Source organism: Ambystoma mexicanum, chromosome 2q (genome assembly GCF_040938575.1).
Source record: "Ambystoma mexicanum isolate Mex_15411 chromosome 2q, UKY_AmexF1_1, whole genome shotgun sequence".
In the NCBI taxonomy this organism is placed as follows: domain Eukaryota; kingdom Metazoa; phylum Chordata; class Amphibia; order Caudata; family Ambystomatidae; genus Ambystoma; species Ambystoma mexicanum.
Genome location: NC_090924.1, coordinates 1,470,580,741 through 1,470,724,919, shown reverse-complemented (window position 1 = coordinate 1,470,724,919; position 144,179 = coordinate 1,470,580,741). Strand labels below are relative to the sequence as shown.

At 45.3% G+C, this 144,179-nt stretch overlaps 1 protein-coding gene across 1 annotated transcript; it reads left to right on the top strand.

The window, feature by feature from the left end:
• Positions 1–69,582: 69,582 nt before the first annotated feature.
• LOC138568897 (vomeronasal type-2 receptor 26-like) lies at positions 69,583–134,875 on the top strand. Its single transcript, XM_069646677.1, has 3 exons — positions 69,583–69,633; positions 102,478–102,601; positions 133,968–134,875. The coding sequence occupies exons 1-3, from the start codon at positions 69,583–69,585 to the stop codon at positions 134,873–134,875; spliced, it is 1,083 nt and encodes a 360-aa protein (XP_069502778.1).
• Positions 134,876–144,179: the final 9,304 nt, after the last annotated feature.

Sequence of the window (144,179 nt, the reverse complement as noted above, 5' to 3'; positions counted from 1 at the left end):
GGTGCATGGCTGGTAGGCAGTGTCACAGGGCAATGGGCAATCTCCTGGGAGATGTACAAGAGGGACAGTGCAAGTGCCTGCCTTGGAGGCAGTGTAAATTAAAATGGGCATGTGGTCATTTTGCTTGGAGCAATGTGTGTGGGTTTGGTTTTATGGGACATTGTTTAATGGCCATGTGATAATCGTGTGGGGGTTACATTCCGATGGTAATGTAATAGAGACAATTAGCAAATGGCAGTTTCAGGTGGCATGGGAACATGTCAAATAAAAAAATGGCATGGGGAAAGTTTCTGCATACGTGTACCCATATAGGATATAAACATGCCCAAATGATGAGGATAGTGGAAAGATATGTACCTACATCTGGCAGTAAGTGAGCCAACCCCTAAGCACTGGAAGGATTAAACCCCCGCCCATCTCATGCAGGCAGGGTATGCAAGTGTCTAGTGCTGTGCTTTACTGCAATGCTGTGTAACATGTCTAATAACTCACGCATGTGTCTTCCTCAGGTCAGCTATGGTGCCATGTGTCCACTCTTCAGCGACAGGGTTAAGTTCCCATTCTTTTACCGGACAGTCCCAAATATGATCCATGAGCCCCGCGGCATTGCCCGGGTGCTTAAGCACTTTGGATGGACCTGGGTTGGGATCCTCACATCAGCTGATGACATCGGCACAAGAGCTGCTGAGGAGCTGGAAAGAGAGATCACCAGGAGTGGGGCCTGCGTGGCCTTCAATGAAAGACTCCGCAAGACACCTCACTACACTTGGGATGAGATGATGCAGACTGTAAATGTTGTCACTGCATCTACTGCCAATGTGGTCATAGTTTACTGCACAAAAGAAGACTGTATGAATTTTTTTATTCGTTACTGGAAAGGAAAGAATTTCAAGGTCTGGCTGGCCTCAGCATCCACATCATATCTGAAAGAGTATGTGTATTTGTCATGTAGGGAGCTACTTAATGGCTCTCTGGTTTTCTCAATTCCACCGGGGGAGATCCCAGGCCTGAAGGAGTATATGTACAGTGTGACGCCATTCAATTTAGAACATAGTTATCTTCTTCTGGACACGTGGGCACTGAATTTTGACTGTGCTGCACCTTATCCGGATGGCACATTCCCCTATGAGTCCTGGTTACCTCGTTGTAGAGAGAATCATACGCTTGGACAGATCTGGAATGCAGAAAATGTACTGGATGTTTCCAGTTTCCATTTCACGTACAGTGTTTACACCGCCGTCTACGCTGTGGCACACGCTTTGCATCACATGATCACATCCAGCAGCGCAAATGCACGTTCTCCAGAAGGTCAGAATCTCAGAAATCACTTCAATCCAAGGCAGGTAATATGATCACTTTCTTACTTCTAAATATATACCTGCCTATAACCAAAATAAAGTATACAGTTGCAACTCACTCACTTGCTAATCTACTCACTTGCACACTCACTCACTCAATATTTCACCTACTTGCACTCTCACTCACTCACTTACAAATTGCCATTGATAGCTCAATAGGTTAATGTCATTGCTGTTAAGATCTGTGTGTGACCACGAGGAGGGACTACATCCATGAATGGGTATCAATAATTGGTGCTAATAAGAGGCAAAGGGACTTCATATAATTAGTCCATTATAAACCGAGGGGGATCTTAATTCATGAACACAATCCCGGTTTCCAAGGAGAACACCGTGGTGGAGAGGCTTCCAGTCATGCTGGCATGGTGCGGAAATAAAGCACACTAGTGCAGTTTCCTCCCATTCTGCAACACTGCAGCGATAGCAGCTCAGAATCCTGAACAAAGGACGTAGAAAAGGGGGGTTGGGGGCCAACATGTCATCAGTGAAGGAATTTTGAGGTTTGGTGAATATGGGATTGAAGAAAACAACAAAAGAAGTCAGAATGGCAGCACCATTTCATTACGGGGTTGTCTCTGTAGAAATTATAAGTTGGCTATAACTCATGCCAATCTATTCTCGTGTATACATTTCAAACCCGGAGTACAATAGTGCAGGGTTTTAGTGCTAAATTCCTTAAATGGAGTAAATGATGCGTCTTCCTATATTAATCTCTTGCAGCACCTCCATCCATAATGCAGTAATAATTCTCCTTTATAAATAAAATGTTCCGACTTATGTGGTGACTTAAAGCCACATCACAGCATTCAAAGGCATGTGCTAAACTACCAAGCTCGTTACAAGCAGCGGTAACACTGTATGTATAGGAGTGGACAGGGCCTCAGGTGGCTGGGTTAGTGTCTGGGCTGTGGCCGGAGAACCGATTGTTGGGTGCATGGCTATGTTATGCTGTGGTGATTGTTACCAGCTAGTAGAGTCTTTGGTGCTTGGTGAGAGGCGATGCAGTCAAAAGTTAAAGAGTGTGCCCACAGATTGAGGTACTGTAATGGTATGCGTAGAAAAGTGGACAGGCGGCTGGCTTATTGGACTCAAGAGTGTGCTGACTGGTCGCACGTACTGGAATACTAACTGCCTGATTCATGGAATTAATTGCGCTGAAAAACGAGAATTTGCGTGCCTTTCCTCTCGCAAATCCCCATTCTTCAAACAGGGATTTTCGGGCAGGAAGGCACGAAAATCTGTGTTTTCGGCACCAATAATTCCATGAATCAGGCTGTATGTGTACAGAAGGGGACCGGGTCTCAAGTGCATGCTTCATGTGTTTGGGTTGTGGCCACTGGGCAGATTCTTTGGTAGTTTACTGTAATATGATGTATTGGTTATGGGCAATTAGTAGAGTTTTGGGTGCAGAGGCCATGCATTAAAGGGTGTGTGGTAGGGTGTGTGGCAGGTGGCTTGTTGGAGTGCCCTGTGTTTCTTGGGTGAATGATAGTCTGTGCAGTGGGTGGGAGTCATGCTAAAGTATGTGAAATGAAGTGGACAGGGGTTTAGGTGGATGAGTTATGTGTCTGGGTTGTGGCCACTGGGCAGGTTTGTGGGTGCTTCATTGTATTATGCTGTACTGATTATGGGCAGTTAGTAGAGTCTTGGGTGTGCATCCAAGAGTCTGTTTACTGGCTGGAAGTACTGTAATGGTATGTGAATGGAAGTGGGTAGGGCCTCAGGTGGCTGTGTTATGTTTGTGGGTTGTAGTAAGTGGGCAGATATGTGCCTGTTTGGCTGTATTGGGCTGCAGTGGTTGTGGCCAGGGCCTAGAGTCTTGGGTGCATGGCCGGAGGTTGAAGGCCCTAGGCCATGCACCCACAACTCTAGGCCCTGGTCACAACCACTGCAACATAATACAGCCAAGTAGTCAACCTTTGTGATACTGGTAAATGGATTGCACAAATATGTGTACAGAATGAAATGTGCATATTACAAAGAAGTATGACACCAATAATTGTATACTTACTGTTTGTATTCTTGAGGGTCTCTGCCATTTTGTTTGCATGATATGTGCAAATGTATGAAACATTGTTGTTTTATTCTCTGTGATAAAAAAAAAAAACATAACATGTTAGGGTAGGTACGTTGTAATTTCGTATTGCATTGCATTGCAGATATTTGTACACTTTGTAGTTTGTATACATTTGTATTCTTTGTATACTCATAGTTAGTACTTCACAAGTACTATGTTTTAAACAAGTGTACTGTGCAATTTGCTCAGTTTCTGTGTTTGTTCGCATAATCATTGGGTTTGTGGGAAAGAAATCCTTGCAGGATTAAAAAAGAACCTTCTATGTTTATTTGTTGTTATGATATATGATATGATATGATATGATATGATATGATATGATATGAAACCAGACGTGGACTCCCTGCTCACTTTGTTCAGAGAGCCAAAGCTTCACCTCACTGATGAGGCCCAACAAGGCTGAAACACGTGTATGGGGTTGCTTTTGGTACTCTTGTTCAGAGAGGAATTGCCATAGCATTTCGGTGCTGGACTGCCCATGTGGGTGGGACAAAGACTGATATGCAAATAGTTATTTCCCATCTGTGAAAGGTAGAGTGAGCAAAAAGTGTGTGCTGCAAACTCTCATCTCAGAACAGGTTATCATGCCATGTTCTTTCTGTAGAGGAGTGCCTGCTACCTTCTTTGATATGATATGATGTGACATTTATAACGTGCCTATGCAAAGTGTTTCAATGCGTGACGCGGCAAGGGAGGGGGAACAGAGGGAAGAGAGAGACAACGATCCTACTAGGCCAGGTGTGATTCGGATTGTGCAAGTGCAGAGGATGGAGAAGGGGAGAAGTCTGGGGTATGTGAGGGGTGAGGACAGTGCAATACATGGGATAAATAGAATAAATAAAAACAATAAGAGCAGTACGGCCAGCTGGTGGCAAGTGCAAGGGTAAGTGCAGACATCAGGAGTCAAGTGCTGGTGGGGGACTGTAAGGATACAGAAAACAGTCCCCAAGGGCAGGGCTTGCCAGGGAGGCAGTGCAGGTGTGCACCTGGCGAGGGAGGGAACCTTGGCCCGAGATCAGAGGGTGGTGAGGTAACCAGTGCAGTGTCAGCCAGGAGTTCATCAGGGGAGAGAAGAGAAAGCAGAAGCAAAGAGGAAGGTTTTGAGGTGCTTCTGGAACTGGAGATAGTTCTCCTCGAGTTTCAGGGAGGCAGGGAGGCTGTTCCCGAGAGAGGCCCCAGCCGATGAAAGAGATCTACCACCAACTTGTTGCTTGGAGAAGAGACTGACCCTTAGGGAGTTGGAGGCGAATGAGCGAAGAGCTCGAGAAGGAAGAAATTTAGGAAGAGAGAGTTGAAGGTATTGAGGTCCCAGGGCCCAGAAGGCCTTGTGGACAATGCAGAGGGTTTTGAAATTAACCCTCGCAGGCACTAGGAGTTAGTGCAGAGATTCCAGTCCTGGAGGGATAGGATCACTGGGCTTGAGGCCAAGGACAAGTCTTGCAGTCCTGTTCTGGATGAGGTGCAGAGGGCGGAGAGTAGAAGCAGGCATATTTAGAAAGAGGCTGTTCCAATAATCCAGCCTACAGAGAACCAGAGCTCTGGAGACAGTGAGCTTCTGGGGGAAGGAATGGAAATGAAGAATACCTCTGAAGAGGCACAGCTCGTAATGTGACTTCTTAGAGACATCAGAGATGTGAGGAGAGAAGGAGAGAGTGGAGCCAAAGATGACCCCGATGTTTTTAGCCTCGCAGGTGGGAGCAGGAAGAGGGCCAGGAGAGGCCAACCAGAGAGTGACAGAAAAGGATAGAGTGGGTGTGCCAATGAGGACAATCTCAGTCTTAATGGCATTAAGGCAGAGATCATTGGTGGCACACCACTCCTGGATAGCAGACAGACAGTCAGAGATGAGAGAAGGAGAAGAGGTTGAAAGAACAAAGAAATATCGAGGATGAGTACCACACATGAAATACACCAATCATGGGCTGAAAAGATACACACATATTTTATTAATGTACAGTTTACAAAGCAAAACTGATAGCTATCTGGCTCCCAACACCTTGCATTGTGTACCAGCCGACACAGAGAGGAGAGAGAGTGCTGGACATCTAAACATTAGGATTTGTATGCATTTCCTACAATATTGTCCAGCCTCTCCTCACGTTAATAATTCATGGTCTAGAGTTTGTGCCTAGTTCACATACAGATTTTACAATATTATGCGAAGGATTACATACATTTGTATTTCCATGAAGATACAATAGTGATATATTGCCAAACTCTGAAAATTCCTCCCTCCTTTCCTCCACACCTGAGTCTTCCTGGGTCTTCTCTTCTAGTTCCTTCTTCCTTGGATTGAAGACTCTTTGTCGGGGTTCCTTCTTCTTCTTTTCCTTCTTCTGATGTAAGTAAGGTCTCTCTCTGCGAGATGCCACACTGTTGGTAGGGCCAAACCCCAACAGTGTGTTCTCCTTGGGTGTAAGCCCCAAATACAGGGAAAATACACCTGGCTGAAAAACCCTGTTTGTAGTATGGCTGAGGAGATGGAGCTGTAGATTGGTAAGCACATGAGGACTGTCCCAATGGCAATGGAGCAGAGGAAAACCTTGAGTATCAAAGAAGGCGAAGGTTCAGGAAGTGGTCCTTGTAGCAGGATAACTCGATATGAACAGCAGCAAGCAGCAGTCAAAAGTAATTGCGGAAATAACTCAATAATGAAGAGTCCGGCAGAAACTGGCCAAGTCCAAATGGAAAAAGAAAAAGAAGCAAAGGAAACCGCTCAGGGCGAGTGTGAGAAGCAGGACGAAATATACTGTAAATCAGGAAAAACGGAATTCCCTAGAGCGGGAGATAGCTGTGCAGGCGCACAAGAAAAGATAAGAAGAGGTAGAAAATACAGGGTACCAAGTACCGAGCTGAGCAGAGATGAGTCTGAAAAGAAAGCGAGAGGAAATAAGTAAACTCGGGAATACTGAGCAAAGAATAGAAACGCCAACCAGCCCTTTCTCGAAAATAACAAAGGGAAAGCGAGCAAGCAGACTGCATACTACGAGCAGCGTAACACACTGGGAATCCAGGTGCAACGCACCGCGGATGTGTGTGTGTGCTCATATATCCATGGTGGTGGCCATCTTGAAAAAACAACTAGACCGCAACTGTTGGAAGTAAGAAAAGACGTGATGGCAACTAGGTATGCTGCCATTGATCCCATGTTTTCCAAGAAGGCATGACATATATGTTCTCGGATACCGCGGTAAGCCTTCTTTCAAGAGTCTACACAATGTAGTTCAGCTAAAGCATACGTCCAAGGTTTGTTCTTCATTGTCCCAATGTTTATACAAGGATGAGGCTTGTGAGCATAGACAACACTTGAATGACAGTTCGTATGAAGCACAAGGTCTCTTTGCTCAGTTTAAACAGTCGGCTCTCGGACAACATAAACATTAACAAAACTCAAACATCGGAAGGATTGGCTGCAAGTCAAAAACATAGTCCACCATTTTAGAATGCAGAACACGAGTGAAAATCAAAATGGCGGGTGATTCTTAAAATGGCAGCAAAGTTAACCCAAAGTCAGAACTTTGCAACGCTGTTTTCCGTGTAGCACAATTGGGCTTAGGCCAATATAAATAATAAGGAGGCACTATATAATTACCGTTTAACAAACCCTCCTTTTGGCCTAGGTTTTACTTGTAACTCCACGTTTCAATGTCCGTACATCCTGAATCACATTCATCAGATATGTCGATCATCATCAAATCCTTCACAGTAATATCCTCCATCACAAAAACATTAGTCATCTTCTTGGGTGTGTGTATTTTCGGTCTTAATGTTCCTACAGTTTGCGCACAACATCCTCCTAACATCGAACATATGGTAGGAAGACATTGTATGAAACAACAACAGAACAACAGAATACCAAGGATTACCACTAAGGCTGAAAAGAGTTTCCATCCCCAAGACCGTAAGGAGCCCCAGAACCAAGCACTAAGATCCCAATTTCCCTCAGGAACATGTACTTCTGTACTTAGGACGTGCAGATTTTGTATTGCTTTGAATATGCCTTGAATATGGTAGGGGAGGAGTCTGGAACAAAAATGCAACAAGCAGATCCCACCAATTTACATCCACCACGCTCAGCCAGGATGATGTCTAACACAATCCGTTCTGAAGAGCCACTAATCTAATTGCTTTCTGTTCTAACGCCATATTGTAGAGTATATCGGTGGTCCGGTTGATGTTTTCCTCCAATACTCTTTCCAGTCTCCTAATATCCTCAGAATTCATGATCTGTCCCCAAAATGGCATTTTGCCACATCACCCATGACCTGTGAAGGAGTAACACCGTTCTCGTCCGACCTTGGATGAGCCCTAGGGACCTCAGAGGTTCTAGCTACAAATACCCCAGGTAGCAAGATACCCAAATAACAAGTACCATGCCAATCTCTAATTAGCCAAGGCTAAGCTTCATTGCCACAAACAAAATAAACAGAATCTTCTACATACAAGGGTCTGTCCTCACTAGTCACATTCACAATATTGGTACAACCCTCAAAAGTACCCATTGACTTAGAACCATTGCTTTGTATGCAGAAGGAAACAGAGTTGGGGCTGTGATTGATAGTGTAAGAAGGAGGCGTGGCATCCCGGTTGTCTATGGGAGCCATCTTGAAAGAAATTAACGATTGGAAAGGTCTAGAAAATCTATCGGAAGGCCTAATAGAAGCAACATTGAGCTTGCTCCTATTTGTGAAAAGGAAACATCCCAGGGGCGTCAGGACTCGCCTTTCAAACTCATTCAAATTAGTCCTGTCAAAGTTCCCTGAGATGCTGTCATTCCAACGACCAAAGAATAGTGCCCTTAGAGAGGCATAGCATGCATTAGTTAGAGGCAAAGGATGAATATACCAGCCCAACCATTTTTCCCTTTGTTGTGGCAAATGCGGACATATCCAGCAATTAGTTCTGTTCAAAATCGAATGGGTCGCATTCATGATTAACAAAAGCGTATTGTTGTGATAACTCTGTCTGTGTTGGGAATCCCTAGGAGATAGAGTGTGCAGATGCATGAAATGAGAAGACATAGTGGGAACACTCTCAGTGGGTATCAAAGTTTCAAGTGGACTCACTCCCTCAATATACCAAAACTCAATAGCAATTACTACTGTTAAACCAGTTAACATAATTACAAGAAAACAGTACGTCCTCACGGACCATTAATTTTTCTGTCCAATGTCTTTGTTAGCCACACAATCAATCAGTTGCTCCTACGAGTAGAGATAGAGTCTGGCATTGTTCCTTGATGCTCTTTCTGGAAGGTTTCTGCGATAGACTCCTTAAGTTTGTTTGTTGGTGATCTTCTGACCATGTGATTTATCTTGATTGAAGATAGCTTTTTTGCCAGTCCCAGCCACTTACCTACATTTCAGCGAGAGAGAGGACTAGCTCAACAGTCATTTCCTGTGGGTACAGCCGTGCTGTGCTGTAAGTCTGTGCCGTGGATGCAGATCGTATCTTAATACTCCAGGCACTGCGTGATCTGCGAACAGTGTGCCGTTGCTTCTTGATGGAAGTGGTGAAACAGAGGCAGAAAGATCCAAAAGAAGAATTCAGAGACAAAGCAGCAGTCTTCCCAGGCCCCACAGTCTCAGGAAGAGTTTCCAAAATACCCTTGATGTTGTTCAAGACAGATTTATCACCAGAAGCAGAGCAAGTAGTTTCCTTCTTTTCTTCTCCGTCGTGTGGCAAAGGAAAAGGTATCCTCTTGATATGTGTCGCGTGGATCCAGTGTCTCCTGCCAGCTACTCGTACAGCAATCGGTGTGGCCAACAGGACCTGAAAAGGTCCTCTCCAATGCGGTGCAAGACTGGATGCTCTCTCAAATGACTTCGTGAGCACCCATTCACAGGGTCGAATTCTGTGACCTGGCCCCTCGTACTTAACTGGGAGGGCTTCTCGCACCTGTTGATAAATCAAACACAAGTTTTGAGTTAACTAGTCACAGTATTCAGCAAGAAGAAAATGCTCCACTTCTTTCAGTACTTTGGGCTTTGGTATGTTCCAAATGTTAGCTGGCCTCCCCATTACTATCTCATATGGGGAGAGCCCAGTTCTAGTCTATGGGGTCGTCCGCATGGACAATAGAGCTATAGGTAAGGTGTCTGGCCATTTCAAATTATTGCTGGCACAGACCTTTGCAAGCTTATTCTTCCAGATACCATTATGGCGTTCTACGAGTCCAGCACTCTGAGTGTGTCTAGCCAAATGGAACTGTTTAATGATCTGTAATCCCACGCATACTTGCAAGATGACAGCAGCGATAAAATATGGACCATTATCCGACCAGATGACGTTCGGCAATCCAAACCTAGGAAAATATTTATTAAGCATGGTTTTTGCCGTTGTCATTGCTGTAGCATCTTTCACTGGGAAGGCTTCAACCCACTTGCTAAAGGCACAAATGACTATCAAGACATATTTATAGTTATAGCAGTGCTCCATCTCGATGAAACAAAATGAATCACTTCAAAGGCACAGAGGGGGGACCAAAACTACCCCTTGGTGTCATTGTACCCTTCCCCGCATTATGCTGTAAGCAAATCATACAATTCTGGACACAACGCTCAGCAGTTTTTGAGATGTTGATATTTACCCAGACAGGTTCTAGTAATTTACAGATTTTCCTAGCACATATGTGAGTGGGACCATGAGCCATTGTAGCCATGGTGATGAAATATGCATCGGGTAGCATCCATCTTCCTTTAAAAATGTCTACCAAACAACCTTCCTCATTCAAACTTGCTAAACCCTCAGCCCAGTGTTTAAGTTCTTATGGAGTGGCATCAGCTTGAATATTCTTTATCGAGTCAATCCCTTCATCTACTGTACAGGTATTTGTGGTTTCTTTCGTGACATACATTTCTGAATATAAATCAGTAGCGGTCTGTTTAGATATCCTGTCAGCAAAAGCGTTTCCTCTCCCTACATCATCTACTATCTTCTGATGTGAGGCGCACTTCATGATTGCTAGTTGAGTAGGAAGCACAAGTGCTGAGAGTAGCTGAACTATCAAGGTGCCATGTTGTATTTTTGTTCTGTGTGAGTTCATGAAACCTCCTTCTGCCCATAGTCTACAGAAGTTGTGAACCACCCCGAAAGCATACTGGCTGTCGGTAAATATATTTACTCTAAGCCCTTTGGAAAGTTTGCAAGCTCGAGTCAGTGCAATAATCTCTGCGGCTTGCGTGGAGTTATGTGTAATTCTCTTTGTTTCCACGATAGTGCTTAGTGTAGGAATGGCATAAGCAGCAGGTGATGTACCATCCGGAAGTTTGAAGCAGGAGCCATCGCAAAACAGCTCCCCTTCTTTATCATTCAAAGGTGTATCATTTAAATTGATCCGGCCTTTAGTTTCTTGCTCTGTGGTATAGAGGCAGGCATGTGACATTTTGTCACTGCAAGCAATTTCTTGCGGAAGATGCAATAATTCTGACAGATTCAATATGCAACACCTCTTAATTTGGATATGCGGTGCAAATAGGATCAGTTCGTATCTTGTCATTTGTGCGGAAGTAAGGTGGTGCGTTTGCATTCTATTTAATAGAACGTCTACAGAGTGGGGTACCATCATGGTTAAAGTGTGACCTAAAACCATCCCCTTACATTGTTTTACAGATGCAGCAGCAGCAGCGACAGCTCTCAAACATCTTGGCAAAGTGCATGCAACAGGATCAAGTGTGGAGGAAAAATAACTGCACGGTCTATTCTTCCACCCATGTTCCTGCGTTAACACACCCAAAGCACAGTCATCACGTTCATTCACATGCAACTCAAAGGCCTTATCATAATTTGGTGTGCCCAAAACCGGTGCTCAACACAGTGCAGTCTTGAGCAGATCAAAAGCTTTCTGGTGTTCCAAGTTCCACGGTAGAGGCAAAGAAATGCCCTTCTTTGTCAATACCAACATTATGAAAAGTTTGGGATCCACTGTCTACAGTAAGAAGCCATTCCTATCAAGGCTCTGACTTCCTTCTGTGTATTTGGGACAGACATGCTTGTAATGCTTTTTATTCGTGCAGGCATCAATCTTCTTCCCTCCTTTGACAGGACTGAAACTTTTTCAATGAAGCTTTATGCCCATGCTTTGCTAGATGAATAAGCAATAACACAGTGCCTTCCTTGCAAGCACTTTCTGAGTCTGCAGCTAAGGGAAGGTCATCAACGTATTGCAACAATGCACATGTAGAAGGCAACTCAAGTGTATCGAGCTGCTCTTACAAAGCCGTACTATAAATGCTCAGACTCTCCATGTACCCTTGTGGTGCACGGGTGAATGTAGACAAGCTTCCCCCTAGGGTGAACACAAACAAATATCTACTATCCACGTGTATGGGAATGCTAAAGAAGGCATTCTTAAGATCCAACACACTGAAATGACTAGCAGAAGCTGGAATAATTGTTAGTATCTTCGTTACATCAGGCACAATTGGAAATTGTGGAGCAACAATCTTATTGATAGCATGCAAATCGATAATGAAACGGAACGGAATCGCATTATCCCCTTTCTGATACACTGGTAAAATCGGGCTATTGCACAAACTTCCTGAAATTTCTTCAATTACTCCACGATTTACAAAGTCGGGAACTATACTCTTCAAAGCTTGCTCACCATCAACTGAAATGTTATATTGTGGATTTTGTGGCAACTTAAATCCTGGTTTTGAAACAATTTTAACAGGCTCAATTTGCAAAATACCAACATCATTGTCCAGACCCTGCTTCGTGCTGTCCTAACGAAACAATATATCGTCAAAGGTCTTCAGAAAGATAGGCAGTTGAAGGATTATCAAAACTATTTCTGATATCTACACTAGGTTGCTGATTGTATTGAGAAAATGACTGAGGATTTGGAGCAAACTGGCTCCCTACCCCAGGGCGGCCTCTGGATCATCTACCCATGACACTATATGTTTCTTCGACCTTTGCTGAAGGATCAGGCATTGTACTCACCAATGACCCTCTTGTCTGCAATAAGCACATTGGTTTGCATGTACAGGAGCCAATGGTGCATTACTTTGTGGAACGAATTGACCTCGAGACCCTCTGACCATCTGTTGCAATAATACTTTGTTTTTACATCTCCCCTTTTCTTTTCGATCCTTTATTTTTTATTATTGACTCTATTCTCGTAATACTGAGCCATATGAAATACTTTGGACTGTGATTTAGCTTGCCAAGCACTCCCAGAAGTCATAATTTGTGACTAGCTATCAGGCAACAATCCACGCACAAACTTATCCACAAACAATCGTTTCCCTGTCTCAGTGCTTAAATCCTGTCTGCTAAAATCTTAAAATACTTGTTCGAACCGATTAAAGAATTCAGTAGCACCTTCAGATTTTCCTTGGGTACAAGCAGTAGGTTTGTCCCAAACAATCCTTCTCTCGGGAATCAAAGCTTTTAATTGTGTTACTATTATATTTGGCAAAGTCAGTATCACTTGCGGTGGTCTTTCACCAGCTTTTCTTTCTCCATCTAACCTAACCAAGTTCACCCACGTGTCACCTAACCCTGCTGAATCATCTACAGTCCTAATCTGTTTCCATAACTCAGCAGGTAGGATCATGGGAAACAACAAATCTATATCGCCCAAAGTGAAAACTGACAAATGCAGGACAGATTCTATTTTTTTGTAAAACTTTCCATAACTCAGCAGGTAGGATCATGGGAAACAACAAATCTATATCGCCCAAAGTGAAAACTGACAAATGCAGGACAGATTCTATTTTTTTGTAAAACTCTGTTAGATTTTTCTTAATGTCTGGAATCGACTGTCTAATAGTATTCACTTCCCGTCTGGAGAACGGGACATGAACAAATTGTGATACATAGTGAGCTTCAATGTCACTTGAATGACAGTTCGTATGAAGGTCTCTTTGCTCAGTTTAAACAATCGGCTCTCGGACAACCTAAACACTAACAGAACTCAAAGGTCGTAAGGATTGGCTGCAAGTTGATAACATAGTCCACCATTTTAGAACGCAGAACACGAGTGAAAATCAAAATGATGAAGTTAACCCAAAAGTCGGAACTTTGCAACGCAGTTTTCCGTGTAGCGCAAATGGGATTAGGTCAATATAAATAATAAGGAGGCACTTTATAATTACCGTTTAACAAGGCAGCTGAAAGTACCCTGAAAATGAGCTGAGTGTCATCTGCATAGCACTGAACATTGGGACAGAGAGAGGCAATGCGGTGGGAAATATGTGCCAGGTATTGGTTGGACAGCCAGGGAGAGAGGTTAGAGCCCTGTGGGACACCACAGGTAGAGATAGAGATAGAGATAGAGGAGATGAAGGACCCAGGTTGGACCTGGGAGGGTCCATCAGAGAGGAAAGAAGTCAGCCACACCAGGGCCTGACTACTGATACCCAGGTTATCATAGTGATGGTTGAGCAGGATGGCTTGTTTGACTGTGTCAAAGGCAGAAGAGAGATCAAGTGAGATGAGGACATAGAGGGTGTTGGAATCAAGGTTGGAGAGCAGGTCTTCACTAAATTGCATAGGCCCTCATTACGACCCTTTCGGAAAGCAACTGACCTGACCGCCATAGCGTAAATAGCGTTTCCGCCATTGCACGACGGAGTAAAGTGCGGCTAATTCCGACCCATCGGGCACGAGCACTACGCCATGGCGGAAGTGCAAAGTCCGCGATGGTGGAAATGTCCCCAAAACGCCCCTCACCGCTGTCGTAAGGCGCCATAGGTGCAATTCCGCCACCCATCATAGCGGTCACCGTAATGAGCGGCAATCGGAAAATACGGTGACCGTAAATATACGGAAACGGAAGTAAAAACATGGTCCCGGAACGGGAAACAGCACGCCGTACACCTATAAAATCAGAATTCCCACACAACCATTAAAAATACTACCCTGAGACACAACCCAACCCGTCATCCACCCTAGTGAAAACAGGAAAAATGGGAAAAGTAGCGAAGAAAGCGTGCGACCGCAAGCGGCAGGTCCACTTCTCCCGTGAGGAACTCACCATACTCACAGAGACCCTCCAGGAGAATGCTGCCGTCGTCTTCTCGACGCAAATGACCAGGACGGCACTTGCGAACAAGAAGGCCATATGGGCCCTGGTGGCACAGCGGGTAAGTGCGGTGGGGACCGCACCCCGCAACCCACAGCAATGCAGAAAGCGATGGGACGACTTGCAGATACGCGTACGGAGCATACTATCCGCCAACCGTAACATTGCCACAGCTACCGGGGGAGGATCGGAATCACCCATCAAGTTCACCCCCTGGGAAGAAATCTGTGCCTCCACCATTGGAATGGAGAGTATAGAGGGAGTCGGAGGGATAGAGAAAGGAGTGCAGACATCCGAAGAATCATGTAGGTGGCCCAAATAAAACAATGCTAAATCCACAATGTCCAATCATGTGAAGTACCATGTGTCCACATAGTGCAACAGAAACACATGTCCAGGAGAACGTCCACATACATTGGCCTGATAGCGCACTTTAAAAGTCACATTAAATACATAAATAATTAAAAATCCTAAAAACACCCTCTACACGTGCAGCAGGCACACCCTAACTGCAGGCTGCAAAACAACTGCATCCTCAATCCACACAAAAATGAAACCACCTCCAAGGCCCTGACCCAAATCACCCTCAGGTACCACCCCAATGCATGTGATACATTGCCATTCCAATTTCCACAGACCCATTAATAACGCTCGCCCTCCTTTACTCCACCACAGGTTCCAATTCAAACGACGAGCTCCAGGACACCCCTACCAGCACACCTGCAAAGAGGGCCAAGACCAACGGCCAAAGACCCTCCACCTCAGCTGCACGGATCAAGACACGGCAGCAGCACAAATCAAGTGGCAGCACACAGGAGGGGACTTCAACAGGCACCCCAGCAGCCAGCATGCCCACAACAGCACCACCACAGGTCCGCCCAATGGATGCCACAGAAGGCACTGCTTCTGGTGGCAGCAGCACCATAGGTGACACTGCATTAATGGCAGCATGCTCCGACACAGAAAACGGTGATGTCGATGCTGGATCCATCCATGACCTGTCTCAATCCCCCTGTTTGTTTCATCCCGTACACCATGAGGATACCACGCAGGGGCACCCACAAGACGACGACTGGCCATCCCCCACAAGCCCTGTGGCAAGGCAACATGAGGTCATCAGCCCCTCTGTGACACCACCGCAAATGGCCATGGCACAGCAGAGGCAACAGTCCCTCGACCAGGTGATCGTGCAACAGCAGCAACTGGCCACGCTCCTCAAGGACCATGCTGATGAATGTGGGGGTACTAAGGCAGCCATAGAAACATCTACTGAGACACTTAGGGCAGAAATGGAGAGAAGTACAGAGACACTAAGGGCACAAATGGAGAGAAGCACCGAGAGCCTGAGAGTACAAATGGAGAGAAGCACCGAGAGCCTGAGGGGGGAACTGCATGCGACGTCCAAAGACGTATGTGCTGAACTTGCCGCTGTGCGCCGTGTGCTCACTGAGCTCTCACAAACCCTTAGGGACATGCACGGACGTGAGCAGGCAGAGACATCATCCGTTGCAAGTTCCGTCCAGGGCAGCCCCCAACGTAGATCTGGGAGGAACCTGCGCTCCACAGGCAGGGGTGCCCCTGATACCCGGAGAGGGGGCTTGCAATAGCGTCTGGCCACTGACGATGAGCATCTTTGGACACTGGTGTTCGGGGGGGAGGTAGGAGGGTGGGGGGGTGTGTTGGGCTTACTTGGGTGGCGGGTCGATGGGGTGTGTAACATAATTTCACATATGCTATAAACATTGCACGATCAACCAATGAGATGTGTGGACATTGATCTTTGTGTACGAGGCCTTTATAGGCGTACAGTCCATATTGTGCATGTTCCAGACACACACAGTGCCACAAGTCCCATGTCCATGTATCAGCCACCAGGCGTGAGTGCTAGAAGCATGAATCTATGAGAATCTGACGAATTTCATGGCCCTCCTTGAGGTGCTGCCACATCCCCACCCTCATCATGACCATCTTCAGGTGCTTGCAGTTCTGCGTCAGGGGGCATGGGCACATTTCTACGTACGCACATGTTGTGTAGCATGACACATGCCATGACCATCTTTGCAACCTTCTCATGGCGGTACAGGAGTGCCCCGCCAGACCTGCTGAGGCAGCGGAAACGAGTCTTCAGTAGGCCGAATGCCTGTTCTATGACTACACGGGTACGTGAGTGGGCATGGTTGTAGTCCTCCTCATGCTGGTTCTGTGGGTTCCGGAGTGGTGTAAGGAGCCATCTCTTCAGTGGATACCCGGCATCACCTGTATGTGGACAATAAAGGTTGTTTGTGGAATGACATTGCTACGTACGCACCCCCCCCTTCCTGCCAGGTCATTGCCGCATCACATACCCCACATTATCATGCATGAAATGAGACTCACCGAGTAGACAGGATCTGTTCCCTGCATGTCGCTCCATGTAGCGTGGTATTGTAGAGTTCCTCAAGACCATAGAATCATGGGTTGATCCAGGAAATCGGGCACAACAATGTGTCATGATCCTGTTGGAGTCACACACCATTTGTACATTAAGAGAATGATATTGTTTTCGGTTGCGGTACTGGGCCTCCATGGCATGTGGGACAACCAATTCCACATGGGTGCAGTCGATGGCACCAATGCAACCCGGTATGCCGGCAAGTGCATGGAATCCCACTTTTGTGTTCGTAATTTCCTGCTCCGAGCGTGGTAGAGAGATGTAGTCGTCTGCGTGCTTCAGGAGGGCATCGAGCACTTGCGATAGTGTCCGTGAAAACAGTCGCTGTGAAATGCCATGCAACTGTCCGACTGTGTGCTGGTAGGTGCCTGTGGCCAGGAAGTGGAGTACAGACACCACCTTCAGTAGGGGTGGGATGGCGGTTGGGCTATCTATCATGCTGACAAGGTCAGCGTGTGGTGTCATGTCCACAATGGCGGTTATGGTGTTCCGGTCCAAACGGTAGAGGGTGTGGATCTGCTCATCAGTGAGGTTGAACGGATGTGCTCGGAGGCGTGGGATTGCAGGCTGCCTGCGTGGTGGCAGTGGCTGTGCTGGTGGGCCTTGCTGGCCCTGCCTTGCCCTCCTCCTCCTCCTGCGTCTCCTCTGTGCGGCCGGTTGTTGTAGTAGTTGGTGTTCGTCTTCTTCTTGAAGTTGGAGTACTTGCAGTGCTATCAGGTCCCCCAGGGCCAACATCGCTAGTCCTGCCGGTAGCATTTTGGAGTGGGTGTGGTTGTGGGAGGGGGTTGGGTGTGCAATTTATGTGTTTTCAGGCTGTATAGCCTCAACCTGTGGTGATTCATTCCACCTGTGCAAGCTGCAATCCCCTTTGGGCGTGCACGTCCCGCACACAACGCTGCAATTCGACGCATGGCATCTTGCTATTACAATCATGTATTTAATCCCGATGGCAGTGAAATATTGGTTCATATGTTCATTCTGCTATGGTCCCATTGTTTCACATACTATCTTTGCAGTCGCGAACAAACTTGTGATGGGTCAGTGGAATGTAGTACTCGATTAACGCTGGACCCTCATGCAGCACTGTACCGAGGTTCACCGACGGGCGGGGCGTCCCATTTGTGAGTGAAGCCAGTTGCCATTTTCACACACTGCCGCACTACATGGATGGATTTGTGATTTCAAGCGGTCACAGATGCCTTTTCGACGTGATGTTGCAAATGAGGAATTCGAAGGACAGCGCTTTCGGTTTTCAGCTAGCGGCGAGGAGACGCCCACAGGTCTGACTGCAAATATAACGTTCTATTGTTTAATGTCCTTGGGACAGGGGCCATGGCGAGAATGCAATGATTGATATGAATAGTATGGGATGCGCAATAGCGTAGTGGACGATAAGGCCGGACGTTCCCAAATACATGTTACTTCACAACACTAGAATTCCGGGCTGGAGCACAGTGGATTTTGCAGACTGCATTACGCACAGACTCAATGGAAATTTCACATGTTATGTGAGTAAATAATCAGGCGTTTTCATACCGGGATGAGGGAATGATGTATGGATGCATGGACAGATGATTTAATGGTGAGTTTGCCATGTACAGGGCTTTTCGGGATCTATCCCCTTCCCCTGCGCTATGTGATGCAGGGCTGCCATAGTGGGACCATCGTCTATCTGCCCTTGTTGAACCCTCCCTGTCTCGACGCGCCTTCAAACACTTGTGTCTATGCACGTTACTAATCCCATCTAATGGATTCTGTTTTAACAGACGCATGCACACAAACACTCGTTTGTAATGGTGTTTTCACCTTGATTTATATAGTTATGATTCGCAAGTGATTTTTGGGTGGGAATAATCCTTTTGAGTGGGCTAGCATGCATATGGCTGTGGATTTAGTGTGATCATTGAAGTGAGTGATTCAAATGAAGTTCTGATGCCCATACTATTCTTTTTCATTTCATTTGGGTGACAGGTATCTCCTCCCCTTTTGCCGCTGCCATCTGTATGCCACTCCTGCAGATGGCTTTTACTCCCGACACCTGCTGCTTCGTGTTAATCAGTGGAGCACCATTACGATCTTATGGGACGATCGCCAATGGGCCACATGCCCTTACGCAGTACTAGTGGCTAGGAGCAACATATCGACCTTTCAGCTGGACTAGTGCCTACCTAATGGGATGGCCCTGCGGTTCTAGGCGCTTCCATGTTGCCTTTTTGAACGTGAATGTAGCCCCTTTGTACCATGAAGGAACAGGGCGTCACACAAGAAGAAGCTGGTCATTTATTGCGGATGCAGCCCACAATAATGAAATATATTTTGGAGTTCATGACCTAATAGCTGTATGGGCTTGGTGATTTTGTTGTGCATTAAATTTTGATTATTATATTGACCGTGTAGCGTTATTCTTTGCAAGTAATGTAGCATATTCCTATTTGTGGAGCGATGTATTGTGAGAAGATCTGCATTGGGTTCCGGCTTCTGAGTATAGTTGCGTGGTACTGTACTGGGCGCGTTTGCCTACGAAGCCCAGTGAGGTCAGGGATAGGGGCTGCCATTATGACTGTTTTAATGATGTCATGCTCAGGGGCGGGGGATTAGCTTTTGTGTAACAGATGCCGGTCAGCCAGGTGGATTGGTGGAATGATGTGATTATCAGAATATGGCTGGTCACAGGTGCCTGTGTTTGCGTGCGTTTCTTGGAGGGAGACTGAGGTCGTGTCCATTGGAATAGCTTCTGTATTCGTGCCATCTGTGCCCTGCAGCTCCCATTGGCCCCTCTTGAGATGGGCCTGGCTGCTCAGTCACTCTGCCAACTTGTGTGGTACATGCTTATGCTGATGGTTGGTTTGTTTACTGGCAAGAGTACAGGGCTGGTGCAGTCTCCCTCAGGTTACTGCTTTGAATGTTGCCTTACACTGGTGTCAAGCGATGGGGGCCTGTTGTTGTTTTGTCTCATATTTCAGTTCATGTTGCTGTACTTGAACCTTCACATGCCTGTGCTGCATCAGTACGGCAATGGTGCCATGGCAAATATGGATGTCCACTCACAAGGCACTTGGAGCCCCTAGATTCATTTGTTCGTTGGCATGCATGGGTGACTTGTACATTTCACTGGTTGCATTGTGTGACTTCATTGCACCTACGAGGAGTTGTGCAATGTGGGCAGGGAGTGGTGTACAGGCACTCAGTAGGGCCTTTTACGGTTGGTTCGCGATGCCGTACTTCTCACCATGGCGGAATGGTACTTTCCGCCATGCTTGATGGTGTTAGGTATATGTCCGCTAGGGTCAGCATTCGCGTACCGTTGCGCCATGGTGGTAATTACGGTTTCGCATGGCGCGCGTGCGCATACTTGGTGCAGTTAGCGTTGGCGTTCACTACAGTGTCGCTAATGGCATCGTACTTTACAATGACGGGTCATAATCGCACCGAGCGCTATTCGATGGCGGTATTGCATTTCCGCCATCGTTTTTCGATTTCCGCCAGGGTCGTAATGAGGGCCATAGTCTGGTTTAGTGACATGTGCACTACTTACAGCAATGTTCAAGGTGCACTGTTTGCAGTAGGATGAATTGAAATGGTGTATGAATTTCTTTTTGGAAGTGGTGGTACTATGGTTGCAGTTAGATACCAGTTGGTGTATTCAAACTGATTATGGTGTATGATTTTATATGGTTGCAGTTAGGTACCAGTTGGCATACTCTAACTGTTTACCTGTTTCCCCTTTTTAGCAATATTTGGTTGTTGTTGATGTTTTCTAAGTACTGTGGTATTGCACAGTAATATTGCAGAATTGTGGCAGCAGTTAGATACCGTTGGCGTATTCTAACTGTTGATAGCTTGGAAGTTGTAAAGGGTTTGCTGAAGGTTGACCTTGCCACTTTGATCGCTGGAAGTAATATTGAAGCACTATGGTTGCATTTAGATACCAGTAGGCGTATTCTAACTGTTTACTGTTCTTCAGTTTTACAGGGTATGTGTTCAAGCATGTTAATTCTTGTTGGTACATTTACCTTTTTCACTATTGTGAAGTGCCTTTGCAGCACTATGGGTGTAGTTACATGTATTTGTGTATTTCTTGAATTGGTATGGGCATGGTTAGACAGCTGTTGCCTTAATCTACCTGTTGGTGGTTTCAGAGGTTATTGAGTACAGTTTGTAGACTCTCATACTCTGTGCATTTCTTTTTAAGTACTATGTGGGAAACAATGTTAGTGTGTCTTCTCTATAGGTGTTGTTTCTGTGAATATAATCATGGATCATTGGGGAAAAAAACTGTATAGCAGCGCAACTGATGTCTTTGTTGGATAGTTGCTGTTGGTAAATTGTTCCAGTTTCACAGGGTAGAAGATTATTTTCCTTTTGCAATTCCATATGCACTGGTGGCTATTGGGCAGTAGGTTATTCTACTTTTGTAGATCAGTGAGTACATTTTGGTTTCAAGAATATTAAGTAGGCATGTGTAAGATTTGCTGGTAATCTTTGCTTCAGAGTAATGGAAGTATCATTGCATTCTAACCATCCACATTTCTTTTTAATGTATGCATTATAGTGACCTGCACTGGTTGTGGCGCCTGTGTGGTAGGTTATGCCTACTGTTGTGAAGGTTTTCTTGCCAAGTGATACTTGCCCATGTGTGAAGCTAGTACGCTTGCAGTGTTTTGGTACCATCTGCATTGTATCAGGAAAGCATTATTATTAAGTATTGGCTATGTGATTGTATTTGTAAGGTGGAACGATTATCGGAATTGGAAGTAGTACATAAAATGCTATGGTTTTCATTTTGAACGAGTTGCTGAAATGGAATGAATTCGCAGTTAGGTATAGATTCATACACAAAACACTCGTTAGGGACTTGTTCCTGCATCACATAGCTGCAGAGAGAGCATATATTTTTCCACATGTATGAAATCTGGAAGATTTCCGGAGACATCACTCATTAGGGGGATGGATTAAAGGTTAGAGATCCGGGTGAACAGCAAAGAAGCAGAAGATGGCCAAAGCAAATAAGGGCGGTAAACAGCAGACCAAGCTACAGTTTAATGCCGCTCCACAACCATGACAGGCCGAGACAACAGATCCACCCGAGGGTAGTAACCCACAGACCACCCATGACACCTCAACAGCATTCCACGACATAAAAGAAATATTCGTCCAGTTACAAAGTAGTATTCAATCCTTGTGTGGAAGATGGACATGCTAACCTGCAAGGTAGACCACATGCAAGTCCGCCTAGACAAACATGGGGAGAGGCTGGACGAGGCAGAGAGAGGATTTCGGTGGTTGAAGACAAGGCTACCACGTTGTCGACAGACTTACAATAGATGAAGAGAATTCTGAAGGAACTCAAGGAGAAGCAAGAAGACTTGGAGTCAAAGTCCAGAAGAAATAATCTGCGAATAATCAGCATACCCGAGGCAGCTGATCAACGGAGCATGGAAGCACTTGTGGAGGAGATCCTAGGGGAGGCGCGGGGGGTGTGAGACGGCTTCTCAGAAATTTTTTGGGGGCAAAGGGCGCACAGTATGCCCAGCGACAGGAGGCCAATCCCGGGGGTGCGGCCGCAGCCAATTATCGCTCGAATGCTAAACTACCGAGACCGGGACACAGCACTGCGGAAAGCAAGAGAGAAAGGAACCCTGACATACAAAGGGGACCAAATGAGGATTTTTCCAAACTTCTCTGATAAAGTCCAAGCATCTCACTGCACATACATTGAAGAAAAGAGTGCGTGCTCGTGGCATCCGCTACACCATGATGTTCCTGGCCAAGCTGCAGGTGGAGCACAAGGGACGCACAGTGTTCTTTAACACCCTAGAGGAAGCTGACACATTTCTTGAATGACTAACTCAGAATCCGAGACCCAGAGGGAATAATGACTGTGTTCATAATGGAACAATCACAATCCTAGCAGATCCAGGGACATGAAATTACAGGAGAAGATGGAGGGGACAGTAACTGACCTTATCGCTCTAGATGTGGAGAAACAGTCAGGCGACTAGCTTCCACCCAAGCACAAGCAGGTTAATCAGTCACAAGCTGACAAGTTGGGGTGCCAGCCCGGGGAGGGGGAGGGAACGTATGTTACTGACAGTTTGGGGATGTCAGTGGGGGAGGGGGTGGGCATTGGGGAGGATAAATGTTTAGAGGGAGCATCACAACACATAAGTAACCAAGGAGTTGAACGGAAGGGCCGGCTGGGTGCACTGGTCTGGGTCATACCCAGACCCGGGGAAAAAGGCATGGGAAGAGATGATAGTAAACTGAGTATATAGCTGGGTCAGTTAGATACCTAACATGGAATGTACACAGGCTTAACTGCCCGTTAAAGTGCAGTAGGGTCCTTCTCTATCTGCACCGTTAACAAGTGGGAGTCGCGTTCCTGCAAGAGACGCACCTCACATCTATTACTGAGGCAGGTTTTGACAAATCCTGGGGTACGCACAGATACTTTTCTGCCTACTGCGCTTACGCAAGAGGGGTATGCACCCTTGTGCACAGCATGGTAGGGTTCAAACCAATCTCCATGATCAAGGATGAAGAGGGGAGGGACTGATAGTGCAGGGTACAATCCAGGGACGCTTGTGCAGTTTGGTCCACCACTATGGGCCTAATCAGGATTTAGTCACAATCCTAGAATGGCTCAATCGACAATTGGGGGAGGTACAACCAGGGGACATAATCTGGGCAGGCATTTTTAATGAGGTGATGGACCCGGCAATGGATCGCACGACGAACCATCCATACCCTGACAAGAAGTCAGGATGAGATAGGAGGAATGGTCCAGACATGGGAGCTAGAAGATGTGTGATGGCTGAAGAATCAAGATGGGAGCCAGTATACCTTTCACTCCTCAGTCCATGGCACAGTGTCACACCTAGATTTCTTCTTGATATCACAGGCACTGATGGGAATGGTTAAGGAAGTAACTATTCCGGCTCACACACTTTCAGACCATGCCCCGGTAGCACTGGACATAGAACTGTCAGGGAGAGGGGGGTAGAAGAATCCATGGTGGTTCAAAGGGGAAGCCCTAGCTGACATGTTGTTCCACGACAACATTGCGAAAGCTAGGGATACTTTCTTTGAGATTAATGTGGGCTCAGTAGAGTCAGCAGGGTCCCTCTGGGAAAGCTTCAAATGCGTGATCCGGGGGAATGAATTTCTATAAAGGTTGGTCTACTTCGACAGATTAGACAGGAACTAAATGCTGTTGAGTCGCGCCTGGCTGTGAAACAATATGGAGAAGGGCATAAACCAGGGAGATTACTGGTTATTTTGGATAACAAGATACTCGCTAAGATACTGGCCTCAGAACAGCACCCCTAATGATCAAGATGGTGAAGGCTGATCAGGCGGGATTTACCCCAGGCTGCTCCACATCTTTCGGGATAAGGAGAATGTTCAGGCTGATCTCGGCAGTTGACTGGATGGACCGGGTAGTGGCAGCCCTATTAAACGCCACCAAGGCATTTGATTTGGTGGAGTGCCTCTCCTGTTCACAGTCTTACACAGAATGGGGCTGGGAGACCAATATATCACCATGGTGTTGTTACTATACGTATTGCCTATTGCCAGAGTGAAGGTGAATGGCCGGCTCACCCTGGGAATATCTCTTAGCAGGGGCATGAGACAGGGTTGTCGCCTATCGCTGCAACTCATTGCACTGGTAATTAAACCCCAGGCAGAGAGGGTAAGGGAAGCCCACATACACAGGGGCATTCAGCTCTTTGAACACAGGGTGGTTATCTCGTTATACGCCAACCACATGGTACTGTTCATCAGAGACCCGGAGTGGAACTAGACCACATCATGGAAGATGGGGATAGATTTTGACTCTCCTCGGGCCTCATGATTAATGCAACCACATTGGTCCTCTTCCCGTTAACAGACAGTGTAGCTCAGTATGTTGATGAATGGGGGTCCAGTGGCAAACTAGACAAAACCTTCTACCTGGTGGTTTTAGGCCCACATTATATGGAAATAACTACCACAAAGCACTTGACCAGGTAAAGCAGGCAAACACCAGGTGGAAGTGCTTACCACTCAACTTGTATGGCAGGATCGCCCTGGTCAAGATAGTGCTGCTTCCACGGTTCCTATATGTGTTTCTCAAGGTGCCCATAACAATATCCACAGACTACTTCCAGGAGGTGAAATTGATAATCACTCAATTCATCTGGGCTGGTAAACAGAGGAGGGATAAACTAGTAGCACCAATACATCGGGGAGGATTGGTGATACCGGACCTGGAAACTTGTTATACTGTCGTGCAAGCCGGATATGCCCTTAATTGGTTTGGAGGTCAAAAAGAGAGGAGGCACATGGAGATAGGTCTCTAGCGGCTCCCTTTCTGCTAAGATCCAGTATTCGCACTGCCTCCGACAGGGAGCGCAGAGCTAAGAATATGGTGGAGCTCACATGCTCTGCTTGGCACACATAGAACATAAACCAAGGATGGATGTCCCTACACCCCGGAACTGCTTGTCTTTATCCCACTGACCTCAGAGAAGGGCTTTGTTGATCTGCGGAGGCTGGAAATACACAAATACTGTGACCAGTTTCCCGAGGGGAGATTCATTACATTAGAAAAGCTAAAGACAAGGGGGAGCCTCATCCCCTGCATGTGTTCTTATACTTTAGGCTGAAAACAACCCTGCAGCAGATGTTCCCAACCTTTCCAGAGCAACCAATAGAGTCACCAATACTTGACAGGATGTTCGCGGGCAAAATAGGAAGGTGGTATCAGTCCTGTATGCCATGCGTCAGGAATCCAAAACAATGGACATGTCCCCCAGGAGGCGGTGGGAGCATTCACTGGGACATGAAATTTCGGGTGGGGAATGGAAATACTGCTGTGCAGGGACTAAACATATTGCAATGAATGCCAGATACAAACTAATACATTGGAAATACCTACCCCAATTCTACTACACCCCTGTCCAGATTCATAGCTACTTCCCAGGGGCTTTCACATATTGCACTAGATGCAATGATCTACAAGCAGACTTCCTGCACATGGCATGGGGATGTCCTACAGTACAGACTTTCTAGAAGGTGGTATATAAAACCATAGGAGAAATCATTGTGAGGAACTAGAACTGAATCCTATGACTGATCTCCTGGGATACCACAAATCTATCCCCAAGGGCAGGAGACGACTAGCTGGGCTACTTCTGCTACTATCAGAAATAAGGGTAGAAATACATTGGAAGGGCCCTATGTTTCCCACAATTGAAGACTGGCAAGCTGATGTGGTAAGGTGCAATGATATGGAGACAGGATACAGGGGCTTAACATCTTATCGCTCAACACCATCCAACATATGGGACCCTTGCATCCATTATTTGCTGAGTCAAGATGAGGAAGAAACCCAAGAGCCATAGAAAGCATCGCCCTTACAACTAATGACCACACCACACATCACAACAAGGGTAGAAGGGCCGCTCACACTCAAAATCCTATCAAGCACCCAGTGCATGAGCGCCAGCCATATAATTGACATTAGGGCAAACTGGTCATATGTCCATAACCTTCACTTTCACAGAAGGGGTGAGATGGACTGGTGGTCTCTGGACTTGAGATACCAACCTGGCATAATGTACAGTCAATGTTTGAACCGCAACGCTACCCCTGCTGTGCCTCTCTATACTAAGCTTCCTCCTGTGTGATTGCTTTGTATATATAATCAATGTCATGGCTTTTGTTCCCATTTGTGCCAGGACAGCCACCCTGCTGTGTGATTGACAGCCAGGCTGTGTAAATGGGGGAAAACTGCATAAAAAGCAGGTCTCTGGGACTTGGAAGGAAGAGTCACCACTGGAACGAGAGAACCGAAGAGAAGCTGAAGGAAGAGGACTGCTGCAATCACTGAACCTCCTGGTGAAGCCTTGCTGTGGGTCTGAATTTCTTACACTTCGATGACAGAGAAGATCTGCAAGGAATCTTCTTCCCTTGAGCTGGTGGGACCAACCAGTTCCCCAAACCCCAAGCAAGGCCTCCCTCTCCTGGTCGAATTTTCTGTGCATCGCTGCAGTGAACCGGATAGCCAGGAGGACCGGACCCTGTTTGGGTTTTAAGGAGCGCACCTTTTATTTGTTGCTTTGCTCTGCTGCTGGTTTCTTCCCTGGGCAGTGCAGGACCCTCCAGTCTTCCTCCTCCTTGTCAGTCCGACAGTCCTTCAGGAACCGTGAGCCTGCAGGACCTGCCAGGAACTTCTGCCTCAGCTACAGCATTCTTCTTCTACTAAGGTACTGTCAAATCCGGTCGTTCGTTCCGTTCGTTCCATCCGACCGCGGTGAAAGTATTTGAAATCTTTCGCTAATCCGAGGGATTGTCCTTCTCTACTCTTTTAAGTAACTTTTCTTCCGACCAACTTCATTTCCAACTCTTGGAAAAGACTTAACCGCAAACTACTCTGAACTGTGTGATGCTCTGCAAAGACTCTGAACCATTAACATTGGCCCAGGCAGATTGATTTGAATCCTAGTTGTAGTAAGCCTTTACTTCCCTGCTTACTTACTTGTTGGCGCAGCTTGATTTTGAATAACCTTGTCTTTCCCTCCCTTTTTAAATTACTGGAGTGCCATTTTGCTCACACTTCATTTTGAGCTTAACTTGTCCAGAATTCATCGGCTGGTGTGTAGTGTATTAAGATTGTGATTTTCTGCTGCTTTATATAAGTGAACTGTTTTACAAATGATGGTGTAAATAAATATATATTCTTTTACCCAGAAACCTTGAGTCAGTGTTTGTTTGAACCATAGTAATTTCTGTCCTTTTTGTGACTTCTGTACTGCTCACTTTACTCTTGAGATAAGTCTGGCTGCTCAGCCATTGCTACCACTTGTACCAAAGGTTAATTTTTACCATCACATGTAGTCTTAATTGTGTCTGGTGTTCCCAAAGGGTACTGGTTATGATTCTGCCTAACATGGTCCATGCCATTTAAGTACATGTGTTCAAGAATTGTGGTAATTGGAATAGAACATTGATTGCTACATTTGTATAGCAATTTTCACCAGTAAGTATTGGAAAATTTGAATGGACCAGACAGTTCTGTGTCTGTGTCATTTGATGGAAGTCCAAGTGTTTTCTCTGAAGAGGTAGTTCTCTTTGTTTGTGCAGTGGATATGCATTTGTCTTTTCAGTATATCCTTCTGTGGTTGTGGTAATTGATGGAGTACCAGCTGCTTTTAATTTCTTTGGTTGTACTGTTGGAGGATCTTGTATCAGTTGTCTTTGCAGTAGTTTTATTTTACAAAGTTTGTCTTTATGAGGAATAGGGTACATTTTGAGATGTGGTGTGTAGAGGGCACGTAGTCTGCTATACTGTACTATGCAGGGAATGTCAGCATTGACTTTACTTGCATCAGAAATTGAGTAGAAATAGCCCTTCCAGTGTAGGTAGGCATGACAATGCTATGTAACGCATGCCTTCTTTAAAGACAGTGCTGCCAAAATCAATCGATGCTTGACATTGTGATTTATGAATAGGGACTGCGTATGCTAGAGACAGAGAAAACAGTTCTCTCCCTACATACACAAGTTTGAAAAGAAGGAATCGGGCTGTTGAGCATCCTATGCTTTTAACTTCTGAAAGTTTGTCACAGTGAATAGTGATAAACTGAATGCTGTTGTCACGTGGGTATGTCTGGAAGCCAACAACTGTACCAAGTGCTCCATTAACTGAACCTTGCTCCCTGTCAAAGTTATGGTTTAGCATTACTCTACATTTTAAACACAATGTTAACATTTTCTCCAAACCAGCTGTGTTAGAGTTCTTTTTTCAGCATTGTTTCATTGAATTGTGCACAGCTTGCTAGAGTCGGCTTTAAGGACATACAGTTTACATGTTTGTGTACTAATTGTTCCATGACATCAGTAGCACATATATTATGACCGTATAGCTCGTAGATGTATCTGGTATTTCCTTAGATAGTAAACCAATCCAAATGTTTTTCAAAATGTTGGCATAGGTGAGGTCTGCAGACTGTGCATGTTTTCAGTTTGTACTTTGTATTGTAAATGTTGTCAGAGATTTACATTTCCTATGCTGCCAAGATTTTTATGATACAGTTTGTGTCCTAAGGTTTTAAAAATAAGTTCACCTTTCACTGGTGTTAATTGAAGAAGATCTCCAAAAACAATAAAATGTTTTCCTCTAAAGACTTCTTCGTAGTTGTTTAAAGGACCTCTTGCAATCTGAGGTGAATCAAAGACAACATTAGGTTGGAGACCATGCTCACCTCATCAATTAGGAGCATTTTCATTTGTTTTAAAACTCTGCATATCTCCATAGCAGCTTCTGCTGAAAGTTTGTAGTACTCTAATTTGATTTGGTGTTCTACTGGAAGGAGTAGCAATTGGTGTAAAGTGACACCACCGATGTTGTAGACAGCTAAACCTGTGGATGCAGTTACAACAGCTGAAATCTTGTTGTTTGTCAATTGTTGGAGGAACCTGCTCGTGATTTTTATTGAGAATGTTTTGCCTCAGCCAACTTGTGACCGCTTACATACAGCAGTACAGGTTTATAGTTTTGACAGGTACAGGTTTTAGTTTCGTGCTGCACACCATGTTCTATTTCTTTAGTTACGTATAGGAAAATGCTACGCTACTCATTGTTTAGTTGAGATTTCAGTAGAGCAAAGTCTTCTGCTGATTGCTCATACTGACACATGGAGTTTTCTACTTCAGTCATGGTTAATTCTTCCTCATTTGTTATGAGTGGCTGTCCAAGTGGTTCTTGGCTTCCTGTCAGAGAAGGTTGGCTGCTCTCAGGAGTATCTATAATTACTTGTGTTTGAAGTTCTTGTTCTTGTTGGTGTTCAATGTCAAACATGTTTTTGTACACAGTAAAATGGATATCTGTTATAAAGCTTTCACTTGCATTGAAAGTATCTTCATAGGAGACATGGCTGTCGAATACATCTTCTTCTTTTCTCTATGGTTTTAAACTTTGCAGTAGGGACATGTAGCACAGTTCTAATTTTGTATTTTGAAGAGTTTTTAATGATAGGTTCATATGATTAATCAGGCTGCATTTGGTAAGTTTAACCAGGCTGCCCTCGCAACCTTTGACTATGTATTTACCTTTTTTCTCATCTGGTTTAATATTATTTTTGTATGCGAAGTATTCGGCTATGTGGTATAGGCACATGGTTTCCAAAGCAGTACTCCTCTTTGGGTAGTATGTGTCCAATACGTTTTTTATAATGTCCTGGCGGTTGGGATAATTTTTGGCTATTGTTTCTATATCTTGATATTATTTGAGAACTCTTTTTCTGCATGCAGCAGGAACAAGGCTTAGCCAAACTATGTTTTCAGATTTTACATACAATGTGGTGCCGGTTAAATGGTCTGTGGCTTCGTAGCAACCACATTCACTATGCAAGAGCTTTTTTATGCCAAAACTGTACAGTTTCTGTGACAGTGTTTTGTCATCTGATATGTAATCCCAGAGGTCTTTCAGATCTGTTTTCTCTGCTTTGGTTAAGTAATCTGTGACATAATGTGCAACTGCAGTGGAATGGTCTGCAATATACTGCACATCTATATTTGCATTCCATAGGAGGGCAATGATTGCATAGTAATCATTGATGTAATTTATGCTTCCGTTCTTTTTATGCAGCATGTGTTCTTAGGAGATTTTGCCTTTCATACTGTGTCTAAATAAAGAAATGAAACAATTTACTTTTTCTGAAGCTGGTCTAGGGAAACCAAAGCAGCATTTGGTGTAGTATTTGCCTTTGTTTTATTTCTGCACCAACAATACTTGCCCCACTTGTGTCTTTGAAACTGCAAAATGTGTGCATGTAAGTCGCTATGTGTACTTCCTGAAGGGATTTCACTAGTAAAGTCCTGACCAAATGTAGGTGCACCTTTAATCCACAAAAGTGTGTGGATGTGTGGTGCTTTCGCTGGCTTGATATTCTTTTCTCCAAAAGAAGTGCTCTACTTCTCTGAGGGGAGGAACTGTTTTAATACAAATGAAGTGCATCATGGAAATAAAGCAATGATGGAAGTACCTTGATACATTTACGGGATCAAGAGAGCAGAGTTCTCCTGGTGTTTCATGTCTATACCTGCTTTGTTTTGATTTGTTATGAGTAGGAAGTCGTGCAAGTCTTCCCATGCATACTCTGTGCAACTTAAAGTGAAAAACCATGTGGGTGGCCCAAGGTTGGGTAGCATACACTGTACATCTGCGTGATGTCAGAACCAGTATTCTTTCATACTGCGCATGTTTGCCAAGAGGTTTGTAATACTGGACTGTAAATCTTCATCTTTCTATTGCACCTTTTGAAGTAGCTGCGCAGCCGACATGTTTTGAAAATTGGATGCGGTTTTCAATGTGTGCGCAACTCCGTAACATAGAGTTGCTAGTTCACTTTCAAGCAACAGGTGGAATATGTATTCAACGTCTTGTCTGAATCTGCGGTCTTCAGAATACATTTGTAAAGAGCGGCATTCTGATGCTGTTGTTTGTGTGCACCTTTGATCGTAGCTTTCACCTTTTCAAGTAGGAAAAAGTAGAATAAAGGCGTGTGCTTCTACACTTTTTTCCCTACACAATTGTCTATGGTTTCCTTGGAGTGCAGTGGGTGAATTGTATAGTTGTCGAAAATATTGGAGGCTGCAGTAGGATATAGAAGTTCAAATCGTCCAGTTGCTTAGGAATCCTTAATTATTTCAATGGTTTCCCCCAGGTTTTCTTCAATGTTTATTTATATGTAGTATTCATTGTTGTCTTTAAGATATTGCAGGGCTTCTCTAACTTTGTTTAAGTCTACTAGTTGCTGCCAATTTGTGGTGTCTTTGGTAGGTACACCATTCACTAGGATAATCAAAGGTTGATCTATTGGCCATTGCACTCCTGGGGCCTCATTACGGGTTTGGCGGTAGCCATGCCCTTAATAAGGGCATGGCTGCCTCCAGACCCGGGTCTGGGTTCCCTGAATGGGGAATTACCGGGCCATTCCGAGTTGGGAGGGCCCGGTAATTCCTCTCTCAGGGAACCCGGGCCCGGACCTTCCCCATTCCCATTCGAGCCCCCATAGGGCTCAATGGGAATGGGAGCGGGAGCTAACAACGGGCCGATTACGACAGGCCCGTTGTTAGCTCCCTGGTCCCCTCACGGGACCCAGTAACGACGCCTGGTTTTACCAGGTGTCCTTACCGGGTCCCGTGAGTAGACCTCAAAATCAGGCGGAATGGGAATAACGGGTCCGCTTCCATTGGTGGACCCCGTTATCCCATTCCGCCTGACTCGTAATGAAGCCCCTAGAGTGTCTACATTTTCTTTGAGGTCTAATGGCAAATAAACTAACTTGTCATGAATGCCTTTCAGTAATTCAGAGGGAGGCAACATTGCTGTTTTTGGTTGAAGGCGTAGTGTTGCTTGAAATGAAATGCTTGTTTGGATTATAATGCTGTCATATAAATTAAGCTGTTGGAGTGGTTTTAGCAGTGGGAACATTTCTTAATTATTACTGATAGCCCATGAAGGCATTTGGTTAATGTCAAGTTTTGCAGTGCAGTATGTGCACAGTATTGATGGGTTAGTAATTTTGTATTAATTTTGTATTTGCTTTCTGCTATAATTCATTTGGATTCCTCACTGTCTTCTATTTTGTATGTTATATCTACAGTTTTGGTGCTCTTTGTATAACAAGTTCTGCGTCAACATACACATTCTTGGTTTGGTACTTCAGCAGATGTGCATTTAAACTTTGCAATTTCTTTTTTGTATGTGTGTAATAGAAGGTTGACATCTGCAAGGGTGTCACTATTGTTTTCTAAAGTTGCTGTATTTTGAAAGTGCTCTTCAGTACCAAAATATTTCCTTTGGATGTGGTCTATTTCTTCGTGCAGTTCTTTGGCTGTACCACGTAGGAGAATGTCATTTAAATGGTCCAGTGCTAAAGCAGGACTTTACGCATAGTACAGTTTGTGAACAAGATTTCTTACAGCAGAATGGTGCGTTGCTAACATTTGGATATGGTGGAAGATGCTTTTCCAAGCATGTCCAGGAATTTAGGCTAATGAATGTACTTGTAGTCCTGTGTATTTGCGCAGTGGTCAGGAGTCCATCGTTTGCAATGTATACATTTTTACTTTGTCTTTGGCTTTGACATAGCGATTGAGGAACTGCTGCAAAGATTTGAAAGTTTGTTTTTGCACTTTACACATTGATGTGCACGGCCATTTGTAGACGGGTTGTTTTGGTTCGGTGGAAAGGAGAGATGCTGCTAAGTTTGATGGGGATATTCTTGAAAGCAGTTTTTCTTCTTCCCTAATGGTATGGTCTACCTTTTGATACCCTCACCCACTGCTATGTATGACAATGTGCTTTGTTTGCTCTTGTTTGTATGCCTCTTCATTGAAATATGGCTCTGTGCTAGTGGTGTGATGGTGTGACTCTACTCACCTGTACAGATGTTTCTAAAGGTATCTATGCTGATATTGTGTTTGTTGCAAAGTACTTGTTGTAGTTTACTGATTCATTTTGTTATTGGTTTCATTCTGTTTAAAGATTTTCCTTTTGAGGAGCATTGCACTGTCTATGAGAGCTTCCAGGATCAGTTTTATGCAGTAAGTTTTAAGGGTTGAGAGTGATTTCTCTCCTGTTTTTAAAAAGGTTCCAAAGGACTCTGTGGCTACATCAACATTGGTACTAGTGGTAGTTGCAATATTCGTAATACATTTATTTTTATTTTAACATTTTGAAAGAGGAGTCACAGTTGCTTTCCTGTTAGTTGCTTCGGTTTGGTTTATGGACTGTATTAGCTGTTATGTTTTAACTTTTTGTACACATTCTGCTAGAGGTGGATGGCTATTATTATTTTGTATGCTATTAGTTTCATTTGCTCTATTTTTGCGTTGCTTTCTACAGAGTTGCTTTTTGGTAGGCATTCTTTGGTGTCTGTTGGAGAAAAAAGGAAAGTGTGGGTTGGGGGTTGTGCAATGTATATGTGTACACTGTGCATGCGTGTCTGAGTATGAGAGTAGGCATAGATATAGAGGTGTGTGATTATGGAATGGGCTTTTATTTCACGTTGGGAAGGCTTTACTGGTATCTGTGTGGTACTGTACTGGCGTTCAGCTGACAATACCAAGCGTCCACCTGCTGAGGTGCAATGAGTAAGAGTGAAGCAAATGCTGTTGGGTTGATACAATTGTGTGTCCTACAATACACCAACCCTGCACTGTCAGAGTAACAGGCAGAACACTACGACAGTATTGCACTTACTTTGTTGGATGCAAAGAGTAGGTTTCTTCTGGGTTCTGTTTTGCACTTGAATCGCCACTGGCTTTCAAGAGAGTGGTCTTCACTGCAATTGCAAAAGAAGGAAGTTAGTCCATATGTATATGAATGGGGTCTTGGGAGCATGAGCATTGTTGCTATGGGGCACAGTGGTGTAGTTATAAGTCTGTTGTTTGAGGTGCACTTTCGTATGTCTGTGAGTTGTTGCACTATTTGGTTCAGAAAATGATTAGTGCAAGTTGTAGTATGGTGAGATATAGGCTCAGAAAGATGTAGAGATTGCAAAGGAGAAGTTTTCTGTGTGTGGAATTCCATTAACTTTCCTGCACATAGATGCTTGCTACATGAGTGCAGAAATCCTTTCTGTTCTTTGATTTATTTAGCCAAATTTACAAAGTTCAATGTTCGCAATGTGCACATGCATTTCTTTGTTTTTCAAGTAATTGTGCGTTCTGTCAATTGTGCAAAGTATGTATTTGCCATGCTTTGGCAACATACATGCAGTTTCCATTTTGTGTGTGCATTCTGGCCATAACATAGGACCTGCCACTTGAAATTGCTTTAAAAAAGATTCCAATATGGTTTTCTTTTTTTCATTTACAACACATCAGAGAGAGTGGTGATGAAATGGAAATATGAAGTTTGAAACAATTATGCAAGTGAGCATTAAAAGAAAAGTCAGCATGTTACAGATACCTCTGCTTCCTCTTGCGGGAGTGTGCCACCTCTGCTTCCTCTTCTGGGAGTGTGCCACCTCTGCTTCCTCTTCCGGGAGTGTGCCACCTCTGCTTCCTCTTCTGGGAGTGTGCCACCTCTGCTTCCTCTTCCGGGAGTGTGCCACCTCTGCTTCCTCTTCCGGGAGTGTGCCACCTCTGCTTCCTCTTGCGGGAGTGTGCCACCTCTGCTTCCTCTTCTGGGAGTGTGCCACCTCTGCTTCCTCTTCCGGGAGTGTGCCACCTCTGCTTCCTCTTCTGGGAGTGTGCCACCTCTGCTTCCTCTTGCGGGAGTGTGCCACCTCTGCTTCCTCTTCCGAGAGTGTGCCACCTCTGCTTCCTCTTCCGGGAGTGTGCCACCTCTGCTTCCTCTTCTGGGAGTGTGCCACCTCTGCTTCCTCTTCCGGGAGTGTGCCACCTCTGCTTCCTCTTCTGGGAGTGTGCCACCTCTGCTTCCTCTTCCGGGAGTGTGCCACCTCTGCTTCCTCTTCCGGGAGTGTGCCACCTCTGCTTCCTCTTGCGGGAGTGTGCCACCTCTGCTTCCTCTTCCGGGAGTGTGCCACCTCTGCTTCCTCTTGCGGGAGTGTGCCACCTCTGCTTCCTCTTCCGGGAGTGTGCCACCTCTGCTTCCTCTTGCGGGAGTGTGCCACCTCTGCTTCCTCTTCCGGGAGTGTGCCACCTCTGCTTCCTCTTGCGGGAGTGTGCCACCTCTGCTTCCTCTTCCGGGAGTGTGCCACCTCTGCTTCCTCTTCCGGGAGTGTGCCACCTCTGCTTCCTCTTGCGGGAGTGTGCCACCTCTGCTTCCTCTTCCGGGAGTGTGCCACCTCTGCTTCCTCTTCCGGGAGTGTGCTGCAGTCATGTGCTTTGGGTTATTTTTGTGGCAGGTTAGATTAGATTGGAGATCTGGTTTTGTCACGAGCATCTTGCTCATGGGGGGATGCTGATGCCGTATCCAGTGTGCTTGATATAACTACAAAATGGAGATGAAAGGTAGTTGCCTCCCGTTTATGCCTCCATATTATAACACATACATAACTGAAGGCTAAATTATTACAAAGTTATTCCTAAAGCCGAGTCCCTGGCACAAAGTTAAATGACCCCATCTGTAAAAAATCTTGTGTCAATTGGTTGAAGGCCCTAGTAAGTGCTGCTGAGCCGACTACAAGAGATGTCGAGATCCTGACCCTATCCTCTCTAAAACACGTTCCTAGTGTCTACAAGTGCACACAAGATGGAGGTCAGTATTTTGTATTTAATCTTTCCACCCCCACAGCGTGTGTTTTATCATTAAAACAACAAAGTAACTTCTATGACCGATGGTCAATAGAGGTATTTAAAAACAACCTATTTTCTCACCACTGTAATGTAATGGAGAGAGAATGTGTGGTGATAACTAGATCAATTTATTTTAGCAAGCCCTTTTCTCTATTTATAAGGGTGTTGGAGTCTGGGTTATCTGCCAGTACTCTTTAAACAAACAGTCAACCGGTTTCAGCGGGATTCTGGAGTAGCCGCTTACTTCAGGACAAATACTTTTTTGATTTTAGTATTCTCAAAGTATCTTCAATATTTATGAAGTGTTTGAGGGTGTCTTCTGTGGTCCAGAGTGGATATAGTGGATTAATCCCTGATCCTATAAGAACAAAGGCAAGAGAGACAGGTGGGACTGTCATAAGTCTCAAGTACTTTAAAAACCATTGTTTTAAAAACATTGTATTCTAGATGATACTGCCTCTTTTATATTAAGTTCTTCTTACCTCTGTATGTCAAAGTGCTAGATCATGTGGTCTGCTATATGCAGCGGGTCTCTTGGCCTCAGCTGCATGTACAGTTTTGTAGAGTTCTGTCATCGCCGTTCAATTTATCTTCTCTCCTTAATTGTTCTCACTGTAATGGGGACAGGAGTATCAGATCGTAATGTAAATACCCATGTGAGCATTTTTAAATATATACAATCAGTTGTTCAGCATATTTGGTGCCTCAAGTTCTCCATGTATTAACCATGGATTGATAAACTTTGCCTAGTACTTCCTAACTTTGTTTCAATTCTAAGTACTAAGAAACATCCATCTACTAGTCAAGATGTTTCCTGTAGATCAATTACATCACCGTCATTAGGCGTCATTGCGGGCCTTGCAGCCACGGTTAGTGGCACTTCCCTCTGTTAAATTGCCTCAGTGCCATTAATTTAATTCCCTCATGCCCGGCAGAAAGTGAAACTTTCTTTTGATAATTCTCCTCTCACAGTGATCTCTTTTGAGCCTGCAGCCATCTAGCTCTGCTGCACTGCTCGCTGACCTCCTCTTATGTCCATGACTAGGGTAGCCTTTGACTCTCATCCCCTTACTTGTTTATCCTCTCTAACCCTCTAGTGTCAGGACTCCTCACAAAAAAGAGGGTTTCATCCTTATTTCTCATATAGTAGAGAGCTCTGGCTTAATTAAGGAAAATTCAGTTTGCGTTGTTTATGTCACCTTCCTCCAGTGGGCGGATGCTCCAGACAAGGGGCCTCATCACGAGTTTGGTGCTAACCCTGGCGGTATAACCGCCAGGGCTATTAGCTCTACTGCCAAACCACCATTGCTATTAGCGCCGGATCACAGGATTGGCGGAACGGTAAGTCCCCATTCCCCATTGGGCCCATTTGGGAATTTCTCATTACCGCCAGCACTATTACCGTCGGTGATAAAAGCGCATAAAATTGGCAAAATCGCTGCATATTTGCCCCCAGCTCAAAGCTGGGGGTAAATCCACCAAGCCTGTGTTTTCACAGACCCTTAAATGCAGTGGTATCCACCGCATTTAAAGAATACTGCCAAATTTGTGATGACGCCCTAAATGACATGGGGCCTTCTTCAAGTGGGGGGATGCCCCAGACCAAGTTACAGTAGACCTACCAGTGGGGAGATTCCCTAGACTAAGTTACAGCATGCCTTCTTACAGTGGCGGATGCCCCAGACCAAGTGACAGACTTTCTACCAGTGGGAGGATGCCCCAGACCAAGTAACTGGGGGTCTTCGTCGAGTGGGGGAGTGAAACAGATCAAGTGACAAGGGACCTCCAGTGTAGTGAGCTACAATGTGTTTGTAGACTCTCTTGAGTAGAAGAAATTCCATAGAACAGAGTATTTGGGCCATGTTCATTCTTGGTAGAGAGGCTTCCACACTCCTTTTTCAATTTTGGACCACCAGTAGAGGGTTGCTGTAGACCAAGTGAGTTGGGTCCTTCTTCCACTTTGGATACCCCAGGACAAGTGACAAGGTGCCTTCCTACAGTGGGGGATGTCCTAGACAAAGTGAGAGGGGCCCTTCTTCCAGTGGCGGGATGCCCCAGACCAAGTGACAGGGGATCTTCTTCCAGTGGGGGGATGCCCCAGACCAAGTGACAGGGGGCCTTCATCCAGAGGGGGGATGCCCCAGGTAAAATGACAGGAGACCTTCTTCCGGTGATGATATGCCCCAGACCAAGTGACAGGGTCTTACTTCCAGTGGGGAGATGCCTATTTCCCTCTAATTACTCCCTAACCCTTGCTCTACTTGAACAGGCTTGTATCAGGTTGGGTACTCTGATAGTGAACTGTTTGCATCCAGCCAGTCCGATGTTTAGCCCATGATCTGTCTGAGAGCAAGTGACCTTCAAGCTTGGCGTCAGGAGCTCTGTCCTTCCTCCAAGGAAGAGCAGGTCTTGGTGTAATGAAGGTTAGATGTAAGTAGCCAGTACTATAGCCATGGCTGTCACTGATATACGCATGATGACTACCTTGCATTCCTTATCATATTTAACCTAATCTTGTGTCTCTTTTCTTCTTGGCAGTTACATCGTCACATGCAGAACGTCCATTTCAAAACCACCAGTGGAGAGATGTCCTTCAATGCTCAGGGGGACCCACCCGCACGTTTTGATATTTTAAACTGGCTTTACTTTTCTAAAGTAAAGACTGCATTTACCAATGTGGGAAACATCATTATCGACTCTGCAGGGCACATGCAGTTTAACCTCAGTGACCGTGACATTCATTGGCACCCCGGCTTTACACAGGTAAGACCTCCCAGACAAGTGTTTGGAAATTTGGTCCTTAATAGACAAATTAAAACAATATTTTCCAGTTGCCATAGAGTGGATCAATGCAATAATCAATTAATTGGAATGTGATTTTTCTTTTTAAAGAAGAAAGATGAGTGCACTCCAGGCAGAATCTGGGAACAATAAGCCCTTTTATTTTAATTCAGGATTTCTGTCATCAGCTTCACTATTCAGGTACAAACTAAGAACAATCAACACTTTTATCTTAATCCAGGATTTCTGTCACCAGCTTCACTATTCATGTACAAACTAAGTACAATCAACACTTTTATCTTAATCCAGGATTTATGTCATCAGCTTCCCTATTCGGGTGCAAACTGGGAACATTCAACACTTTTGTCTTAATCCAGGATTTCTGTCATCGGCTTCACTATTAAGGATTTCAGAATTTTAGTAATAAACTACACTCTCCAGGGAACCCTTATATTTAGTAGTATGTTCTTGGTCATCGGCTTCAATATCCAGTCAACTCTTAATTTAACACAGGTTCACTGTCATCAGGTTTCCTATACAAGTGCAATCTGTGAAATGTCAACCCTTTTATTTTTACCTAGGATATCTTCCATCAGCGTTACTCTCCAGGATAACTTTGGGCATTATTAACCCTTAGATTTTAAACCAGGATCTCTAATAACAGCTTTAATTTCCAGGCACGATCTGGAAATAACATTAAAATTTGTTTTTTTTAATCCAGATTTATATAATCATTTTTGCCTTTGTCGCCTATGGTGGTGTTTACACCACATGTGCCAAAACATTGGTAATTGAAAATAGACAGTGAACAAGGGGTGCTTAGAAGCAGCATATTGGGTTGGCATGGTACCTGATAATACTTGGCATGAAACTTCAAACTTTTATTTGTTCATTTGTGTCTTCCACCATATCAAACATTGATGGGTTGTTAAGCAAGGCCCTGGCCAATGAAGTGCTTAGATGATGGCGGTGCCCCTTTGCAGCAGCCAGCTGCTATCTAGCGTATGTCTCCTACTGCTCACCACCACTTTTTCTGTTTACTGTGTAGACAACCCATTTGCAACGTGATAATATGCATTTCATGGTGCGCACAAAGAAGTCCCCAACACTGTGCTAAAAGACACAGAGCTGTCCGCCACTAACATGCGTAGTGCCCCCTAGGAAACAAGAAGCTGTGATTTCAGAAAAGACATACCATTCTGTGGATCAATAACACTGCCTGGCAGTTTATCTGGAGCGTCCAGAGGTGTGCCATAAACTGTAAACTTCCCCCTCTAGAATCTGTCTCGAGTGAAGCTCAATGGGCCAGTGCTGTGGTGTTTGCAAGGATGATGGGCCTGGGAGGAGGGGGGCATTTCTGTCCACCTTTTGCTTTAAGCATTGATTATTATCTAGGTTGAAGTAAGAGACTGCTTTCTCCTCTGTGAAGCTGAGCACATTGCCTGGCACCTCTGGATTCAAGGGCGTACACAGCTGTCGGGAAGTTGTTTCTCTCCTCCCCCTCTTCTTTCTATGTAGCCTAGTGGATCAGTGTAGTTGTGTTTGCAAGTCTCATGGGCTCAGCGGAGGGCTGTTATTTCTTGTTACTTTTCTTGCTCAATGTATATTGTTCTCTGTGTTAAATGCCCACTCCACCCTTATACTGCTACAAAGGTAAAACAGGCACAGTTAAGAGGAAATCCTCCTTTACCTTCTGTGGTAACGGGGCCAAGTAAAGGCTATACTCTCAAGAGCGGTGTGAATGTGAATCAGTAGCAACCCAAACAGTCCACAATAAAGGAAATGTCCAATCAAGGTTCCATATAAAAATTGATATACTTTAATAAAACAAACCCAATGCAAAAATAACTCAATAAAATATGCAAAACCCACCCCTGAGGAAAGAAAATAAATGAAGCAAATGCAGTACTCTGAGTAATGAATCGGGGGAGTAAGGAAAGTAAACCATACTGTTCACTAAAAAAAAATATGTTTCTTATTTTTTTTTTGTGACGTAACCAGTCTCTAGGCCCAAACTGAACCAAGGGGGCCATTAAGAGTCAATATTACCTTCTTAGGTTACATGTTTCAAGCTGTTTTGCAAGCAGGTTGGGCCAGGTTCGAGGATTGTGCAACGTAGTTGATCCAAGTGTAGAGCGGGCGTCAAGTCGGGTCAAATATTAAGCTCAGGAGTTTGAATGTCGCACTAGAGCAATACAAGTGGGAATGTGTTCTACGGTTGGTTCTAAGTCAAACTGGTTTAATACTAGTATACCTACTCGGTAGTATCGATGAGTGATGCACCAGCAGTACATGTGGAACTCCGGTATGAACTTGCAGAAGTGACTCTGACCTTCCATATGCCGTTCTGAGAGGCAACAGTTTGAAGTCGAGCACGGTCGAGTCATTTGGTAACAGCTGGGAGGGAGTCAGTGAGTGATGTCCCAGCGGCTCCATTCGAGAGCCGGCAAAGAGCAGTTGATTCGAGCTGTGCAGGTGACAGGGTCAGCAAGGACTGAAGCAGCACTTATGTGGTTCAATATCCGCATTTACGTAGGATCAAAGTTGTGGGGTTCCAGACAGCGAGCAGGTGTACATATGGTTCGATGCAGAAATATTTTGCAGTTCAATATGGTGCTTCAGATACACACACAGGGCAAGGAGACAGCTTGTACTCTGAATGCTAACGTAGACAGGAATGTAAAACCCTGCAAAAATACATTGTTTTTCTATTCAGTAAAGTCTTGTAGCTGTGCAAGAGCCGTGACTAATCAGCAACCCATTTGCCAGTTTGTCTTGCAAGTGCTGTTGTACGAGGCTGTTAAATGAGAATGATATGCAACTAACAGTGCTCCTTCAAGAAGGATGGTATTTTCTCTGCTTCAGAACTGTCTGACCCTTAGCCCTTGAATGCAGCGAACAGATAACTTTAGTTGGAATGTCTACCTGCTAGAACATGATATCCTTCCCTGTGCTGATGCCCCATGTTCCCCATAACCGAAAACTGTCTCTGCAGCCTCGGCTAGAAATACTAATGTTTAGACTGAATGAAGTTATGTGCATAATTGTCAATTACTGAACCCTAGCTTGTATGTCACGTATAAGGACGGACCGTAAAATACTGTAGGATGATGATGTATTATGTATATATATGACTGCTTTACCGCTGCTCGCTCTCTCTCATCTCATGGTGTCTGGAAACACATGTCGTGAGGTGTTGAGACCTGGTCGGCTGACTGAGATACTTGGAAAATAAACCAGACTTGTTTGGAAAACAAACGACTGGCGTGTAATTAGTATATGGTTATTGTGCCTTTATTCCATACATGGTCTTACAAAAATGGCGCCCGAATAGGTACCCTCCGCATGATGCTCCATCGCGTATGTTGAAGGCAAGGACGAGTCAAGGACGAAGCTGTTGGACCGGGATCGGAAGGTGTTCGGGGCGCCCCTACAGAAGTGATTAGGGACTCCTCCGCAGATCTGTACACAGCCGATCCCTGATCGATGAGCGGCGCCCAGAGACCATCAAGGCGAGGGTCCTGGAAGTGAGGCAAATTGTGCCAGACACGTGGTTGTGACGATTCTTGGTTGTGCCTGTATACAGGCGAATTGCGTCCTGAGAGACGAATTGATTGATCAGGTGAGTCGTACCCCGATTCTTAAACGTCCTGATATTGATTGAGTGTTGCTCTTGCAAGTACAAACACCCAGGTAAAAGAGGTAAGAGTTGAGCATGCCTGGGATATTGTCTTCCTGTCTAGTGAGATTTTTTCACTGCAGTAGACAATCCTTGGACATTGGCCAGGCCGCGCCACCCGAGGGTTCACCGGCATATGATATGTACATTAGATACGGAATAGGGGCAATAGTGTTTAATGTGATTTGGCATAGGCAGACCAGACGTGTCTCAGGCCTTCAGTGACCAAATAATGGGAGCTTCGAACTATCGCTATAGAACATTTGGAATCAGTTTTGTTACAAAAACAGGCCAGACCTGCAGCGTTTGACTTTGTAAGGGACTGGAAGAAGGAAGCGAATCAACGCTTGAAAAGTAGAGATAAACACTCACGTAGACATAAATCAAACATAGAGAAAGCGCTATAGATCAGCAGAAGCAGACAGAAGTCATTAGGAACATGGATAGGGCCTTCCAATTAGACATATGAAATGATTCTCCAAGTACTAACCCAGTTGCACCGCCTCCCTATGTATCTCCTCCTGTTGCTGTTCCCACGCTTGCATCTGCACCTGCAGTAACCATGCCATCTGTGCCAATGACATCATTTCCTCCACCTCCTTCAGAGCATGAATTATACGCTTTAGCTAGCTGGCAGTTCTACATAAATGGGGCCTGAAAGAGGAAGCATTAGAATGACGTGTAGTATGATTAGCAAGGAACGGAAAAACGAACTAAAACAGTGGGCTGAACGTATATTGATGATGGCAGTGAAGTGGCTGTGCACAGTTCCATATGTGATCATAGAGGCCAACAACAGGTATTGTTAGAATATATGGGAGATTATCATGTTAAGGTATGGAGTGACTTAACTGATACAGTGGTACCGCAAGAGTTGTGTGGGTTGATGTCCTTTCCGATTTGCAAGATAATTCAGCAAAAATACAAGAACATGTAGGGCGAATATTTGTGTTTAAGCGAGAACTTGATCGATTGAATAAAGATATAATGAGTAAGCGTGAACTGCATATGTCATATGTCCAGAAACTATTCCTTCCGCCGTTGAAACCTGTTAGTTGAAACTTGTTAGTGAAGAGATGCAAATTTGTACGTGAGATTCGCTTAGATGGATTACGGATGCCGCCATTTCCCCGATTGAAGTGCATGATACGTTTAGTCAATACACACCAGAAGTGCAGAGAAAGGTGTTACAGTTTATGGTGAAATATTTACAGGATGAATGCATGAAGAAGAAGGTTTGTTGTCCTGCTGATATGATGACAATTTATTAAAGAGCATTTTTGCCTGACACCGGAACGGCTGTTTTTTCCCTTGATCTGGCTTTGCTGCTTAATAGACGCACAGATGTAGAATCCCCTACTTTGCAATTACCTATGAGGGAGGTGCCTCGCACGTTTTTCCCGAAAGTAAAAATTGCTGCCGAAGAAGTAATTGCAGCGCGAACGATAGAAGCCCATTATATCGCACAGTTTGTACATGTTCCCTTTGCTAGGCAAGAAGTGAACACTATAAAACAGACGGTCCCTGATATTAGGAAAAATCCTGCTGGTTTTAATAAGGAAATTGAATCTGTTTTAAATTAATCTGTTTTTACACTGAGTGATATTGATTTATTGTTCCCTGTAATTCTTCCTGCTGACATATGGAAACAAATTAGAAGTATAAATGATGTGCCGATGCTAGGCGATACATGGGAAACTTTAATCAGAGTTGACAGTGAGAGAAAAGCTGGGGAGAAACCTCTGCAAGTAATTTTAACTTTGCCCGCACGAATAGTAGCGAAATTTAAAAAATTAGTGCTTGAAAAGAGAATAGTTTGGGAAAAATTGACTGCCTGTCTACAAGGCAAATCTGAAGGAGCGACAGATTTTTTTAACCGGTTTGAAAATGTATTTGCAGATTTTAGTGGTCAAGATCTAAGTACCGAACCTGGGAAGAGATTATTTGTTGATACATTTGTGCAAGGATTGTTACCGGAAATTCAGGCATTAATAATGACATCTGAAAGTGCATGGCAAGCAAAATCACAAAGTGAAGTATTACATATGGCCCAATATTATGAGAACCGAGTAAATTCAGAAAAGGTTAAGGAAATAAGGAAGAAAGGAAATTTGAAAACAAGAGTGCTACTGCAGCAGGTAGCCAAAAGTACTAGAGGTGGTGGAAACGCACCGTCTAGAGTGCAATTTGCATTAGCATCCAACAAGGGGGTCCGATAGGTATAAATCAATGTGCATATTGCAGACAAGAAGGCCATTGGCGAGCAGAGTGTCCCCAATTACAGAGGTTAAATGGTACTATTTCGAGAAGACCATTAAGAGGTCGTCCAGGAATAGCGGGCCAGAACCGAAGTAAGAAGCAGCCACAATTTCAGGATAATCAGGTTAATCAGAATCGACAACAGAACACCATGAATGGTGGAAATGTTTTTTGATAATCCCTCCAATGCATATTACTCTGGAGACTTTACATCTGATGATGTATTGTTCCATTAGGACAGCCCGAAGCAGGGTTTGGAACCAGTGTCTATTCCTGTTGATCAGAAAGGGACCTACGTAGAAATAAAGGTTGGGAATAGGGAGCACATTTTTCTAGTGGACGCAGGTGAACAGAAATGTTCGATCAATCATCAGCGGGTTCCAAATATACCACTATCAGGGCATAGAAATGTCTGAGTAGGGTTCTCAGGTACACTAGTAATTAGTCCAGTTTCACAACCAGTGCCAATCACACTAGGTCCACTCTCTGAATCTTGTCCATTTCTTTTGACGACAAACGGCAGCAAAAAATTTGTTGGTATTGAATCTATTGAAGAAATTGAATGCAGTAATTTATTGTTTTCCTGATGGAGTGTACTTGACGATTTTGCCACAACAAACTCCTGTATCGCAATTTGTATCTCTGCCATTACCGACTGAATTAAGTGAAGTACCAACTCGTATATGGGCAGTAAATGATAATGATGTAGGATGTTTAAAAGTAGAACCAGTAAAAAATATTTTGAAAGAAGGAATTAAAAGGTGAAAGAACTTTGAAATGCATTGTGTCTGATTTAATTTCCAGAAATGTAATTGAGTAGATTTCTGGTAGTATTTGTAATAGTCCGATTCTTCCAGTTTACAAGAAAGGAGATAATGAAATCCTGTACTGTTTTATAATTGATTTATGTGCGGTGAACAAAATAGTTGCTCCACAATTCCCGCTAGTCCCCGATGTCACCACAATTTTAACTATGATTCCAGCTTCTGCATCACACTTCAGTGTCATTGATTTGAAAAATGCGTTTTTCAGTATTCCCATTCATTCAGACAGTATTTACAGTAGAGCATTAAAGGAACAGCTAGATATGCTTGAATTACCAACAGGTTGTATATTATTGCAGTATATTGACGATCTGCTTATAGCCACAGATTCCGAAGATATTTGCAAAGAAAGCAACTGTCTTACTATTGACACATTTAGCGGCACACGGTCACAAGGCTTCATTGAAGAAATTCCAGTATTGGCGAGAGGAGATGGCCGATTTGGGCTACCTCCTATCGAAGGAGGGAAGAAGATTGACACCAGAACGTATAGAAAGCATCTCTGATACGCCTACTCCAAATATGCAAAATGAAGCCAGGGCTTAATTGGCATGGCTTCATATTGTAGGCAGTGGATTCCAATTTCTCTATGATTGTGAAACCCATAGTGGCATTGATAAGGAAGGATGCTACCTTACCTTTGCCTTGGAACATGGAGTTTCAAAAAGCTTTTGACCTGTTCAGAGCTGCGTTATGCTCAGCTACAGTTTTGGGCATGCCAAATTATGTGAAGTGTTTTATGTTATTTGTACATGAAAATGATGGATGTGCTTTGGCTGTTTTGACTCAGGACCACAGGGGCAGAAGTAGACCATGCAGTTATTGTTCTTCCACTTTGGATCCTGTTGCATGTGCTTTGCCACGTTGCATGCGAGCTGTTGCTGCCGCGTCAGTAAAACAAACTGAGGGGATGGTTTTAGGTCACTCTTTAACCGTGATGGTACCCCATTCAGTAGACGTTCTTTTAAATAGAAAGCAGATGCAACATTTAACATCCGCCCAACTAACAAGGTATGAATTAATCCTTTTGGCACTGCATATTCATATAAAGAGATGTTGCTCTTTGAATCCGGCTGAGTTATTGCCCCCTCCAAGTGAAAAAGGGAGTGAGAAACAATTATCACATGATTGCTTAATTATTGATGAGCAAGAGACAAAAGGAAGAATTGATTTAACCTATAGACCCCTGAAAGAGCCAGATGGAGAACTGTTTTGTGATGGCTCTTGTTTTAAATTGCCGAATGGCATATCAACTGCTGCTTATGCCATTACTACACTGACAACTATTGTAGAGTACATACGCATCCCATATAACTCAGCACAAGATGCAGAAATAATAGCTTTAGCCAGAGCATGTGAAATTTCTGAAAACCTTAGTGTGGACATATACACTGACAGTCAATATGCTTTCGCGGTAGTCCACAATTTCTGTTGGATTATGGGCTGAAAGGGGTTTTCTGACGTCACATGGAACTAAGATTCAACATGGCACTTTAATAGTGAGACTGTTGCCAGCACTTGCGCTTCCCAAGTCATTAGCAATAATGAAATGCAACGCTCATAAAAAGATAACGTGTAACATAGGAAAGGGAAACACATTTGCAGACAGAATCGCGAAACAAACTGCCACTGATTTGCACACAAAAATGTATGCTGAAACAACAGAGAGGGTGTCCTGCATGATAGAGGATGGAATTGAGGCTGTTAAAGAGATACAAGAAGAAGCCACTCCTGAGGAAATAAAACAATGGTCCAAGGGTCCAGCAGAATTAGATCCGAAGGTTGTTGGGTAGACAATGAAAACAGTAGGTGGATGGTGCCGAATGCATATGTTATGGCAATGGTTACCAGGTCCCATGGTCCAACACATACATGTGCGAAAAAGATTTTTCAGCACCTTGATTCTGTACGGTACAATGACAACATTAAGAAAATTGCTGAGAGATTGGTTCAGAATTGCATGATTTGTTTACAACATAACATTGGAAAGGGAACAGTGACACCAGTAGGAAGTTGTGGTCCTTCCTCAATGCCTTTTGAGGTCATTCATTTTGACTTCATAGAAATGAAGAAATGCCACAACTTTAAATATGTTCTTCTAGTGGTCTGTGCATTTAGAAAATGGGTCCAGGCCTATCCCCTGAAAGATTGTTCAACTATGTCAACAGCGAAATCCATGTTAAAGGAATATTTTCTGAGATTTGGGCTACCTCGTGTCATATGGCCAGATAATGGCCCACATTTTATAGCGGCCTTTATATTACAGATTTGTGCAGGCCTCCAAATTGATAAACAATTCCATTCAGCCAGACATCCGATGAGTGCAGGTCTTGTGGAATGACAAAACGGTATCTTGAAAAATAAGCTAGCGAAAATATGCACCGAAAGTAATTTGAAATGGCCCGATGCATTACCGCTAGCCTTATTGTCGAAGCGCACGTCTGTGCAGGCAAGGAGTCGTCTCCCCCCCTATGAAATAGTCATGGTAAGACCAGTCAATGTATGGAATGTGCCACGTCTGAAAAAATTGAAAGACATATCCGCTACTTACTGAATATTGTAAACAGTTAACTCAGAACTTGCGTTTGATTCATCAGCAGGTGCAGGAGGCTCTTCCTGACAGGTACAAGGGCCCAGGACATTGTCTGCAACTGGGGGAATGGGTCCTATTGAAGAACTTTGAGAGAAAATCTTTGCTTGCACCGCGTTGGAAGGGACCGTACCAGATACTCCTGGCCACACAGACTGTAGTTCGACTGCAGTTCGAGTAAAGAGTCGAAAGCACTGGATCAACGCAATGCACACGAAAATAATCCTGTTTCCTTTGCCACATGAGAAAGAGACCGATGATCCTGGTGTACAGAATAAAGCAGCCTTGATTTATCACCAAGACATCGCTGAAATTCAGTCGTAACTACTTCTTGAGCCTGAGAAAGGGCCTGGAGAGATTGCAACGAGAATTGAAACATCAGTGTTACCTCAACTTTGTTCATCTGCTGCCTCATCATCGCCAATTGCATCGTCGATTGGCACTGTTTCTGCACCTGCTGCAAACAACGACAGTGCATTGTTCATCGATCACACTGTACTTGGAGCTTTAAGGTACTGTCACGCTCACCTGGTCTCCTAGGGGGCGTTGCTCGAAGCTGCAGGAATGATGTCTGCACTGGCGTTACATGGCTGGATGGAGAGACTTGCACGCGGCTTCTCCTTCCCTGTCACTTCCCCAAAAGCTTTTGCCCTCAAGGTCGAACTAGGATGTTAGCACCGTGAGGAGCACGGTTGAGTTCCCACCTCCCGTAACCTCCTAATGCCCCCTCTCTATTGCAGTTACTGCAAAAGGGCACCTGGTTTATGCCTTGCCCAGTTGGGTAATATCATAAATAGAACGAGAACGAGCAAGGTCATGAGAGTCTCACTGCTGAGGGAGGAATGATCACACTCCTGTGTAGGTCTCACTGTGACGTGGTGGACACCAACTAGTACAAATAGTTACTGACAAGTATTAGACAGGACAATACTGTGAACTGCAATTTCAATTCAATTTATTTGCAGTGGGTGTTTTCAGTATACTTGACTGAGTGAAATAGAGGATACTTCTATCTTCATTTACATGGTGCATGAACCAGTTTACGTAGAAAAAATGTTAGGTATTTGTAGCATCAATCTTTAGCTTCTATACCCTCTGTAGTATCCTTGGAAAGGAGACCAGAGCACTTAGTGTGGTAGTAGCTCGAAGGGTGGCATAAATGCGTACAAACAATGTAGGGTTGAACAACAGCAACACAAACAATTCAATAGGTCAACATGACAGTTGTTCAGCCAAGGAGTGAGCTAGATGAGCTCAAGTGGTGTGGCCTTCATCAGGACGAGATATTCCAAAGGTAGAAGTATCATAAGGGGTCGGGTTTGGGGAGCGCAGTGGCACGAAGAGTCGCAGTGGCTATGTATGTATGCTCAGGACAGGCTGGGTCTAGTGGTGAACTCAAACACACCTGCTGTGGGAGAAGAGGCAGAAGACCCTCCTGCGGGAGAGGTGCTCAACCCAGAGTATCACTCCGACCTTCAATACCTGCTGGCTCAAGGGGGCCCTCTAGGGGAGACTTCTGTAGGGCACAGAGAGATTGCCACTCTCTCGAGGAGCTGAGGAAACATGCCCTGGCCCAGGCAGAAGGAGAAGTGCCTAGGTCATTCCCGATATATGGGGAGGGTGAACCTGGTGCCGTCAAGAGGTTTACAGGCCCTTCCTACAGCATTTGGCACTTGAGGTGCCCTTGGCTGGTCATCTTGGCCTGCTTAGACGATGTTGCTGTCAACAGTTCCACCTGGGAAGATCATTTGACTCACTTGGATAGGGTGTTGCAGGCCTTTAAAAGGGCTAACATCACTATCAAGGCCAACAAGTGCCAGATAGCTCATGGGAATTTCATGAAGTGGCTTATGCAGATGAATGGTGAAAACCCAAAACTGCTCAGGTTGTCCATTAGAGTGCAAGGGCTAGACTTCACCATAGAGCATAGACCAGGAAAGAGTCATGATAATGCAGATGGCCTTTCCAGAAGTTATGTTGACTGCCTGCATGAGGGTATCAATATCGTGTGAGATTAGACGCCCTAACCTCAGTCTGGGGGGGCAGGGCCGACTGTGAGGCTGGAAATGCATTGGAGGGACAGGCCCTCCCTGTCCTTGTTCTGTAGTCCTTTTTCATATGTCTTCTGTATTATTTTCAGCCCAGGAGTCCATGTGGACTCCTGGCAGTGCAGCTCTTCCTCTTTTTGGTTTGGTGTACAGACCCATGGGATACCCTTATGGCACCCATGTGTGGGGGTACAACCCTGCACCCCTAGTGTATGTTTTTGGGCACACTTTGTGTGGCCCACAGAACAGGGTATGGGCTGGTGGCAGCTGAATTTGACAGGTGCTCTGAGTATCCTCTATTTTGGGATACCCAGGCCCTGCCATTGGAATCAGTTGATTCCTGATAGGAGACAAGATGGCCCATGTGGCTTCCTGCTTTCTACCTGTTCTACCTGTTACCATGTTTTTTCCAAAGTCCTGGGAAGCCCTGATTCTGTCCCTTTCCACTGATTGGCTGTTGGGTGGGAGTTCCATATATGGTGCTGTGGGGAAGTCCAGTCCAGACCGGCTGGAGCCTTCCCAGTGATGGTATGTTGTGGGTAAACCATTGGGGTGGGACCTGGGTGAATGGAATGTGTAACTAAAATGCACTTTATGTTATGGGTGTCTGATTTCTGGTATGTACCACAATGAATGAGACAGCCGTGCCCGAAACTGGTATGAATGCAGTGTGGAGTGCTGAATGGCTGGGTGCTTTTTCCAATACACATTTCTTGTTGTGAGTGTCTGGAGAGAGGAGAATAGCCAGAATGCACCGTGAGCCTGATTGGCTGCCTGCCTGCATAAATACCTTTCTGGATGATTGGTTGCCTGAGTGTGACCCAGCAGAGTGAATGAGAGACAAAACAGTATATCTGGGGACGTCTCACTGTTGGAAATTGTTCAGAAGCTGAAGTGGAAACTTGAAACTGCTTATCCTTGAACCCAGCTGAAGAAGAAGATTTGCTGTTGCTCACCGTCGATGGTATCTGAAAGCTGCCGTGTCTGTCAAGGACTGATCCAAGAGAGGACCTGGTTAGGAGACCTCTTCACTTTCTACAAGGCAACATCGTGCACCAGCTCCTCTTCATCAAAGCACCCCTGGAAGTCAGTCCCAAACAGCCGTCGACCGGAGACAGGGTCGGCTGTGAAACACTGAAGTAAAGCACATGGACGTCGACAACCAGCACCGCTGACCGAGGTTCGGAGGACCGATGTAACCAGAGCCGCAACGTTCCATTGCCTAAGACACTTTGAAATCAAGGACTCCCTTGCACCCTCGTCGACCGCTTTGTTCCACTGGAGAAAGTCAAGGTTGCTAACGAACCAAGGAGAATCCGCCGGTACGTTTCCCGGCACCCGAACCCCACAAAGATGGCGACTAAGATCCAAAAGCCAGCTGTGGTCGAGCCTGATCACCGACGCCAACGCCGACGACCTGATGCCCTTGTTGGGCCTACGTTCTTCATTGACTCTGCTTTGCGGCAACAAACACCCATCATCGAGGTGCACTGCATGCTTCGTCTAAGCAGGATGTTCACGACCGATTGTCGACGAACACCGACAAGACCGAAGCTGCTGTATTATATCTTTATTTACAGGTTTCCCAGGTGGAGGGATCCTCACACAAAACTGTGTCTAGGTAACAGGACCAGTATTCTGCCTATTGTTTAACCAACTGATTTTCCTCAATTAATCTATTGTTGGTTCACATCATTTACTGATTTGTATGACATTAGAATTGAGTAAATTAATGCATTTTAATGCAATCAAAGAGTAATTGTGGTATCACCTAGAAACTGTATATATTTACCATTTTAGATTAACTTGAGCACAAAGTGTGTTATTGTGATTGTGTACATAATTTGAGCCTAGTTATATAAAGAACTGCGTTTTCACTAACATAGTGTGTGGACGGTCGTTTGTGGGGGCTTGGGGACTACACTGTACTTAAGAACCAGCCTGTATCACCTGCTGAGAGCTTAAGCCTTGGTTACTCATCCATTGCTACCACATAGAAAATCTGGAATGGGGTGCTCTGTGCTTCTACTCTGCCATATAGAGAGCAGGAGTACAAATACCCCTCTCGAGTCTATACAGCAGGCCCAGCCTGTCTAGCCAGAATACACATAATCTTTCACAGCTGAGCTGGCTCACAGGAGTTGACACATGTGTGATATCATATTGGATGTGGCTCATGAAGAGGAATCTGATCAGCAGATTACCCTTTCAGAGATAGAATTACCCACATCATTTTATTAACTAACAAATACAAACCAGCAAGGGCTTTCTCACACTTGCCAGATGGCTGTCCATCACAATGTGCAACCTTTAAGTCTCCGGCTTGAATTCCAGCTCAGCTAACTCTGTCTCTATCCCTCTGACTCTATTTAATTGGGTAATAGTAGCGCCTCTTCTATAGAGCAATACAATATGGTTGGATGGTGAAGACAAGCACTTTATTATAAACATATGGTATTAAGAGCGTAAAAAGTGCTGTAAAATGTCATATAATGCTTCGCAAGTGCCTCTTGACTGGGATCTGTTTTGAGGGAGTCTAGTGGACTCAAACATTCACCAGAGGGTGCAGTGCTCACATCAGCAACAGGGCCTCTCTCCAGACCAGTCCAGTGTTACCTGTGAAGAGTGATTGAAGTGCACAGCCACCCAGGGCCCTTTGGGCTACTTGCTTGTGTCATTCTGTGACCCACCGTTTACACGTGTAATAGAACTGGAGATTGGTGCCATGTGACTGTCTCTCCAGGCAGTTTCCTCAGATATCTGTAAAAGGAAAATGCCTATTTACTGATAGTGTTAAATTATGAAGCAGGCCACATCAGATGGATGCCAAAATGTCCTCCATCTTCACCTTGTAAGACCCCACACTCAGTGTTATTATGTGCTTCATCCTCCAGGCCCCCGGCCCATACCACTAGCTCAGTGTTATTATCACCTGGGTCCCTTATCTTATAACCCACATTATATGCATCTGTGTCCTCCATCACATCCTCCTCAAACCACACACTCTATGGCATCATGAGCTACATCCTTCATGCCCCCAGCTCATACCTCTACCTCAGTGTGATTATCACCTGGGCCCCCTATCTTCTCCTCCGCATTATATGCATCTGTGTTCTCCATCACTTCCTCCTCAGACCTCACACGCTGTGGTATTATGAGCTTTATCCTCAAGGCCCCCAGCCCATACCACTAGCGCATTGTTATTATCACCTGGGCCCCCATCTGTGTCCTCCATCACTTCCTCCACAGACCCCACACTCTGTGGCATTATGAGCTTTATTCTCCAGGCCCCCAGCCCATACCAATAGCTCAGTGTGATTATCACCTAGGTCCCTTATCTTACACCCCGCATTATATGCATCTATGTCCTCCATCACTTCCTCCCCAGACTCCACACTCTGTGGTATTATGAGTTGTATCCTCCATGCCCCGGCCCATACCACTAGCGCATTGTTATTATCACCTGGGCCCACTATCTTCTCCTCTGCATTATATGCAGCTGTGGCCTCCATCACTTCCTCCTCAGACCCCACACCCTGTAGTATTATGAGTTTTATCCTCCATGCCCCCGGGCCATACCACTAGCGCATTGGAATTATCACTTGGGTCCCTTATCTTCTCCTCTGCATTATATGCATCTGTGTCCTCCATCACTTCCTCCTCAGATCCCCACACCCTTTGGTATCATGAGCTTTATCCTCCATGCCCCCGGCCGATGCCACAAACTCAGTGTTATTATCACCTGGGACCCTTATCTTCTCCTCTGCATTATATGCATCTGAGTCCTCCATCACATCCTCCTCAGACCTCACACACTGTGGTATTATGAGCTTCAACCTCCAGGCCCCCGACCCATACCACTAGCTCAGTGTGATTATCCCCTGGGTCCCTTATCTTCTCCTCCGCATTATATGCATCTGTGTCCTCCATCACTTCCTCCTCAGATCCCCACACCCTTTGGTATCATGAGCTTTATCCTACATGCCCCCGGCCCATACCACAACCTCAGTGTTATTATCACCTGGGCCCCTTATCTTCTCCTCTGCATTGTATGCATCTGAGTCCTACATCACGTCCTCCTCAGACCTCACACACTGTGGTATTATGAGCTTTATCCTCCAGGCCCCCGGCCCATACCACTAACTCATTATTATCACCTGGGTCCCTTATCTTCTCCTCTGCACTATATGCATCTGTGTCCTCCATCACTTCCTCCTCAGAACCTACACTCTGTGGTGTTATGAGCTTTATCCTCCAGGCCCCCAGCCCATACCACTAGCTCATTGTTATTATTGCCTGGGCCCCTTATTTTATACCCAGCATTATATGCATCTGTGTCCTCCATCACTTCCTCCTCAGACCCCACACTATGTGGTGTTATGAGCTTCAACCTCCAGGCCCCCAGCCCTTACCACTGGCTCATTGTGATTATCAACTGGGTCCCTTATCTTCTCCTCCACATCATATGCATCTGGTCCTCCATTACGTCCTCCTCAGACCTCACACACTGTGGTATTATGAGCATTATCCTCCAGGCCCCCAGCCCATACCACTAGCTCATTGTTATTATCACCTGGGTCCCTTAACTACTCCTCTACATTATATGCAACTGTGTCCTCCATCACGTCCTCCCCAGACCACACACTCTGTGGTATTATGAGCTTCACCCTTCATGCCCCTTGCCCATACCACTAGGTCAGTGTGATTATCACCTGGGTCCCTTATCTTATACCGGGCATTATATACATCTGTGTCCTCCATCACTTCCTCCCCAGACCCCACACTCGGTGGTATTATGAGCTTTATACTCCATGCCCCCGGCCCATACCACTAGTTCATTGTTATTATCACCTGGGTCCCTTGTCTTCTCCTCGGCATTATATGCATCTGTGTCCTCCATCGCTTCCTCCTTAGACCCCACACTCTGTAGTATTATGAGCTTCACACTCATGCCCCCAGCCCATACCACTAGCTCAGTGTTATTATCACCCAGGTCCCTTATCTTCTCCTCCACATTATATGCATCTGTGTCCTCCATCACTTCCTCCTCAGACCCAACACCCTGTGGTATCATGAGCTTTATCTTCCATGCCCTCGACCCATACCACTAGCTCATTGTTATTATCTATCAGGGACTGTGGACGATCCTATAGGAATGGCCACTGGGTCAGCGATATACTCCTCGCCACTTGATAAACAGAGCTCCCCCAAAGTACCTTCCTCCTCCTCACCTGAAGAAGATGAATAGTTGAGCTTCTTCCGTTTTGGGTGCCGTACTTGAGTCTTCTTTTTGGAGAGCAGATACGGTCTACCGCAAAAGGAAGCCACCGTGACCCTTTACAGGGAAAATCACGGTGGCCCCTCTCCGTGATAGCCAATGGTAGGAGGGGAAAAAGCCACCAGGCACAAAACCCTCGATGCTGATGAACAGGTCAGTGGAAGACGGACCGATAGTGAAGTCCAAGCCGGGAGAAATGCAAAATTCCGGAGGAGAATTCAATGGAAGTGAAGGCGAACAGCACCGGAACCGATGCGGAAAGGAGAAAAAAAACACAGGGAGATCCAGGAGGAAACCAGCCGAAGGAAGGCAGGCAAGACGGGAAAAACAAGGGAGGAAAAGGGGGGATTTAAAGGGAACAGAGAGGGTCGAACAGGTCGCAAGGAAGTAGAACTGGGAGTGCTATAGCTACACGGGAAAGCACAGTTGCAACGCGCTGAGCCGGCGAGAAGTGAATAGTGATAGACTCAGGCGGCGGCCATGATGGAAAAGACTAGACCGCTGATATCGTTTCCGAGAAAACATGGCGTAACAGTCTAATGGCGTTGGAGTCTCCATCGCCGCCAAACTCGCCAGGCACCTGTGGTCGTGACAGTATGCCCCCCTCGAAGACCCCTTCCTCCTGGTTTGCCCGGATGAAGACTGTGATACCGGGACAGCAAACAGGGGACATGTATTTCTGTAACCGGTTCCCAAGTATCCTCGGAAGAGGGGTAGCCCTTCCAGTGTACGAGATACTCAAAGCGTCCTCAATGATACCGAGAGTCGCGAATCTGGGAGACCTCGTATTCTTAGAAGTATTAGGTAGAAGTGGGTAGGATCATCAACTTCAGTGTTACCTGTTTCCTAGCATCTGGTACAAAAGGCCTTAGGAGTGAAGAATGGAATACCAGATGTATTTGTTTAAGGGTCTTAGGTAGTTTTAAACGGTAGGCTACTGGATTGATCTTGGACTCAATCTCATAAGGTCCGATGAACCGTGGAGAGAGCTTGAATGGATGGACCCAACGGGGCAAAAACTTGGTTGACAACATAACCCTCGTGCCCTTTTACCAAGTGGGTACTTGTCTCCGATGTCTATCGGCTTGCTCCTTATTCCGTCGACTGGTTTCCCTTAGACTCCTTTCCGCCGTGTCATGAGCTTCCTTGAGCCGGTTGAGGGTGGTCTCCAAAGATGGAACATTAGTCTCGTTCCAGCTGTAGGTAGAAAGGACTGGGGATAGAATCCGTAAGTACAAAAAAAAGGGCTGATACCTGTAGCGGAATGTACCGCATTATTGTAGGCAAACTCAGCTGTAGGAAGTAGGGCCACCCAGTTGTCGTGTTGCTGATTTGTAAAGCATCTCAGATACTGTTCCAGCATCCCATTGAGTCTTTCGGTCTGGCCATTTGTTTGAGGGTGGTAACCCAAAGAAAGGGCTCTTTCCATGCCCAAAAGTTTACACAAGGCCGTCCGAAATCTAGAGGTGTACTGGGTCCCTCGATCGGACACGATCTTCTGGGGTAATCCGTGCAAATGGAAGATATCTTTGAGAAACACTTCAGCCATCTGGGAAGCCGCCGGTAACCTGGACAGGGGAGAAAAATGAGCAAGCTTGGAGTAGGAGTCCACAGTGACCATGATGCAAGTGCAACCCTGAGAGTTTGGTAGTTCAACAATAAAATCGGTGGAGATGGACTTCCAGGGTCCTGCAGGAATGAGGTCTTGCTGTAATAACCCCAAAGGACTTTGGGTGGAGTACTTGTTCTGTTGAGACACTAGACACAACTGTACATATCTCTGTGTATCGGCCTTCATGTTTGGCCAATGAAAAGAACGTACCTTTTATCCCTCGATGTCTGGCAGTCTTGGAATCGTGACACCACCAGAGAACCTGTTGGCGATGTTTCCGAGTAGGCAGAAACAACCTCCCGTGGACGAAATATAGTCCATCCTTAACACAGACTGGCAGCCTGTTTGTGTCCAAAGAAGACACATCCTGGGAGGCTTCTCTTACCTCCTGCATAAAGGAGGTCACCATTGAGATCATACGCGTATGCGGGAACATCAACTCCCTTCTGTAGGTAGGGCTCGAGTTATCCCTGCGGGACAAGGCTTCCGCAATCTGGTTCTGGGCACCCGGTATGTATGTAATGGAGAAATGGAACTGGACAAAGAAGTGTGCCCATCTGGCTTGTCTGTTGTTGAAGCATTCCTGCTGTTTGAGGACTTGTTGGTTCTTATGGTCGGTACGTATCTGGAAGGGGTGAAGGCTTCCTTGAAGCAGATGTCTCCACTCGAAGCAAGCCAACTTCATGGCCAGGAGCTCCCTCTCGATGACTGAATAATTCCGTTGGCTTGTGGTTAAAGTCTTCGAATAATAAGCCACCGGGTGTTTGCGGCCTTGGTCTTATTGGAGAAGAACGGCTCCTACGGCTGCTGCTGAGGCATCAGTCTCCAGGATGAATGGCTTCAGTTGATCAGGCTGCTTAAGAATGGGTGCAGAACAGAAATGTTGTTTCAGGCAAAGAAAACTGTTCTCTGCGGCATTTGACCAAACGAAGGGTTCGGATGTTTTCTTCAATAAGGGTTATGGGGAGAGTTAGTTGAGAAAACTCTGGAATGAACTTCCTGTAAAAGTTTGCCAGTCCCAAAAACCGTTGGATCTCCTTGACGGAGGTGGGTGATGGCCAACCTAGGATGGCTTTGACTTTTTTGGGATCCATGGTAATCCCCTGTTCAGAGATGATGAATCCCAGGTAGGACAAAGAAGACTGGGAAAAAATACATTTCTCTGGCTTAACAAGAAGACAGTGTTGTTGTAGTCTTCGTAGTACCTCTTCAACTTGGGAAATATGTTCCTCCTGCTTGCGGGAGTAGACCAGGATGTCATCTAAGTAGACTACGGTATTCTGACCCAAGAGATCCGAAAACAAACGATCCATGAATCTTTGGAAGATCGAAGGTGCGTTCACCAGGCCAAATGGCATTACTTGGTATTCATACAGGCCGTAGGGCGTGCGAAAGGCAGTTTTGCATTCATCTCCCTTCCTTATCCGGAGTAAATGATAGGCATTGCAGAGATCGAGCTTGGTAAATATTACTGAGCCCTGAACAGCTTCCAGGATCTCGGAAATTATGGGCATGGGGTACCGATCCTTGATGGTAACTTTGTTTAGACCCCGATAGTCGATGCACAGTCTCAACTCCTTGCTGTCTCGCTTGGGTATGAAAAACAATGAGGCTCTGGCCGGTGACTTGGAAGAGCGGATAAGTCCGTTAGCAAGATTGTCGTCGAGGTGGCGCCTGAGTACAGCCTTTTCTGATAGTGAGAGAGGATACATCCTTCCAAAAGGAACCAAGGCCTGGGGAACTAGGTCAATACCACAGTCTTCTGGTCTATGTGGTGGGAGTTCAAGGGGGACCTGTTCCTGGAATACTTCTGAAAAGTTTGAGAAACAACTCGGAATGCAATAAATAGAGCTCTGCTCCATGGCACTTACCGTCTTAACGGTTTTGTGCTGGGATTCTGGTAGACATTACTTCTGGCAATATTTGGAATGAAAACTCAACAGATTGTTAGTCCAATCCACTGTTGGATTGTGCTTCCAAAGCCAACCGATACCCATGATGACCGGAAAATGTGCAGCACGAATTATATCGAACAGGATCTCCTCCTTGTGTTGTTGTATCGACACTTGTACTGCTTCCGTGGTATGGGTGATAAGCCCGAAGCATAGGGGTGTTCCATCCACGCCTTCAACCTTTTAATCCTCTTTCTTAGCGATTCTAAGTAGACCCACCTTATCGGCCCATAAGGTGTCCAGAAAGTTACCTGCCGCACTACAATCAAGTAAGGCTTGAGTGTCAACCACTTTGTCTCTGAAACAGAGTTTGACTCCTACAACCATTAGGCGCAGATCTTCAGAAGGAGTTTCGGAGGTGACTGAGAGTGTAGTGTAGGAACAAGGAAGCGCCCCTCGGTAGTCCGTCCCACAAGCTACGGAGGGCGTTCATTTCCCGACCTTCTGGGGGGCACATCAGGGCAATCCCTCAACAGGTGGGCAGCTGAACCACAATACAGACAACGGTTTTCATCCTGGCCCTCATTACGACCCTGGCGGAAATCGAAAAACGATGGCGGAAATGCAATACCGCCATCGAATACCGCTCGGTGCGATTATGACCCGTCACCGTAAAGTACGATGCCATCAGCGACACCGTAGTGAACGCCAACGCAAACTGCACCAAGTACGCGCACGCGCGCCATGCCAAACCGTAATTACCACCATGGCGCAACGGTACGCGAATGCTGACCCTAGCGGACATTCACTTAACGCCATCAAGCATGGCGGAAAGTACCATTCCGCCATGGTGAGAATTACGGCATCATGAACCAACCGTAAATGGCCCTACTGAGTGCCTGTACACCACTCCCTGCCCACATTGCACAACACCTCGTAGGTGCAATGAAGTTACACAATGCAACCAGTGAAATGTACAAGTCACCCATGCATGCCAACGAACAAATGAATGTAGGGGCTCCAAGTGCCTTGTGAGTGGCCATCCATATTTGGCATGGCACCATTGCCGTACTGATGCAGCACAGGCACGTGAAGGTTCAAGTACAGCAATATGAACTGAAACATGAGACAAAACAACAACGGGCCCCCATCGCTTGACACCAGTGTAAGGCAACATTCAAAGCAGTATCCTGAGGGAGACTGCACCAGCCCTGTACCCTTGCCAGTAAACAAACCAACCATCAGCATAAGCATGTACCACACAAGTTGGCAGAGTGACTGAGCATCCAGGCTCATCTCAAGAGGGGCCAATGGGAGATGCATGGCACAGATGGCACGAATACAGAAGCTATTCCAATGGACATGACCTCAGTCTCCCTCCAAGAAACGCACGCAAACACAGGCACCTGTGACCAGCCATTTTCTGATAATCACATCATTCCACCAATCCACCTGGCTGACCGGCATCTGTTACACAAAAGCTAATCCCCCGCCCCTGAGCATGACATCATTAAAACAGTCATAATGGCAGGCCCCATCCCTGACCTTACTTGGCTTCGTAGGCAAACGCGGCCAGTACAGTACCACGCAACTATACTCAGAAGCCGGAACCCAATGCAGATCTCCTCACAATACACCGCTCCACAAATAGGAATATGCTACATTACTTGCAAAGAATAACGCTACACGGTTGAAATCATAATCAAATTTTAATGCACATCAAATTCACCAAGCCCATACAGCTATTAGGTCATAAACTCCAAAATATTTTTCATTACTGTGGGCTGCATCCGCAATAAATGACCAGCTTCTTCTTGTGTGACGCCCTGTTCCTTCATGGTACACAGGGGCTACATTCACGTTCAAAAAGGCAACATGGAAGCGCCGAGAACCGCAGGGCCGTCCCATTAGGTAGGCACTAGTCCAGCTGAAAGGCTGATATGTAGCTCCTAGCCACTAGTACTGCGTAAGTGCATGTGGCCCATTGGCGATCGTCCCATAAGATCGTAATGGTGCTCCACTGATTAACTCGAAGCAGCAGGTGTCGGGAGTAAAAGCCATCTGCAGGAGTGGCATACAGATGGCAGCGGCAAAAGGGGAGGAGATACCTGTCACCCAAATGAAATGAAAAAGAATAGCATGGGCATCAGAACTTCATTTGTATTACTCACTTCAATGATCACACCAAATCCACAGCCATATGCATGCTAGCCCACTCAAAAGGATTATTTCCACCCAAAAATCACTTGCGAATCATAACTATATAAATCGAGGTGAAAACACTATTACAAACGAGTGTTTGTGTGCATGCGTCTGTTAAGACAGAATCCATTAGATGGGATTCGTAATGTGCATAGACACAAGTGTTTGAAGGCGCGTCGAGACAGGGAGGGTTCAACAAGGGCAGATAGACGATGGTCCCACTATGGCAGCTCTGCATCACATAGCGCAGGGGAAGGGGATAGATCCCGAAAAGCCATGTACATGGCAAACTCTCAATTAAATCATCTGTCCATGCATCCATACATCATTCCCTCATCCCGGTATGAAAACGCCTGATTATTTACTCACATCACATTTGAAACTTCCATTGAGTCTGTGCGTAATGCAGTCTGCAAAATGCACTGTGCTCCAGCCCGGAATTCTAGTGTTGTGAAGTAACATGTATTTGGGAACGTCCTGCCTTATCGTCCACTACGCTATTGCGCATCCCATACTATTCATATCAATCATTGCATTCTCGCCATGGCCCCTGTCCCAAGGACATTAAACAATAGAACGTTATATTTGCAGTCAGACCTGTGGGCGTCTCCTCGCCGCTAGCTGAAAACCGAAAGCGCTGTCCTTCGAATTCCTCATTTGCAACATCACGTCGATAAGGCATCTGTGACCGCTTGAAATCACAAATTCATCCATGTAGTGCGGCAGTGTGTGAAAATGGCAACTGGCTTCACTCACAAATGGGACACCCCGCCCGTCGGTGAACCTCGGTACAGTGCTGCATGAGGGTCCAGCGTTAATCGAGTACTACATTCCACTGACCCTTCACAAATTTGTTCGCGACTGCAAAGATAGTATGTGAAACAATGGGACCATAGCAGAATGAACATATAAACCAATATTTCACTGCCATCGGGATTAAATACATGATTGTAATAGCAAGATGCCATGCGTCACATTGCAGCGTTGTGTGCGGGACATGCTCGCCCAAAGGGGATTGCAGCTGGCACAGGTGGAATGAATCACCACAGGTGGAGGCTATACAGCCTGAAAACACATAAACTGCACACCCAACCCCCTCCCACAACCACACCCACTACAAAATGCTACCGGCAGGACTAGCGATGTTGGCCCTGGGGGACCTGATAGCACTGCAAGTACTACAACTTCAAGAAGAAGACGAACACCAACTACTACAACAACCGGCCGCACAGAGGAGACGCAGGAGGAGGAGGAAGGCAAGGCAGGGCCAGCAAGGACCACCAGCACAGCCACTACCACCACGCAGGCAGCCCGCAATCCCACGCCTCCGAGCTCATCCGTTCAACCTCACTGCTGAGCAGGTCCACACCCTCTACCGTTTGGACCGGGACACCATAACCGCCATTGTGGACATGACACACGCTGACCTTGTCAGCATGATAGATAGCCCAACCGCCATCCCACCCCTACTGAAGGTGGTGTCTGTACTCCACTTCCTGGCCACAGGCACCTACCAGCACACAGTCGGACAGTTGCATGGCATTTCACAGCCACTGTTGTCACGGACACTATCGCAAGTGCTCGATGCCCTCCTGAAGCACGCAGACGACTACATCTCTTTACCACGCTCGGAGCAGGAGATTACAAACACAAAAGTTGGATTCCATGCACTGGCCGGCATACCGGGTTGCATTGGTGCCATCGACTGCACCCATGTGGAATTGGTTGTCCCACATGCCATGGAGGCCCAGTACCGCAACCGGAAACAATATCATTCTCTTAATGTACAGATGGTGTGTGACTCCAACAGGATCTTTACACATTGTTGTTCCCGATTTCCTGGATCAACCCATGATTCTATGGTCTTGAGGAACTCTACAATACCACGCTACATGGAGCGACACGCAGGGAACAGATCCTGGCTATTCGGTGAGTCTCATTTCATGCATGATAATGTGGGGTATGTGATGCAGCAATGACCTGGCAGGAAGGGGGGGGGGTGCGTACGTAGCAATGTCATTCCACAAACATCCTTTATTGTCCACATACAGGTGATGCCGGGTATCCACTGAAGAGATGGCTCCTTACACCACTCCGGAACCCACTAGTAGTCATTGAACAGGCGTTCGGCCTACTGAAGGGTCGTTTCCGCTGCCTCAGCAGGTCTGGCGGGGCACTCCTGTACCGCCATGAGAAGGTTGCAAAGATGGTCATGGCATGTGTCATGCTACACAACATGTGCGTACGTAGAAATGTGCCCATGCCCCCTGACGCAGAACTGCAAGCACCTGAAGATGGTCATGATGAGGGTGGGGATGTGGCAGCACCTCAAGGAGTCCGCGAGGCACAGGAGGCCCGTGAAATTCATCAGAATATCATAGATTCATGCTTCTAGCACTCACGCCTGGTGGCTGATACATGGACACGGGACTTGTGGCACTGTGTGTGTCTGGAACATGCACAATGTGGACTGTACGCCAATAATGGCCTCGTACACAAAGATCAATGTCCACACATCTCATTGGGTGATTATGTAATGTTTATAGCATATGTGAAATTATGTTACACACCCCATCGACCCGCCACCCAAGAAAGCCCAACACCCCCCCTCCACCCTCCTACCTCCCCCCCGAACACCAGTGTCCAAAGATGCTCATTGTCAGTGGGCAGACGCTATTGCAAGCCCCCTCTCCGGGTATCAGGGGCACCCCTGCCTGTGGAGCGCAGGTTCCTCCCAGATCTACGTTGGGGGCTGCCCTGGACGGAACTTGCAACGGATGATGTCTCTGCCTGCTCACGTCCATGCATGTCCCTAAGGGTTTGTGAGAGCCCAGTGAGCACACGGCGCACAGCGGCAAGTTCACCACATACGTCTTTGGACGTCGCATGCAGTTCCCCCCTCAGGCTCTCGGTGCTTCTCTCCATTTGTACCCTTAGTGTCTCGGTGCTTCTCTCCATTTGTACCCTTTCTGTCTCTGTACTTCTCTCCATTTGTACCCTTAGTGTCTCTGTACTTCTCTCCATTTGTGCCCTAAGTGTCTCAGTAGATGTTTCTATGACTGCCTTAGAACCCCCACATTCATCAGCATGCTCCTTGAGGAGCGTGGCCAGTTGCTGCTGTTGCACGATCACCTGGTCGAGGGACTGTTGCCTCTGCTGGGCCATGGCCATTTGCGGTGGTGTCACAGAGGGGCTGATCACCTCATGTTGCCTTGCCACAGGGCTTGTGGGGGATGGCCAGTCGTCGTCTTGTGGGTGCCCCTGCGTGGTATCCTCATGGTGTACGGGATGAAACAAACAAGGGGATTGAGACAGGTCATGGATGGGTCCTACATCGACAGCACCGTTTTCTGTGTCGGAGCATGCTGCCATTAATGCAGTGTCACCTATGGTGCTGCTGCCACCAGAAGCAGTGCCTTCTGTGGCATCCATTGGGGGGACCTGTGGTGCTGCTGTTGTGGGCATGCTGGCTGCTGGGGTGCCTGTTGAAGTCCCCTCCTGTGTGCTGCCACTTGATTTGTGCTGCTGCCGTGTCTTGATCCGTGCAGCTGAGGTGGAGGGTCTTTGGCCGTTGGTCTTGGCCCTCTTTGCAGGTGTGCTGGTAGGGGTGTCCTGGAGCTCGTCGTTTGAATCGGACCCTGTGGTGGAGTAAAGGAGGGCGAGCGTTATTTATGGGTCTGTGGAAATTGGAATGGCAATGTATCACATGCATTGGGGTGGTACCTGAGGGTGATTTGGGTCAGGGCCTTGGAGGTGGTTTCATTTTTGTGTGGGTTGAGGATGCAGTTGTTTTGCAGCCTGCAGTTAGGGTGTGCATGCTGCACGTGTAGAGGGTGTTTTTAGGATTTTTCATTATTTATGTATTTAATGTGAGTTTTAAAGTGCGCTATCAGGCCAATGTATGTGGACGTTCTCCTGGACATGTGTTTCTGTTGCACTATGTGGACACATGGTACTTCACATGATTGGACATTGTGGATTTAGCATTGTTTTATTTGGCCCACCTACCTGATTCTTCGGATGTCTGCACTCCTTTCTCCATCCCTCCGACTCCCTCTATACTCTCCATTCCAATGGTGGAGGCACAGATTTCTTCCCAGGGGGTCAACTTGATGGGTGATTCCGATCCTCCCACGGTAGCTGTGGCAATGTTACGGTTGGCAGATAGTATGCTCCGTACGCGTATCCGCAAGTCGTCCCATCGCTTTCTGCATTGCTGTGGGTTGCGGGGTGCGGTCCCCATCGCACTTACCCGCTGTGCCACCAGGGCCCATATGGCCTTCTTGTTCGCAAGTGCCGTCCTGGTCATTTGCGTCGAGAAGACGACGGCAGCATTCTCCTGGAGGGTCTCTGTGAGCATGGTGAGTTCCTCATGGGAGAAGTGGACCTGCCGCTTGCGGTCGCATGCTTTTTTAGCAACTTTTCCCATTTTGATTGTTTTAACTAGGGTGGCTAACGGGTTGGGATGTGTCTCAGGGTCGGATTTTTAATGGTTGTGTTGGGATTCTGATTTTATAGGTGTACGGCGTGCTGTTTCCCGTTCCGGCCCCATGTTTTTACTTCCGTTTCCGTATATTTACGGTCACCGTATTTTGCGATTACCGCTCATTACGGTGACCGCTATGATGGGTGGCGGAATTGCACCTAGGGCGCCGTACGACGGCGGTGAGGGGCATTTTGGGGACATTTCCGCCATCGCGGACTTTGCACTTCCGCCATGGCGTAATGCTCATGCCCGATGGGTCGGAATTAGCCGCACTTTCCTCCATCGTGCAATGCCGGAAACGCTATTTACGCTATGGCGGTCAGGTCAGTTACTTTCCGCCAGGGTCGTAATGAGGGCCCCTGTCTCTTCTTCTTTTCTTCAGCGGTTAAGGGGGACCTGGTGGTGCCGATTTGCATGGGTTAATCTCGGGCAGTCCGGGTTGCAGGTGAGGAGGTAGAAGAGTGAGATTCCTGGAATAGGGTTGTGGTACGGCATTTCGTCCTTTCATTTCTTCTCTCGGTTAAACGGAAATCATTCTGTAATACAGTGTTGTAAATAGCGTCACGAAAATACTGCGTACCTGTTCGTCCAGTTGGGTTCCTTGGTGATGAGGCCAGGCTGCCAGGCTGTCAGATGATCCGAGGGGACGTGAACGATGGCGCGGGGAACCAGCCCAACACCAGCCCGAATGGAACCGGATTGGAGGTGAACCGGCTCCCAACGCCATGGGTTGGCTCACCCCTGATTTGTGTGGCGTCACGACAGTGCAAGCACTGGCAGGGGGAGCATCTGAGTAGAAGGTTCAAGGTCCACAGGAGGCAGTGTGACGGAAGATGATGAAGATCAGGAGACCAGAAGCTGAACAGTACCTCCAGGAGCGAAGACTAGGCAGCAAGAGGGGCAGGCCGGACAACGAGAAGAGCACGGGAACCAGAAGGAGCAGTGGGAACTCAGAGCCGGATGGAATCAGGGAGGAGTGAGCCGGACAGGCGGAAAAGGAGGACAAGGACCAGAACCAAGGTAGGCCAGCGGGAACTCAGAATCAGGGAGGAAGCAGGAGGAAGGGAGCGAGGCAGAACAGGTAGGAGGGCAGGGTGCCCCAGGCAGAACAAGGGCAGGAGAAGGTAACAGGATAACGGGAAGGCAACACAAGGCAGCGAAGACACGGTCCGAACAAACCCTGTTGAGACGCGGTTTGAAAAAGGATCAGGGCTCCTTAAATAGGCCCACCAGCACCTGGGAGGCTTGCAACGCAAGCCGTGCCATCTCCCAGGCATTGAATACCCCACAACGAGGCTTGAGCCGCATATCTCCCTGAATCGAACATCCTGCGCACCGCGCATGCGTCGGAGAGCGGAGAACGGACGCCCGCGCATGCGCAAAGCAGTGCGCACAGGAGACCCGGAAGCGCCCGAAATCAAGGACAACACCGGACCCCGAAGCTGAAAGCGGGGATACAACCTCCAAGACGGGGAGCGCCGTAGCGGGTAAGGAGACCCCCGGACAGGCGGCGTGACACTATGCCCCCTCCCAGAAAGACCCGGGGCCCCAGGTTTCCAGGGAAAACGAAGAAAGAATTCACAGTTAAGCCGGGGAGCGTGCACATTACAGTGTGGCTCCCAGGTGCGATCACAAGCAGGATAACCCTTCCAATCGATCAAGAACTGGAGTACACCCTGACGAATCCGTGAATCACAGATTTCCTGAACCTCAAACTCAGGAACCCCCTGTACCAGAACAGAGGAGGGTCGTGGACCAGAGCGCTTAAAGACATCCTTCACATAGGGCTTCAAAAGGGAGACATGAAATACAGGGCGTATCCTCCAAGTGAGGGGCAGCACTAATCGAAAAGCCACTGAAGACAAACGTTTGGCAATCCTGAAGGGCCCATAGAACCGGGGTGCCAACTTGGTGGATAAATTACGAACAGGTAGGTTCTTGGAGGACAACCAGACCAGATCGCCCACCTGAAAATCAGGCTCCATGGTTCGGCCCCTATCAGCCTGCTCCTTCATGCGTTCCCGTGTCTCCGTAAGGGTTCTCCGGGCCAGGTCATGCTGTTTCTGAATATTGAAGACCAATTGATCCGCAGACGGAACAGAGCTGGGCACCACAGGTGAGAAGGGAACCAGCTTGGGATGTTGTCCGGCTGAACAAAAAAAAGGACTGATGCCGGTGGCAGCATGGGCCGCATTATTGTAGGAAACTTCCGCCAGATCCAGGTACCTTAGCCAGTTTGACTGAGTGGCATTGGTATAGCAACGTAAGTATTGCTCCAGGGTTTGATTTGTCCTTTCGGTCTGACCATTGGTGTGTGGGTGATAGCCTGAGCTCAAGGCTCTGTGGATACCTAGATGATTACACAAATGATGCCAGAAAGAAGAAAGAAATTGTGAACCACGATCAGAGATGATCTTCTCTGGGAGTCGATGTAACCGATAAATGTTGTGTAGAAATGCCAAAGCCATCTGGGAGGAAGTTGGGATCTTCATGAAAGGAATGAAGTGTGTGTATTTAGTGAAACAATCCACGACCACCATGACACAAGTGTGACCCTCAGAGGGTGGAAGCTCAACAATGAAGTCAGTGGCGATAGTATGCCAAGGGTAGGGTGGTGTTTCAGTAGGCTTAAGTAGCCCCAAAGGCTTTCTTCTGGGCGTCTTCGTCTGAGCACAGATTGGACAACTTTCCACATACGATCTTACTTCTTTGGCCCATCCAGGCAACCAGAATTGTCTGGAGATCAACTCCTGGGTAGCCTTGATACCACGATGACCAGCTACTTGAGAATCGTGAAAACCATGTAGAATGTCCAAGCGAAGGGCAGTCGTTGGTATGTATAACCGGTTCAGGAAGAACAAAAAACCGTCGCGTTCGCAGATCTGGGGTCTCTTCAGCAGATTGACACGTTCTGGATCCCTCAAGGTCTCTTGAATGATCTTCTGGAGATGCAGAGCTAAGGTCAGTAGAAAGTGTTTGGGAGATATCATAGGCGTGTTAAAACCGACTCCCACTTCTTCCTTTTCCAAGGATCGAGATAAGGCATCAGCCTTCTGGTTCTGGGAGCTAGGAATGTATGTGATATTGAAGTCATAGTGAGAGAAGAAGAAGGCCCATCGGGCTTGGCGAGCAGTGCGACACTGCAATGATCGTAGGAACTGCAAGTTGCGATGGTCAGTACGAACTTCTACAGGGAAACGACCACCAAGTAAGTGATGCCTCCACTCTTCGAACACCGTCTTGATGGCCAAAAGTTATTTTTCAATGACTGCGTAGTTCAGCTCACTGGAGGTGAGTTTCCGTGAGTAATAGGCCACAGGGTGTTCGTCGCCGGACGTAGGATGCTTTTGCAGGAGGACCGCTCCAACAGCGAAGTCAGAGGCATCTGCTTCGATGACATATGGCATCTCATCGTTAGGATGACACAAAACAGGAGCTGTATTAAACGCTGTCTTTAAGCACTCAAAAGCTGTTGATGCCTCTTGATCCCAAAGGAAAGGTATCGTAACACTGGTCAGACGTGTCAATGGGGCCATGACCTATGAAAACTGTGGGAAAAAACGCTGATAAAAGTTGGCTTACCCCAAAAACCGCTGAAGGGACTTCAAATCATGTGGTTGTTTCCAGTTCTGAATAGCCGTCACTTTGCCCGAATCCATGTGTATACCTGCATTGCTGATTACGTATCCCAGGAACTCCATGCTATTCCGATGAAACAAACACTTTTCGGCTTTGGCGTACAGGTGATTACGTGACAATCGCAGAAGTACTTCACGGACATGCGAGACATGTTCCTTCAGATTGTCCGAGAAGATCAGGATGTCATCCAGGTAAACCCAGACCAAGATTCCAACCAGGTCGCCAAAGACGTTGTCCATAAACCATTGGAAGACGGCTGGGGTATTACACAACCCGAAGGGCATTATCCTGTATTCGTAGTGCCCAAAGGGTGTCTTAAATGCCGTCTTCCACTCGTCGCCCTCTTTGATTCTAACCAGGTAATAGGCACCCCGGAGATCCAACTTAGTGAAGATATTGGCAGAACGTAAGGACTCTATGATGTTCCGAATCAAAGGTAATGGGTACCTGTCCTTGAGTGTTATGTCATTCAATTGGCGGTAATCGATACAGGGCCGCAGGGTCCCCTCCTTCTTCTTGACAAAGAACAGCGGGAAACCGGCGGAGGATTTGGAAGGTACGATGTAACCCTTCTTAGAACAATCATCCAGATAATCCCGGAGTACCTGTTTTTCAGACTGAGTTAGAGAGTATAACTTCCCATGAGAAATCACAGCACCAGGAATCAGGTCTATGGAACAGTCAAATGTCCTGTGAAGAGGAAGAGGTATTTCTCCAGGCTCAGAAAACACCGTACAAAAGTCAGCATAAACATTCGGAATCGAGGACAGGGAACATAAAGCAGATGAGTCCCCTCCCGGGACTAGAGGGATCGAGGTTGTAGACTTCAAGGATGTGTTGTGGCAGCAACATTCAGGGAGGCAAAAGGCAGAAACAAACTTCAAAGTGCGGAACTCCCAATTGATTGCAGGATTGTGTCGCAAAAGCCAAGGCAGTCCCAAAACCACTGGATACGAAGGTGACTTGATGACGTCGAGGCTATCCTTTCTTCATGCCCCTTGATCTGTAATAGCATGCCGACTGTATGCAACCGGATGGGACCGGAAGCCAAAGGTGTACCATCGATGACCTCTACCGGTATAGCAGTTCTTCTGGTAAGTAAAGACATACCAATGTTGATGGCGAATGCCTCATCAATATAGTTTCCGGAGGCCCCGCAATCTAAAAGACCATGGACATTAACCGTTTTATCAAGCCACTTTAAAGTGATCTCAAGAATCATCAAGACGGCAGGCTGCATTGGGGGCAGTTGTAACCCAGGGCTAGAAAGGTCTGAAAGCAAGAAAGGACCTGTCGTAGCCTTTCCCTTAGACGACAGGTCTTCTAGTTTCCCCCTTTCTTGATAGGACGCAGAGGGCAGGTTCCCAGAAAATGACCAGCACCTCTGCAGTACAAACACAGTCGCTGACTTCTCCTGCGCTTCTTCTCCTCTTCCGATAAAGGGCCCCTTACAGCTCCCAGTTGCATTGGTTCCTGGGTAGAATCCTAAGGTGCTGACATCCCAGTAGGTAGAGTTAGTGGTCTGGGGTTTCCCTTCCCAAACGACGTCTCTCTCCTTTTCTCTCGGCCTACCTCTGGTCAATTCTCAAAACTTGATCAATAAGTTTCTGTAGATCGTCAGGTTCAGGAATGTGTAACAATTCATCCTTGTATTCCTCTCTTAATCCCCGGCGAAACAAGGTCTTTTGTGTTACCTCTGGCCATAAGGAGTCAGTTGCTAATTGACGGAAACGGCTGATGTAAGAGATGATGTCAGTATTGGCTTGTTGTAGGTCCTGTTACACATTGTGGGAGGTGGTCACTATGGACTCTCAATCGGTTGTGTGGTAATCTTCTCTACGCGACTCCCGAGAATCCTTCTCAAGATGACTTCCGTTCTGAAAGAAGCGGTCTAGACTCTTCACGTTTCTCCGAGACGTTCCGGCCTGCTCACGTGATCCTTTATCAAACACTGAAGCCGGCAACTCCTCGCGTCGCTTCTGTTTCTACAGACGCTCCGTGAGTTCGCCTCTAGGGATTTCAATATCTCTGCCTCTACCATTTCACTTTCGACTAACCCTGTAACCTTTTTGTCTCTCAAGCTCTCATCTCCAGACTCTCGCTCCCATTCCGGTCTCGCTATCTCTCGGGATTTCTCATCGAGCCCAGATATCCATCGGCGTCACGATTACGCCAACCCTGCTTTCCTCCTTGCTGAAACACCCAATAGCTGTAAGTGCCATAAACTCAGAATTCCGTTCCGTCTCTCCCGATTCTGGTTCTGACCCAAGTATTATTTCTTTTAGAGCTCTCATCTCCCGATCTCTTCTCCTTCGAAGCCCTAAATCAATCATCCTCTCCTTCACTCCGCTGGTGAGAACCCTTTTACTGTGCCATTTAATTTCCACTTCCCATTCCCTTCTTTACGCTAATACTCTGATCATTTTCCTTTCGTTCATCCAGACGAAGCCTTCCTGCCCACAGCCACTCGTAGAAGACATTCATCAACCATCCGGATCCACAACACTTCCAGATTCTACCAAAGTTTTCTTCCCCATCGAGGGTTTCCCTGGCTACCCTGTTCTCTCCCCTGGTTAATCCCACTCCGGGTCGGAGAGGACAGGGCTGTCCTAGGGTAGCTTTCACGGCTGCACTTGGTTGTTTCCTGGCGGTCTACTCGATCTGTCAAGGTGAGATTATTCACATTTTGCTAATTATTGTGGGAAACAGTATCGACATTACTGTCGTAATTCCATTAAATAACAGGTCCATCAATTGATTCTGTGCTGCTGAAGCCAGATTGGGGGATTGAAACACATCCAAGAATGCCTTCTCGAAGGCTACAAAATCATTCAGGATTGGGTTATTGGTAACGACCAAAGGAGTTGCCCAGGCCAGCGCGTTTCCAGACAAGTTGCCCAATATGTATCCGATCTTGGCCTTGTCATTGGTGAAATGAGTTGAACGGAAGAGAAAGTGTATGCGGCAATGATTACAGAATTCACCCATGCGGCGGGGATCTCCATCGAACTTGATGGGAGCAGTGTGAGCCATGGGACCTTCAGGCTGTGGAATGGCACCAACATTCTGTGTCACCATTTGGCGCAAGGTTACATTCTCCTGACGGAGTGCCGCCATCTCAGCAGGAAGCGCTTGTAGCTCATTGCAAAGACCCGGATCCTCTTCCATCGCAGAGTCTGAGGTTTCAGAAGACAGGCGTCTCAATCTGTTGTAAATAGCGTCACGAGAATGCTGCGTACCTGTTCGTCCGGTTGGGTTCCTTGGTGATGAGGCCAGGCTGCCAGGCTGTCAGATGATCCGAGGGGACGTGAACGATGGCGCGGGGAACCAGCCCAACACCAGCCCGAATGGAACCGGATTGGAGGTGAACCGGCTCCCAACGCCACGGGTTGGCTCACCCCTGATTTGCGTGGCATCAGGAAAGTGCAAGCACTGGCAGGGGGAGCCTCTGAGTAGAAGGTTCAAGGTCCACAGGAGGCAGTGTGATCTCGACAGAAGCTGATGAGGATCAGGAGACCAGAAGCTGAACAGTACCTCCAGGAGCGAAGACTAGGCAGCAAGAGGAGCAGGCCGGACAACGAGAAGAGCACGGGAACCAGAAGGGGCAGTGGGAACTCAGAGCGGATGGAATCAGGGAGGAGTGTGCCGGACAGGCGGAAAAGGAGGACAAGGACCAGAACCAAGGTAGGCCAGCAGGAACTCAGAATCAGGGACGAAGCAGGAGGAAGGGAGCGAGGCAGAACAGGTAGGAGGGCAGGGTGCCCCAGGCAGAACAAGGGCAGGAGAAGGTAACAGGATAATGGGAAGGCAACACAAGGCAGCGAAGACACGATCCGAACAAACCGTGTTGAGACGCGGTTTGAAAAAGGATCAGGGCTCCTTAAAGAGGCCCACCAGCACCTGGGAGGCTTGCAACGCAAGCCGTGCCGTCTCCCAGGCATTGAATATCCCACAACGAGGCTTGAGCCGCATATCTCCCTGAATCGAGCGTCCTGCGCACCGCGCATGCGCGGAGAGCGGAGAGCGGACGCCCGCGCATGCGCAAAGCAGTGCGCACAGGAGACCCGGAAGCGCCCGAGATCAAGGACAACCCCGGACCCCAAAGCCGAAAGTGGGGATACAACCTCCAAGACGGGGAGCGCCGTAGCGGGTAAGGAGACCCCCGGACAGGCGGCGTGACATACAGCTGCTAGTAGATCCGAGAAGGTGTCCGGACGAGGAATCCTGGCTAACTCGTCCTTTAATTCTTCCCGCAAACCCCTGCGGAAGATTGTGTACTGCGCTTGTTCTTGCCAACCGGCTTCCGTAGCCAATTTCTTAAATGTGGATATGTAGGAAAGCAGGTCGGAGTTACCTTGCCACACATCCAGCAAGTCTTCACTGGCAATATAGGCACACTCAGTCCTTAGAAAGGTTTGCTTCAGGAGGTCTTTGAAGGCGGCATAGTCCTGTAGGACTGGGTCTGACTGGGATACCAACGGGGTTGCCCATGCCAAGGCATTCCCAGTTCAATGGATGATCATGAACCCCACCTTAGCATGATCCATGGAAAAGGCATTGGGTCTGAAGGTGAAGTGAATATTACAGGCTTCAAGGAATTCCGTTACCTTTCTCTCTGTGCCATCAAACCTCCCTGATACCAAAGGTAAGGGGGGTAAATCTGTAGATTGTTGTTCTCTAGCAGCCACTCTCTGCTGCAGTGCTGCATTGTCGGTCTTGAGTGTCTGGACTTCAACATTGAGGTTTTGGACGGCTGCCACTAACTCCTGCAACTGCTGTGGCGTGGCCATAATCTCTTTCTTTTGGCGTTGCAAGCTATCAGGGACTGTGGACGGATAGTTGAGCTTCTTCCGTCTTGGGTGTCGTACTTGAGTCTTCTTTTTGGAGAGCAGATACGGTCTGCCGAGAAAGGAAGCTACCGTGACCCTTTACAGGGAAAATCACGGTGGCCCCTCTCCGTGACAGCCAATGGTAGGAGGGGAAAAAGCCACCAGGCACAAAAACCCTTGATGCCGATGAACAGGACAGTGGAAGACGGTCCGATAGCGAAGTCCAAGCCGGGAGAAATGCAGAATTCTGGAGGAGAATTCAATGGAAGTGAAGGCGAACAGCACTGGAACCGATGCAGAAAGGAGAAAAAAAACACAGGGAGATCCAGGAGGAAACCAGCTGAAGGAAGGCAGGCAAGACGGGAAAAACAAGGGAGGAAAAGGGGGGACTGAAAGGGAACAGAGAGGGGCGAACTGGTCGCAAGGAAGTAGAACTGGGAGCACTATAGCAACACGGGAAAGCACAGTTGCAACGTGCTGAGCCGGCGAGAAGTGAATAGTGATATACTCAGGCGGCCATGATGGAAAAGACTAGACCGTGGATATCGTTTCCGAGAAAAAATGGTGGAACAGTCTAATGGCGTCGGAGTCTCCATCGCCGCCAAACTCGCCAGGCACCTGTGGTCGTGACATTATCACCTGGGTCCCTTATCTTCTCCTCTGCATCATATGCATCTGTGTCCTCCATCACATCCTCCTCAGACCCCACACTGTGGTATTATGAGATTTATCCTCCAGGCCCCCAGCCCATACCACTAACTCATTGTTATTATCACCTGGGTCCCTTATCTACTCCTCCGCATTATATGCATCTGGTCCTCCATCACGTCCTCCCCAGACCACACACTCTGTGGTATTTTGAGCTTCATCCTTCATGCCCCCGGCCCATACCACTAGCTCAGTGTGATTATCACCTTGGTACCTTATCTAATGCCAGCAATACATGCATCTGTGTCCTCCATCACTTCCTCCCGTGACCACACACTCTGTGGTATTATGAGCTTTATCCTCTAGGCCCCCAGCCCGTAGCACTAGCTCAGTCTTCTTAACAGCTGGGTCCCTTATCATATATCCTGCATTATATTCCTCTGTGTCCTCCATCACTTCCTCCTCAGACCCCCACACCCTGTGGTATTATGAGCTTTATTCTCCATGCCCCCGGCCCATGCCACAAGCTCAGTGTTATTATCACCTGGACCCCTTATCTTCTCCTCTGCATTATATGCATCTGAGTCCTACATCACCTCCTCCTCATGCCACAAGCTCAGTGTTATTATCACCTGGACCCCTTATCTTCTCCTCTGCATTATATGCATCTGAGTCCTACATCACTTCCTGCTCAGACCCCAGACCCTGTGGTATTATGGTGAAGAAACCGAGAAGTAAGGCCCTTATGTGGGTAGTTGCGCACGCATTATTATTGGTTCACTCAGAGAGTTATTATGATGTGAGGGGGGGGGTCCTTAGCAGCAGTAGCAGAGCGTAGAAGGGTAACTTCTCGGCACCCCTTCTATACAATAAACAAAAGGTAAGGTAATGCCTGCCAATCTGTGCTACCCCAACCAAACAGTAATCTGAGGTTAGTTTGGTACCAAAAAGTTTTCACAATGCCACACTCTCCTGGGTTATACAGTAAGTATTTTTAATTGATAAAAGCAAAGAAACACTACACGCCAACACGTGTTTCAGCCCTCTCTGGGCCGTCCTCAGGGCGTATGCACATAACAAATTAAGTATAGCTGTTCAATAAACATGTCGAAATACATTTATCAAATGTAGGACCAGAGTGATGAAACAGCCATAATTACAATATTCAGTAGAATTACAGTTATTTACATAGATCATGAATTCAATTTAATAAGGTGGGAGACAAAAAGAAAGAGTGTAGGGAGAGAGAGGAGAGGAAGAGAAAACAAAGCGTTAAAATTAAGATTGAGCATTGTTATTAATGATTGTACTTTGAATATTAGTTTGTGCTAACAACCTATAATTACTAAGTTGCCACATACTATGCACTGGATTGAGTTAAAGAATATTATTCTAATTCGGTCAGGTCGTTACACCAAAGAGACAGCAAAAGGTCAAATGGTATGCTGTACCTTAATATGGTTCTCATTGCCCGATAAATCACCTCTGTAGGGTCGGTTAGTTCGAGTCGGGAGATGGCTGCAGTAAATATACATATATGCATATTTAACATTCTATAGAATACTAAGAGTTCCAATAGATAATTTAATCTAATGAGTGTACTCAAGCAAGTATCAACTTGTAATGTTAAAGGTTGCTTACCACTGGTAACAGTGCTGGAGAGGGTAAATGCCGAACAGGCAGTGTGCTACTGCAAGTCTAATGTCCGTAAGATACGAGCGTCATCTGTTCCAAAAGGAAAGGGGGATATTATTATGAGAAGCTGGTAATACTAGCTGGTCGTGATAAAACAAACAAGATGTTCCAATTCGCTTCTCATAACTATAGCTAACCATATGACTATATAGGTAATTATAGCTCTGTAACGTTGTCAGCGCACATTGCAGCATATGTCAACATTTTCTAATACCGCTTAAGTTCAGACTCTCTTTGAATGACTTTTACACAGAATACCATTTGACCTTTTGCTGTCTCTTTGGTGTAACGACCTGACCGAATTAGAATAATATTCTTTAACTCAATCCAGTGCATAGTATGTGGCAACTTAGTAATTATAGGTTGTTAGCACAAACTAATATTCAAAGTACAATCATTAATAACAATGCTCAATCTTAATTTTAACGCTTTGTTTTCTCTTCCTCTCCTCTCTCTCCCTACACTCTTTCTTTTTGTCTCCCACCTTATTAAATTGAATTCATGATCTATGTAAATAACTGTAATTCTACTGAATATTGTAATTATGGCTGTTTCATCACTCTGGTCCTACATTTGATAAATGTATTTCGACATGTTTATTGAACAGCTATACTTAATTTGTTATGTGCATACGCCCTGAGGATGGCCCAGAGAGGGCTGAAACACGTGTTGGCGTGTAGTGTTTCTTTGCTTTTATCAATTAAAAATACTTACTGTATAACCCAGGAGAGTGTGGCATTGTGAAAACTTTTTGGTACCAAACTAACCTCAGATTACTGTTTGGTTGGGGTAGCGCAGATTGGCAGGCATTACCTTACCTGTGGTATTATGAGCTTCAGCCTCCATGCCCAAGGACCATACCACTAGCTCAGTGTTATTATCACCTGTGCCCCTTATCTTCTCCTCCACATTATATGCATCTGTGTCCTCCATCACTTCCTGCTAGGGAGTATTCTCTGTTTAGGCTGAATTTCCTAACCTAGTGAGTCCCCCAGCAGCTTTGCTGGATTTTTGGGGTTTATTTTTTTCTCCTGCCAAGAGTGAGACTCTTTTACCCTCACTCTTGGACATGATTTGAGTGTGTTTCTTTGAATCTAGATATGTTTAATGGGCTATGGGGTCTTTTACTCCATAGGGTTTCATGTGTTTTTGTGATGTGTGTTACACAGCACCCTCCGTGCAGTAACACAGGGGTGTCATAGTGACCCACTAGTATAGACTCCATACCCCGGGACTGACTACTGTCTCCCAGGGCATGTAAAGTCACCATTGACTTTACTAGTCTTAAATTCTGAACAGAACCAGTACCAACCATCATATTGTGGACGTACTGGCTGGGGCAATTCGATTGCCCCAGGGTCTGTTAGTCGAGGGGGCACGTCTCCGTCCCCCCTGATCGAGTTTTGGCTGGTGTCAGTGGATACTACTTTTTATATTCAACCGCGAATATTTTCCTATGGGATTTCCCATTGTTTTAGGCTACTATCTTTATTTAATTATTTAAGGTAGCCTCGAACATACCGCTGGTTTATTTAATTAATATTAATTCTCCGGTTGGTATTTTTTGCCAAAACTTGATTCTAAAATGGCGTTTGTGTTCTCTTCTGTGACTCCAACCCAAGTCGAGCCCTTTGTTCCACTTTTTGGCGGGCTTCTCCACAGAAGCCCTCCAAGGTGGTGCCACTATGTCTGGGGTACTTAGGAGGGGTGGAGGGGAATTTAGGCACCCTGGACTGAGTTGTCTAGGCAACTCAAGTCGCACTCCGTCCTGATTGGCCCAAGTGGTGAGCCGGCCGGCTCACCACTTAGCATGTTTGAGTGACAGCTAGGCTGAGTGAATGGGGGTTTGCTGCATAAAAGCAGGGCTTTGGGGACTGGAACTTCAGAAGTCGCCACAGAGACCTAAGAATCCGACGAGGGAGAAGCTGAGCCGACCTGCCACGACACCACCACTGGTGGAGCCCTGCTGGACTGCCTCACCACTTTTCCCAACGACAGAGGAGATCTCCCACCGGAGAGTCTTCTTCCTTTGACTGGTGGGGATAACCAGTTTCACCGTCTTTTCGCTTTCCCGATGTATCTCGTGGCCGCCTTGCCCGTGCTAAGCACCCCGGCAACCGGGATACCACGTTTTACCACGACTGCGAGATAAAGGTACCACCTTTTACCGGAAAACTCTGCAGCTGGTTTCTGCCCTGGTAGTGCAATGACCTGCATCTTTCCTCCACGTGGAGATCTTCTCTTCCCCTGGACGACGACACAACTTGCAACCACTACCAGGAACAACTACCACCGCTGGAGGATCCTTCCCACTTAAGGTACCGTGTCCCGCCTGGCTTCCCTTGCAACCGACTGTACGGGGTAGATTTAGCCCCCGGCTTTCGAACCTGGGTTAGCCTGGGACACCTTGGCTAAACTTTTCTAAGCCTCTCTAAACTCTTTTCTGAACCCTCTGCTAGACTTTCTAAGCCTAGTGTAACTGTGTGATCTTGGGCGCATTTGTGCTCTGCTCTCTCTAAGAGTGGGCCCAGCCTTTGGACTTTGGCTCACCAGTGACTTTTTGCTCTCTGCCTTGCTAATAGTGTTCCTGAATCGTAGAGTGGTGTAACCCTGCATATTCTGTCTTTTTCCCTCCCTTTTTCACAACCTTAGTAGAGTGCAATCTAGTTAAGCGCTCACCTCTGTATGAAAATAAGTGGTGTCTTACTGTGATTTTCTAATAAGGGAAAAAGGGGTGTATATATCATAATAGTAACTGTGTTTAGAATATTTTACAATAAGAGTGCTGGAGTGTTTCAACTGTGTGTTTATAAATAAATAATGATATACTTTGATACCAAAGCTCTGGTCAGTGTTTGCTTGTATTATTGTATCTGAGTGCCTATTGAGTATACTTTGCATACTGTCTAACTCTTCTTGAGGGAAGTCTGACTGCTCAGCCACAGCTACCAGGTAAATCTGGGTGGTACAGACTGCTACCAAGTGGGTTTACTGCTAACACCTGTAGTCTTAAATCTTTTGCAGTGGTCCCTAAGGGAACTGCACAGGTTTCTGCCTAACACTGGTGTACAGCGGTGGGATATGTATTAAGTATACACTTTAGAGTGCTTTAGGATACCTTAGTACAACTAACCACAAAGCTTAGCACTTAAAAAGTAATCTTTCTAACATGTCAACTATGGAAACTTATAGTCAAGAGTCCCTTGCTACAAACACTGCTGATTGTTTAAGAGTATTGTGTAAACCTAAGAACCTCCTGACTAAAGGCAAAAAAATGGAGTTAATAGAAAGGTTATTAGCTAACCAAAGTCTGGATGATGGGTCTGAGGAACCTACCATGCCAGAAAATGTAGATAACAGTATAGAAATTGATATTGATCCAAATGTTGATAATCCTGAGGAAGAGTCAGAAGAGGAGGGTGAGGCTGCTGTGACTGTCCCCCCTAAGCCTCTGTCTGCCCTACCTGCTGTACCTACTGGGCCTTTACCAAGTCCCACACTAAGTCCTCAATATCTCGAATTAGAGAAAATAAAACTTGAACTAGAGTTCAAGAAACTGAATACTCTGGCTGAACAGAGACATCAGGAAATGAATCAAGAACTAAGGCTAAGGGAAATGGAGCTCAAACATGAGCTAGAAATGAAGAGACTGTCTGTCAAAAATGCTTCTCTCTCTGGCTCCTCTAGAAGTTCCAGTCCTAAAAGACCCCGGATGCCTAAAGAATTGGTTGGTATGTATTTGGATGTGTTGGATTGGTTGTCTCTGTTTGATTATAATCATGGGCTCCAGAACATCACAGGAAATGACTTACTCACCTGGTTGTTCTCTAGGCTTCCCCCTGTTGCAACTGATGTGGTAATGGAGTTGGGGGAGGAGGATAGGAAATAGTATGAATGTGTGAAACTAGCTTTGATAGCTAGGTTTGGGAAGACCCCTTCCCAGTATCTTAAGAGGTTTAGAACCCTCAAAAAGCATGATGGTACCCCTTGGGCTACCTGGGTGAGTGAAGGGTTGAAAAACTTAGAGGGATGGATTAAGGGTTACAAAGTGAACACTTATGAAGGTATGAAGAATCTTGTTATGTTGGAGTCAATTTATGATGCCTGCTCTCCTGAACTCAGACAGCACTTGGCTGATTCAAAGAAATTAGATTCCCGAAAACTAGCTAAGGCTGCTGACTTGTGGGTTGCCAACAGGGCCACTCACAAGGATTCTGGGGTAACTCAGAAAAAGGATGAGGGGAAACAGCCTAAAAAGGACTCCAAAGAGAATTCTAATACTGCAAATTCCAAAGAGGGCCCCAAACAAAACCAGAAGGGTAAGCCACCAGGGAAACCACAGCAGAATAGTGTCTCCTCTGGTGCTAAACCAGAGGGAGGTCAGAACAAGCCTCCATTCTAGAAGGCATTTGTTAAATGCTTTGTTTGTGGCTCTACTGACCATGTGAAAGGAGATCCCAGATGCAAGGGTAAACCTTCAGGGATCCAACTTGCCTCCTTAGCCTTCGCTCCAGAAGAGGAAGTCCCAATGGCAAGTGGAAACTTTCTACTGCTGGCTGATGAACCCATTGGAGTCAAAGCCAGTATTTCTTTAGTCTCTCTGGGGTTGTGGGAACAACAGAATTTAGATGTATATAATTCTATCCCAGATAATACTAAAGAGTATTATAAGGACAGTATCCAGGTAAATGGTCAGGAGACTCCTGCCATTAGAGACACTGGGGCCAGCATAACTGTGGTGGATGAATCTTTTTTCAAGGCAGAGGATGTTGCTAAGGCACCCAAATGCCTCACCAAGTTAGCTGGAGGGCCTGTGCAGATGTGTTCCCAGTTAACAGTTCTCATCCAGTGTAATGACATGGCTGTAAAAATACCTGTCAGTGTACAATGTGAAGTGCCAGGTAGGGTTCTGTTGGGTAATGACCTGAAAGCTCTTGGAGTTGTGTCACATACCCCCAGACTGCCTAGTAAGAGGTTACAGGAGCTCACAAAACCTGCAAGAGAGAAAACCCTGATAGGGTTATCTCAGGAGATGATTGCAGAGATCACTCCTTTGCCACTGGAGCAACTCACTGCAGTAACTACCAGATCAGGAGCAAAGGGGCAACCCAAGACTCCTAGGAAAAAGTCAGCAGCAAGCACTCCAGTGCTTCCAACAGTTACACCTGTAACTCCCCCTTCAGCTGAGGCTGAGAGGGAGGTACAACCCTGTATGGTTGAACTAGACTCTGAAGAAGAGCTAGTGGGAGGCCAAGAACTTATTGGAGATCTAGACCCTGAGGACCATCCTGAGCTGCAGTCTTTACTGGCAGAAGGTGGGCCCAGCAGGGCAGCTTTCCGTAAGGGACAAAGAGAATGTCCAACTCTGGAGGGTCTCCACCAACAGGCAGCTGCTCAGGCTGATGGGCAGGAGCCTGGGAAGTATAGGTTGCACTGGGAAGATGGCCTCTTCTACAGTGAACCAACTGAGTCTGAACCTGGAGACTACAACGCCTTGTAGTACCTCAAGAAAACAGACAACAGTTCTTGCACTTAGCCCACGAGATTCCTTTGGCTGGTCACTTGAGTTTCAAGAAGACCAATGAAAGGCTCTCACTCTACTTCTACTGGCCAAAAATGGGGGCCGAAGTAGATAAGTTCTGCAAGAGCTGCCACACCTGCCAAACTTTTGGTAAGGTTGGCGCCAAGAATGTGGCACCATTATTGCCTCTCCCAGTTGTGGGAGTCCCATTTGAGAGGGTAGGGATTGACATTGTTGGTCCCCTTGATCCCCCTACATCCTCAGGCAACAGGTTTATCCTTGTTGTAGTAGACCATGCTACTAGGTACCCTGAGGCAATTCCTATGAGGACTGTTACAGCTCCGGCTGTGGCTAAGGCCTTCCTTGGTATTTTTACCAGGGTTGGGTTTCCTAAGGAAGCAATCTCTGACAGGGGATCAAACTTTATGTCCCACTACATGAAAGCCATGTGGAAAACCTGTGGAGTTACTTACAAGTTCTCAACCGCCTGCCACCCCCAAACCAATGGGCTGGTAGAAGGATTTAACAGAACCATGAAGGGCATGATAGGTGCTTCAGAGGAACCCCTGAAAAGAAAGTGGGACCTTCTACTGCCATGCCTTCTCTTTGCTTATAGAGAAGTCCCTCAGGAGGGAGTAGGTTATTCTCCCTTTGAACTTCTCTATGGCCATCCGGTCAGAGGTCCATTGGCCCTGATTAAGGAGGGGTTGGAAGGCGCTCCCCCCCTCAAGCCAGTCAGAGTGACTGACTATGTGATAGGTCTTCGAAGGAGAATGTCACACATGATGGCAGAAGCTAGTGATAACCTGAAAGCTGGACAAGCTTTGGTCAAGCATTGGCATGATCAAAAGGCTAACATGGTTGGGTTCACTCAAGACCAGCTAGTTCTCGTTATGCTCCCCACAAGGCAGTGGGCCTTACAGGACAAATGGATGGGACCCTTCAAAGTTGTGGGAAAACTTGGAGAGGTCAACTATCTGGTGGATCTGGGCAGACCCAGGGAAGCTCCTAGAGTCTTCCACACCAACCGACTGAAGGCGTACATCTCCAGACCTGAAGTAGGAGCCTTGCTTCTAGCTTCAGCAGCAGATGAAGAAGAGAGTGAGTCTCTCCCTGATCTCCTCAGAGGTGTACCTTTGGATGAAAAAATTGAAGGAGTCAATCTCTCTTCAGATCTGACACCTGAGCAACAAGAGGAGTGCAAATCTATGTTAAATCAGTTTGCCTCCCTGTTCTCACTCTCACCAGGCTTGACCCCTTGGGGACAGCACGAGATACTCACTGGTGACTGTCTGCCAGTAAAAAGCAGAGGATACCGAATGTCAGAAAATGTGAGAACCCATATCAAGGGGGAGGTCAAGAAGATGCTTGATCTTGGGGTAATATAACCCTCTACTAGTCCATGGTCTAGCCCAGTTGTGTTAGATCCAAAGGCAGGGTCCAAAGACTTGAGATTCTGTGTGGACTATAGAGCTCTGAATGCAGTCACCAAGACTGATGCCCACCCTTTACCAAGGACAGATGAGTTGGTGGATAAACTTGGTGCAGCCAAGTACCTCAGCACATTTGACCTTACGTCAGGCTATTGGCAAATAGCCTTGACAGACCATGCCAAGGAGAAAACTGCATTTTCCACCCCAGTTGGCTTGTACCAGTTTAAGGTCATGCCTTTTGGATTAAACAATGCACCTGCTACATTCCAAAGGATGGTAAACAAAGTTCTAGCTGGGATGGAGGACTTCTGCATGGCATACTTGGATGTCATTGCAGTCTTCAGCCACTCCTGGGAGGATCATGTGAACCACCTAGGACATGTTTTGCAGGCTCTTGGACAGGCCAATTTGAATATCAAGGCAAGTAAATGCCAGATAGGTCAAAGTAAGGTGTTCTACCTTGGACATGAGGTAGGAGGTGGAGAAATAAGGCCTTTGCTCAGCAAGATTGAAGCTGTGCAAAATTGGACAACACCTACTACTCAAACCCAAGTGAGAGCCTTCCTAGGCCTCACTGGGTACTACAGGAATTTCATTGAGAACTATGGGACCATAGCTTCTCCACTGAATGTAATCTCCTCTCCAAAATTCCCCAAGAAGGTCAAATGGAATGAGGAATGCAATCAGGCCTTTGAAAAACTGAAGAAAGCTCTTTGCCAAGCTCCGGTATTGAGAGCTCCTGACTACCACCAAACTTTCATTGTACAAACTGATGCTTCCAATGTAGGTATAGGTGCAGTCCTCAGCCAACTGGATGAGAAGGGTAGGGAGCACCCGATTTGCTTCATCAGCCGTAAGCTGAAGGATCCTGAGACAAGGTGGGCAACAATAGAAAGAGAATGCTTTGCTATTGTGTGGGCACTGAAGAAGTTTAGGCCATACTTGTATGGTTCTACTTTTGTCATTCAGACTGACCACCAACCCTTGAGATGGTTAATGCAAATGAAGGGAGAAAATCCAAAACTATTGAGATGGTCAATCTGCCTGCAAGGGTTTGATTTCACCATTGAGCACAGGTCAGGGTGTCACCATCAAAATGCCGATGGACTCTCTAGGATGTATGTCATCGACTAGAGGTATGAGGTTCATCCAGGAGTGGATTAAATCCTCCTGTCCCTTAGTCTGGGGGGGGCGAGTGTTAGGGAGAATTCTCTGTTTAGGCTAAATTTCCTAACCTAGTGAGTCCCCCAGCAGCTTTGCTGGATTTTTGGGGTTTATTTTTTTCTCCTGCCAAGAGTGAGACTCTTTTACCCTCACTCTTGGACATGATTTGAGTGTGTTTCTTTGAATCTAGATGTGTTTAATGGGCTATGGGGTCTTTTACTTCATAGGGTTTCATGTGTTTTTGTGATGTGTGTTACACAGCACCCTCCGTGCAGTAACACAGGGGTCTCATAGTGACCCCCCAGTATAGACTCCATACCCTAGGACTGACTACTGTCTCCCAGGGCATGTAAAGTCACCATTGACTTTACTAGTCTTAAATTCTGAACAGAACCAGTACCAACCATCATATTGTGGACGTACTGGCTGGGGCAATTCGATTGACCCAGGGTCTGTTAGTCGAGGGGGCACGTCTCCGTCCCCCCTGATCGAGTTTTGGCTGGTGGCAGTGGATACTACTTTTTATATTCAACCGCGAATATTTTCCTATGGGATTTCCCATTGTTTTAGGCTACTATCTTTATTTAATTATTTAAGGTAGCCTCGAACATACCGCCGGTTTATTTAATTAATATTAATTCTCCGGTTGGTATTTTTTGCCAAAACTTGATTCTAAAATGGCGTTTGTGTTCTCTTCTGTGACTCCAACCCAAGTCGAGCCCTTTGTTCCACTTTTTGGCGGGCTCCTCCACAGAAGCCCTCCAAAGTGGTGCCACTATGTCTGGGGTACTTAGGAGGGGTGGAGGGGAATTTAGGCACCCTGGACTGAGTTGTCTAGGCAACTCAAGTCGCACTCCGTCCTGATTGGCCCAAGTGGTGAGCCGGCCGGCTCACAATTTAGCATGTTTGAGTGACAGCTAGGCTGAGTGAATAGGGGTTTGCTGCATAAAAGCAGGGCTTTGGGGACTGGAACTTCAGAAGTCGCCACAGGACCTAAGAATCCGACGAGGGAGAAGCTGAGCTGACCTGCCACGACACCACCACCGGTGGAGCCGTGCTGGACTGCCTCACCACTTTTCCCAACGACAGAGGAGATCTCCCACCGGAGAGTCTTCTTCCTTTGACTGGTGGGGATAACCAGTTTCACCGTCTTTTTGCTTTCCCGACGTATCTCATGGCCGCCTTGCCCGTGCTAAGCACCACGGCAACCGGGATACCACGTTTTACCACGACCACGAGATAAAGGTACCACCTTTTACTGGAAAACTCCGCGGCTGGTTTCTGCCCTGGTAGCGCAACGACCTGCATCTTTCCTCCACGTCGAGATCTTCTCTTCCCCTGGAGGACGACGCAACTTGCAACCACTACCAGGAACAACTGCCACCGCTGGAGGATCCTTCCCATTTAAGGTACCGTGTCCCGCCTGGCTTCCCTTGCAACCGACTGTACGGGGTAGATTTAGCCCCCGGCTTTCGAACCTGGGTTAGCCTGTGACACCTTAGCTAAACTTTTCTAAGCCTCTCTAAACTCTTTTCTGAACCCTCTGCAAGACTTTCTAAGCCTAGTGTAACTGTGTGATCTTGGGCGCATTTGTGCTCTGCTCTCTCTAAGAGTGGGCCCAGCCTTTGGACTTTGGCTCACCAGTGACTTTTTGCTCTCTGCCTTGCTAATAGTGTTCTAGAATCGTAGAGTGGTGTAACCCTGCATATTCTGTCTTTTTCCCTCCCTTTTTCACAACCTTAGTAGAGTGCAATCTAGTTAAGCGCTCACCTCTGTATGAAAATAAGTGGTGTCTTACTGTGATTTTCTAATAAGGGAAAAAAGGGGTGTATATATCATAATAGTAACTGTGTTTAGAATATTTTACAATAAGAGTGCTGGAGTGTTTCAACTGTGTGTTTATAAATAAATAATTATATACTTTGATACCAAAGCTCTGGTCAGTGTTTGCTTGTATTACTGTATCTGAGTGCCTATTGTGTATACTTTGCATACTGCCTAACTCTTCTTGAGGGAAGTCTGACTGCTCAGCCACAGCTACCAGGTAAATCTGGGTGGTACAGACTGCTACCAAGTGGGTTTACTGCGAACACCTCTAGTCTTAAATCTTTTGCAGTGGTCCCTAAGGGAACTGCACAGGTTTCTGCCTAACACTTCCTCCTCAGACCACACACTCTGTGGTATTATGAGCTTCATCCTCCATGCCCCCGGCCAATATCACTAGCTCAGTGTGATTATCACATGGGTCCCTTATCTTCTCCTCCGCATTATATGCATCTGTGTTCTTCATCACTTCCTCCTCATGTCAAACGTGAAATTATATCGTGCCACCTATTGCAATGAATATATGTATATTGGCCTACGCCAAGCTGCTTGTAAGCCACTTGCGAAGAAATCCGTGTTGCAAGGTCCAGACCTTAGAATTAATGTAAACCGCCATTTTAGATTTTAGGTCAATCTGCCATTTAAGGTTCTCTCTGTAAAGTCACCCTGTGAGTTAAAATGGTGGACAATGCCATTCCGAAATACAACATGGCCGTCTTGACCTCTGCGTTGAACTAATATATAACTTGCCTGCAGGCCACTTGTTGGGGTCTTGAACTGAGACCTTGTCCTTCACTGACCTGTGTGTAACGGATTACTCGTGCCAATGAAACTAATCTCCGAGCATATGTTAAGAACAATGTATCCAAATACTGAACTGAGAACACTTGTTTAACTACATTGTATTAATGTTTGAGAAGACTCTATGAGGAATCCTAAAATACACTGTTACCATGTAGAGTTGTTGGCGAATGTATTAAAGGCAAACCCTAAGCATATAGATGTGTGAACTCGGCATGAACCCTAGATCAGTAATGTATTAGAGGAATATTAACCCGCAGTAGGGTTGGACATCATGTTCACAAAGGGTATAAAAGTGCGACTAATTCTAATGTACAGTCCCACTCGCTGAGCAAACCGAACCATGCTGGAGTTCGCTGTGTTGTACTGAGGGCCGATAGCTATCTGATTATTTAGTCCTTTGAAACTGTTCAGTATAAATTAATGATCTTTGTATGTTCCTTTGTAACCTGTGTTCGGTGTATTTCCTTGTGGAGTACTCAGCCTCAATATTTTCTCAATATTTTCTCTTTGTTTTCACAGTTGGCGCCCGAATAGGGACCCTCAAGATTGATGACAGATTGTTGAAGGTTGACACGGGCTACCAGACCTCAGCAGCGCTGCACGACCCGATCCCTGGACGATTAGCTTGATATGATATGATATGATATGATATGGCATTTGTAACACGCCTATACACAAGTGTTTCAAGGCACGACGAGGCAGGGGGGAACAAAGGGAGACAGACAACGATCCTACTAGGTCAGGTGTCATTCAGATCGTGCAAGTGCAAGGGTAGGGGGACTAGGAAAAGTGCAGGGGAAGGGGAGAGGGGAAGTGCAGTACATGGTTAGTAGAATACAAGTTTTTTATTTTTTTTTTTTTTTTTTTTATTTTTTATATTTTTCATTCAGTTTTTACAAACTTTTTGAAAACTTTTTTTTCTTTTAAACACTTACTTCTTACAAGATCGCAAAACACTTTTTAAGATATAACAATTGCCTCTAAATACAAGATAAATAATAGGGCCAGCTGGTGGCAAGTGCAAGGAAAGTGCGGTTCATGGTTAATAGAATACAAGATAAATAATAGGGCCAGCTGGTGGCAAGTGCAAAGGTAAGTGCCGGGAGCAGGGGCTGTGGGATACAGAGACAGTCCCATAGTGCATGTAGGCAGTGCAAGGAAGAGTGGCTGGGCCAGGACATGAGATCGGTGAGTGGCCCAGTTGCAGATTCAGTGCAGGTTCAGTGATTTTAGCAGGGGAGAGAGTGAGAGAAAGCAGAGGCAAAGAGGAAGGTTTTGGGGTGCTCCCGGAACTGGAGATGGTTCTCCTCAAGTTTCAGGGAGGCAGGAAGGCTGTTCCAGAGGGTGGATGAGCGAAGGGCTCGAGAAGGAAGATATATAGGAAGAGAGAGTTGCAGGTATTTTGGCCCAATGCCCCAGAAGGCCTTGTGGACAATGCAGAGGGTTTTGAACTTAATCCTTGCAGCCACTGGTAGCCAGTGTAGTGATTTCAGTACTGGAGAGATACAGTCCCTGGGCTTGAGGTCAAGGACAAGTCTCGCAGTCCTGTCCTGGATGAGTTGCAAAGGGTGGAGAGTAGAGACAGGAAGACTTAGATAGAGGCTGTTACAGTAGTCCAGACTAGAGAGAACCAGAGCTCTGGAGACAGTGAGCTTCTGGGGAAAGGGGAGAAAAGGAAAGATACCTCTGAGGAGGTGTAGCTGGTAGTGTGACTTCTTAGAGACGTCAGAGATGTGAGGAGAGAAGGAGAGTGTGGAGTCGAAGATGACCCTGAGGTTTTTTGCCGTGCAGGTAGGAGCAGGAAGAGGGCCAAGGGAGGCCGGCCAGAGAGCTGCACGGAAGGAGGGAGTGAGTGTGCCGATAAGTAGAATCTCAGTCTTACTGGCATTAAGGCAGAGGTTGTTGGCAGCACACCATTCCTGGATAGCAGAAAGACAGTCAGAGATGAGGAAAGTGGAAGAGAAGGCCGAGGGTAGCCTGAAACTGAGCTCGGTATCATCCGCGTAGCACTGAAAGTTGGGACAGAGAGCGGCGATGCGGTGAGCAAGAAGTGCCAGATACTGGTTGAAAAGCCAGGGGGACAGGTTAGATCCCTGGGGGACACCACAGGTAGAGAAAAAAATGTCAGAGAGGAAGGAACCCAGTTGGACCTGGGAGGGTTGATTGGAGAGGAAGGAGGAGAGTCACGCCAGAGCTTGACCAGTGAAACCCAGGTATATTGTGGTCCGAGACGGCATCTTGACGAGGGTCCACTTATCGAGGCGGGCAGTTTTGCTGAAATCACCAAACACAAGGTAGTATTTTTTAGAAAAAGAATTTGAAATCCAATCGGACCTCCTTAGGATTGATCAGGTGAGTTGTGACCCGATTCTTAAGTATCCTGATAATTTGATTTTGGCGTATTGTATCTGCAGACACAATTATTGGCCAGGTAGCACTAATATTTTGATATGCCTGGGAAATTGTCTACCTGCTTCAGGGTGTTATTCCGCAGCGATAGACAATCTGCGGAATTTAGCCATCCAGCACCACAGGAGGGGTCGCCGGCTTGTACTATGTACTGTAAGCATGGCATTAGAAGTATAGTGTTTAATGATATTTGGCACAGACAAACCAGACATGCCTCCAAACTTCAGTGGCCAATCAAGGGTAGTTTTGAAATCCCTCGTATTGAGTATTTAGAGTCAATTCTATTAAAGAAAAAGGCTAGACCTGCAGCATTCGATGTTTTGCAGAATTGGAAAAAAGAAGCGTTACAGCAACTTAAGAGTAGGGAAAAACATGCGCGCCGTCATAAAACGTACTCCGAAAAAGCATTGTTGTATCACCAAGATAAACAGTCTGAGTCAGCTAGGAATATGGATTGGGCTTTCTCACTTGGCATTCAGAAAATCTATCCTTCTAAAGATTTCCATGTTTCTGATGAATTCATTGACACATTGTTAAATGAGCAAAGACCTGGTGCCACTGCGCCACCTCCGTATGTTCCTCTTCCTGCTGTTGTGCCTCTTCCTGCTGTTATTCCTGCTATTCCTTCTCTGCCTGTTGTTCCTGCTCCTCCTAATGTTCCTCTTTCTCCAGTTGTTCTTCCACCTGTTCCTCCACCTCTTCCTATTGCACCGGTATCAGTACCTCCATTAAATGTGCCTGCTCCCCCTCTTCCAAGTGGTCTCGTACCGCTTGTAGTCGATCAGGGTGCAGGGTCAAGGGTTGTCACTCGTAATACTGTACCTTCAGAAAAGAAACATGAATTGATTGCATGGGCTAAGCATTGTATGGAGAGAGTTGATCAAGCTAACATTTTTGACACACTTTCTAATATGGATAATTTTCCTGAGAAAAATGTTTTCATTGAAGGTTTAGGGGTTCATTTATGTGTAATGTGGGGCAAATTAAATAATACAGATCTCCCGCAAGGGTTAAGGGATCTAAACACTTTAGCGTTTTCAAGAGACACTGTGGAGAAAGTAAATGAGTACGTGGAGAGGATATTTGAGTATAGAAAGGAGTTGGAAAGGTTACAGGATGAGGATGACGAGGGGAAAGTATGTATGTACAGAAACTGTTCCTTCCTTGTCAAAAATCGATATCTGAGGAAGTACGAATTTGTACGAATGACGCGCTTAAATGGATCTCAGATATGTCGATAACTCCAGTTGAGGTATATGACACATACAGTCAGTACACGCCGGAAATGCAGAGGAAAGTGATACAGGTAATGATAGAGTAACTACAGGATGATTGTGTGAAGAGAAAGATTAGTTGTCCCATAGAGTTATTGAGTATTTATAAGAGAGCTTTTTCACTTGACACTTCTTCGACTGCTTTAGCGCTCAACTTAGCTCTGTTGCTTAGTAAGCGTTCGGAGTTGCCTACTTCTCAGTTGCCTATGAGAGAGGTTCCTCCGACATTTGTCCCGAAGGTTGAGATTGCGGCCGATGCTGCAGTGGGTATAGTTGCTGTGAACATTCCTGCACATTATGTATCACAGTTTGTTCACGTCCCGTTCTCAAGACAGGAAGTGAACACTATTAGACAATCTATTCCTGACATTAGGAAAAATCCGACAGGATTCTATAACGAAATAGAGTCTGTCTGGCAGTCCTCAGTATTCACCCTGGGTGACATTGATTTGTTATTTCCTGTACTCCTGCCTGTAGATTTGTGGAAACAAGTTAGGACTATAGACGATGTACCAGGGTTGGGAGATACATGGGCTAACATAACTAGAATCGATGGAGAAAGGCCAGCTGGTGAGAGACTGCCCCAGGTGATACTAACTTTGCCTGATAGAATCATTGCAAAATTGAAAACTATAATTCCCGAAAAGAGGATTATCTGGGACAAGTTTACGGCCTGTGTCCAAGGCAAGTCAGAGGCTGCTACCGAGTTCTTTAATCGGTTCGAAGAGGTATTCTCGGATTTCAGCAGACAAGACTTAGGCACAGAGTCTGGGAAAAGATTATTTGTGGACAAATTTGTGCGTGGATTGCTGCCTGACATCCAGACACACATTATGTCTTCTGAGAGCGCTTGGCAGGCGAAGTCCCAATCAGACAATCAGAAGTTCTGCGCATGGCTCAGTACTATGAGAATCGTGTCAATAATGAAAAAGATAGAGTTGAGAAGCAAAGAGGTGATTTAAACACTAAAGTATTATTACAGCAAATTGTTAGAGGTCCCAGAGGGGGTAGTTCACAGATTAGAGGTCAGTATGTTCCACAAGAAAATGTGCCCTTGGGTCCTGTGAACATTAATCAGTGTGCCTATTGTCGACAAGAGGGTCATTGGCGTGCACAATGCCCCGTCCTTCGACAGAGGTCGAATAACACATTCAGAAATATGGGTAGACGATCCAGAGGTCGCCCAGGTGTAGGGAGCCATGGTAGAGGTCAGTTTGCACAGGATCCTCAGCAACCTTTTTCGCAGGATAATCAGACTCCGAGTGTGGATACTAGAAACATATTTGATCATCCGTCTGATGCATATCTATCTGAAGAGCTTCCTTTTGATGACATTCTGTTTCGTAAGGATTTCCCGAAGCAGGGTTTGGAACCTACACCTGTTCCCCTTAATCAGAAAGAGACCTACGTTGAAATGGTAGTGGGAAATAGGAAACATCTGCTTTTGATAGATACTGGAGCACAGACGTGTTCCATTGATCATTCTCGGGTTCCAAACATTCCACTGTCAGGGCAAACCAATGTTTCTGTAGGGTTTTCAGGCACACCAGTTGTTTGTCCAGTTTCTTTGCTGTTACCTATTTCTTTGGGTCCCTTTACGGACCACTGTCCTTTTCTGTTGACTTCCAATTGTGGAGAGAATTTGCTGGGGTTGAATCTGTTGAAGGAATTAAATGTGGTAATTCATTGTTCTTCTGACAAGTGTGTTTGACGATTTAACCACAGCAACTTTCTGTCTCTCAATTCCTAACCAGACTTTTGCCGCCAGAATTCATTGATGTACCAGAGTGCTTATGGGCAATTGACGACAATGATGTTGGTGTTTTACAGATTGAGCCTGTTAAAATAGTCTTGAAACATGGAATTGAGCTGCCACGCATTCCACAGTATAAGATTTCAGTTGAGGGCGAGGAAGTTTTGAAATGCATTGTTTCCGATTTTGTGCATTGCGGGGTGATTGAGGAAATTTCAGGTACTTTGTGCAATAGTCCGATTTTACCCGTGTACAAAAAAGGCGATAATGCAATTCCATTCTGTTTCATAATTGATTTACGTGCCATTAATAAAGTTGTTGCTACGCAATTTCCAATTGTGCCTGATGTGATTACAATATTAACCATGATTCTAGCTACAGCTACTTACTTTAGTGTTGTGGATCTGAAGAATGCTTTCTTTAGTATTCCTATACACAAGGACAGTAGATACTTGTTCGCGTTCACCTTAGTGGGACGCTGGTTTACACAGAGAGCCCTAGCATCTACAGTAGGGCTTTGAAAGAACAGCTTGATACTCTTGAATTGCCCTCTACTTTTACATTGCTTCAGTATGTTGATGACTTGCTTTTAGCTGCAGATTCCGAGAGTGCTTGTAAGGAGGGCACTGTGTTGTTGCTTATTCATCTAGCTAAACATGATCACAAAGCTTCGCTTAAAAAGTTTCAATACTGTTGTCAGGAGGTCGCTTATTTAGGCTATTTCCTGTCAAAGGAGGGAAGAAGATTGACACCTGAAAACATAATACACATTTCTGGCATGTCTGTCCCAAATACACAGAAGGAAGTTAGAGCCTTGATAGGTATGGCTTCTTACTGTAGGTTGTGGATCCCAAACTTCTCACTAGTGATTAAACCGATGTTGGCATTGACGAAGAAGGGCTTTTCTTCGCCATTGCCGTGGAACACGGAACACCAGCAATCATTTGATCTGCTCAAGACTGCATTATGCTCTGCACCAGTTTTGGGCACACCAAACTATGAAAAGGCCTTTGTGTTGTTTGTGCATGAATGTGATGGATGTGCTTTGGCTGTATTAACGCAGGAACATGAAGGGAAGAATAGGCAGTGCGGTTACTTTTCTTCCGCCCTTGATCCTGTAGCATGTGCTTTGCCAAGATGTTTGTGAGCTGTCGCTGCTGCTGCGTCTGTAAAACAGAGTGAGGGAATGGTCCTAGGCCATGATCTAACCCTGAAGGTGCCTCACTCTGTAGATGTTCTACTGAACAGAACCCAAACGCAACACCTCACTTCCGCACGGTTGACGAGATATGAATTGATCTTGTTTACTCCTCACATCCAAATTAAGAGGTATTGTGTTCTTAATCCGGCTGAATTCTTACTTTTCCCGCAAGATACTGCTTGTAATGATGAAGAGTCACATGACTGTATACTACCGAACAAGAGACAAAGGGTAGAATTGATCTAAAAGACACTCCTTTGAACAATTCACAAGGAGAGCTGTTTTGTGATGGCTCCTGCTTCAAACTTCCGGATGGTACATCCACAGCTGCTTATGCAATCACCACATTGAGCACGGTCATGGAAACCAAGAGAATCATGCATAACTCCGCACAGGCCGCAGAGATTATAGCATTGACCCGAGCTTGTGTACTTTCGAAGGGCTTACAGTAAACATATATACTGAAGGTCAGTATGTCTTTGGGGTGGCTCACAAGTTTGGGAGACTTTGGTCAGAGAGAGGGTTCTTAACTTCGCATGGCACAAAGATCCAACATGGCTCCCTAATAGTACAACTGCTCTCAGCGCTTGCGCTACCTACTCAATTAGCTGTCGTGAAATGCGCGGCCCATTGAAAGATTATAGATGATATAGGAAAAGGGAATGCGTTCGCTGATCAGATAGCTAGACAAACTGCCACCGATCTCTTTATGGAGATGTATGTTTCAAGGGAGACTGTAAATGCATATGCAATGGACGAAGGTGTTGGGTATGTAGGGGATATCCAAGCTGATGCCACGTTAGAAGAATCCAAGAGGTGGGCTGAAGGCTTGGGGAAACTTGACGATGATGGGTGTTGGGTGGACATAGTTGAAGGGAAATGGCTACTCCCTGACGCTTATGTGATGATGATGGTCGTTATGGCCCATGGCCCTACACATATATGTGCCCAGAAGGTTACGAAAATGTTAGAGAAAGTTTGGGCAAATGACAAAATTTCGAAAATTGCCCAACGCTATGTTCAGGACTGCATGATTTGCCTACAACACAATGTGGGAAAGGGGACATCAACTCCAAGAGGAAGTTTTGGGCCACCTTCTGTCCCCTTCGAAGTCATTTACTTCTATTTTTATTGAGATGGAACATTGTAACAATATGAAGTATGTGTTAGTTGTCATCTGTGCTTTTAGTAAATGGGTCGAGGCTGTCCCTGTCAAAGATGCTACAGCATTGACTACTGTGAAAACCATGTTAAAGGAATATTTTCCTCGGTTCTGACTACCAAGAGTCATCTGGTCGGGCAATGGTCTACATTTTGTCACTGCTGTAATTCTGCAGATATGTGCGGTATTACAGATCGACAAATGGTTCCATTCGGCCAGACACGCTCAGAGCGCCGGACTAGTAGAAAGACACAACGGCATCATCAAGAACAAGCTTGCTAAGACGTGTGCCGGCACTAAATTAAAATGGCCGGTCGCCTTACCGATCGTGTTACTAGCAATGCGTACAACCCCTCAAACTAAGACTGGGCTCTCTCCATTTGAGGTGGTAATGGGTATACCTACCAATATCTGGAATCTTCCTAAATGTAGATCCTTGAAAAATGTTGAAAATGTACTTCCTTCTGATTATTGCAGCCACTTGACTAAAAACCTGTATTTGATTCATCACCAGGTGCAAGAGGGGTTACCTTTGCGATACGAGGGCCCGGGCCACAGCATCGGCCTGGGGACTGGGTGCTTACCAAGGCATTTGAGCGTTCTTCCTGCCTTGCACCTCGTTGGCGGGGCCCATTCCAGGTCCTGCTGGTCACACAAACGGCAGTGCATGTCTCAGGAAGAAAACATTGGATCTATGCATCGCACCTCAAGAAACTTCCTCACCCAGTGCCACACGATACCGAAGAAACAGAACCCCTCGCTAACGCTGCAACCAACGATCCCAAAGCAGTAAATAGCGCTGAGAGTGCATCAGAGAATCTCTCAGAGCCCGTGAGGCTTGGGAAACCCGTCATTCTGTCTCCACACTCTCCAAAACTTTTGCTTCCGGAAACTGGAAACCGGAAACTGTCGTTCAGAAGTGACGACACATTGTTTCTTTATCAATCAGTACTGGGAAAAGCAAGGTACAATCTGCGTCCAAGGAAATAGACTTACGGCATGGTATGGCATGGTATGGCTGTGCATTCGGAGAAGGAAAAGAATCATTGAGGGCTTGCTTTTTGCCCAAATAATTGTTTGAGAAAAGGGGATTCTGTTGGCTAGGGTTGTGGAAGGACTAAGAAGTCGCGCGGCCAGGAGGTCGCCAGTAACAAACATTGGGGGTTTCTGTTTGAAAACTGTAATGCCTGCCACCGCTACCGCTCGTATGGGACTTGTAAATGATTTTGTGACCAGCCGGGATAAGGGACAAAGCAATTGTCCCCAAAAACGTATTGCTGTGTTTTTATAATAATATTTGGTTTTATAATAGTCACTGTTTTAGGCCTATGGTACCTCGATGAAACTCATCCTTTAGAGTCCTTGTTACTGACTGAAAATGTACCCACTGTTTCTACTCCCTTCGTACATTTGCATACTCGGTCCCCTGGGGACTCCCAGCATAGACAAAGGTATCATAACAACACTCTGTTACTTATCATGAATGCTACGCATTCCATTTTTAATAGCTCCAACTGTTGGGTCTGTTCGCATTTACCGAAACACGGGGATAAGGGGCTAGTTTGGTATATTCACCCTTTACCTTTGACAAATGCTTGTTATGCTTCTCTTAGAGCACTGTACTTTGGCCGTTGGAATGATAGCATCTCGGGGAACTTTGATGGCACTAATTTGAATACGTTTGAGAAACGTGTTCTGACTCACCTGGGATGCTCGCTTTTCGCCAATAGGAGTAAGCCCAACATTGCTTCTATTAGGCCTTCTGATAGACTGTCTCGTCACTTTCAATCTTTGATTTCCTTCAAGATGGCTCCGATAGGCAATAAGGATGCCATGCCTCCTTCTTACACTGTTAACCATAGCCCCGATTTAGTTGCTTTCTGCATACAGAGGAATGGTACTCAGTCAATGGGAGATTTTAAAGGTTGTGCCAATGTTGTAAACTTGACTGGGGAAGACAGACCTTTGTATGTAGGCAAACCTGTCTACTTTGCGGTAATGTAGCATTTCCATGGTTACCCAGGGATTGGCAGGGAACCTGTTATTTAGGGATCCTGTTGCCCAGGGTGTTCAGAGCTAGTACAGTAGAGCATTCAAAGGCTCGTCCATGGCGGGACGAGAATGGTGACACTCCAGAACAGGTCTTGGGAGATGTAGCAAAATCATTTATGCCATTTTGGGGGCAGATAGCGAATTCCGAAGATATCAGAAGACTAGCGAGAGTACTAGAGAACCATCAACCGGACCACGGACATACTCTATAATATGACATTAGAACAGAAAGCGATAAGACTAGTAGTGCTCCAGAACCGGATGGCATTAGATGTCATTTTGGCTGAAAGTGGTGGAGTGTGTAAATTAGTGGGGTCCGCTTGCTGTGTTTTCGTGCCAGATTCCTCCCCAACTATCTTCAAAGCAATACAGAATCTGCATGTACTTAGTTCAGAAGTGCATGTTCCCGAGGGAAACTGGGATCTTAGTGCTTGGTTCTGGGACTTCTTGCGGTCTTGGGGTTGGAAGGTACTTTCGGTCTTACTGATCATTTTGTGAATTCTGTTGTTCCTTTGTTGTTGTATCCAGTGTTTACCTAGTATATGTTTGATGCTAGGGGGATGTTGTGCACAGGCGATAGGTACAATAGGACATAAAGTCTATGCCCCAGATAAAATCTCCAAGGAATATGTTTTAAGAGTTATTTTAGCAAATGATCTGATGCCAATAGATATTTCTGACAGCGATTCAGGGTGCATGGACACCGATGCATGGAGTTGTTTGCAAGGAGATCAGAAGTAGTTTAGCACTTGGCATAGGCCAAAAGGAGGGTTTGTCAAACGGGAAATTATATCGAGCCTCCTATTGCAATGAATATATGTATATTGGCCTACGCCAAGCTGCTTGTAAGCCACTTGCAAAGAAATCCGTGTTGCAAGGTCCTGACCTTAGAATCAATGGAAGCCGCCATTTTAGGTCAATCCGCCATTTTAGGCTCTCTCTGTAAAGTCACTCTGTGAGTTAAAATGGTGGACGATATCATTCCGAAATACAACATGGCCATCTTGACCTCGGCATACAACTAATATGTAACTGTCACGCTTTCCACCGCACACCCTCTCCCTGCTTACCCCGCACGCCCGGCCCCTGCCAAACACCATTAGGGGATCTCGCATGTGCATTCTGGCAGTCGGAGACTGCATCCCCTCACCCGCAATACCAGGACACACTTTGGACCAGGGCTTTATCGACCTTCCCATCGCTGGCAATTACAATGGAGACTCCCGCTGGCAGCCCGCAACAATCCACATCGTTCACGGAGGACCTTGCATCATGTGACGGGGCCAACACAATCACGCATCACGTGAGGGGGCTAGCACGGCAAAGAGTCACGTAGCGTCAACGCTTCTGCATCATGTGACAGTCCAACGCATCACGTGTCTTTCCCGATGATTCAAAAGGCGTCCAGGAACACGGAAGCGTTGCTTCACAGCTGATCTCTGTCAGTACTGTACGGCTCTTGTTCCCTTGTTTTGAACCTTGCTACTACGACCTCGGATTTTTGCTACGACCTCAGATTTGTTTCTGGATTGCTTTGTCTACCCCCTGGCACCTTGAACTTGGCTTTGCACACTACTACAACCTCGGATTTGTTTCTGGATTGCTCTGTCTACCCCATGGCAATTTGAACCTTGGCTTTGCACATTGTTACGACCTTGGATTACGAAATGGACTGCCTTATGATTTAGTTTTGATTTGGTACTTTGGCCACTGGCCTCTTGTAGGCGCTCGCCTGGTTGCACAACCCGGACGGCCTCAAGCCACATTGTGCGTCCATCTACAGAGTCTCAAACACCCCCCTGACCCTCTGCTATTGGAAGTTCATCAAGCCCCGTCCCGGGCCCTACTATCCTTTCCACAGGGTGACACTTCCTATAATCTTAGGTAAGCAGTGTTCTGCTTTTCTTGCTGGGTATTCCTTGTATTACACGCACATTGTTTGATAACCACTCATTGCCTTACAGCGTTCAAGGGGTCCTTCTGGCATCTCCCGGTTCCAGACCTGACGGCTCACAAAAACATCCTGTGGCCTCAAAGACCGCACAGGACCTGAATATCTCGTTGTCTGTGTGGTACTTGGGGACGGAGGCATTATTAAACTTCACGACCATCAAGAACAACTTCATAACAGTAACTTGCCTGCAGGCCACTTGTTGGGGTCGTGAACTGAGACCTTGTCCTTCGCTGACCTGTGTGTAAAGGATTACTCATGCCAATGAAATAATCCGCGAGCATATGTTAAGAACAATGTATCTGAATACTGAACTGAGAACACTTGTTTAACTACAATGTATTAATGTTTGAGAAGACTCTATGAGGAAACCTACAATACACTGTTACCGTGTAGACTTGTTGGCAAATGCATTAAAGGCAAACACTAAGCATATAGATGTATGAATTCGGCATGAACCCTAGATCAGTAATGTATTAGAGGAATATTAACCCACAGTAGGGTTGGACATCATGTTTGCAAAGGGTATAAAAGTGTGTCTAATTCTAATGTACAGTCCCAATCGCTGAGCACACCGAACCATGCTGGAGTTCGCTGTGTTGTACTGAGGGCCGATAGCTATCTGTTACTTTGTCCTTTGAAACTGTTCAGTATACATTAAAGATCTTTGTATGTTCCTTTGTAACCTGTGTTCGGTGTATTTCCTTTTGGGGTACTCAGCCTCTATATTTTCTCTTTGTTTTCACACTCAGACCCCACACCCTGTGGTATTATGAGCTTTATCCTCCATTCCCCGTCCCATTCCCCATCTCATTGTTATTGTCACATGGGTCTCTTATCTTCTCCTCTGCATTATATGCATCTGTGTCATCCATCACTTCCTCCTCAGTCCCTACACTCTGTGGTATTATAAGCTTTATCCTCCAGGCCCCCAGCCCATACCACTAGCTAATTGTTATCGCCTTGGCCCCTTATCTTATACCCTGCATTATATGCATCTGTGTCCTCCATCACTTCATCCTCAGACCCCACACTCTGTGGTATTATGAGCTTCAACCTCCAGGCCCCCAGCCCTTACCACTGGCTCATTGTGATTATCACCTGGGTCCCTTATCTTCTCCTCCACATTATATGCATCTGGTCCTCCATTACGTCCTCCTCAGACCTCACACGCTGTGGTATTATGAGCTTTATCCTTCAGGCCCCCAGCCCATACCACTGGCTCATTGTTATTATCACCTGGGTCGCTTATCTACTCCTCTGCAATATATGCAACTGTGTCCTCCATCACATCCTCCTCAGACCCCACACTCTGTGGTATTATGAGCTTCAACCTCCAGGCCCCCAGCCCATACCACTAGCTCAGTGTTATTATCACTTGGTCCCCTTACCTTCTTCTCTGCATTATATGCATCTGAGTCCTACATCACTTCCTCCTCATGCCACTAGCTCAGTGTTATTATCACCTGGACCCCTTATCTGCTCCTCTACATTATATGCATGTGTCCTCCATCACTTCCTCCTCAGACCCCACACTCTGTGGTATTAGAAGCTTCATCCTTCATGCCCCTTGCCCATAACACTGGCTCATTGTTATTATCACCTGGGTCCCTTATCTTCTCCTCCGCATTATATGCATCTGTGCCCTCCATCACTTCCTCCCCAGACCACACACTCTGTGGTATTATGAGCTTTATCCTACATGCCCCCGGCCCATACCACTAGCTCATTGTTATTATCACCTGGGTCCCTTATCTTCTCCTCCGCATTATATGCATCTGTGTCCTCCATCACTTCCTCCTCAGACCCAACACTCTGTGGTATTAGAAGCTTCATCCTTCATGCCCCTTGCCCATAACACTGGCTCATTGTTATTATCACCTGGGTCCCTTATCTTCTCCTCCGCATTATATGCATCTGTGCCCTCCATCACTTCCTCCCCAGACCACACACTTTGTGGTATTAGGAACTTTATCCTCCAGGCCTCCAGCCCATACCGCCAGCTCATTGTTATTATTGCCTGGGCCCCTTATTTTATACCCTGAATTATATGCATCTGTGTCCTCCATCACTTCCTCCCCAGACCACACACTCTGTGGTATTATGAGCTTTATCCTACATGCCCCCAGCCCTTACCAGTAGCTCATTGTGATTATCACCTGGGTCCCTTATCTTCTCCACATTATATGCATCTGGTCCTCCATCACGTCCTCCTCAGACCTCACACGCTGTGATATTATGAGCTGTATCCTCCATGCCCCTGGCCCATACCAATAGCTCAGTGTGATTATCACCTGGGTCCCTTATCTTATACCCAGCATTATATGCATCTGTGCCCTCCATCACTTCCTCCCCAGACCCCACACTCTTTGGTATTATGAGCGTTATCCTCCAGGCCCCTGTCCCATACCACTAGCTCAGTGTGATTATCACCTGGGTCCCTTATCTACTCCTCCGCATTATATGCATCTGTGTCCTCCATCACTTCCTCCTCAGACCCCACACTCTGTGGTATTATGAGCTTTATCCTCCATGCCCCTTGCCCATAACACTAGCTCAGTGTGATTATCACCTGGGTCCCTTATCTTATACCCAGCATTATATGCATCTGTGCCCTCCATCACTTCCTCCCCATACCCCACACTCTGTGGTATTATGAGTTTTATCCTCCAGGCCCCTGTCCCATACCACTAGCTCAGTGTGATTATCACCTGGGTCCCATATCTTCTCCTCCACATTATATGCATCTGGTCCTCCATCACGTCCACCTCAGACCTCACACTTTGTGGTATTATGAGCTTTATCCTCCATGACCCCAGCCCATACCACTAGCTCATTATTATCACCTGGGTCCCTTATCTTCTCCTCCACATTATATGCATCTGGTCCTCCATCACGTACTCATCAGATCATACTCTCTTTGGTATCATTACCTTTGTCCTCCATTTTATCCTCCTCAGTCCCATTGCTGTATGTTTTTATTAGCTGTGTTATCATCTGAGTCCTCCTTCCTTTCCTCTGGATGATACCATCAACTGATTATCCCATTGCTTGCTCCTCAGTCCACTGCTCTGTGTGATTATCAGCCGTGTCCTCCATCTTCTCCTCCTCAGATTCCTTGCTCTGCGTCATTATCTGATGTATCCCATCTCCCCTTCCACTAATTCCCTGCTCTGTGTTATTATCACATGTTCTCTATCTTCTCCTCCTCAGACCCCTCATATTATTATAATCAGATGTGTTCACCATCATCTCCTACTCAGACCACTCACTCTGTGTTTATCCTCACGTGTGTCTTTCATATTCTCTCCTAAGATTCCTCGCTCTGTGTGCAGTGAGAGCTGTCCTCCTGGATTCCGGAAGGTCCTTCAGAAGTATCGGCCAATCTGCTGCTATGACTGCTCCCCATGCCCTGATGGAGAAATAACTCACTTTAGTGGTAGGTGATAACATTTGATACACTGACTAATATGAAAAAAGTGGAAAATACAACTCCTGTGTCCTGGAGAACATGCTTTTGTGGTAGACTCAAAAATGAGAATATGATTAAATGTTTAAGATGGTATTTGTCCAGGTGCTGATATGTTCACTCATTCCTCTCCCTGCTGATCCATGTCCTATAATCAATCACTTCTTGACTCTACAGATGTCTGTTAATGGAATCACATCAGTCACGTGGCCGATATATACAAATTATGGCTCTTTCAACAGCAGCTGACCAAGGACTAAATCCAACAGACGCGCATACCGATACACGGACCTCAACACACCGTACTACGCAACTGTTAAAAGGTGCCAGCCCTAATGATTGCTACCCACACTCTGTACAGCGCTCCACTTCTCGAGCTAAAAACACGCTTTATACGATATAAAATAAAACAAAGAGTAATATATCCCCACTCCCCTTTATTTACAACATGCCAAAGCTGCATTACTTGCTGCAAAGAGCACATTATTTTATCTTGCTCGGCACGTGCCCTTTAGTCAAGAATTTGCCTCAATGTTTTATCACCTGATTTAAGTAACTTCAACATGGATCAGCATATCCCAGCACACGTGCTGCACACATGCTGCAACAGGGAAAGCATGGGGCTTTGCAACCCGATACTAATAGAAACACCACTCCTGAGGGCTTGAGCAGCATGATATAAATGTTGCCTCCTTGCTAATGCTGTCAATGCTGACATTAGCAAGCATGAAAAGCTGAGTGGTTATTCACAGAGCACAGAGCCCATCCACATTCATGATGTGAATGCTTTAACCAATGAACAAAGGGACCAAACCTGGTTTGGCGCGCAGAGAAAAACACAAGAAGGACCTTTCCAAAAACAAATGGTGAAAAAGGTTGACCAGAGTCTGTTTTTACAGATAGGTCTTGGGCGCCATATTGAAAAACATGGCTGACCCGATTTTTAGCTACCGTTGTTTGCGGTCGGGAGAAATCATGTTAGTTTGATCTAAACCACTGCCACCAGCCATTTAAAGTGGGAAAGGGTAACATTTGACTGTTACATTAGTGTTTTGACTCAGGGGAAGCTAGGCAACCCCTCCAGCACTCTATAGGAAGTTAGGGTGTGCTGGGTCAGTACATTTAAATATACTAGTAAAGTCAATTTAACTTTACATGCTCTGGGAGACAGTAGTCAGTCCCAGAGAAGGTATTTACACCTTGGAGTCTTGAAAGACACCCCTGTGCCACTGCACTGAAGACACACAGAAAAAGATGATGCCTATGGAGTTGTTCTAAAACTCCATTTCCACAGAACACAAAAGTAAAACACACATCAAAATACATGTAAGAGTGGGGAAAAAGGCTCACACTCTTCCCAGGTAAAAAATTAAATTCTAGAAATCCAGCAAAGTTGCTGGGGGTCTCAAAAGGTAAGGGGAATTAGCACATTCTTGAGAATTCTCACTAACACTCGTCCCCCCCACATTAAGGGACAGGAGGGTTTAATCCACTCCTGGATACATCTCCTTACTCAAGTCGGTCAAACATCCTGGAGAGACCATCAGCATTTTGGTGGTGACACCCAGACCTGTGTCCCATGGTAAAATCAAACCCTCGCAGGCTGATGGACCATCTCAGTAGTTTAGGGTTTGCCCCTTTCATTTGCATGAACCATCTCAAGGGTTGGTGGTCAGTCTGAATCACAAAAGTAGATCCATACAAGTATGGCCTAAACTTCTTCAATGACCACACAATAGAAAAACATCTTCCTTCAATGGTTGCCTACCTTGTCTCAGGTTCCTTCAGGTTCCTGCTGAGGAAGCAAATGTGGTGCTCCCTACCTTTCTCATCCAGCTGACTCAGAACTGCACCTATATCTGTACTTGAAGCATCTGACTGCACAATGAAGAGTTGGTTACAGTCAGGAGCTCTTAGGACAGGAGCTTGACAAAGGGCTTTCTTTAGGCCTTCAAATGCTTGAGTGCACTCCTCATTCCATCTGACCTTCGTAGGAAATTTGGGTGAGGGGACTACATTCAAGGGAGAAGCTATGGTCCCATAGTTCTCTATGAAGTTACTGTAGTAACCAGTGAGGCCTAGGAAGGCTCTCACCTAGGTTTGAGTATTAGGGGTGGCCCAGCTTTGTACAGCTTTTACTTTGCTAGGCAATTGCCTGATTTCACCTCCTCCTACCTCTTGTCCAAGGTATACCACTTTGCTCTGACCAATTTGACACTTACTTGCCTTTATGGTCAGATAGGCCTGCTCAAGAGCCTGCAAAACATATCCTAAGCGGTCAACATGCTCTTTCCAAGTAGGGCTGAACACTGTAATGTCATCCAAGTATGCAGAAGTCATCCATCCCATTCAGAACTTGATTATCCATCCTTTGAAATGTAGCGGGTGCATTCTTTAGTCCAAAAGGCATTACCTTAAACTGGTAGTGGCATGCTGGGGTTGAGAATGCAGTTTTTTCCTTGGCATAGTCTGTCAGTGCTATTTGCCAATATCCTGAAGTGAGATCAAATGTACTGAGGTACTTGGCTGAACCAAGTTTGTCCACCAGTTCATCTGTCATTGGTAAAGGGTGGGCATCAGTCTTGGTGACTGCATTAAGAGCTCTATAGTCCACACAGAATCTCAACTCCTTGGATCCTGCCTTTGGCACTAGTATAACTGGACTAGACCATGGACTCGTAGATGGCTCTATTTCCCTGAGATCAAGCATCTTGTTGACCTCCTCCTTTATGTGGGTTCTTACATGGTCTGATATCCTGTAACCCCTGCTTTTAACAGGCAAACAGTCACCAGCGAGAATATCCTGTTGGCCCCAAGGGGTCAAGCCTGGTGATAGTGAAAACAGGGAGGCAAACTGATTTAGCAGAAACTTGCACTCCTTCTGTTGTTAAGGTGTCAAATTAGAAGAGAGATTCACTCCTTCTATTTTCTCATCTAAAGGCTGGCCTCTGAGTAGGTCAGGTAGAAGTTCACTTTCCTCCTCCTCTTGAGCTGAAGCTAGAAGCAAAGCTCCCACTTCTTTTCTTGAGACATAAACCTTTAAACAGATGGTGTGAAAGACTCTGGGAGCCTAAGTTCACCAGATAGTTGACCTCTCCAAGTTTACCCACAACCTTGAAGGGTCCTATCCACTTGTCTTGTAAGGCCCTCTGCCTTGTAGGTACCATAACCACAACCTGCTGGTCTTGGGTAAACTCAACCATGCTCGGGCTCGTACATGTAGGGCATTATTGTAGCCATTGTGTGTTAAACAAACTAAAATAATTTATAGCGGTGGTACTGGTATCTGGGCTACAAGCGGCGAAGGTACCTGACCAGAGCACTGAAACGAGTCACAGAATACTGAAAGTGACACAGAGAGAGGAATGGAATTGAAAATCTGCTGCTGTGTGTTGTGAAACGGTCTGTTTATACTTACTGAGGAAAGAGGCGTCCTGCCATTTCCATGGCGACACGTCATTAGCTGAAGCGCAGCAAATGTTGACACGAGACGTGCTTTGGCGTTGGGAAATGGCCGGTACGAGTCTGCTGATGACAGGCTCAGGGGCGGGGGAATTGATTTAGTGCCACAAAAGCAGGTCAGCCAGGGCGATGGGGGAAAAGATAGGATTATCAGAAAATGGCGGCTCCCTGGTGCTTGTTTTCGCGTGCGTTTAATGGACGAAAACTCTGTTAAGGTCCATAGGAAGGTTTTCTAAAATCGAGCCACTTAGACTTAAAAAAACATGGCTGACCCGTAGGGAAAATAAAAATTTACTAGACCATGCCTTTAACTGTAGCTTTGTGCCTGATGTCGTGCGAGGAGGAGCCCACGTGGAAGAAGATGGACGGAAGGGGCTGGGACCAATGACCTGGCATCCCCTTTTGGAGCAGGTAAACTATGTATAAGGTTGCACCAATCAGCAATTCAGATTGTCACTTATTTAACATATGGCACCACATTTCTGTATATGATAGGGGATACAAAAGTAGGAGCTCTGTATAATTATAGATCTCGGATTCCTGTGCCCAATATATTTCACGTGGGGGAAGGAGACATGGTAGTGGTTGTTATTTTGGCTTATTGTTTTAGTTGTTGTTTTTGTGTGTTGAAATATTATTGGGTATTAAGTGAATACCAAGAGGGAACCCGCAAAAGTAGTGTGGGTGTTGGCCACAAAGAGTGAGAGATTGTATACAGGGCAGGGGGTATGGACAGGGGGCGACTGGGACCTGGGAACGGAGGACTGGTAGTGACACACATAAGAAAATTGTGTGCAGCGCATAACTAAACATTTTATCTGTGAATACGACGATTGTCAATATGGGGGTAATGACTCTGCTGGAGTATATGTATAGCACATTGACATTCTATAGGCATAAAATAGAGAAACACGATGAACATTGGGTGGCACAGATACAAGGCGGGATGACCCACCCATGGCCAGAGCAGGGCACTAATAACAGAGGGATACTGGAACACATGAGCACGATTTTAACCTCCAAATACAAAGCTAAAAAACTTCAAAAGAGAAAGGAGATTTTAGAGCTTTGAAAAATGGTAGAGGATATAGTGGACACTGACGGGTGCAAGCCCCAGAGCAATGACGGTGCCGCCCCAGACATAGTGAATGCAATAGTGCCAGAGGAAGCACCACAGGCCTTGTCTAGAGGGCTGTTGTACCTGCTCACCAACCGCCCAGCCATGGGATACACAAACCCAACATATGTGCCCACACCCACCACTGCCCCACCCCCATATCGACGGTCACCTAACATTATTGCATCACAGGTAACAATCACAGAAAAAGTTAGACCACAATCCACAAATGCCTCTCCAACAATGCACCAAGTTGTCTAGCTAGACACATGTCCAAAGTACAGTCCAATAGACCCACCTGATCAGCCTACTCTGGCCACCTTGTCACCCCAAGATTTAGACAGCAAAAACTGGAGGTTGAAGCTTCCTAGTGATATCTGCCAAACACTGGAACTCTATGTCCCTGGCCTTAAGATCAGACCCTTCACTCTGGTCTCCCAAGACACATAGCAGTTTCTTAACTTTCTATGTAACTATCAAATGTATCTAACTAAATGTATTGTAATCCAGATATGATCGCTTATGTACGCCATGAACCTACCATTCCAATGTTTACACTGCAATCAATGGCCTCCAACTATGTAAGCAATATCTGGAAACAATGTTAAGATAAGTAATACTGTAACCAACCTGCTTCAGCTAAAAACGCATAGATGCCTATGGGTTTGGTGCCCTATACAAATGTCAAAATAAAATAAATAACTTAATAAATAAATACATAAGGAGGGGGCATTAGAGGCAATGCAAGCACAGTTGGCCCAATTGAGGCCAGTAATGGAGCGGGAGAGTGAACAGGGTGCGGTTTGGAACAGTGGAGGGCTTGAAAGTTTTCTTTAGACCAATATTGTGCTGCGATAAAGGATGTGCCTATTGAGAAGGGGAATGGTGGTGATTGAGTGGTAGAAAGAGTAGGTTATTGGACAGTGAGGTCATACAGGGAGGCCAACAGAGACTGGGGGGAGGACAATGGAATACCATGGATGAATTTGAGAATGAGGGGGGAAGCACAGGAGGCACCAGAGGTTTCACCGACAATAGAGAGTTTGTGGGGGCCAACGATTGAGGAGCAGATTTGGGCAGGTAGCAGTGGGAAGGAAAATGGAAGTGATGGGTAGAAAGCAAGGCAAGGTGTGGGGCATGTAGCTGACATTGTTGCATAATGGCCCTGGGACCGTTCACTATGTGCCTTGGGCTAAAGAGATAAGAATAATTTGATCAAACTTTCCTGTCCCTCACTGTAGGTGCTGGGAAGTGGATATATGCATTTGAAAAGCAGACATCTGGATTTCCTTTGGCAGTGGGAGATGTGCAATGTTTGCTTGTTGCAATTGTGGGGACCAATCTGGGGATGTTTGGGCTAAGGAAGGGTATCCAGGAGAGAAGTTACATGATGATGCGCACCATGGGTCACCCTTCAACAATATCAGAGTGCAAGTGTGGGGCACCGGACTTGCAGTCCATAATGCAGTACACCATGGGGGACGATGAAGACCCTACTCAGTACCTTTTAGAAGTGCACAAGATGTGGCGAGCGGAGACGTGAGACCAGTGGGACTTATCAGTACCTCTTTTCTATTTTGTTATTAAAAAGGGATTGCCCAAGGAAAGTCAGAAAGCACTCGAGGAGATAGTCGGCATAGAGGCGAAGGGGTCGGTCGAAATTCAGTCTATAATTATGCACCATTGTAAGAGGATTAAAGAACGAGAAAAGGAAACGGCTTAGAGACTGCAGGCTGAGGAAGCGAAACTGGTGCAGAAATAAACAGCTAAAATAGCAGCTAAAGTGTGTTAGTGGCAAACATAGACAGTTGCAGCAGAGCAGGCTACAGCATGCACAGATGTGAGTATAGCAGCGTTTTGGCCAGGAAGAGGACAGGGGCAGGTGGGCAGCGGACCTCACCATCACTATCCTGAATGGCAACAAGGAGGTCAGCAGCAGGGAAGAGGAGGGTTTCAAGGGGGAAGAGGAGGGAATGGGGGGATTTGGTGGAATGGGACCGAGAGGTGGCATGGGACCAACTCAGTGCTGCAGCTGTGGGAAGTGGGGGCATTTTGCAAGAGAATGTAGAAGTAGGCAGGGACAGTATATAACCCATACAATTACTCTGGCCCTGCACCACCAAAGCCATTTTCCCTACCACCCCGATGGCCACCTCTATATCCCATGAGATACACAATTACCACTGAGGCCCCCACAAGTGCAAGTATAGGTCCTGCTTAATGCCCAACCACAAGTAGCTCAGCCGAACCATGCATACAGAGGTCAAATGTCCACAATTAATGCAGTGCCAAATGGAACAGTAGTGCCTTACATGGGGGTGAGTGTCATGGGGGCAACCCATTTACGTTCCCAGGTACCAATGCATACCCTGTTTAGGAAAACCCACAGAAGGCTCTTGTGTGCCAAGTTCTGTCCATGACTCCCACCCAGACGAGGAACCCTTGGTGAGCGCTAAAATAGGTAATAAGCCGTTCATCTTTACGGTCGACACGGGTGCCACAAAATCATGCATCAGTGAGAGAAACCTCCAATTATCAGGTAAAACTCTTGACATGCAAGGCTTATCTGGGGCTGTAACCACGGTTCCCTACACAGAAGAGGTAGCAATCAAAATAGGAGGGAAATTGTTGTGTGCACCCTTATGGTACTCAGAAACCTTTCAGATAAATCTTTTAGGGCAGGATTTGTTGGGTAAACTGAATATGACCATCTCCTTCACGGATCAGGGGGTCATATGTGCCACACCAGGCAAGTGTGCCTTGAGGGAAATGGTCATTGGAAAGACTGGAGGGGGGTATCTGTACTTCTGCTCTCTATATGGTAGAGGAGAGGCGCAGAGGACTCCAGCCATAATTCTCTATTTGGTAAAACGTGGGCGAGTAATCAAGGCTTAGCTCTCAGGAGGTGATGCAGGCTGGTTTTTAAGTACAGTGTAGTCCCCAAGCACCCAAAAGGAATGTCCACACACTATGTTAGTGATAACACAGTCTTTATATAAATAAGGTTCACATTATATACACAATCACAATAACACACTTTGTGCTTCGACAAATCTACAATGGTAAATATATACAGTTCTAGGTGGTACCACTGTTACTCTGATTCCATTAAAATGCATCAACTGTACTCAGTTAAAATAGCATACAAATCAACACAGAAAAATGATATCAACCATAGACTTATGAGGAAAACAAGTTGGTTAGACAATTGGCGGAATACTTGGTCCCTACCACTAGGCACAGTTCTGTATGAGGATCCCCCCACCTGAGCAACCTGTCAATGAAGATGCACTACAAGCCCTGTCCATGTATTGTCTATTAAAGTCTTATCTCCTTCTATAAAAGTTCTACTGCCCCAAAGTACCTGATTTAAAAAAATTCTTCGGTGAGTCGTCGACAGGCCCTTTTTGAGCGCACCCCCTTTCAGGCAGAGCCGCGGGTCATCGATATTCGGTGAAGAATGAGGTGAACATGTCATTGAGGGAGCAGCTTTGATCTTCGCGGTGCTCGTTGACAAAAGCTTGTGAATGTCCTGTGAAGAAGAGGCGTGAGGTGCACCTCAGTGGCGATAGTTAATTGCTGCAAAGAGTCAGTGAAGAACTTTGGCACAGCAAGGGCGTTGGTTCGTCAGCGTCTGGCGTCGGCGAATGGGACGGAACCACAGATGGCTTTAAGAGCTTTGTCTGTGTCTCTGAGTTATTCGCGTTTGAAGGAAACCCACCGGCGGATTCTTCTCAGTTGTCGGCAGCCTTGACTTTCTCTGGTGGGCGCAAGCGGTCAATGATGATGAGCAAGGGAGTCCTTGGATCAAATGTTCTTAGGCAAAGGGAGCACTGCGGCTCCGGTCAGAGACGGTGGACAGCTGTCCGGTGCTTCTCTTCATTGTCCTTGGCGGTCCCCTTCTCTGGTTGGCAGCCTTTCGTAGGACTGTCTACCAGGGAGCTTTGGAAAATATCAGCTAGTGCACGATGGTCCCTCGTAGCTCAGGGAGAGGTCTCCTAATGATGTCCTCTCTTGGATCAGTTCCTTGACAGTCACGCAGCTTTCAGATAAGTGAAGGACAGCAGCAGCAGTTCTTCTTCCAGTGGGCTTCAAGGTTAAGCATCAAGTATCAACTTCAGCTTCTGCATGATTTATAGCAGTGAGAGGCCCTTAGATATATTGTTGATATCACATTCACTCTGCTGGGTTACACTCAGGCAACCAATCATTCAGAAGGGCATTCAGGCAGTCAGGCAGCCAATCAGGCTCACAGCACATTCAGGCCATTGTTCTCCATCCAGACACTCACAACACAGAATGTGGATTCGGACAAGCACTCTGCCATTCAGCACTACACACTGCATTCATACCAGTTTCGGACAGGGCTGTCTCAGTCATTGTGTCAAACAGCAGACACTAGACACCCATAACATGGAATGCGTATTCATCATACACTCCATTGATCCAGGTCCCACCCCACGGGCGTGCCCACAACATACAGTCATTGGGAAGGCTCCAGCCAGTCTGGCCTGGACTTCCCCACAACACCAAATATGGAACTTCCACCCAACAGCCAGTCAGTGGGAAGGGACAGCAACATGCCTTCCCGGGACTTCGGGAAACAAGGTAACAGGTGATGGAAAGCAACGGCATCTTGTCTCCATCCACTGATTCCAATGACAGGCCTGGGCCCCACAATAGAGGATACTGAGAGCATCTATCAAATTCAGCACAGAGCTGCCACCAGCCCGCACCCTGCTCTGTGGGCCACATACAGGAGCCCAAAAACATATACTAGGCGTACAGGGTTATACTCCCACCCATGGGTGCCATAAGGGTAGCCCAAGGGTCTGTTCACCACAACCATAAAGAGGAAGAGCTGCACCGCCAGCAGTCCCACATGAACTCCTGCATGGAAAACAAGACAGAACATACATGATAAAGCAATAAAGGACAAGGATATGGAGGCCCTGTCCCTCCGACGCATTTCCAGCATCACAGTCATAATACAGGCCAAACGTGGAGACATGGTGGTTTGCAGCATCCCGGTGGACCCAGACATGTTTATGTATGACATCACAGTTCTTCTTGACGTGGTGCCCCAGATTGGTAAGGAGTATTGGCGGGTACCATCTGACTTCATCTTTTCAACCCGTGGTGACTCCAGAGCGTTTGGCAGGAGTGATACTTTCCCTAGATTTACAGGGCCTAGTGGTGTCAGCCAAAAGGATTGTTGTGGCTAGGACAAACTTAGATGGGTGCAAGTGGCATACTGCATTGTGTATTGACCCAATTGTGCCCCTCAAAGAAGTAACAGATGTACAAGTGTTTGAGGATCGGGTTGACGACCAAGATATTTTGTTAGCAATTTGTATCCCCTGTGACATTATGGCACAATATCACAGAGTGCAATGTTCCTTGATGGCCCTTGTCGACTCACCCCTCTTCACTGAAACAGACTTAGCACAGGTCCCAGAGAGATTATCGACAACTAATGCACATGATTTAGGGCTCTTACAGGGAGTGGCCCCAGTTTGTATCACACTCAAGATAGGTGCAGTAGTGCCTTGAGCAAGACGCTATAAGCTGTCCAAAGAGGCAGAGGAAGGAAAATGAGACACCATTGTTGCGCTGCTAAAGCAGAGAATAATTGTACCTTCCACCTCCCCATGCAACACGGCTATCTATCTGATACAAATGGCAAAAGGAGGGAAGTGGAGCATGAAACAGGATCTTTGCACTCTGAATGACATTACACAGGCAGAATGTCCTGTAGTTCCAAAACCCTGCAACGATTCTGTGCAGCATCCCTAAAGAGTCGACCCACTTTACCATGGTAGATCTCGAGTTTGCTTTCTTTTCCATAATCCTGCACCCTGACCGCAGTACCTCAATGCATTTACGCATGAGGAATGCACTTCCAGCACACAAGATTGCCCCAGGGGTACTGTGAGTCCCACAGTATCTTAGACAGAATACTACATGCTGGGCCTGTAATTGCTGCAGTGCATATATCTTACACTACGCAGCACAGCTTACACAGGCCCCTATTACGGGGCCTTAAATTGGCTCAAAATAACAAAGGACATGCTCACCAGTTTGAATGACCTAAAAGAGGTAATTTCCACTGCCCTAGTGTTAGCCACCCCTGATTAAACACAAGAGTTTTACCTGTTTTCTTATGCCAATGCCTAACTCATGACTATGGTGCTTACGCAGAAGAGCACCATGGGCCACAAGCCATTGGCCTACTACAGTGGAGTGTTAGACTCGGTTATGCAGGGCCAGTTCCCATGCATACAGGCACTTGCTGCTGCCGCATTTGCAATTTATAAACGCTCCAAAATTGTTATGGGATGCTCTGCGACATTGTATGTGGAGCATGCAGTCCTGGAGCAATCCAAAGCTATGCTGACCATGCAGCGGGCATCCGCATGTGAGGTCATCCTGTCCAGTGTGAACATTCATATAGGTCGCTGCAAAACAACAAACCCAGACACCTTTTTGACAGAAATGTGCACTGACAAAGCCATTGCAAAAAATGACCGTGTGACATTTGAAGGAGATGAAGACGACATTCCAAAAGCAAGAGACAGCCTGCTCGAGGGGCGGGGGTTTCTTTCTATTGGTGGGCAGCAACTATCTACCAGGGGACTGGCCTTTGGCTTACTGATGCAGCAGTTGTCCACGGGTAGACAGTGTATGAGGTATTAGTGCAGAAAATATTGCCCATGCATTATTCGTCCCGAGCGGCAGAACTCATATTGAGGTGCTTCAAGTGTCTCAGGTGTGTCACGGGACAATCTACTCCAATTTGGCCTATGTAACCCCCACGGTGCACTTAGGGCTTACACAGTGAAAAAGGAGGGAGTTTTGAAGGGCTGACGGATTCCCTTGCAGTGTTGTAATTAGCACTGTCTCAACCCTCTATAATGGTGATGGTAAAATGCTCCACCCATACCAATGATACGAATGAGGTCTCACTCATTAACGATGCCGCAGATGCGGCGGTCAAGCAAGCAGCGTTTCTCCCTGTGACAAATGTTTCTGAGTATCTAGTACTATCACAGCGCCGGAAGCAGCTACCAGCCTCCTATAATGCCTTACTAATTGCACAACTGATTGAATTACAAGGTCATGCACCACAGGAGTAGAAGCATCTGTGTTTGAAGAGGGGAGGCAAGCAGTCCCCTACAAATCTATTGTGGTGACCGGAAACATCAGGTAAGGTGGATACGCTGCATGATTTACTGCTGGTCACTTTTGACCAGCTGCACCATCCATCCCATGTTTTAAAACACCATATTGCTGCAGATATACAGGAGGACTGGTTTGTCTCCAATCTGCAAGAAGCATTAACTAAAATGGTTATTCATTGCAACACATGTCAGACTTACAGCACAGGCCTAAGCTTAAAAAATATCCAAGAGACCCTGCTCCTCCCTACTGGGCTGTTCCGCAAATTACACATAGAATATGCGGACAAGGGGGAAATGTGCAATGGGCATGTTATTTGATGGTGATTGTATGTCCTTTCTCCTGTTTCATGAGGCAGGTCCTTGTGAACATCCAGATGCTAAGTGTGCAGCCAGGTTACTTGTCAGGGAGGTTATACCTCGTTTGGTCATGTGCAATGTATTAAGGTCAAATAACGGCACACACTTTTTCAGTGAGCTATTTAAGGAAGTGTCAGCATTGCAGGGCATCAAGAATCGAATGTGCACAATTTACCACCCCAGGCCAACGGGCTTGTGGAGAGGATCAACAGACTATTTAAAAGTAAACTTTCCAAGATCTGCACCTCTTTAAAGAATAACTGGGTGCACTGCTTGCCATTTGCGCTGGTAAGCAAGTACACGCAGCCCAGTATGAATAACCATTTATTGCCCCACGAGGTGGTAAAGGGGTGGCAAGTGCACACACCCCTATCTCCCATCAGGAGAACATCTAATGCTCACAGGGCTATGGCCATGTTAATGAACTCCGAAGCTATTTGTTTGCCTTAAGAAAAACAAAAACATATATCTATCAACAGATAGTGCCACAAAGTCTGAAGACATGACCAGTGCTGCATCTGACACACCAGCATCACCTCCGCTCCAGCTCATCCCTGGAGATCTTGTGAAGAATGTTCTCCGCCGTGCAGTGAACATAGATATAACAGCCCTTTTGAGGTTGTTTATGTCTCTCGCCTTACGGTGAAAGTTTGAGAGTTGTGGTATTGGGTGCACCTGTCATATGTTCGCAGTGCACCCCAGGCCACACACCCCTTCCCAAGTTCAGTAAACATTGAAGGTGCAAAACTAGTCACGCAACCTGACACTTTGCCCTCGTTCATATTTGTGAAGAAACATGTGCCACTGCATATCAAGTACTGGTTCCCTTCTCTCTCTCTCTCTCTCTCTCTCACTAGTGGTTTGCAATGGATGTACACGTTCTGACCACTCCATTTATAAAAAAGCAACATTCTCGGTTCTGTGAATACTCTCTTATAACTGGGTTTTCCTGCAGGTATACCTGTGTTATGCACTGTGTACCTTCTTTATTCGCTATTTCTATGTTTGGACTAGGTTTATATTTAGGATGTGGTTTTATATAGGGCGGACATATAAATAATAATAATAATTTAGCATTTATATAGCACTATGAAGACTCAGGCATCTGAGCGCTGCTTATTATTACCCACAGTGTGTGGTGCTCATTTATTGACTTTGGAAGGATGAAATGCTGAGTTTGGCCCTGCTGCGATTTGAACCTGCGTCAGCAGGCTCTGCACACATGTCAAAACGGGCGTTCTACTTGCTGTGCTATTGGATCGGCTCTAAAAAGGGAGGGAATAGAAATGCAAACATTACTAATTGCTCTTTAACATATGCCAATGCATCCCTATTAAACAAAGTGACCGAAATGAACAATCCTGCAGCCGCAATCCTTGATACAAAGACTAAGGCAACTGCTGATGATACATCTGTCACCCAGCAACACATGGGGAAGCTTGCTAATTTACTTATCTTATCATTAATTCTTAATGTGTTTTCGACATAATTGCACATTTTAGTTTCTCTTCTAGTGTGCCACATGTTTCTGTTTCGAAACGTTTTTAAAAGAAAAGTTAGAAGAGCCAAGTACGATGAGTACTGAGGGCTCGGTTTATACCCAATATAAGATGTGCACCACCCAGAATTAAGCAATAGTTGGTAGGCAGACATGATCTTGCTGGTGAAAAAGAGTGTTAATGGAAGCTGTAATGTCTGTTCCTTGATACCACATGCTTCGGGAGCCCCAAGGTATGAATGCTGCAAGAAACTCCGATGTTGGAGGCTCAGTGTTTAGTACATTTGATCTTGTGCAGATTGTGAAGCACTTTCCAGGCACGAAGCGTGCGACTCGATATAATGGATCCAGATCTACTGCAATGTGCTCAAAACCCCAAGAGTGTGCAATGTTTGCCAAGACCGTACCTAAAGCTGGAAGGTGTGATGTTTGTGGGAAGCAGATGGAAGGAGACTACAATGAGCTGCATTGCAGGAGGACTGTGGATTTGGGTAAGAAGTTCTTGCAAAGGTAAACGATGTATTCAGTCAGTACTCGAATGAGCACATAGCAAAACACGTGGATCAAGGCAATAGAAAAACCAATGAAAGTGCAGAAGCTGGAAGGCACCACCACAATTCCCCCACCAGACCCTGAGAATAACATAGAACACGGGGTAGACCTAGCAGGGATGGAGGGTGTATATTTATGACATGTACTCCTGAGCAATATGCACAAGCAGGGGAAAGTTTACGGTCCAGGTGTCGAGCATGGGTACCAAATGAAGGGTCACCACCACATTTGGAAGTGGATTGATTGGACAGGGAAAGAACAAATAAGGGGGAAAAGGAAAGGCTAATCTGGGAGTGCGTTCATGTGGTATTAACGAAAGGGGAGAATGTTAGGTAGGGGGGACGCTTGCCTCAGAACCCTAAGTGGTTTTGGATGAGGCAGAGTCCTAGAAGTGTGTTGAAGGGGATCAGGGAGGGTACAGGGGTGTCGATGGGGGCCACAGTGTGGAGAGGTCAGTGCATTGTTTTGGGTTTAGAGTACACTACAGTCGAACAGCAGCTTATATAATAGCAGCCACATTAAATTTGTGGCCTAACTTTGCGCTGCAACCAGAATCACAGGCCCAGGCCACGAACATAGAGATTAGCCTATGCATTCAGGGATAGGATGTATCATGGGCACCGATCAGAAAGGCCAGAGCCGCAGAGATTCATAAGCATTTCATTGCCTGATATTGCCAGCATTTGTATCTTGGAGGAATGCCCCCTGCAAGGCCATGAGGGGGCTCAGGTCTCCCTGTGAAAAGCGTTCCCATGAGAAGGATAAGTAATAAATAGTAATAGCTCCCAGATGGCCCTGTCCCAAGACCCCAGCATTCCAAGGAACCAGCGAGTCCCAGACCACCGACCATAGAGCTTTTAGACCCCCAATCAATCAGATAAAATTAGAAACTGGGACAGGCTGTCTTCACCATTAGGTCATGTGATTTGTGCTGCGAGGTGCCGGGAGGGGGAAACAACACACCTAAAATGAGGATGGGGAGCTTTGGAAGGGCACCAACGTGTCTGGAAGCGGGTTGGGGTTTATTAGTTACAGTGACCTCGAAGCATCCTCTTAGCCTGTATCTGCAGTACCCGGTGCACATTAGGTAGAAATAGAGAATGCATTGTTTTTCTTTGTATAATGAGCAATTAACTGCAGCTTTCTGCCTGATGACGTGCAAGGAGGAGTCCACGTGGATGAAGATGGACAGAAGGGCTGGGACCAATGGCCTGGCATCCCTTATTTTTTTTATTTTTATTTTTTTTTATATTTAAATTTAAATTTAAATGTATTGGTTAGATATACATATAGCCAATTGGCTTTGTATAACACATAGACAAAACAACATAAATACACAAAATCTAAAAACATATTTCATTTTTACATATCCTATACAATGCAATTTAAAATTGCCACAATTTTCAGATAAAAAACAACAATAAAATATATCAGGTTAACATCATTGCCTCTCATAAAAATCATCCATTGATCAGATATCTCATTCATCACAGTATCATTATTATAAGATGTAAAACAAGTAGTTCACAAATCATTTAAACTTTCACAACACATGATGAGATGATAAAGGGACTCAACGACATTTACTCCACACAAGCGACAGTTCTTTGGCATATATGTAGATCCCATATTAGCACAATTAGTTTCTAGTGCAACAGTAGCATTGAATTTCATCATGAGGTAGGTACGAAATGTGCCAGTGTTGGGATAGGCAAGAATGTATAGAGGTACTCATCGAGAAACCTGCCACTGAACTTTTTAGATGCTAGATTAATCATGTTTTGTTCATGGCAGTAGTCCTGCACCTTGTTCCTGAGTCTCATTTTAAAAGATAATAGAGATAGGGTACCTGGATCAGACCCATTGGACCATGTGCGGTGTAACCTTTGAATGATACCAATGGTACCAATCAACACATTACCTTCAAGACCAAGATATGCTTTTACAAATGGCACAAAAATAGAATCAGTGCAGAGTGTGACAACTTTCTCATAAGTTAAAGCACATTGGCAAATATATGCAGACAAATAACATTTGATATTGAATTCCAGATACAAATATTCCACACTAACACTTGGGGGTAGACGTAGTAGTTTTCTTAAAAGTTTGGATTCAAGAACCACACCACATTTGACAAACTTGTGCCCCCAAATTTCCACAACATAGAGCAGCATTGATCTGATTTTTGCAAGATAGATGTTAAGAACTGCAATGACCGAATAGCAGCAATTGCGACCAATAAATACACTTAGAGCGTTTGCAGCCACAATACATCTGCTCTTAATAGTAGACCACTGTTCCTCCCAATTCAGCTTTTCATCAATGATAACTGCCAAATATTTGTAGGATTTCACCTGTTCAACTATTTTTGTTTGCCAGGCTCCACGAGTGTTTTTTAGGTCTACGTTTGTTTGAAAAGACCATTATCTTACTCTTGTCCATATTGATAGTTAGACCATTCTGGGCTGAGTAGATAACCAAGGAGTCAAACATGTGTTGAAGGCCCGCCAGAGTATAATCCAATAATAGCAGGTCGTCAGCATAGGCAAGCCAATCAATGGTGACTCCATTCACTGTAACAGGATTAGCTTCTGGGATGAGGAATGCTTTCATCATATCGGATAAATACAGGTTGAAAAGGATGGCAGCGATCATGCAGCCTTGCTTAATACCGCAACTAGTGGCCATGAATTTCAAAGGTTTTCCAGCGGCATTGAGTCTAATGCGTACAGAGGTGTCAGTGTGCAACAACATTAGCATCTTTAACAGACCTTGTGGGATCCCCCACGAACTTAGTTTTTTCCAAAGTCTATTTCGAAGTATGGTGTCAAATGCCGCAGAAAAATTCAATATATGCACAATAAACATTCAAATTGCGATTTCTCCAAGCATGTTCAATCGAAGATGTTAACAACAACAAATTGTGTGTGGTACTTGATTTGTCACCGAAGCCTATTTGATTTGAAGGTTATTACATTATTTTCACTTATCAAGTCAAACAACTTTATTCGGCCAAAGAAAAATGACCATCAAAGTACATCCTTCAAAAACATTACTAAAAAAAAATAAAAAAAATGCAGTTCTGATACAGCGTTGCATAGAATCAGCCACAGAGAAAAGAACAGGGCAGTACGAGCAATCCACCCCCTCCAATGGAAACCATAAGCTGATCTTTAGGGCCAAAATCAGGTCCCACCATCCCCATGCCTCCTCCAACACCCATAGCGCCTCGGGCCCAAGACAGTCAAATTGGCACCTGAAAGGAAGCTATTACTAGGGAAGACCCCGGTCTTTACTATGGCAGATCTAACAGGGGTGACAGGGCTGAGGAGAGGGGGCATACTGATTGAAATCCCACTCTTCAATAACTTGCCAGCCCGACCACGACCTCCCCAAACCCTGTATGCTATACGATGGTCCCAAAAAGTCAATTTAATGCTGTCCAGGGAGTTTTTGCCCATGCTGGTAATTCTGCTGCACCCTGCCAAAGCCTCTCTTCGTACAAACGGGCAGCCTCCAGTAGTATTTAGCCAGAACAGGCATTTGTTAAGTAAGGCGTCCCTTGGCTCTGGCTTGTCTGCTGCCAGTTTGGGCACCCCCTGAAGAAAGACTATTTTATGATTGGAACTTCCTAATTCCAGCAACTTTAATTGAGCCCCCGATTTCCTTGGACCCTGAACTTTGGGTTCGATACATTCGGAGACCATGGGGGCAAAGCCCTGTGCCTGTGTTCGGTCAATGGCAGTCCCGTTGGGGGTGGACAAAACCAAGGGGACCTCTACAGGAAGACAAACTGGGGGACATTCCAGGAGTGGGGGCGTGTGCCTTTCGTCAGCTGGGGTGTTGATCCTGGGCTCCTCCACTTGAGCAGTTCCATCTCCCTTCTTTTGAGCCTCTAGCAAAGTGTATAACAGATCCTTGATGATGGCCAATTCCACCAGTACTTGGGTACACCCACACCCCCTTTGCAGGGGCGCTTCCTCGGTAGGTTGGTCAGCGGTCAATTTGGACTCATGGTTACTCTCAGCAAATGTATTGTTTTGGATGGGGACCTCAACCGACCGTGAAGGGGACACACCAAGGGCGGAGCTACCCCCTAGACTAGTAGATGAGAGTATATCGCTCCACGAACTATTGTGGGAGCTATTGTGGGAGCTTGAGGAGGAATTGCCCCTTTGGACAGTTTGGGCAGTTAATGTCAGTCTGTCCCCCGCAGCCAAAACAGATGGAGTAGGAGAGTCCAGCCGGGGCCCAGAGGGTAAAACAACCCGATTCCGTACAGGTAAGAGGGAGGGCTCTACCCTTGGACTGTCCAGAAGATGACGGATCTCATTGAGCAGGAAGTGGGTATCCCCAAGGATTGCGGGTGCTGTGGCCTCATGGGTGGTTCCTGGTGCGCAATGTGTCATCGAGGCAGCTAAGGGACCCGCTATCCGAGACCTCTTTAGCTGTCTGAATTTCCTCTTGGCTCCGGTAGGGGGGCCCGGGCCAAGCTCAGGTCCAAAAAACACAAGGGGTGCAAGGGTTGGAGTCCCCCCAGAGGGTTGGGCAAGGTGATCCGGCATAAGGGCCCAGACAATTGATTCTGAAATAGGGCAAAAAGGGCGCCAGTAAGGAATTGACACCTAAGTTACCTCCTTTACAAACAGCAGACGGCAACAGCTTCCATACGATGAGCGGCGGTGAGCAGCAGCTTCAAACTCCAACCTCCCTCTGTTCTGTATTGGAGTAATATCTCAGCAAGCAAACATGGAGTGCGACGCTCCCCCTCAGCGGTCCGCGAACACCCCTGCGGGACGCAAACACCCCGCGCCCTTTCCCCGTGGGCTTCACCCGGCGGGCTTGAGTGTCCGTGCCTTTAAGGTGGGGGGGCGTGGCCAAGGAACGAAGGCCCTCCTGGGCTAGACAAAGTCCCCCTGCGGGACGCAAACACCCCGCGCCCTTTCCCCGCGGGCTTCACCCGGCGGGCTTGAGTGTCCGTGCCTTTAAGGTGGGGGGGGCGTGGCCAAGGAACGAAGGCCCTCCTGGGCTAGACAAAGTCCCCCTGCGGGACGCAAACACCCCGCTTCACCCGCGGGCTATTTTCACTTATCCAATCGTTTAGTTCCTTGAGCAATACCTTAGTAAATATCTCAGAGGAGACATCTAGCATTGCCAACATTCTGAGGTTTGCCGGGTTATCCCATGACCCTGTTTTATGAACAGTAAGGATGTGGCTTGTCTTCCATGATAAAGGTATTGCACCAAGCGTCCCTATTTGTTTGAACAAGAGCACAAGTGCAGCACCCCACAATTCAGGCTGCTTTTTTATTAGCATATTAGAGACCCAATCCGGCCCTGCTGCCCGTGAGTTCTTAAGATTTTCAATAATCTTAACTATGTCAAGTTCTGAAGATTTACAAACCCAAGTAACTTCGGGAGGAAGAGTAATCGCTGTAGCTAATTCAACTTTGCGCAAAGTGCAATTAATATAATGGGCCCACACTTCTTCAGTAATACAATTGATTGACAAATCGCGTTTTTTGTGTTTGCTAAGGAGATGCCAAATTCCTTGTTGGTTGTTAGACAAGGCGGCCAGAGCAATTCTTTTCCACAGTTTGGTTTCACATTCGCATTTATGAATTTTTAGCCACTCTTTATAATTCTTTTTAAGTTTTTTGATTAGGCATGCTACCTCATTTACTGATAACAACGGGTCATTTTTTCTAACAACAATACGAATTTTGTTATGAAGTTTCTTTTTGGCTAGATTGATCTTTTTATCGTTCCCAAGCCTACTTGGGATAGCAATGTTAGAACGTTCCCCAGTTGATTTTTATGTTCTACGTACACCCACTTGTTTCTGAATATTTTGCATAAGCTCAGTAAATCTATGCAGAATCTGGTTACCAGCATTCATACCAGACACCCCCTCCTTAATGAACTCCGGTAATAGGGTGAGTACCAATTGAGAGACATGTTCAATGTTTCGGCTATGCCAAACTATCCTATTATTGCCTTCATTAATGCTGGGCACCCCATTATCAACATAATCATGGTACTCTGCCCCTTTTTCTGGTATAGCAAATAACAGAGCCAAGGGTAGATGGTCACTCTCATCTCTCTCAACTATACCCATATCAATAACAAAATGAAATCCAAACTGGTTGGTGAAAATGTAGTCAAGGGTAGCTGCAGATCTACCCTCAACCCTAGTGAAGTTCATAGGCACATCGCCAGGAGTTAGACCATTTAGTTTTACGAAATTATGAATCTGCATAACATTCATCCACTTTTTGCCTTGTCTATTAGACATCGAGTGGGTTTTTGATTTTAACAAGGCACCCAGCAGCACATCAGAGTGACAATAATCCCCAATTTTCGCATTCAAATCTCCCAAGAGAAATATAGGGTAACAATGATTGAACAGTTTCAGCACAGTTTCAACAGTCACAATATTAGTTACCGTGTTGGCCAAGTTAGGAGGATCGTACATATTGATGACAATTAGGACAATCGACATCCATGTGACGCAATTTGGTGAACGGTACATCTATCATCTATCTGTATTTCGACAGTTAACCATGTTTCCTGGAGTGCTATGATGTTAAAAAGTGCCATGCATTCAATCAAGCCATCATCCTGGAACAAATGCGAGTGCCCACGAGTATACCAGGAGTAAAGCAACTGCTTCGAATAAGGTCATTGGCGGGATTCAGCAAAATGGGGCTTAAAACTCAAGGGCAACCATTGCCAATAACCTTCAGGAATGGCATCATTGTTATTTTCCACAGTATCCATTATGGAGCAGCTAACCTATGTATTGTGTTGCACCAACCAGCCGTTTGGATTTCTAACTTATGTAACTTACATCACTGATGGCACTGTGTGCCTTTTTAATGTGTTATTCCTGCTGATTTTGACAGAATGTTCTGTGACAGCAGAGCTTTTTGCTGGAATACCTTTATTTTTGTAGAAATAAACCTTGTTCTCCTTGTAAGAGGTGTGTTGAGTCTTTTTCCATATAGGGTTGCACTTTTTCTGGCGTGAGCGTTGAGGGGCTACAATGGTGATGTGGCTAGTCGAGTTTAAGCAAACTAGTGCTCTTTGACTGGGTCTCCTTCTCAGACATTCAATTAAGGTTCACCCCAAAGTCCTCAGTTCAACCTTGCGCTACTCACTGGATCCCACAGGGGAATCATTCAACCTTGCTCTACTCACTGGATCCTATAGGGTAATCACTCATCCTCACTCTACTCACTGTATCATATAGGGTAATCACTCAACCTTGCTCTACTCAATGGATCCCACATGGGAATCACTCAACCTCACTCTAATCACTGGATCCTATAGGGTAATCAGTGAGGGTTTAATGCCCGTCTCTTGAAACTATTAGACTTGGGGTTACTGTGCCAGCCCCGTCTGCCCCTTTAAGAGGCAGTCTAGATATTGTAATGTGCACAGCACTGTAGGTGTGGACATCAAAAACATAGAGAAATGCATTGCCAGGGACAAGCAGAGGAATCGATTCCCATTAAAACAAAAAGAGCAACATGAACAGGGCCGAGCATTGAGTGGTAAGAGATACACATTGGGAGAGTGGGATAAAACAAAACCCACAACCCACCCTCTACCCCCCGCCATTGAATAACTGGGAGAGGGGGCGACGTCCACAAACTATTGAAGTTATGGCAAAAATATTTCTCAAATATATTAACATTTTTTTGAAAAAGTGAAACATAATATAGTATGTTTTAAAGTAATCTTCACACATGAAAGTAACTTTGAAACGTTAGCAACATAAAATGTAGTGTATGTAATTTGCTTTGCTCCTAAGATTACGTTTGGTTTATGTCTTAAAGGGTGAGAGAGGAAAAGGGTGTTATGTAGAGGCTTGCTTGCATACATATAGACACAGTAAGCTACAGCCTTTGTTGCAGACATTATAAGCAAACCAAATGAAAATTCCTGAGATTTCCAATTATTTTTCAGATCAAGAATTGTGCACAGGAAACACTTTCCCACTAACTCAGCTGTTCTTGCACAGATTAATAGCCACCAACAGGGGAAGGAAGTCTATGAGCAAAACAGGCACTGAATGCAAGCTCCTTCCGTGTTTTCTGAAATAGACAGTGCCACCTGGTGTCAGTTCTAATGTACTACATGTCCCTGTGTTACTGGAGCAATAGTGCCAGGTGCATGCACACATAATGCACTACTTGCCTGGGGGTGCAGGGACCCGAGTGTCACGTGCATGAAGACATAGGGCGTTACTTACTTTGGGGGTAGAATTCCAAATGAACTGATAGTAAAGTTTAACATGGAAGTCTGTCTATTGCATTGTGTCTTCACTTTTCTTATTATTGCTGTGATTAGTTACATATAAAACTTTACACATCATCAAGGTACAATGAAAATATTCTTACGAAGAAGTGAAAGAAGGACTTTGAAGGAAAAGGAAAGTAAATGAACAATCTAAACCGAAAGAATATCAAAATAATGATAATTCATCCCAACATCAAAACATGTTTTCGTTTTTATATTTTTTTATTTAAAAAAAGAAATCGAAATATAGAAACTAAATTAATGTATTTTACAACCGGTGAACGGCATTTTCAGCCCAGTGTGAGAAGATGATATAATATGATAGTTTATTTATATAGCACCTATACACAATGTGTTTTAAAGCCCTTCAAGTCAAAGGAGGGAACAAGAGACAATACAATGACATTCTTACAAGCCATGAACAGTAAGGATGTGAAATTAACTCTCGTACTTGACCTGACGACATTTCATATAGTGCAAGAGTTAATACATAGATAAGGAGGAGTGGGAGAGAGTTGGAAGAAAATGGAAACAGACAGGTGACTACCATACCAGGCCTGACGACATTTCTGGTAGAGCCGGAGAAACACAAAATATGAGGGAGAGGGGTGCAGAAAGGGAGAGGGGAGGAACAAAACAAGTGACTATCGTACTAGGCCTGATGAGATTTCAGATAGTGCTGGAGGGGGGGATAAAGAGAGGGGGGAGAAGACAGACGAGGTAGCTATCATACTAGGTCCAGGGACAATTCTGATAGAGTAAGTTTGTTTGTTTGTTTGTTTGTTTGTTTATTTGTTTGGTAATGCGCACCAGGCCCTAAGGTAGGCCGGCGCAACAGAAACAAGAAATCTTAAAACTTAGTTACAGCGCAAAGGTAGCAAGCAATACATAGAGCAGTGATTGCGATAGGAACAAGATAAAAGGTACAAGATACATTAAATGCAAAGCAATGGTCTTAGTGAGTCAAGGAGACATTAACAAGAGTATCAATATATGCACACCTACGTACGCAAAAAAAGGTAGAAATGTAGTTCATCAGTTAGGTGTCATTGGTATGTAACCAATTGAGTATCTTATGTCTGAATTTAGGGTAGGGTTGTTCTAGTCTGAGGTTGACTGGTAATTTGTTCCCACATTGTGCCGCTTTAACAGGGGAACTGGATCCTCCTGCTGTCGAGCGTTTGAACCTAGGAATCTCCAACATAAATGAGTTAGCAGATCTCGTAGGGTGGGTAGCTGTTCTCCTAGACATTTTGTCTATTAGGTATGGTGGTGCTAAGTTATTTAGGCATTTGGAGGTGAGGGATACTGTTTTAAGGAGAATTCTGTCCGTTATTTTCAGCCAGTTGACCTCTTTTCTGAATTCTGTAATATGCTCTCTGTAAGGGATGTGCAATGCTGCCCTCAGGACGTTATTCTGCAGTCTTTGAATTTTATCTGTAATATATTTGTTGGCTCCTGAGTACAGGGCATTACAGTAATCTAATCTTGACATAATAAGAGCATTGGCTAGTGTGGTACAACTTGCTCTCGAGAGGTATGTTCTGGAGGCTCTGATGAGTTTGCAAGTGTACGTTGTGGATGAGGCGAGGGAGTTGACTTGCTTTTTGAGAGTAAGAGAGGAGCCCTAATAGAATCCTAAAGTTTGAACTACAGACATCGCCTTGATAGGTCGTTATCTATGTTGAAGGATGTGTAGTTTGGGCTGAGTGTTTGGATATTAGCTTCAGAGCCTAGGATTAGTAACTCTGGTTTTTCGTCATTTAGGCAGAGGCCATGGGATGCCATCCATGCCTGAATGAGGGAGTATATTTTGTTCACCAGGGCTGAGTCCACCTCGAAGTTGCCGAAAGGGGTATGAGGATCTGTGTGTCATCTGCATAATTAGTGTAGGTGACACCCAGTCTATCCAACTTATCAAACAGAGGCTTGGTGAAGATATTATATATAGTAGAGGAGACGCAGGAACCTTGTGGGATGCCGCAGGTTATTTTGATGGGGTCGGCAGAGGCTGAAGTAGAGAAGACTCTCATGGTCCGGTTAGCTAAGAAGGATTGGACCCAAGCTGTCGCATCATTAGTGAAGTTGGCGGCAGATTGGAGGTGATTGCATAACACTGCATGGTCCACCAGGTCGAATGCTGCCGACAAGTCCAGTAGGAGAAGCAAAGCTATTTTTCCATTGTCCTTTAATTCTTCAATGTGTGTCTTGAGGTCTAGCAGTGCTGTTTCAGTGCCATGGAGAGGGCGGAAGCCCGATTGTCATGAGCCAAGTAGGTGGTTGGCTTCCAGGTAGTCCTGGATTTGTATGCAGGCAGCTCTATCTAAAATTTTAAGGAGAAATGGCACAGTAGTAATGGTTCTGTAATTAGTAGGGATGGTGGGGTCCAGAGTTTGTTTTTTTAGTAATGGTAGAACCCAAGATTCTTTAAGGTTGGCTGGTACTGTATTAGTTTTAAATGAAGCGTTTATCAACTTAGAGATAAAGGGGGCTAGGTCTCTCGCTGCATCCTTTATTATCTGTGCTGGGCACGTGTCGCCTTTACAGTTAGGAGGGTTTGAGGGAGAGTATTATTTTTTCTGTTTCAATTGTGGAGATAGTCTTAAAACTAAAAGGTGTGGTTGTCCTAGTCACCGAGGGTTGATTAGTTTGTTGGTCAGTGAGTGGTAGTGTGGCCTTTTTTTTAGCGATTTTGCATTGTAAGGACAATATTTTATTCAATAGAGCATTTTTTATGTTAGTACACCATGCTTTATCCTTTGGGGCATTATCTACTGGTTGGTTTGGGGATTCTAGTTGGCAGAGGATGGAGAACAGTTCTTTGGTGTTAGATTTGGCTTTCTCAATCCTATCATTGAAGGTATTCTTTTTGTTTTTTTTTTGTACATTTTTGCAAATTCTGTTAGGTTATTTTTGTTATTTTCGGAGGGGGAGTGGCGCCAAATAGAATGAAGTTTCCTTTTTTGCGATCTTAAGGATTTAAGTTGGGGGGTGAACCAGGCATTTAGGTGCACTACTTGCCTGGCTTTGCGCAGTTTGACAGCAGCTATTGTGTCCAGTGCCTTCGTCATAGCATTATTGAAGGTATTTACCAATGCGTCAGGGTTGTTATTTCCCATTCCAGATATGGCAGGGAGGAGAAGAGGGATACGTTTTTCAGCAGTAATATCCTTCTTATTTCTGGTGGGGAGAGGTGGTGCTATGTTATTAGGTTTAGGGCTAAGGAGGTCTAATGCGGCAGGGACGTTTATTAGATGATGATCTGTCCAAGATTGTGGGGCAATATTGGTAATAGTGATGTTGCAGTTTAGTTCGGATATCCAGACAAAGATCCTTCCTTTGATATGCGTAGGTGAGAGGACTTTTTTTTTAAGACCGTGGTCATTTAGTAAGGTTGCAATAGATCCAGCATGTTTATTGTCAGTATTATTAAAGCCTACATTGAAGTCTCCCAACAGTAGTGTTTGAGAGTGATCTTTAGTGTTGTCGGCTAGAAGGCTCATTAGGTCGTCTTCAAAGGTACCTAGAGGCCCAGGGGGTCTATATATCAGGTGGATCGTTAGAGTACGGTTGTTAGAAATGGGCAATTTGGCAGTGAGTACTTCACAAGATGTGAAGGGAGTTGAGGTGGCAAGTCTAATGGGGTAGGTTGTTTTGAAGATAATGGCTAGGCCACCACCCCTGGTATTAGGCCGGTCGACTCTAATGATTTGGTAATTGTCAGGTACTGCTAACATGAGCATTGGTCCGGCGGCCTCATGTAGCCAAATCTCAGTTATGGCCAGTAAATCAAGGTTGTCATTGTTTAAGATGTCTGCAATTTCAGTAGTATGGGCTACCATTGATGTGGAGTTTATGAGGGACCCTGTTAGCGTTAGGGTACTGTCAAGGTTGGCAGTTGGCGAGGTTTTGTCAGCGCGGGTATCTCGGGAAGAATGATTTTTGGGAAGTGTTAGGTCAGTGGTATTGGTAGTTTGCATTAATGCGGACGAGAAGTTCTTGGACAGGGTCAATGTTTGATTATTGGTGTTGTTAGATACATTTCTGTAGGGTTCGTAGATGGGAGACAATCTAGACCTAAATCTCAAGTTTCTATCCTTGGGGGGGTTTGTTATGATGACAGTGGCCATAATGGTTATGATGGCACAGGTAAGTAGTACTGTCTGGGCTGGTTTGGTTAAGTAGGTCGCGGTCATTGTCAAGCTATGCTGAGGTCATACTAACATCTAAGTGTAGTTGAATGAGGGGCGGGATTTCTGTGCTATGCCTAACAGATACTAGTTGTGGTTGGATTGCATCTAGTCTAGTCAATGCAAATCACTAATAGGTTAATACAATTGTGGGCCTAGGGCAGAACTAGGCAAGTCAATAAAGAACATAGATAGGCTAAGTGCAGCTGTAGGTGCAGGGCGCATCTAGGCAAGTCAATGCAAATCACAGGTAGGCTAGGTGCAGTTGTAGGTGCAGGGCGCATCTAGGCAAGTCAATGCAAATCACAGGTAGGCTAAGTGCAATTGTAGGCACAGGGCACAATTAGGCTAGTCAATACAAATCATAGGTAGGCTAAATGCAATTGTAGGTGCAGGGCACAATTAGGCTAGTCAATGCAAATCACAGGTAGGCTAAATGCAATTGTAGGCACAGGGCACAATTAGGCAAGTCAATGCAAATCACAGGTAGGCTAAGTGCAGTTGTAGGTGCAGGGCGCATCTAGGCAAGTCAATGCAAATCACAGGTAGGCTAAGTGCAATTGTAGGCACAGGGCACAATTAGGCTAGTCAATACAAATCACAGGTAGGCTAAATGCAATTGTAGGCGCAGGGCACAATTAGGCTAGTCAATGCAAATCACAGGTAGGCTAAGTGCAATTGTAGGCGCAGGGCACAATTAGGCTAGTCAGGGTAGCGTCTAGGTTAAAAATTACACAGTTTGGCTAGGATACAGTAGCGTAACTCCTGAATTTTGAGAGAGCACAGTTGGGTAGCGTGTAATGAGTAGCACCTAGATTCGAAATTATACATTTGGGTGAAATGCAGTGATGCAACAATTGAGTATAGTGGGACACATTAGGTATAGTACATGGTATAATAATGCTACCGAGCAGTGGGCACTAACTGGCACAATAGGGCAAAATAAACCAGGTACTTGACCACCACCACTGCACACACATTTAGGCATCACCTGTGTGCGAGAAGGGTGGGGGGAACAAGGGAACATCATGGGTGGCCAGAGGGTGTGGGGATGAGCTGTGGGGACAGAGGGGGTAAACACATGTTGGTGCATGCTTACCTGCTGTCTGAGCAGGGCGTCGGGCCCTGGGTCCTCATGGTCCGAACAGGTCCTAACAGGAATTGCCCTTTTCTTCGTTAGCCCTTCACTTCGGACGCCCGGGCGATAGACACCCTTGATCTAAAAGTTAAGAGCATGAAGGAAGAGGCAGGGCTAAGAAGGTGGGTGGTGCCTAGGCCAGGTGAACCAGATCCACTTGCACCTGCTCCCTATCTGCAAAGGAAAAGAGGCTGGAGGGCTCCTTAAGTAGGGAAAAAGAGTGGCAACCAGGAAGGCACCAGGTGGGCGGGGCTAGCAAAGTGGGGGAAAAGAGCGACAACCTGGAAGGTGCCAGGTAGGCGGGGCTTAGGCAAGGTGACCTAGATCCTAGACCTCGCATTCTTTTCTTAATTATCTTAAGTCTTCACTAGGGAAAATGTCAGAATAACTTCACTGAATATCATGCGTGTTAGTTGAGCAAAGACACATTGGGACATTGAGTGCACACGTGCTGGGCAGTTTCTAGGGTGACATCTCCACAGCCCCCGAGTATGCAAGTGCTGCGCAGTTTCTAGGGTGGCCTCTCCACAGGCTCCCCTGAGTAAGCAAGTGCTGTGCAGTTTCTAGGCTGGCCTCTCCAAACCCCCCCCCCCCCCGAGTATGCAAGTGCTGTGCACTTTCTAGGTTGGCCTCTACATAGCCTCCCCTGTAAATTCTCTCACATGTGGGGCTGCCAATCCAGTCTGCGGTATCATGAGAGAGGGAAGGAGATTGCATCTGAAATACACTAGGAACCTTTGTGTTTTGTCATGTGGAAACTATAGTGTGTATGCAGCAGCAGTTAAGAAATGAGTTATAGTATTAGCCTATTTGACATATTGTTTCTTCATCTTCAGATGTTGAACATTCATACTTAAATCCCACTGATGAGACTTCCTTTCGAGTTCTCGCTTAAGAATATAGTAATCAAGTACCCAATCAGGAGTTTTTTGGCATTCACCCATGCAAGTTTTAATCTAGAGCATGTTTCTAAACCGTAAATAACTGCAGTTTTCATGGCAACGATAAGCTTTCCTGGTGCCGTCCAAGTCTGAAACTTTGGTAAACCTCTTTATGGAAAATAGTCTCTCCATGGCTTCAGTTGTAATGTAAGGTTGAATTCTTGTTTTAACACTATTATCGGTGACCAAAACACCAAGGTATTTTATTTAATTAACTGTATGAATTGTGGAGTTACCTAATAAGCATATTATGAGGGCCGATCTTATAGATTGTCACCATAACTTTGCATTTGTTCAACATTGCTAATACACACGGTGCTACTATGAATCATCTGGGACCAGCCACTGGGTAGCTTGGCACGCAGGCTAGGTAACTTGGCATGCAGGCTGGGTAGCTTGGCACGCAGGCTTGGGTAGCTTGGCACGCAGGCTGGGTAGCTTGGCACGCAGGCTTGGCTAGTGGGATACAGTGAAGGCATATGAATTGGGCCCGGGTCATTACCACCTGACCCGACCACCCGGATCGGGTTATTTTGCAATAATAAGTAAACATTTAATTTTGTGTTTAATGCAAACTTTATGTATATTCTAATGTATAAATACATCTGGGATGAAGGAATCTCATCCCCCAAATGCAGGCAGAATACTGGTATATACTGGTACATATACTGGTATATATGAAGAAACTCAGAAGAGACCCCGGACTCATCAGGGTGACATAATATGGAGATATATACAGTAAAGTCTGGCTGAGCAGATCTCACTGTGTGTAAGACAATCAGGACCCGAGGAGGGGAAATATAGCGGAAAAAACAAAGAAGTTCTTGGAGAAACAATACAAATCATTGTCCAGGTTGTTCTGGGTTTTCCATGCTCTCACATCATTACCAGTAACTGATGCTCTAAAAATGAAAAACAGAAGCTTTACCCATAGCAATGGCACCTAGAACAGAATGTTGCAATTTAAAACAAAACATAAAAAACAAATGCATGTCAAATTATTCACAGTAGAAAGCTGCACAATTGTTACAGTTACCCATTAGATGTGCACGTGCATTTCTCCCGTGACTCGCGTTTCCCCCAAAATCTAATGCAGCGCAAAATTGCCTTCGCTCTGGTGCCAACCATCTATCATATGAAATTATAGGTTTCCTATGCTCAAACGAATTGTATTACATTGAATTTCTGTGTTATGACTCAATTAGTCTTTTACCCAAACAGCCATTAAGCTAAATATGTGATTTGAGAGAAACTGTAAAGTCTTTAATCGTCATTCCATTCAATCAAATTCCTGAAACATAGACTTCACTCATTCTCTCAAGGCTACATAAGATACATAATTTGTGTTGGGGCCCTAGGATTGGAACCATCCTTGATAACCTCTGTTAATTGTTCTGGTTTCTTTATTGTTTAGTGCAAGGTCAGAGAATATATTAGGAAGTGAAGGCCGCAGCTCCTTTGTTGTATGACCTCGCAGTTTGTTTATTTTTTCAGAAAGTAGATTTTCCATGCCTTTTTTCTACATTTGGTGATAAGTGCAACACATTTTAATCTTCAAATTGGTTGTTATGGGGGTTCATGGTCCCAGTTAAGGTCAGCCGACAAGTGTTTCGACCGTGTGGGTCTTTATCAAGGCTAATGATGATGGTTTCTTGCATGTGGGGTCCTAAAATGATGTTTGCGGTCAGTCCTGTGGGCGACAGCTGGGCTCCTCATAGGCCCTGTTAATCAGAGTCTTGTGGCGTCAAAGCGTCTTCGGTCCGCTGGCCCCATTGGACCATGAGCACACACAACAACCAATTTGATGATTAAACAATAATACACTTATCAACAAACGTTAAAAGTTGTGGAAAATCTACTTTCTGAAAAAATAAACAAACTGTGAGGCATCCGGGATAACCCCTGATCATACATAAAATACATAACATTAATTTATAAAAACAGAAATTGAATGTAAGAGCTTGTTTTTGAGTGTAGGCAACCTGTTTTTTCTATGTATTTTGGTGATTTAGGGCATAATCACTGTACCTTACTCACGCAGCCGTCCAATATAGAGCACCCGGGCGCAAACCATATGTCCAGCTGCCCAGTGTTATTTTCATATATATGATATGAGCCCTGGCCCTGCAGCGTCTGAGCAGAACTGGATTTGCCCAACCTTACAACACGCGTATCAAAAATCGATCGACTTTGGACACATTTAAAAGAGCTGTTAAATGCAAAATAGGAGAAATCACATTTTTATGGAGGACTCTAAAGTTCTCTAAGTCACAAAGGACAGGGTAAGGGTACTGCAAATATTAAAATTCGGGGCACACTTTACAACTGCTCATCACAGGGTTTTCCTTGAACAACGAAGGGACGTGGATCTCTTTTGTGGCTCTGAGAATTCTGGAACCAGGCACTTTCTATGTAGACATATTTATTCAGTGCGTAGATGCCAAGGCTAAACATTTCAGCGAAGTCCAGATTTCCTTGACAGACTGTGACAGAACATATTCATGTTTTCTATTTCAGCACTTGTTCTCATCCTGTTTACCTTACTCTTTATTGTAATAAGCATTTCTGACACTGAACTGTATTATTTTCTACGTAGATATGGAAAACTGCATAACTTGCCCACGAGACCAGTGGTCCAATGAGAGACGAGATGCTTGCATTCCAAGGATCAAAGAGTTTCTGGCCTACGATGATCCACTGGGTGCGGTCTTATCTTCCATTGCAAGTTTCTTCTTCATCCTCACTGCTGGTGTGCTGGGAATCTTTATAAAATACCGCAAGACCCCTCTCGTTAAAGCCAATAACCGGAATCTCAGCTACACTCTCCTCCTCTCCCTCATGCTGTGCTTCCTCTGCTCTCTTCTGTTTATTGGACGCCCTTCAAAGACGTCCTGCCTTCTCCAACAAACCTGCTTTGGCATCATCTTCACAATTGCTGTATCTTCTGTTCTTGGAAAGACCATCACCCTCATCATTGCCTTTAAAGCCACAAAGCCTGGCAGCAAGTTCAGGAAGTGGGTGGGCACCCGAGTGTCGAGCTGTCTGCTGCTTCTCTGCACGCTGGTGCAGGTGTTGGTCTGCACCATGTGGCTCATTCACTCTTCCCCGTTCCCAGACATTGACACCACATCAGAGACTGGGAAGATGATCTTACAGTGCAACGAAGGCTCCGTCATTGGGTTCTATTCTGTGGTTGGTTATATGGGACTTTTGGCTCTTCTGAGCTTTGTTGTTGCATCCATTGCGAGAAAGTTACCAGATAGTTTTAACGAGGCCCAGCTTATCACCTTCAGCATGCTGGTGTTCTGCAGTGTCTGGATCGCCTTCATCCCAGCGTACATGAACACCAAGGGTAGGTACATGGTTGCCATGGAGATCTTTGCCATCCTGAGTTCCAGTGCTGGGCTCCTGGGCTGTATCTTCATCCCCAAGTGCTACATCATTATCCTGAGGCCTGAGCGGAACACCAAACAGTACCTAATGAGGAAACACACAAAGACTTGAGACCTCTGGGAGTACTTTATGATATGACCCAGCTAATTAATTTGACCAAGCACCCTATTTAGAACAGAGCAATATTCCAAAAGGCTCCTTTTTTATTACAATTTTGGTTTCTTTAATTATTTTTGAACAGCCAGCATATTGATATATGAACAGGGTTACTTTAATTGACAACTTAATTAGCTGTATCGACAGCAGCTGTTAACACTCACATGAATTTTGCATGAATTTTCGACTCAACATTTTATGTTGATTGTTTTGTGCATGCATTTAGCAATTTGCACCATCCCGAGTTCTTGTAGCTTTTTACACTCCTAATGCAAGAGAAGAGGTAATGCTGGCTGCCTTGCACATGCACAGCATTTGGCATTGCCACTAAACCAATGGATTCCACATGGTTCTTACAGGTGGAAGAACCAGTGGAATCCATAGGGATTCAAGACTTTCTGTTTCAATCAATGTTACAAGTTTCAATATTTTCTGGACGTAGCGGAGCAGACTTTGCAGTGCGTGCAGAAAGTGTTGTGCACAATGGCCCACATCTCAATAAAGAGGCAGAGTCAAAATCCACACCGGATCACTTATAATTCACTTTAAAATTAATCTCAAAGCATTTATTTTCCTTCTTACAGTGAACATTTCTTAACCAAAAAAGAAAATAATACATGAGCCGATTCCCAGTTATTAGCAGCAGTTTCAAGTGCCCGTCACCCATGACTCTTGAAATCCAAGATAATATCTCTGAATTTTTTAAGATAATCGTGGCATTGCCCTAAGGGTCACGAGTGCTCCATGCTTCTTGCAATTGTTCTTTTGAGACTCAAAAGGATCCTTCATAACCTTGAATTTGTATGATCTTTGGGAATGCTTCCACATGCCTTAACCCTGTTCTACACTCATTGTAATGCCCTCACACCCCATGAGAATACAGTCATGATCTATATGCAAGGAGATTGCACAGGGGCCTAAGGATCGGCCCATTGCCCCTCATAGGTTCCTTAAAATATCTCAAATTTCCTTCCTAAGAAATTGAGTTGCAACTACTAATTGAATCTGAACATAATAATGTCAGTCTTTTCCCTCACTTCTTTCTAGATCCATCCTGTTTCTAAGCACTTTATCAAGAGGAGGTATGGGTTTATACAGTACTCAATTTATCAACCACAAAGTACAAACACCTGACTTGACTATGCCTGGATCTGTGTCCTGCAGGCCGAACACAAATATCTAAGGCAAGCTTTTAGCATAGAGTTACCTTACCAGCAAATCATTGTTAACCAAAATACACATTACACCACTTCCATATGCCCCATGTGCATTTCAGAGGGGACTTCGAAACCCTCTCTAACAAACAGATTATACGAGAAACTTGTCCGCCACTGCATATTTTCCATGACACTTTGTCTCTGTCACTCCCATAAGACCCTGTAACTATCATCCAGGCAGCAAAGGGAGAGAGGCAGGTGTATCCAAGGTCAAAGCCCACCATTCCCTAATACTCTCCATCCAGCCCACACCCCAAAAGCAAAGTACTCACGCTTCAGAAAGCACCTCAAGAATATACTCTTTAGACAGGTCTTCAACTAGGAATAAATGTCAATGGAACACAAGAGATATTTCTGTTGCTCCAGCACTGGCACACTTTGTGAATCAAGTTTTGATCAACTAAATTTGGTAGCTCAAGTATGTCACAGATGATGTCATGTGGATGCACTTGGTGGGATGGATCATGGAACCGGCTCACACAGGATGGAGTAAACTAGCTGCAACTGTTGCGAGAGATCCTCCCATGTGGGGCTTCCAATGATTATATCATCAAGGTACTGCTTGTGCATTCATCTTAGAGGGTGAAGAAAACTAGCTGTAGCAACTGTTCACCTCTCAGGTGGGGCTATGGGGGATCACATTAACAAGGTTTGTGCAACCATATTCTCTGTGGTGGCATAAAAGATTAAGTCTTTGGCAGATGTTTGTTTGTTTGTTTTGTTTATTTATTTGTATTGTGCACCAAACCCTGAGGTATTAGGGCGCAGAAGTTATAAGGAAATTCACAGCTTGGGTTACAGAAATAAATTACACAAGGCAAGTGTGGAACAAAGTCAGGCAAAGGGTTGCAATTCCATGTCATCATAAACAGAGATAAGAACACACACAGGAATACTATGCCTAAGATCTAGGAGCAACATTTAGAGATATAAGTGCAATGTGGTGACCTTAGTGGTCTGTAGTCTTAAGCCAGTTAATGCAGTTATATCTAAAGTTTTGGTATGACTGATCAGCTCGGAGTCAGGGTGGAAGGGAATTCAAAAGCTGGTCTGCTTTGACAGGAAAGCTACTGCTCCCAATCTTTGATAATTTAAACCTGGGAACAGAGAGGCAGTTAGTGTTGATTAGTCTGGAGAGTCTAGTAGCGGCCCTTCTATGGAATCTCTCAGAGAGATAGCTGCGCGCAGCATTGTTCAGCGATTTATGAGTAAGCAAGGCGGTTTTCATCTGGATTTGTCAAAGCTAATAAGCCAATTGTTTTGTCGCCTGATCTCAGATATCTGTTCTCTTCTGGGATTGCTGAGGGCTACTCCGAGGAAGTCATTTTGGAGGATTTGGATTTGCCAAATTATATATTTGTTGAAGTGGGCGTTACAATAGTTCAGCCTGGACAAGATGAGGGATCTCACCAGGATGGTGCAACTGTTGTTGGAGAGAAATGGTTTGCCGGTTCTGATGAGTTTGCAATGTTTGCGCTGGCAGAGACCATGGCATTAACTTGTTTGGTGAAGGTAAGAGTGGAGTCGAGGTAAAAGCCTAAGGTTTTTACCTCATTGGCAATCTTGATGAGGTAACCATTAATTATGAAGGAGGTATATGTGTGGCCTAGTTTTATGAGGTTAGTGGGAGTACCCAGGATGATGAGCTCTGTTCTGTCATCCATGCCTGGACGATGAGGTAAACTCGATTCACCAAGGCCAAATCCTTGCCGTAATACCCAGAAAGTGGCTGGAAAATCTGAGCATCATCAGTGTATGTGTGCACACCATGACACCAGAACGGTAACATTACACACTCACATAATCATTGGGAAGAGGAAAATGATTGTAGAGCTGCCCTAGTAATGGAAGAGAGAAATGTGTCATACTAACTTTTTCGCTTGAGGTTTATTTTGTAAAGCTGTATAAAAACCTTGACATTACTGTGCTTAGGAGCCACATGTTTTGGATGGTGAACTATGCTGCTCTCCTAATAATAAATAAACCATATCTCTGCCTTTGCTGCTGAATTCCCAGTTGGATGATCTGGCAGTGAGCTGCGGGATTCTGCATGGTCTTCTAAGCATCGCATTTTGCTACAGATCTTCGTATGTTTGGCACCAGCGAGTGAGTGCATTTCACAGATGGGACTGTGGTGAAAAACAAATGTATAAATATAGCAGTATGTTTAGATCAGCCTATAGAAGGACACATGTTAACTTTAGAGTATACTCCTGTATACTGCGAAATGTATCAATATTGAAGTAAATTAGATTACCCCATAGCAGAATGCGTGTTAACTTAAGAGTATACTCCTATATATTGCAGAAATGTTGCAGTATGTTAGATTAGCAGTATGTTCAAGACACTTATCATCACACACAAAAGTATTACCAAAGATGCCCCCGCCTACCTCAATAACAGTGTCACCCTAAAACAACCAACTAGATCCCTCAGATCTGGAACTCCCCTCCTATGCACATTACAAATTAGCCTGCCCACCTGAGCTTTAAGAACCTCATCAAAACATGGCTATTCAATACATTCTAACCAATATTACTGTTTCTGGAAATGCTTGGCCAGTTTGGCAAACTGTTGTCCTCTGATTCATGGTGACTGCATGGTAACTAATTGCGCAACTAATTCTACTTGCTTTGTAATTTCCACTGTATCCAGATAAGCTTTACCATGTAACCTACAGTGTGATACCTCTGGGTTTGCGCGTATAACAAATGCTATAAATAAATCATTAATAAATAACCCATAGAAGGATGCATGTTATAAATGTATCCATATAGCAGTATGTTAGATAAACCCATAGAAGGACACAGGTTAACTTAAAAGTATACTCCTGTTTAATGCAGGAATGTGTCAATATATCAGTATGTTAGATGAACCCAGAGAAAAACGCATATTAACTTTAGAGTATACACATATATACTGCAGAAATGTATCAATGTAGCAGTTTGGTAGATTTCCCCATAGAAGGATGCATGTTACCTTTAGAGTATACTCCTATATACTGCATAAATGTATACATATAGAAGAATGTTATATTAACCCATAGAAGGACTCATGTTAGCTTTAGATTATACACCTATATACTGCAGACATGTATAAAAATAGCAGTATGTATAGATTAACCCATAGATGGATGCATGTTCACTTTAGAGTATACTTTTATATACTGCAGAAATGTATAACTATAGCAGTATGTTTAGATTAACCCATAGATGGACGCATGTTAACTTTAGAGTATACTCCTATATATTGCAGAAATGTATAAATATAGCAGGTTGTTTAGATTAACCCATAGATGGACGCATGTTAACTTTAGAGTATAAAGCTATATATGGCAGAAATGTATAAACATAGCAGTATATTCAGATGAACCCATAGAAGGATGCATGTTAACTTTAGAGTATACTCCTACATACTGCAGAAATGTATCAATATTGCAGTATGTTTAGTTAACCCATAGATGGACGCATGTTAACTTTAGAGTATGCTCCTATATACTGCAGAAATGTTAGATTAACAGTATGTTCAAGACACTTATCATCACACACAAAAGTATTACCAAAGATGCCCCCGCCTACCTCAATAACAGTGTCACCCTAAGAAGGCCAACTAGATCCCTCAGATCTGGAACTCTCCTCCTATGCACATTAGATATGAGCCTGCCCACCTGAGCTTTAAGAACCTCATCAAAACATGGCTATTCAATACATTCTAACCAATATTACTGTTTCCGAAAATGCTTGGCCGGTTTGGCAAACTGTTGTCCTCCGATTCATGTTGACTGCATGGTAACTAATCATGTAACTAATTCTACTTGCTTTGTAACTTCCATTGTATCCAGATAATCTTTCCTGTGTAACCTACGCTGTGATGCCTCCAGGTTTGTGCGTGTAACAAATGCTATAAATAATTAATAAATGAATAACCCATAGAAGGACGCATGTCAACTTTGGAGTATACTCCTTTACACTGCAGAAATGTATCAGTCTAGCAGTATGTTAGATAAACCCATAGAAGGACACAGGTTAACTTTAGAGTATACTCCTTTACACTGCAGAAATGTATCCATATAGCAGTATGTTAGATTAATCCATAGAAGGACACAGATTAATTTAAGAGTATAACCCCATATACTGCAGGAATGTATCAATATATCAGTATTTTAGATGAACCCAGAGAAGGACTCATGTCAACTTTAGAGTATACTCCTATATACTGCAGAAATGTATCCGTTTAGCAGTTTGGTAGATTACCCCATAGAAGGATGTATATTCAACTTTAGAGTATACTCCTATATACTGCAGAAATGTATCAATATAGAAGTATGATTAGATTAGCCCATAGAAGAATTCACGTTAACTTTAGAGTACACTCCTATAAACTGCAGAAATGAATCAATATAGCAGTATGTTAGATTAACCCATACAATGATGCATGTTAACTTAAGAGTATACTACTATATACTGCATAAATGTATACATATGGCAGTATGTTTAGATTAACACAAAGATGGATGCATGTTATCATTAAAGTGTAGTCCTATATATTCCAGACATGTATTAATATAGCAGTATGGTAGATTACCCCATAGAAGGATGCATTCTAACTTTAGAGTATACGCCTATGTACTGCAGAAATGTATACATATAGCAGCATGTATATATTACCCCATCAAAGGTTGCATGTTAACTTTAGAGTATACTCCTACATACTACAGAAATGTATCAATTTAACAGTATGTTAGATTAACCCATAGAAGGATGCATATTAACTTCATAGTATATTCTTACCTACCACGGACATGTATGAATATAGCAGTATGTTTAGATTAAGCCACAGAAGGATGCATGTTAACTTTAGAGTATACTCCTATATTTTGCAGAAATGTATCAATATAGCAGTATGGTAGATTACCCCATAGAAGGATGCATGTTAATTTAAGAGTGTACTCCTATATACTGCAGAAATGCATTACTGCAATGTTAAAACAATCCAGTATATTGCTGCTATGAATATGATATGCCTAGCCATTGTAACTACACTCTAGTCTGTGCAAAAATGTGAATCCATGTATTATGCAAGCTGCTTGCTCGGTTAGCACTTATTTCTGTTTGGCACGCACAAGCAAGGATGTTTTAATCATTTGGTTTCTGCACTGCTCAGCAACATAACTAGTATGAATAGGCAACATTATAGCTGCTAATATATCATGCAAAAGCTTTCGTGTCAAAGTCTAGACATCCACAGTAAGCATACATTATATTCGTTATGGACATAGTGACAGGCTACAGAACATAGATGTGATAAAGGAACAAATAACCAGTGCACGTTAAAGGAAAACAAAATAGGATGGCTGAACCAAAGAGTACAAACATGGAAGGTAGAAGCATAATCACTCAAGGTCATGCCTGGGTCAGGCTTTCGCAACATAGATTTCAACCGGTAAAGAAGCGCACAGGCCAACATTCAACATGGACAGACTACAGAATCCAAAAAAACAGGGAACTGCGGCCCTGTAGTTATGGTTAAGTTGCTCAACCCATATGAAGAGCACTTTTTGGGCGGCTTATATCTTTGCCCCGCCTGGACGAATCATAACAAAACTTTGCAACTTGTTGTAAGCCAAGTTGCATTGTAGCAGAGTGAAGAGAGTATCCATCACTTATTAACCAATGTTTTAGGAACAGAGGGAACTTTGACATGACATGATCTCATGGTTGATGGGGAATGGTCTTATGCTATTGGACTAACAGCGACCAAATCATTGTTGCTATTGCACTACTACAGACTGATGTCGGGCCTGAAGGAACATTGGCCTGAGTTTCCCAGAACCCTTGCAACCAACTAGGTGGTGGATGCGGTGCTGGGGTCAGACATCACCAGGAACTGACATATAAAGTGCAATCATATTACACGGCCTGCATTTGCATCCATTTAGTTATGGTTAAGTTGCTCAACCCATAGGAAGAAAACCTATAACGGTGCCACTCACTTGACAAATCTTCACTAATCTTTGCAACCAAAGTATATGGCCCCATCAGATTGATCCTGCAAAGTTTGGTGAGGTTTCATGCAGGGGGGGAAAAGATATAGGGGGGACCCAACATGTGTGGTGTTTGCCATAGAAGCAATGCAAAATAAACTTTTCTCATGTCTAGAGTCCAAACCGCTTGACGGACTTTCACCAAATTTGCGGCCAGCGCGACGGCTTTGTCCTGGAAGTGTGCTGATTGGATGGTGAAAAGCATGAGGTGCGTCATGTTTTGGGAAACACCCACCATGTTTTAGCCACTTGCAGCCGCCGGGGGAACATCTGGAAACCACATTTTGGGTTATTTGGTGGTGGAAAGAGGGGTTGGGAAGGGTGGGGGTGTGGAGAAAAGATGATATGGTTTTAGTTTCATGTTTAAAACCATGTTCAATTTCTTGAGTGACTTCTATATAAATGGTTAGTTGTTCATCACTTACCTGTGATTCCATCACTGACAACTTATTTTTGTAGGTTGAAAAAGGTCAGGCAGGTGTCGTAGCTGTCTGCCGACATTGCTGTATTTCGCGGAAAGCACTGTGGACGGGCAGCTTGCAAAAGACATTTGGGGTTATGTGATGGCTGGAAGAGGGCATATAAATGGTAGGGAAGTGGAGTGAAGGCCATGTGGAGCTATTTTATAGGTGAAAAAAGGGTTTGGGAATGCGGCTGAGTCCACAGTCAATTTCGGTGTCTGCAGCCCTTGGCCAGATTCTGGGCGGCATGGCCTCAAGAATATGTGCACTGGGCACAACCACCACATTAGTAATAGGTATGTAGTAATTATAGGTAATGTAGTAGGAGTATGGCCAGAATCACCATAGTAGCCATATGTGGATAGCAATTGTATGTAATGTGATGGGAGTACAAAGTGTTTGTTATATGGAGGAATGATATCATTGAACTGTATATGGTACTTATGATTGTAGTACAATTGAGGATAGTGCTCATAGAATATGTATTGGATTATAATTGATGTGGTTACTTTGTTTTGTAGCATTATGAAGCTGGAATCTCTGGTTTATTTTCTGTGGAATAAAACAGTACAATTGTTTAAGCAAGATCGTTTGAAAGCAGTAGTTGTGTATCATTTTACATATACATATTTTTAGACCCTCATAAACAGTACATTCTAAGTGCTATGTTTGGTACAACATTAGTGTATGATACACTGCTGTTGTTTTGACATTAAGTAATAATTGTGTCATGTGGGAAAAAACATCTGTACTGGATTAAAAAAAACCTGATTACAGTTACGTGAGTTTAAGGGTGATGGTATGATTGTTTGAAGTATGTTGTGATTAAGGGAGTGCTTGAAGTAGTTAGAGGTTAGAAGATGTTTTGTTGTATAAGATTTGAGATGACGTATTTGAAGTGTTTTGGAATGAAGGGTGTTTTTCAAGTAGTTAGATACCTGTTGGCTTATTCTAACTAGATTGACTTCCAAAAGTGCTATTGTAGTATTATGTATCTAGTTAGATACCTGCTTGCATATTCTAACTGTTCATTGTGCTATAGTTTATTGACTACATTTGGGTTGAAGGAATATTAAGTAGGTATTTCTTAAATATGCGGGTAACATATGTTTTGGAGTAACAAAGGTATTGTTACATTCAAACCAACCACTTCTTTTTTGTCATATACAGTGTAGTGCCCTGAAGTGGTTGTGGCACAAGTGTGGTATACTCTACCTACTGTTGTGAAGATGTTCTTTCCAAGAGATATTCGGCAATGTGTGAAACATGTATACTTACAAATGATTTTGGTTCCATCTGCATTGTACTTTGTAAGCATTAGTATGACATATTGGCTATGTGAGTTTATTTGTATGGTGGAATGATTGTCTGAATTACAAACAGGGCATACTATGGAATGATTTGCATTCTGCAGAAACTGGTGAAATGGACGGCATTTAGAATTTGGTATGGATACATATACAAATTGTTCATTAGGGATGTGGTCTTGTTAAATATGGTTGCAAATAGTGCATGTATGCTTCCACATGTATGAAATC

Excerpts from the sequence above, each read along its gene's own strand:
- LOC138568897 (XM_069646677.1), top strand. The coding sequence starts at position 69,583 with ATGCGAGACATGTTCCTTCAGATTGTCCGAGAAGATCAGGATGTCATC. Across the intron at positions 69,634-102,477 it reads AAGATCAGGATGTCATCCAG|ATTCCTCGCTCTGTGTGCAG; the intron begins GTAAACCCAGAC and ends TTCTCTCCTAAG. Across the intron at positions 102,602-133,967 it reads AGAAATAACTCACTTTAGTG|ATATGGAAAACTGCATAACT; the intron begins GTAGGTGATAAC and ends TTTTCTACGTAG.